General features: G+C 37.4%; 2 protein-coding genes across 4 annotated transcripts; one reads left to right on the top strand and one right to left on the bottom strand.

The window, feature by feature from the left end:
• Nucleotides 1-44,069: 44,069 nt before the first annotated feature.
• abhd5a (abhydrolase domain containing 5a) lies at nucleotides 44,070-60,399 on the bottom strand. 3 transcript variants are annotated; one of them, XM_051864283.1, is made up of 8 exons: nucleotides 60,312-60,394; nucleotides 59,798-59,878; nucleotides 58,754-58,839; nucleotides 53,412-53,784; nucleotides 51,099-51,253; nucleotides 49,239-49,350; nucleotides 48,922-49,108; nucleotides 44,070-45,980 (listed from the first exon to the last, which is right to left on the bottom strand). In XM_051864283.1, the coding sequence occupies exons 1-8, from the start codon at nucleotides 60,341-60,343 to the stop codon at nucleotides 45,891-45,893; spliced, it is 1,116 nt and encodes a 371-aa protein (XP_051720243.1). In that variant the 5' UTR covers nucleotides 60,344-60,394; the 3' UTR covers nucleotides 44,070-45,890. The 3 variants fall into 3 exon arrangements, with proteins under 3 accessions (XP_051720243.1, XP_051720244.1, XP_051720245.1); XM_051864284.1 differs by lacking the exon at nucleotides 59,798-59,878 and having other exon boundaries at nucleotides 60,312-60,399; XM_051864285.1 differs by lacking the exon at nucleotides 48,922-49,108.
• A 1,107-nt stretch (nucleotides 60,400-61,506) lies between these two features.
• On the top strand, nucleotides 61,507-102,982 carry ano10a (anoctamin 10a). The gene is made up of 14 exons (XM_051864282.1): nucleotides 61,507-61,695; nucleotides 65,411-65,561; nucleotides 68,314-68,511; nucleotides 68,676-68,810; nucleotides 70,781-70,900; nucleotides 71,229-71,562; nucleotides 71,809-72,044; nucleotides 74,009-74,064; nucleotides 74,404-74,478; nucleotides 74,622-74,804; nucleotides 76,027-76,218; nucleotides 78,505-78,633; nucleotides 91,162-91,278; nucleotides 102,349-102,982. Exons 2-14 carry the CDS (start codon nucleotides 65,423-65,425, stop codon nucleotides 102,391-102,393), a joined length of 1,959 nt encoding a protein of 652 aa, XP_051720242.1. The 5' UTR covers nucleotides 61,507-61,695; nucleotides 65,411-65,422; the 3' UTR covers nucleotides 102,394-102,982.
• The last annotated feature ends 306 nt before the right edge of the window (nucleotides 102,983-103,288 follow it).

Raw genomic sequence — 103,288 nt, 5'->3', positions numbered from 1 at the left:
CTCAGTTCAAACGGAAGCGCGGAGCGCGTGATCATCTCTTCCTCTTTAATACTAGTTACAGAAATAAACATAAATGAACATCTGAAGGTATGTTGAAAAATACAGTACAACTTACTGAAACGTGTCTTGTGTAATCGCTCAATCAGTGTTTCAACGGCGTAAAGACATCAGTGACTCAGCTTGTAAACAATATGTCACGTAGCATTTACCTCAGAAATGCCATTCTGTGTCCACTGCTTGTTAGTTCACTAGAGAAATGAACTCTTTCGCTACATATATGCACTATATTAGCCTATTTATTCATTATATTTTACTTAACCTGTCTTGATTATTTAATGTATATGTTTAATGTATGTTTAAATATATCTGTCATGAAAACAAGTTATGATGGCCACTGTGTAAATGAATATATTTTAACATCGAATTGGAGCAGAAACAAATTTAAGTTAATGCAAAAACTGCATACAATTTTTATGAGTGTTGATTATTATATCTAAAAATAAACACCAACTTAATTTACAGTTTTTCTCAATTGCTAACACACTATAACTGATTCATTTGACACAATTTCCCAAACCATTTATTCAATTCTTAAAACAAAGACACATTTCTCAAAACTATTTCACTTGTTTTCACACACATTCCAATTTTCTTAATGATTTCTGCAAAACTCTACACAAAAATGCCCTTATTTTACAGTGGTTTCACAATGTTCTCATTCAGAAAACACAAACACAGAGTATAATTAACTTAAGTGTCACTATGTAAACTCAAACAGCACACATTTATTAAACATTCAGTAGCAAAAATTATGACACACCAATCAGAATCTTGGGATATCGGGATAATATAAACAGGAGCACAGGTGATTGTGCTTTAGAAATTGCATCCTAGAATCATCGACAGGGTTTTATACTACTTACACATACAGTACTTATATGAGAGAAATGTCACTATTCTGTGTCTAGTAAACTGTAGCACATGTACACCCTCAAATTTGTGATTGTCAAATTTATTTGTAGCCGTTTTTTTTTTTTTTTTTTTTTCATGTGCTGTATTTTTGAGAGACGACTGCCTAAGGAAGGTAGAGAAAGTCTTTTGTCAGAAGACCAAGAAACTGCTATAGTATTGTATACTGTAATGAAATTTGGCTGTAGGTGCATAGGATGGCGAATTTATTTCTTTATTTATGTATTACTCAGTATACTGTACTGTGTTGCATACACATTTCATATTTAGTTCTTTGGTTTTTGAACTTTTCTTCTTCTTGTAAGATCAACTACATCATCTACTTTCATCTCTTGTAAGATCACTTTGCACTAGTGAAATGAAAATAAATTTTCCTAAAGCTCATTGTTGCATTTTACTTTATCTGCGCTCTTTCATTTATGTTGTATACTGTAATAGACACTGAGCTGCCAAATTATTCCTGAATACCAATAAGAGGTATTTTTGTTAGTGTTATGAATTGATCTCACTAGTGTTCACTGGACAGGAAAGTAGTCTGTGTATTTGCGGGTTTTGTGCGTCATCTTAGCCCAAAGTTTGATTTTGACAGAAGTGAATACGTTTTTGACTGAAATTTTTGCTTTTGACGTGGAAGTTTGATGTTTGTACAAGTTGGTGTGTAGTTACGAGATTGTGTTTATAGCTGTGAGAAAATGGTGAATTGTTTCATGAATTGTGTGTTAGCAATTGAGAAAAAACGTAATAATTTAGGCTCTGTTGTTAATTGTAACCTTTAATATTATAGTAATGTGCAAGCAAGTGCTCCCTGAACATAGTTTACAGCATTAGCTGAGATAGATTTTTTTATCCTTTAGAAAATTTTAATTATAAGTGAAATTATTTAAAGACAGAGACACAATTTGTTCGGTAAACCACTGTTTAATAATAATAATAATAAAAAAGGCAATTTAAGGTTTAGTTTTCTCCCTCATGCTGTACCGAATCCGTACCGAACCGTGACTTCAATACCAAGGTACGTACTGAACCGTTATTTTTGTGTACTGTTACACCCCTATTCATTATACAGCTATCTGGAATATTTGTTTATGATTTGGTCAAATGCATCATTGAGCATTCAAATATTTTTGCACAATCAGTCTGTATATGGTTACACTTTTATTTCGATAGTCCATTTTAGACATTCTACTAACTATAAGTAACTTTGCAACTACATGTCCACTAACTCTCATTAATTTGCAACTTAGATTGCAGATTAATAGTAATACATAAATTAATACTGTAATATTTTGCAGTGTTCTGCAATGCTGTAGTGTTTTACAAGTTTAATTGTCATTGAATTAACTTTATAATATCTAGACCACTGCTGACACAAAAAAGTTTGTCACATGGTACATTTCTCAGCACCAGGAACAGAGATGGCAGAGAAAGATATCCGTTTACATATCAGGTATCAGCCGTATACTAGATTTAAACAAGCATATTTTTCATGTGCAAATACATATAAACATAATATATAATACAAACAGTAATTTTAAACATAAGAAAGACCCCTTTGTTTCACAGACACGATTATTAGCCAACAATATTTGCTGGCCAGTAGTCTATCATCAAAATCACAAATCGTAATTGAAAGTGAAAGTATTTTTGTGCAATATCTCTCTTTATAATGGTGTTAAAAGCATATAAAAACCTGTAAGAATGTATCATACACCACTACACTTCAATGCAAACATACACCCACCATGATAACCAGATGTACTATAAAATATGAATTCAGTGCCCTTGGGGTTGTTCCTTTTGTCTGTGATTTTCTTAACAGACTCCATTTTGCCTCCAGGACAGTGGTTTCATTGAAATTACATAACAGACAGCATCCATTAGCATTTGCTTTAGATCTTCTGAGTCATAATAGAGATCTGGGGTAGCTTTCACGTTTACACGGGCTATTACTGAGTGACATGTCCATAGGGCATGTAAATTTGCTGTTAAGTTTATTTTCACGCCTCCCTTCTATTTGCATTATGTAGGAAGAAAACTGGAAGTTTGTAAAGGGAGAGGACCGTGGATCGCAAGTGAATGATTAGAAGCACTTAACGACCAGAGATGGGTTTGGTAAATGTCTAAATGTCCAGACTGGACTTGCCTGGAAGTGCAATCTCCATACCAGCCATCCTATTGACCCCAGCTGAACCAATGAGTGTTACTCTGAGCCGTGGAGGAAATTGCATTCACTCATGTCTCCAGTCTCGCAGCTCCCCCTTATCAGCTCTAAAATGAGTCAGCACTTCTGTTCAGCCTTTTTCCCTTTCCCCAGCCTCTGCCACCTTCCCAGAATACTGTGCAGGTTTCCAGACTGTGCTCCCTTAGGACTGGTTGAAAAGCAATGACCAATAGCAGCCATCATCATGCTAGACATGAGTCAACTACAGATCACTGCCCATGACTTCAGCCCATTGTGTCATTATTTTGCAGTGGAGGATGAAGTACACAAATCAAATACATAAGTAAAAGTACAGACACCCTAATAAAATATTACTCGGTTACACTTTATTTCGATGGTCCACTTTAGACATTCATTGAAGTATAAGTAACTTTTCAACTACATGTCAACTAACTCTCATTATAGTATTAAGAGACTCTTAATAGACTGTTAGGTTAGAGTTAGGTGTTAGGTTTCGGGTTAGTAGAATAAGTACATGTAGTATATGTATATGAGAGTTAATTACAGAATGTCTTTTGGGGAGCATCAAAATAAAGTGTTAGCAGATATTAAGCAGACAGTCTACTAATACTCTAATGAGACTTAGTTGACATGTAGTAGCAAAGTTACTTAGTAGAATGTCTAAAGTGGACCATCAAACCAAAGTGTTACCTATACTCCAGTAAAACATAAGTACGCCTTTTCCATTTGAGTACAAGCACTAAAGTATTTTTACTGTATTTAAGTTTTAAAACATACAATGCAAACTAGACAATGGGCTTAAACCCATGCACCTTTAAAAAAGATGTAGTTCACAAATAACTGACATAACCTACACTATTTTGCCAGAAGTATTGGGACACCCCTCCAAATCATTGAATTCAGGTGTTCCAATCACTTCCATGGCCACAGGTGTATAAAATCAAACACCTAGGCATGCAGACTGCTTCTACAAACATTTGTGAAAGAATGGGTCGCTCTCAGGAGCTCAGTGAATTCAAGCGTGGTACCGTGATAGGTTGCCACCTGTGCAATAAGTCCATTCGTGAAATTTCCTCACTACTAAATATTCCACGGTCAACTGCTAGTGGTATCATGACAAAGTGGAAGCAATTGGGAACAACAGCAACTCAGCCACAAAGTGGTATACCACGTAAAATCACAGAGTAGGGTCAGCGCATGCTGAGGCACACAGTGCGCAGAAGTCGCCAACTTTCTGCAAAGTCAATAGCTACAGACCTCCAAACTTCATGTAGCCTTCAGATTAGCTCAAGAACAGTACGTAGAGAGCTTCATGGAATGGGTTTCCATGGCCGAGCAGATGCATCCAAGCCTTACATCACCAAGTGCAATGCAAAGTGTCGGATGCAGTGGTGTAAAGCACGCCACCACTGGACTCTAGAGGAGAGGAGACGTGTTCTCTGGAGTGACAAATCACGCTTCTCTGTCTGGCAATCCGATGGATGAGTCTGGGTTTGGCGGTTGCCAGGTGAACGGTACTTGCCTGACTGCATTGTGCCAAGTGTAAAGTTTGGTCGAGGGCGGATTATGGTGTGGGGTTGTTTTTCAGGTGGTTGGGCTTGGCCCCTTAGTTCCAGTGAAAGGAACTCTTAATGCTTCAGCATATCAAGACATTTTGGACAATTTCATGCTCTCAACTTTGTGGGAACAGTTTGGGGATGGCCCCTTCCTGTTCCAACATGACTGCGCACCAGTGCACAAAGCAAGGTCCATAAAGACATGGATGAGTGAGTTTGGTGTGGAGGAACTTGACTGGCCTGCAGTCCTGACCTCAACCCGATAGAACACCTTTGGGATGAATTAGAGCGGAGACTGTGAGCCAGGCCTTCTCACCAACATCACTGCCTGACCTTATAAAGGCGCTTCTAGGAGAATGGTCAAAAATTCCCATAAACACACTCCTAAACCTTGTGGAAAGCCTTCCCAGAAGAGTTGAAGCTGTAATAGCTGCAAAGGGTGGGCCAACTCCATATTAAACTCTACGGATTAAGAATGGAATGTCATTAAAGTTCATGTGCACGTATAGGCAGGCGTCCCAAAACTTTTGGCAATATAGTGTGTATGATATTCATTTACAATAATCAATACTGAAATTCAGCATTAGTAACTTACTTTTTATGCCATTAGTTGTGCACACTCAAGCTTTAAAGATCTCCCGGTTCTTGGCTCATTTTGAGTCAGATATGAACAATTGAACAATGACTCGCTCTTTGACTGGATCAGTAGCCAGGTTTCCATCCAAGGATTTTTTTTGCGAAAAAAAGTTTAGCACTTCAAAATGTTTAGCGATATAGCTAATGGAAAGCTATTTGTTAATAATGTTTCTCAACTGACTACACAATCTTTTTCTGTTTATCTTTAGCGCATAAATTCTATGTCGATACTTCAATGTTGCAAAAATTGGTTTGGAAACACTTCTTGTCAAAAAAAAAAAAGGGTTTTAACGCAAATAAATGTGGTCACATGACAGAATAGACTATACATGCAGAGTCCGCGTTCATGGTGTTGCTCCCGTTAAAGCACCGTTTCTCTGTAGGCCTAGTTCAAAGGTGCATCACAAGGAAAATAGTGCCTTGAAAATCTCTGCAGCTCAACAAAAATAAGCGGGGTGTCTGTCAAATTAAGGAAGACTGTTGGAGTTCTCAACGCTGACAAAAAGTAAGGTCAAATAGAATACAGAAATGTTGCTTCTGTATCTGAATAAATAAAAGTACTACTGTCATAAAATTGTGAGTCTGTTTCTGTTTAATGATCAGAAGCAGTTCTAGGCTACATGACAAATAAAAATCACAAACATGACACTTAATAATTTTATAAGTGCAATTTATTAATTAAGTCTATAGAATCTCAGTATCTAGAAAAACGTACCTGTGGCAACGTTTTTGCGAGTCACAAAATACGTACCAATACGTACATATCACTGCAGTTTCGATGTGAAATGTCCACTGAGTGGCGCTAAAAGCGTGTTCATTTTTTTTGCCGGAACAGATAAACGTGAATATGATACGTTTTTATGACTTCGGTTTTTATACGAATCATCGCAGTTCTGATTTGAAATTTGCACTCCATTGCGCTTTAAAATAATGTACCACCAACACTACACCTAAACCTACCCCATAGTGTTAACAAAAGCAAATGTGACATAACAAGCACTCGTAATCGTGCCGTTTTAGTTTGTTTAGACTTCTATTTGAGCTCTTTTACCGTGACTCGCCTTTCACGGGATTCGTACCCAAGGCTTCCTCGTCGTAAGTACAACTCCATATCAGCTGAGCTACCGAGCAAGCCTGCTATGTCAGAAAAGCGATGCAAAGTCCAAAATATATTCGTTTACAAATCATGCACTTTGGTTAAAAAAAAAAAAAAAAGCATTTTGAAGTCATAACATGATATTGTGCAAGAAGACGTGAAAACGAGTCTTTATTAATCCATAACCTGACCCCATAATCGTAAATGTGTTTGAAAACGATTAAAAGCACTTGCCGTTTTACTGCCTCTAGCTTTCATTTCTGTTGGAAACTGCAGTGATATGTACGCATTGGTACGTATTTTGGTGACTTGCGAAAACGTTCCCACAGGTACGTCTTTCCTATGAGACCAGGTTGGAAAATAAAGTGGTTGACTCCAAAAACTCTAATAGAATTTTAGAAATGTTATGTGACAATAAGCCTCAGTTTAGCTAATGCATGCAGACCATTTAAAAAAGCTTAAATACACAAATAAAATGTTTTAGGTCACAGCTGCATCTGCCTCTGAAAAAAAAACAAAAAAAAACCAACAACAGCAATTCTGTTTTTGATCAGTTTTATGTTATTGAACTCTGAAACCAGAACAAATAACTCTTTTGCTTTGAATGATCTTTTGCTTTGAATGTGTTCTAGGCCGCGTCAAACCGTGACTGGCTTGACTGTTGCAAAGACTGAATATTTCAGTGTACCAGTCTTTTTATGGACCCTAAAAATTGTTTCATACAGAACAAATGAACTGCTCTGTGTCCAAATCTGTGCTTCATCAAATAAAGGCAGTAAAGCCCTGTCAGACGAGCCGCTCGATAGGCCTAATTTAATAACATTAGGCATATATGTGAAAATAAGCAGTAGCCTACTGGTGAATTTTAATTGTCTCATTACTCTGTACATTTTACAAATATTTGGGATATGCAAAAGATAGCTATGAATTTGCGATATACACAAAATTATGTATGGTAACGGCTCAAGGGCAGATTTTTTTAGTGATATAAGAAAACTTATGCGACAATGCATTTTTTGTAGGGATGACATCATCACGCACACCATTTTATCGGTAAAAGGTCAACTGGATGGAAACAGCCTCGAGACGGCAAATTTCGCAAATATTTTTTGCACATATTGGCTTTGTCGATAACAAAAAAAAAGCAAAAACTGGATCGAAACTTGGCTAGAGAGTTGTTGTGTTGAGAACAGCTGCAATCGGATCAGTCCAATTCATGAATTAATCATTCAGTGTGATTTGAGAATCAATTGAAGTTAACGGAAAAGAATCATCTTGTCCATGAATCAGACCTCGTGAGCAGGTGTCGATTTTTTCAGTTTGAAATAACAAGGAATGATATGTTTTTTATGAAATGTAGTATTGTAAAAAAAAAAAAAAAAGTACAGTATTATGCTTTGGAATGTAGTGATGTAAAAGTAAAAGTTTCTCAAAATAAAAATACTCTGATAAAGTAGAGATACCTGAAAAATGTACTTAGTACAGTAACAAAGTATTTTAGTTTCCATCACTGTTAGTTTGAAATACACATGTGTGTGCTTGTGTGTGTATTCTCATTCTTGGTTCCTTCAAGTTAATGGTTAACAATATTTTACATATTCAGTGTTCATCTTGCAAATTCAACCTTTCACCAACTGCTAATGTTAATCTTATTTGGTAAACTTAATTTATTCTTTCAACACTTAAGTCTGGCAAATAACTTAGATCACTTAGAGATCAATAAGTGTCTATAATAACATTTGCTCAGTATTTTGTGGGTCCACAAATGTTGATATTGCTCAATTTATCCATGATCCTATCAAAAGACACATGCTCATTTCAAGCATCAATTAAGTGTTGGCAAGAGTGTCTTTATTAGCAAGGGATAATTCATGAGCACATAGAGGCCTCATCATCTCTCTATTAAAAAAGATCAATATGAATCTCTAAATTACAGCAGGCTGCTCATTGCTGCCCCTGAGAGAGGGCCATGAGTGTTTTATTTTTAGCTCTTGTTCTTGTATCATTTTAGATATCTATAATTTGATTAAGATTTGGACAAACATTACCTAAAATGTATTTATATATTATAGAATAATAAGATTTTTACACCATATTGATGTAATTACGGCATTATTACAAAGTAATACCAATGTAATAACATAAAAATGCCACTTCTATTATAGTTACAGTAATCTGCAGATCACACTTCATTTGCTGGTTGTGAAAATGTGCTATTTTGAATAACAGGCCACTGTGTAAATAAATTACTCATATCGATGAAGTTAATAACTAGGAATGGGGCAATTAAATAAAATTGAAAAATAAGTGACAGGCCTATAATAATCCTTTGAATTTCATTAATTTCCTAAACCCAAATGCACAAACGCTTTGCTTTTTTTCAAGATAACATGAATTCCATAACTTCATCATTTGAAGAAAACATCATTTGATCTGAAATGTTTAATTTTCTGACAGTTTTGATCGCATCAGTAAGAAGTTTACAGCTAAATCCCAAATATGACAAACAGAGCATTATGTAGTGTTATGATTTTGCTAAATAAAGCATTAAAGAGAACAGAACTGTCCTGAATTCTTTCACTCTATGTGTGTATGTGTGTGTGTGTGTGTGTGAACGTGCAGTTCCCACTGCAGTACTGGGGGTACGGCTCAGAGAAAAGGCTGATTCACTGGCGCTCTCCTCTGTGCCAAGCACATGGCAGCCTGGCAGAGCAACTTGGCATGCTCCACCCTATGATCACAAGAGGGCAAAGCAATGACAGAGAGTTAGAGAGAGAGAGAGAGAGAGAGAGAGAGAGAGGAGGAGGGTGGGATAGACAGATATAGTGAAAAATAGAGTTCAGCTAGTCCACCTATAATTGCTATTAGGAACTAGCTACTGTGGTAACAGATCACCACAGTCAACATGGAAACCACTTAAATTGACTGTGCCAGGATATATCATCCATCACAGAAAGCAACAGAAAACACTATGACAGGCTACCTCATAACATCCAAATGTCCTGCGATGTACTATCAAAATAGTTTCATACACAATGACTACTAGCTGACAAAACATATTTCTTGACAAATCCAGATTGCTGCAGCTATATTCTGTCTACAGAGTTCGATTCCAGCAAATAATCATACAGACAAAAAAAAAAAAAAAAGACATTAGATTGTAGTGAAATAAGCCAATGATGTAAAAATTACTCATTGAGTAAGAATTTACTCAAACTCAATATAATCTTACAGTCCATTAAGTTTAAATGTGTATTTGTACTTGTACATTTGTTCACTAGCTAACTTTAAGTAAAGGATTTACACTTATGAAGAAAGTGTAACTGACGTCGCGTCAGTTAAGCTTTTTTCGCACGTTGAATAGGGAAGGCGTAGGACGTAGCGTATGCGTTTTGAACTGCGAGAGGCATTACACTTTCTTCCTAAGATGAATATGGAAGGCGGTCTGGCAGAAGCTAGATATTTTACTTTATAACTTGTTAAATATGGATATTTTTCTTACACAAATGCATCGCTTCACTTGAGAAGGCCTTTAACATGTTTAAAATTACATTTTTTGATGAATTTTAGTTTAGATTATGAAATGGCTGTATTATGGTTTTGATTATGCATTATGGACATTGAGTTTTGATTATGAATTATAGACATATTATGGTTTTGACTTGATATGATGCTATACTTTACTATAATGCATGATTTGTAAAATAATACATTTTGATGTTTGCATCACATAACCAACTTCATATGTATGGCTTTTCTGATGTAGTGAATTTGCTTGATAGCTCACTGCAGGCGTGATATGGAGCGCTCAGTATGTACGAGTCATGACGCTTGACAAAAGAGACTAGAGCAAGCTAAAATAGCATGGTTGGTTCAGAAAATGTGCTTTTATCTCACATTTGCTTTTGTTAACACTATCAGTTAGGTTTAGGGTATAGTTTAGTGTAGGTGGTATGTTTTTTTTTAAATATGATAGAGCATTGACCTTTTAGCATCAATTACCGGACATTTCATTTCCGAACTTCCGTGATATGTACAACAACCAACATAGTAAAATGTTGCCAGATTCATGTTCATATATTTCAGATAATATCATTTTGCAGAAATGTCACCAGGCACATTTTCCCAATGAGCCTGGGTTGATTGATACTATTTTTAATCAATAGTCTAGTCCATTTACATTTTAATATCTACCATAATATGATGCATTGTTGGAGAAATTAACTAGCTAGTCATGGCTGTTTCCCAAAACCATATAACTTCATCGCACATCAGTCTTTCGAACAACATTGGTTCAGCATACAGAATAAGCCGTCGTTAATGACATCACAAATATAATAAATTCTGCTAATTAATCGGTTCAAGATCAAATTAATGTCAGATTACTGGTGTAAATAATGAACATGGCATCTGAGGACTACTTTGCTATTTTTGTTCTCTGATATGCTTTATTTACAAAATATTTACGCACTCTTCAAAAATGGTACTTGACAAACTAAAAGATGAAAAATAAAATAGATTGTACTGCACGTTAACCTGCTTTTTGTGCCCAAGAGCCTGATCTAATCTAAGAAACTATGCTTTTAACCACAGGTTGAGATCTGTAGTTCACACCACTCAAACGATGCTGCCTGCGAATGTTCGTTGAATCTATGGTTTCAGGAAACATTAAATTGTTGAACTATGATGTCCTAATAAGAAAACCTAATAGTCTGTTTTACACTGAAGTTTTATGAACTAGATTTTGAAACAGATACAGTTGTCTTCTCCACAAAAGATAGAAAAGCATTTAGATTCTACCTAGAGGTATCTTAGGTGGCAGCTTAATTCAGTTACATAATTTTGAACAGTCTTCTCATTAGAAGCCAGGTCTTGCTAGGTCTTGGAACAGAGATAGTGACAGTTGCAACTGCAAAGGACTATCAATAGCAGAGCTCTTTGTGCACTGCAAAGGCAGGTCTCTCTTCCAGGCTTTGCTTCCTCTTTAGGTTTTATTTCGGGCTATTTTTAGCTGACAGAGAAATGCTATTTTGGGAATAAGGCCCATGTCATTGATTATGTTAAAAGAAAGAAGCTTCACAGACGCAGTATTTACAGTGTACAGTGTATAGGACATTGTCACAAAAATAGAAATGGTGAACGATTTATCTCATAAAATCACAGAAAGGAACAGTGTATCTGAGTGTGTGTGAGTGTCCATATTTATATTATCATGGTGTCAAAATTTCATTCAAAAATCGTATGATATGCAAAAACTGACAACCAACAAATAAGCTTAAACATACACATAAAATAGCGTTTAGAGAGGACAGCATGGAAACAGGCTTCATTCAATAGGATAAATTGATCCCTGTGTTGGTGGCATAAGCACATTGGTTGTGGTGTAAGTACATTGGAGGAGGCAAGAAAAGGGAGATAAATGGGGGGATGGAGACGAGAGAGGAGAAAAAGGAGGATGGCAAGAGAAGGGAACAGCAGCGTAACATCTAATTGCTATAAAGCAGCATCAGAGTCTCTTCTCTCCCACATGCACAGCTCATCCCGGCCCGGTTAAAACTGGGCTCTGCTCGTTAATATGCTGTTAGGCTGCTGCCTCTGAGAGGACACATTAGCCAGACTCAGACTCAAATACGAACAGGCAGAGGGGTTTTACTGGATCCACCACAGGCGTAGGGCACATATTTGCATTACAATGGCAATTAAACTGGAAATAAATGGTTTATAGTCAGTCAGTGATATCATGGGTGATATGTCTATTACAACAGTTATTTGAGCTCTATCCCATTACAGCTAACTGCTTGTTTAAGCAGGAATTTGCATTGAAATCCTACATGCTATACTGTACTAATTACAAATGGTATATACTGTACAGGCCTACACTACCGGTCAAAAATTTGGGCACAAATAATTTATATTTCTAATCATAAAGGATAGTTCACCTGAAAATGAAAATGTACACAGCCTTGTGATGTTTCAAACCCAACAGACAAATTTTTAATATTCTCTCATGATTTTAGTATATCTATTGAAAGTCCGCTTAACCAAAAATTTTCACAGAAAGACATGGTAAAAGTAATCCATATAAATTGAGCCTATAAATTTAGTCCACTAAAGAGATAAGATTGCTTTATATGATGAACAGATTTAAATTTAGGATTTAGTTTAGATTTTATTCACAAATAAACTTGATCAATGCACATATATAGAGCTCATCAAATATGGTAAACACAAAAACTCAAATGTGAGCTTGACACGCAAGAACAAACCTCAATGATGAGCAGAAGTCTTATGGGTTGGGAATAGTGTTAATTTTGTTAAAAAAAAAATCTATGAAAAAAATGTTCGTTGACAAACATTTTTTTTCATGACTTATGCTGTCTTCACATGCTATTGGAATTATTGTAAATACTAGTTTTCTAGTTAACAATTGGACAGGAACAGCCTCTCAAGTCATATTTACCACTGGGAAGTTCAGGGATAAAGTTGATACTCAAGTTTTGGAGTTGGGTGTTGGGTGGTGTATATATGTAGTAACGTGTAACCACCTGGTGGCTTTAGGAAAACAGAGCATGGTGGACAATATGCATTTAAGTATATAAATATAGGAGGACAATGTCAGTCATTTGTATTTGCCACACTTCCTGCTACCAGCTGGTGGCGATATGACTATATCTAAATTTTGGGATGTAGATGTCTTCAGGCCAGGGCTCTTATCAAACATGTGAAGTTTGAGGCAGATTGGACATTGTGTGCTTGAGTTACAACAACTTCCTGTTTCATGACGATAATTAGCACTCAGCTAAGTGTTGCTAGCATGTTTTAGAATGTTTCTAGCATGTTTAGCACTCAATTACATATTTTAGTATGTTGCTAGTAGTCCATCACAGTGTTAAACACGTCACTTCCTGTTGCCAGTTGGTGGTGCTATTACTATAACTGAATATTGTCATGTAGATGTGTTCAGGGCAGGACTGTTCTCAAACATGTGAAGTTTGGGGCAGATTGGACATTGTATGCCTGAGTTACAACTTCCTGTTTCGTGGTGTTAATCGCATACATTAGCACTTAGCCAAGTGTTGCATGATTTAACGTGTTTCTAGAATGTTTCGTACTTCATGGCATATTTAAATGTGTTTCAGGGAGTGAATTACAGTGTAAAGCATGCCATTTCCTGTTGCCAACAGGTGGCGCTATGACTAATTGCATGTAGATGTGCTCAGGCCAAAAATGTGAAGTTTGGGGCAGGTTGGACACTGTATGCCTGACTTACAAAAGCTTCCTGTGTCATGGCAAAACATCAGAATTTGTCAGGCCGCCGTGGACACGCCGTTCAACGACAACTCAAGATCGTGGCAAATTAACATTGCCAAGGCCTTAAGATTAGACTGACCAAATATGATGTTGTTCTGGTTAAATGTCAACGAGGAGTTAACCGCAGTGTAAAACATGTCATTTCCCATTGCCCGCAGGTGGTGCTATGACTGTAATTGAATTTTGGCATGTAGATGTCTTCAGGCCAGGACTCTAATAAAACATGTGAAGTTTGGGGCAGTTTGGGGCAGATCGGACAAGTTACAACAACTTCAATGCGAAACATCGAAATTTGTCAGGCCACCCTTCAGCGGAAACTCAAGATCTTTGCAATTTAACGTCACAAAGGCCTTTAGATTAGACTGACCAAATTTGATTTTGATCTCATTAAAGTTCTAGGAGGAGTAAAATACAACGTCTGGAAATGGCAAAAACTGCAAAATTTTAGCAAAGAAAATTCAAAATATCTCATTTCCTGTTGGGTTTTCAGATTTTGCAGCCAGGGACTTTTTTGTAGGTATTGGGCTGTTACATGTGTCTACCGAATTTCATACCTGTACGTGAAATGTATAGCACGAAGCACGCTTAATTGAAATTTTGTAGGTGGTGCTATTGAGCCATTTTGCCACACCTAATTCTGAAACCCATATCACACGTAAATTTTCACCATTTCTGATGAGTGTGCAATGTTTCATGAGTTTTCGAGCATGTTTAGGCCTTCAAAAATGTGATTCATTTCAGAGAAGAAGAATAATTGACCGAGCAATTACAATAGGGTCCTCACACCATCGGTGCTCAGGCCCTAATTAAGCATATTGTGGTTAATGCCACTTCAGTGTAGCGCACTATTCAAACAGATGATAATATCAAGAGATTGCCAAGGCTTTGGCTGATTCTACTGATGTACAGTAAAGTGAGAACGCCAAGAGTGGTGTTTTGGTGGTGCAGGATAAAAGTCGCTTACAGCAACTTATGAGGCAGCCCTGGTTTGGTCATGCACTCTGGAATGCAAGACTAACAGGCACCAATGTAATGTGGCTATAATCACATTTAGTCTAATGCTGTAGTTTTCATTGTCTCCTATTGACAACATGGAGTGGGGACAATCTCTTTTGCAAAACCCCACTATAAAAAAACCTCTCTCAGTATGCCAGCAGAAAGCTTGGGGTGAAAAATTTCTGCATCTGAATCCACAGTCCATTTGCAAATTATTGGACCTTAATTAACTCTAAGTGTTCTCCAAAAATGCTTTCAGAACAGAGAGAGACTCCTTGTAAACTTGCCATAAAGAAACCCATTTCATTTCCAAATGCTTCTGCTGACCCAGCGAACAGCGACAAGGGAAAAAACGAGGGAAGGCAGAAGGAGAGAGAGATAGGAAGAGAGAGAGACAGAAACCTCTTTCCATGCCTGTGCAGTTTTCCGACTCTTCATCATAATCCAGGATAAATCCTGCTGGTGGTATTGTACTCATCACTCGGTTCTCTCGGCCTCTGCTGCCTGCAAAACCCCACCACCTCCACCATCACCCGCACACACCCACCACAACAAACCTTCAATCAAACTCTCTTCTCATCTGTGGCCCCAGAATGCCTCCTTAATGTTGCTATTTCAGAACGAAATCCACCCTTTAGCCTGTCTCTCCCTCAGGGGGGAAGCTCATTGTTAAACAAACCGTCTGTCTGTCACAGACCCTGTGTAGGTGTAAACGCACTCACACTGCCTCGTCTGCATACATGAATATTTAAATACGGAAATTAGAACGTTACCTCGGAATGCGGAGAGACGTAAAGATCCGATCCTCTTAGAAAAGAGAGATCAAATAAGGTTTCTCTCAGAGCGGTTGTGGGATTAAATAGACAAATTTGAAACCTCAGCTGAGGACATTTCCCCGTGTTCGGTAATTGCAGTAAAAGGAAAAGCGACACTGCTGTCATTAGCGTTAAAAATGATTGTTAGTCAGCAATGATTGCTGCGTCCTCAAAAATCTGAAAATAGACATTAGAGAATACTGTAATAGAGAAATCCATTCATGATCCTGACAGATGTGTGCTGTAAATAAGATTGAGGAGTTAGAACAGCACATCAAAAAATGCCAGGATATTAGAAGCTTTAAGAGAAATTTGCAACCTAGGCTAATTGGAAACACGTTCCTCTACCTACATTTCTGGAAAAACTCCAAGAACATACCTATACATACAATTCACTGCAGTTTCAAGCTAAAATGAACACTAGTGGCAGTAAAATACCCACAACTTCTATTCCTTTTGACACAAATTATGATTAGGGGCAGATTGTCGATTAATAATGACCTATTTTCACGCAATTCCTTGCACAATACTATGTTATGACTTCAAAACTCTTTTAGCACATGATTTTTAAATGAACACATTTTGACGTTTACAACATCATGCAAACTTACATGTTAGCTCACCTGGTACTAGGGGTGTAACAATACACTCATGTCATGATTTGATACAAATCACGATAATGAGCTCATGATACGATATTATCGCAATAATAATATTACAGCCATCATGTCTCTTCAGAAGACCTGGATTTGGATTACACCACTCAATTGATTATTCTTACGATGCCTTTATGACATTTTTTGGATCTTTGAAATTTTAGAGGAATGGACTTTAAATGGAGGGACATTTAAAATATCTTAATTTGTGTTTGGAAGTTGAACAAAAACCATATAGGTTTGAAACGACAGTGAGTCGTTCTTGTACTAGTGAGTACAAGATGCCAAGTGCTTGGGTACGAGTCCTGTAAAACATGAGTCACGATAAAAGAGCTCAAACATTTATCTTATAAATACAGTAAGCTGATCTGCAACGATACGAACAACATCCAATGTAATAAAACATAGCCAGATTCACATTCATCTGTTTTGGTTAAAACTGAACACATTAGCTTAACTCACAGGACATTTCACTTTTGGTGTCGTGAAACATGCAAGAGATTATTTTATTTTGCAGAAATGTAAGGCACATATCACCAATGAGCCTAGGTTGAAATTTTTTTGTATTCCAAATATGGTGTAAATAAAATACTGTATTTTAAAATTACTGTGAAATTGTGAACTAAAAATATATGTGAACTGTTTTTTTTTTCTGTCATGTCTCAACAAATTATTATTATTATTATTATTAATAATAATAATAATAATAATAAACAACATTAATATTGCACTACATAATAATAGTATAAATGTGTTGTGTTTCATTTGAAGTCACCATTATGGCAATTAGTGTTCCCACAATTGCCTATTGTAATAGCATTAATATTAATAACAGTAATATGACTGGCTCTTAAGTCTTAAGTCTAATTTACAACCTACACTAAACTTAATATGCTGCCAATGAAGTCAGTATTAAAGTCAACATGAAATCAAAAAAGAAAATTCTTTTTTTATGATGATTTATCCGTAAAAAAAACAAAAAACAAAACAAAACAAAAAAGTAACTACTGCATTTACAGACATTTCCTGCTTTTGTTCATCAGTTGTCATTTAATTGTAATAAATGATAATAAATAATTGTATTATATTGATGAACATTACAACATTAACACTGTTATTTTCCAGTTTATTAATTTGAAGCTTTTTGGGAAAAAAAGTATTTTGGAATAGTATTGGACTATAAAAAAAATCACATTAAAACTTTTACAGTGCCTCCTAAAACATCCACAGAGTTTTGTAATGACATTCTTTATTGTTTTTGAAACACTTCAAGTTTTCTTCAATTTTATTCACTGATAATGTGTCACAGGAAATCATGACTATTAGAATATGCTTCTGTGTGACAGTGTGTGTGTCTTTGTGCGAGGTCTTTTAACGTGTGTAAAGACGATACTTGTGAGCTGGCTCAATCATAAAGCCATTACCGCAGCCTTATGCTCACTCTCCCTCTCTCTCACAGATTTTTCTTGAAACCAGATTTCCTCTGATATCATTAGCATGTAATAGACAGTGTGCCTCTTACCCCCAGCATGCCCCACAGGGTTGTGTAAATGGACATTTTACCACCTCTATAATCTACTGAGGGCTAGAAGTGGGAGAGTTTGTAAGCCTGGAGCACATTGTGTTCTGGAAGGCATTACTGTACAGCAGGTATTTATCACACAAGAAGTTCTGTTTAATGCAAGAGACAGTGATATTGATAATAAAATATATAGTAACAAAACTATATATTCAAAAAAATAAGAAAAGTATCCAGAAAAAAGGAGAGACAGAAACTGACCTTCTCAATGATTTCAAATTTTGAAAGCATGCTATTAATTTTTCTTTGTAATTTAGTGTTTCAGGTTTTATATAAAGGAATATTTTCTTGGATTGAAAATTTTGCAATAATTTAGTCACCTGACCTGCATGACATTACAAACCCAGACTTTCTTTTTTTATGTGAAACACACAAGTAGAAGTGTTAAAAAATGCTGGTTGTTCTTTTCCATGCAGTTACAATAAAGGGGACTAACACTATTTAAGCATCATAAAATGTTTTGTAACTCTGTCCAGCATTGTGACTTTTTTCATGGGGACCCCTAGTGTCATCACTCTATGCAACGTTGAGATGAAGGACACATAGGGAACTTCTCGGTTACTATGGTAACCTCTGTTCCCTGATGGAGGGAACGAGACGTGGTGTCAAGTGACGACACTAGGGGTCGGACTTCAATCGGAGCCCCAATCACCTTTGATTAGAGTGACCACCCATTCTGCATTTTGCGGGACAGTCCCGAAATTGGGAGCTTTGTCCCGCGTCCCGCAAGACATAAGTAGTTTCGTGCATTTCAGTTATGTTTGTATTATTATTTTTTTTATCCCCGAAATTACAATACCAAAGAAAGAAATATAATAAAAACTGTAACTGGCATTTAAAAATCTATTTGTGCAGCCGTCATGTTCTAGCTGTGAAAATAACCAACCAACGCAATCATAGAGAGAGGTTTTCCTGCTGATGACAACTGAGTGGACAGCAAGGAATAAGTGTGGGCCTCGTCAAATTCAGTAAACACAGCTACACCAGCAAGGATTTCATCTCACATACTGGATAAGAACCTCAAGAGCTGCTCAACGCTGCCCAAATTGATGATTTAAAGCATTTAAAGCATTTAATCATCCATTCTGATAGCAAATATTTCCAACGAATATGCACCAATCGTGTGGATGCTCGAGAGCCATGACTAGCCACGCCCCTAACATACACATATATATAAGCCAGCCAGCATGCAATACACATTGAGGTTTGTGCTGAGGAGCTGAGGAATGTCCCAGCCAGTCCAGCGTTATGGCAGGACACCATGTCTCGTTCCCACCATCAGGGAACGGAGCTTACCATAGTAACCAAGAAGTTTACTATCTGTTGTTCATCTCAATGTGGCATCGAGTGATGACACTAGGAGTCCCCATGGAAAAAGCCACAACAGGTGACAGGTGCACTCGTGACAGCGTAACCTAACCTTCACCCCTTGTTGTCAGAGAGTCACAACCATCACAGACACCAGTCAGCCCATCATCACTAGATCCGCCCACTCGTTCACTCTCCCCGGAATACTGACTCACCACACCTGCACCTCCTCATCAAGTCACCACATAAAAGCCCTCACTACCTGCACTCCGTTGTCTGGTCTCGTCTCTCTCTATACGTACGGACTACTTGCCTGATACTCACCTGCTGACTCACCTGCCATCCAGAATCCCATCTTCTACCACCAGTCTTCTGTTGTCTGCTCCTTACCCCTTTGTGTGCCTGTCTTGCCAGTTTGTGTTCACCTGCAAAAACATACAAGTCAATCTTCAGCTAAGTCATTCAATAGACTCTCTTGAACTGCTTTACTCACCATTGCTGCATCCAGTTCCGTTTATTGAGTATCACCTGTTGAATAAACTCTGCCTTTATATAACTTACCTGTCTGCTGCCTTCTGTTCCGTGACACTTGTAAGCTTAGAATAATTTGTACATATCACACATTGATCAAGAAGAGTTTACAATGGGAATAGGTTGCTTCAGCTGGATTTCCTTTGACCTTTTCTGTTCTTCGTTTTTTTTCTTTTTCAAGGAGAAATCTACAGCAGCTACCCATGGGGAGGTTAATATGTGGAAGCATCTCACATGGATTTACCACACATGGAAAGAGTCACTGCTGTAGGTCCAACCTGAGAGGGGGGAGCTACTACAAATGCAGTGACTGGCGGCAGAGATAAAGCTCTGCCTAGGGGAAGACAAGAGTTTACCATTCAGGAAACTGTATAGTGGAAAATACTTCATAAGTGATTACTGACAGGGAACCACGACATATAGAGCACTTAGCTCAGTGTACAGTCTGACCCGAGGGACATGCATCACAAGTACTGAGCCTGGTGTAGAATTCCTCCACTGAGTATGACTACTGCAGGGTGCTAATCGAAATATAAATCCAGGGTTCACCATTCTAGGGAACTCACATAGACAGAAAAGTGCACGTTATTATCTCAGGAAGGTGCCTGCAATTTTATCTGTTTGTACCTGTCAGCACAAGGGACGAAACTGGCTAAACCCTAAGATTGTAAAATCTTGCAAAAGCATTAGGTGTCGCCCATCCCACAGCTCTACAGATGTCTGCTAAAGAGATGCTGTTGGCTGAAGCCCAATGCGATGCAACACTCCTAGTGTTGTCGTACTCCAAAGTGACAGGGTGTCTGATGTACCAAGGCTATAGCATCCACTATCTAGGAGGCCAACCTCTGTTTGGAGACAGCCTTCCCCTTCTGCTGCCCTCCAAAACAGACAAAGAGCTGCTCAGAGCATCTGAAACTCTGGTTGTGGTCCAAATAATTGTGCCGAGCCCGTACTGGACAAAACAATAAGGCTGGGTCTGCCTTGTCTCGAGGCAGCGCTTGTAAGTTCACCAACTGATCCCTGAAAGGGGTGATGGGAACTTTGGGCATGTAGCCTGATCGGGGTCTCAGGATTACTTTTCGCTGACAGAGAATGCCTGTAGGTCCCCGCCCTCTTGATGGAGATGAGCATGGTCGGGAGCACTGTCTTCAAAGACAGGGCATCAAGCTCAACTGACTCCAGTGGCTCAAATGGGGCTCTCTGTAGGCCCAGCAAGACCGCAGAGATACCCCATGAGGTAATGAGGCGTGGCATAGGAGGATTCAATGTTCTGGTGCCTCTGAGGAAACTGATGATCAGATCATGCTTTCCTAAGTATTTACCATTCACTCTGTCGTGATGTGCTGCTATAGTGGCCACATACACTTCTAGAGTGGAAGAGGACAACTGACCCTCCAATTTTTCCTGCAAGAAGGAAAGTACCAACCTGACTGCACATCTCTGTGGGCATTCCCCTTGGGAAGCACACCTGTTAGCAAACAGACTCCACTTCAGGGCATAGACACACCTCATAGAGGGGGTTCTAGCCTGAGTGATAGTGTCTATCACCGCTGGTGTTAGCCCACTTAAGTCTTCCGCATCCCATTCATGGGCCAGACATGGAGATTCCAGAGGTCTGGGCGTGGGTGCCAAATTATGCCTGTCCCTGAGAAAGAAGGTCCTTTCTCAGGGGAATCTGCCAGGGAGGAGCTGTCGTCAGGAGCATGAGTTCAGAGAACCAAGTCCAGGTGGACCAGTATGGCGTAACTGACAGGACCTGATCTTCGTCCTTCCTGACTTTGCACGTCTGTGCAAGCAGGCTCACTGGGGGAAATGCATACTTGCAAAGACCTCGGGGCCAGTTGTGTGCCGTGGCGCCATGCCCATCTTGGGACTCTGGAATGAAGCCAGTGCTGATGGGCTCATATGCATCACTCTGAGCGGCATAACTGCTGAGTGTGTTCGCTCATAAGGTGTGCTGTCATACCCATCGAGTCTAACTCCATACAGAGAAAAGAGATGCTCTGCACTGGGGAGAGTTTGCTCTTTTCCCAGTTGACCTGAAGCCCCAAATGGCTGAGGTGTTTGAGCACCAGGTCCCTGTGTGTGCACAACAAATCTCGAGAGTCAGCTAGAAAGGGGAGGACCTTGTACTGATATGCCTGACCCTCAAAAGCAAACAGAAGGAACAGTCTGTTTCGAGGTAGAATTGACATGTGGAAGCACTGTCCTTCAGGTCTATTGCCACAAACCAATCCTGCTGGCGAACGCAAGTGAAGATGCACTTCTGTGTTAACATTTTGAATGGGAGCCTTTGCAGGGCCTGGTTTAGAACACGTAGGTCTAGGATTGGTCTCATTCTGCCGCCTTTTTTCAGTATGATGAATTAAGGGTTGGTTAGAAACCCTTTTTTTTATCTTGGCTGGAGGGTCAGGCTCTATTGCATCCTTCACCAGAATTCTCACGTCCAACCTGGACAAGTCGCCGGGACAAGATGTGTTTGATCGTCTCCATCTGCTTCTTGACTGCCGAGAACTGCTGGGCAAAGTCCTCAACAGTATCGTCAAAGAGACCACCCTACGAGATGGGAGCATCAAAAAAGCGAACTTTGTCAGTGTCCCTTATCTCCACAAGGTTAAGCCAGAGATGGCGTTCCTGGACGACCATGGTGGACACTGCCTGACCGAGAGCCCGCACCGTGACTTTAGTCGCTCTTAGAGTGAAATCAGTTGCAGAGCACAGTTCCTGCATCAATCCCTTTTCAGAACTACCCCCATGTGACTCTTAGAGTGCCTTGGCCTGATGGACCTGTAGGATGGCCATGGCATGAAAGGCAGAGACGGCCTGTCCAGCAGCGCTGTAAGCCTTCACCGCTATGGTGCTAAGTAAACGTACAGACCTTGGATGGAAGAAGTAGGTGATTCCTCCATGTGGTGGCGTTTTGTGGGCATAAATGCACCACAATCGCATACTCCACCTGGGGAACCTCCACGTATCCATGTATGGAGGATTCCACTCTAGCCTGCTGATACCACATCCTCATCTGGAGCCCCAAATGAAAACTCTACCGCATCTTGTGACACAACGTCAAACTCACCCGGAAGCTCCACCGGGCAAGACAAGCGTGACAGTCTGTGGGAACTGACCCAGCAGACACGCTCCCGTTGTTGCCCTCATATCGCCCTCAGTGCTAGCTGACACTGCCTCATGGATTCCAGAAAGACCAGCGCAAGGAACATCTCATGTGACTCCCTTTTTCACCAGAAAGGAGAGTTGCAACCGCAAAGATGCCATGGTCATGTTCTCGCAGTGAGGACATGACCCATCCAAGAAAGCTGTCTCAGCGTGCTTACAACCCATACACGTGAGACAGAGATCATGGCCATCCGAGGCAGTATCTACTGCAACCAGAAACACACAAGCAGAAAGGCATCTTTAAAAAGACACCTTCCGCTAGCGTTTTGCTCTTTTAGAGAAAAACTGCTCTTTTTACTCTTTTGCTGAATCGCCCAGGGGAAACTCTCCTTACACTATGTGCGTGGGGTGGAGAGACCTCTGAAATGCGCCATAGATTCACAGCAAACTCTGTGAAGGTGAAAGGAATGATTGAATGTTGACATCCACTCGGCTCCAAAGAACAAATTTGAGTGAGTGTTGGATGCTCACCAGCTTACACTGATCAGGTATAACATTATGACCACCTTCCTAATATTGTGTTGGTCCCCCTTTTGCTGCCAAAACAGCTCTGACCCGTCGAGGCATGGACTCCACTAGACCCCTGAAGGTGTGCTGTGGTATCTGGCACCAAGATGTTAGCAGCAGATCCTTTAAGTTCTGTAAGTTACGAGGTGGGGCCTCCATGGATCGGACTTGTTTGTTCAGCACATCCCACAGATGCTCGATTGAATGGAGATCTGGGGAATTTGGAGGCCAAGTCAACTCCTCAAACTCATTGTTGTGCTCCTCAAACCATTCCTGAGCCATTTTTGCTTCGTGGCAAGGCACATTATCCTGCTGAAAGAGGCCACAGCCACCAGGGAATACCGTTTACATGAAAGGGTGTACATGGTCTGCAACAATGCTTAGGTAGGTGGTACGTGTCAAAGTAACATCCACATGGATGGAAGGACCCAAGGTTTCCCAGTAGAACATTGCCCAAAGCATCAAACTGCCTCTACCGGCTTGCCTTCTTCCCATAGTGCATCCTGGTGCCATGTGTTCCCCAGATAAGCGACAAACACGCACTCGGCCATCCACGTGATGTAAAAGAAAACGTGATTCACCAGACCAGGCCACTTTCTTTTGTTGCTCCGTGGTCCAGTTCTGGACAGGGCTCAGCATAGGCACCCTGACTGGTCTGCGGCTATGCAGCCCCATACACAACAAACTGCGATGCACTATGTATTTGGACACTTTTCTATCAGAACCAGCATTACCTTCTTGAGCAATTTGAGCTACAGTAGCTCGTCTGTTGGATTGGACCACATAGGCCAGCCTTCGCTCCCCACGTGCATCAATGGCCGCCCATGACCCTGTCACCAGTTCACCACTGTTCCTTCCTTGGACCACTTTTGATAGATACTGACCACTGCAGACCAGGAACACCCCACAAGAGCTGCAGTTTTGGAGATGCTCTGACCCGGTCGTCTAGCCATCACATTTTGGCCCTTGTCAAACTCGTTCAAATCCTTACGCTTGCCCATTTTTCCTGCTTCTTAACTAACTTTGAGGACAAAATGTTCACTTGCTGCCTAATATATCCCACCCACTAACAGGTGCTGTGATGAAGAGATAAAAAGTGTTATTCATTTCAGTGGTCAGTGGTCATAATGTTATGCCTGATTGGTGTATATACCTGTATGTCCTATAGCATGACCAGTTATGCAAATTCCACACATCAATTTCATTGGCCTTTCAGAGGTGATTGGGGCTTCCAAGTCTGACCCCTAGTGTCACCACTCAACACCACATCGAGATGAACGTCAGATAGAAAACTGATATCACTTTACACTATATTCCAAGTCTTTTAAAGTCATGCAATGAAAATCTTAACACCTGCTCTTTCTGTCCTTTCTGTCTTTCGGTCCTTTCTGTCCGCTTTGAGAAACAACAATATTAAACCATGAATGCTGTACAAAGTAAATGAAGATTAAATTCAAAATTCAAAATTCAAATTTAATACTTATTAAAATGCTTAATTCTTACTGATCCTAAACTTTAGAATGGTAGTATATTAACTAACATATTTATATTTAAATATAATTTTTAAAGATGTATAATTAAATCCATAATAACATTTTAATGATAGAATTACAGTTGTTAAAACAGTCTGCTATTAGTACCACGACTGTAGTTGCAATGTATTCTCACAGTTTTGTTTGTGAAATCACACATTGATAATAGCAGCAATAATGTATCAGGCTCAATCCTCTGCTCCCACTCATGTGGCCTGTCATTTTTTTCTACTCAAAGTGAGAAAGACTCAGTGGTGGTTCAGTGAATGGGAATTTCACTAAGTGTTAAGCTGCCACAGCTGACCTTATTAGCGATTGTCACCATCTCCTCTCCAGCTCCCGTGAGCCTATAGCTGGGCTCACCAGCTAATGATTTACTATCGTTTCTCAACATAAGCGGCAATTACTGCAGTGAAATTATGGTGCTATTGATTGTGAAGACGGCCGTCTTTTACTGGAAGCAGCAAGGCTAGCACTCATCCAAAGGAAGACTCCTTCTTCATTAACTCTGCTCATCTCTTTTTCCCTCTTTTCTCTCAACATTTTTTTCCACTTTTATATGCTTTTATTCTGTTAGTCCTCTGATAAGTCGCCTCTAGCTTTATTTAGCACTCTGAAAGCCTTCAGTACCTCATTTGAAGCAGCAGTAGTGAGCGAGGTTGTTCAGAGTGTGAGGTATTGACAGATAGTGAAGAATTGCTGTGGGGTTTCACAGTTTTAGTATCTATCAGTGTTGTTTGAATGAACTCAGCAAACTAAATGGCTGACCAAGTGGGGCTTTATTTTTTTTACACCCAGGCCAGAATGTATTCATGTATTTCAGTTACAGACTTGGCCTTAATACACAAAGAAAAATCAGTGCCATAAATGGTATGTGGCAGCCGAATAAGACCTTAAGGAATGTTGTCAGGATATCTATGGGTACTGCTGTGGCCACATATATATTGGCTATATTTGTGCTTTATATATTTTTGCATGCATGAAAAGCAACATATTCTGTTATAATATAACCATAAAGACATGTACATCCATAAATGTTGTTAGTGGTGTTTGCTAGGGCATCACTACTATAGGCCTACTTTGCTCATACATAGATGGCTTTGGGATTTGAGCAAACCATAAGTACTGTAGGAAAATGTATCAGAATATGTCTGCTGTTTGTGCAACAGAAATAAATTTGACCTTAAATCATGTGCCCAGCGGCCAGACTTATAATTAATATAACAAACATGAAATAGTTTAATGAAAAAAAAAGAAAAAAAAGTTTGAAATGTCATGATTAAATATGCAAATGAGGCATTATTTATAATTACATATGCACTTATTTGGATACATTTCCAGAACAGAAATCTGAACATTGTTTAAATCCAGGTTTAAAATTCTTGTTTAATTTTGTTGACATATTAGAGTTGTATTGTATTGAGTTTATGTACTTAAGTATTAAAAGTAAAAAGTACTATTCAAAGACAATAGGTGTGTCCCAATTCGTGTACTTATGCACTATTCTATGACGTTTTTAAGTATCACTAGTGCAAATAGTGTGTTCAACTTCACACTGAAAGTTCCAAAAAGAAAAAGTAAAGTAAATACCCGGATGATGCACTAAATTAACAAAAAAAACGAAGTGTGAAATGTTGGACACTTCATGCACTCAACTGTCACAGGTTTAAAGGGTTAGTTCACCCAAAAATAAAAATTCTGTCATTAAAGCTACAATATGTAGATTTTTCGCTGCTAGAGGTCACCTATTCAAAACAAAGGCGTAGCTTGATGACGCCAAGTTTGAGCGCGGAATCCTGGGAGATGTCGTCTTCACCTTACAGTCAGGGGAAAATAATCGGGATGGGACTCGGGTAGAAATCATATTCATGGATGAGATTATAAACGTTACTGTAGTATGAAGCAGAGCAAAGCAAGTGCTGTTACAGTGGAACAAGGCTGCTGGAGCGATTGCTAATGAGAGACGAAAGCGACACACACCTCGCGTTGCTGCTTCCGCTTCTTCCGGTCAAGTGTATGTGGTAACACAGCACTGTTTATCATATTAGATACATTTGACTGTGTTGAAAATTATGTTATTACGTTACTCTGTGCGTTCGCTCGGCAGCTGCTATGAGACACTTGTTGCACACTGCAGTAAGCTAGATCGATTTTAGAATTTCATTAATAAATGCTGGGTGGCTTGTGTTGATAAATGACATGCAATTAATTTTAAAACATATTGTATGATGGAGAAAATGCTGTATTAGCTACTTGACAAAATAATGTTTTTCTCTAAGGCATGGTAAAAGCGTGGTACTCTCGGAAAATCAAGAAAACTAGATATAAACAATAAGACTAACATATTGAGCTATTTAACAATAATTTGTTTTCTGTCTATAAATGTAACCAAACAGTTGTTCCCTTGTCTAATAAAACATATAATATATTAAAGTGTCTTTGGTGTTTCCATGGTTTCTACAAAATAAAATCAGCAACCGAGGGTAACACAGATATGACGCCATTGACAGGCGACTCCCGGACACGTCCCGTATCCTTGGTTAAAATCGTGATTTTCTCACGATTTACAAACAGTTGGAAACATTTGGGATATTGTAAGTACTCAACTGAACAAAATATATAACACTAGCCTAGTGGTTTTTGGATATTTTACTGCAAAAATCGTACATATTGTGCCTTTAATTACTCACCCTCATGTCGTTCCAAACCCACAAGACCTTCATTCATATTTGGAACATGAAATTAAGATATTTTATGAAGCGACGAGAATACTTTTACTGAGCCAGCATTCGGACGTAAACACGGAAGCTTTGCACTGCTTTCAGGGAAGAGGAAACATTGTTGAATAAATTTTGTTTTGTTTTTGTGCACAAAAATTATTTTCTTCACTTCATAACATTAAGTTTGAACCACTGTAGTCACGTTGACTATTTTAACGATGTCTTTACTACTTCTTTGAACCTTGAATGTGGTAATTTTGTACCTTTCAATGGGAGATAAAAACCCTTGCGGGTTTGGAATGACATGAGGTTGAGTACTTAATGACAGAAATTTCATTTTTGGGTGAACCAACCCTTTAATTACGTAGTGGAGGGAGAGGGGCTTTCAGACTCCGATGTTAAATGACAAAATAACCTTATAAAAATTCACACGCTACACGGATGAGTACATAGTACATATGTACATAGTGTATAAGTGCATAGTCAGTGTATAGTGCGTCATTTGGGACGCAACTAATGTTTATTTATTTTGCAATTTTCTATACTTCATCCCACAATAAGGAAGTTTAGTGGATGAAGACACAGAATATGGATTGATTTGCAAATGACCAAAACATACAATATAAAAACTTCAATATAATAAAGTAACTGATAGGCCTAATTCAAGAGTGCAAACATGTGAAACTAACCAAATATACCAACGGAAAAAAAGTGTAAATGTATTATGACAAAAATAAAAATTAAACAATATATGGGGCAAAATTTAACATTTTTAGAAGGACAGTATGCAAACATAGGCCTAGGCTACTTTTATATCATTTGAAACTGTTACAGCATGGGCATTAATTTACATTATTTTAAAGCTATTTATAGTTTTAAAGTAGCTTGACACGCAAAAATGGACGTCCACATTCAAACATTTCATATCGGCTAAAACAGCTCGCCTTTTTTCAACAGATTTACTTCACAAATAACTGACATGACCAATATGATTTTCATTTACAATACTCAATACTGAAATTAGTCATAAGTTACTTACTTTTCGCGCCAATAGTCGCGTTCACACTCAAATCCCCGCTCTTGGCTCATTTTGAGTGAGTCAGACATGAACAATTCAGTAAACCTGGAGACCGGATCATTGAATCAGTGAGTTGTTATGTTGAGAACAGCTGCAATCGAATCATTCCAATTCGTGAATGAATCATTCAGTTTGATTTTCGAACCGATTAAACAGGTTCATTGAAAAGAATCAGCTCGTTCGTTCACTAATTCGTGTGTCCATTTCTTCAGTTCGAAATAATGAAGAACAATATGTTTTTGAACTGTAGTCGAGTAAAAAGTACGATGCTTTTAAATATAGTGAAGTAAAAGATTCTTAAAATAATACTCTGATAAAGTAGTACAGATAGCCTAGCTATAGGCTATATTGAAAAAATTACGTTATGAATCTTTAGTGTCTAATCAGCGGTTCGGAGCACCAAAGTCACGTGATTTCAACAGTTTGGCGGGATGAGGGTGAGTAATAAATTACATTATTATTATTTTTGGGTGAACTAACCCTTTAAGTACAGTAACAAAGTAAAAAATACCTTGTTACTGTGCAACATGATCTCTTTTTATTACTCAATATATCAGCCAGAAAACAGCCAGAAAACAGCCAGAAAAAAAAAAAAAAAAAAAAAAAACACATTTTAAGAAGAAAATGTTATATAAACTATGAGAATGATATGAACAAATCCCTCTGTAAAGCCTTCAGACTATAGAATAAACCTGGAAGGTTTTGTGCGTAAGTGCTATACTGAAGTGAAAATTGAAAGGTTTGGTCTATAAGTGCTAATGAAGTGAAGTACTTCAGGCTCAGTGCAATAAACTCATTTTGAGAAAATGGCCTTTAAAGACATCTAACTTTTTGAAATCTACATACACAAACAGATAAAGAGTAATAATAATAATAAACACTTAAATGTGTATTTTGGATGTTTTCTTTCCTCTAATCAGAAGATATGTTATAGAGGCAAAATCTCAAAACTGATCACTGCATGGAAAAATAATGTTATGCACTAAAAACCATATGTATACCATATAATAATAATGTAAATCATCTAATGCTAAATGTTTCAAAAACTAAGGAAATTATAGTGGACCCAAAAAGACTAGCTGATTACAGTCCAGTAATCATTAATAATAATATAATCGAACAGGTGGATACCTATAAGTATCTAGGTGTGGTCATTGACTGTTCATTTACTTGGAAAGCCCACATTAATTATCTCTGTTCAAAGTTCCAGCAATGATTGTATTTTTTAAGAAGACTTAGGTTGTTTGGTGTAAATCAGAGAATTATGCAACTATTTTATCAAGCATTTTTAGGTAGTCTATTAAATTATGGGATGCAAGCTTGGTATGGCAATCTCAAATCAAAATCGCAGCTTGCACATCTTGTTAAAAATGAAAGTTATAGGTGTAAGAGAGTACATATCACTTCAATTAATTTATGAGTCATTGGTTCTTAAGAATGCACAGAAAATAGTGAGTGATCCTAACCATGTTTTATTCCCAATGTATCAACTTCTGCCATCAGGGAAACATTATAGAGTTCCACTTTGTAAGAGCAACCGTTACAAAAAAAATCATTTTTACCTAAATAGCAAGATGTAGCTTTTTTTCATTGTTTACTGTGTGTTGTGTGTGCATGTTTGTGTATTACTGCAGCTTTGAGTCCAAAACAAATTTCCTGAAAAGGACAATAAAGTATACTCTACTCTACTCTATATGTACCATATTCCACATTCAACCGCTCCAGATATGTGGACACATCCGCCATCTTGGAAAGGTTAACATGAAGCTGTTCATCACTCACACTAACAAATCAATGAATTTTCATTGAAAATATCACAGCATTGTGCAGCGTATGGTTGTAAAAACCACCAAGCTATAAATTCCAGATGAGAGGTGAGAATGTGCTATTTGTGTATAAATATGCAATATCCATATGCAGAATTATCACATTAATGATAAACTGTGAAAATCATCTGCTATTGTCTATTGCAGACATAGATATTCATACATTTCAATAACTAAGTTTCAAATGCAGTCAGTTTGCTCTTGAGTGGTCATGGACTGGATTTGGCCATTCCAATATGGCGGACCAGTTTACGTATAGCAGCCCATAGAAACAGACACTAATAGGGCTTCTATGTGTATATATATCTATGCTAAAAAAAACACTCAAAACATCTTATAAACTGCATGGTATCGGCATGATAACCACCCACAACATCCTATAGCACTGTGGCACAGTTTTAAACTCATATGTTCTTTGAAAATTGTGAAGTTATAAACTAGTAGTTTGCATTACAGTTTCCCCAATAAAGAGGGTAAAACTGGGTAAAAGGAGTAAAACTGGATGAAGGGACCCCAATTCACCAAAAACATCAGATGATAGGACCTGATTAGCTGCGGTATTGCACGGTATTGTATAATGCAAAGCAGCGGGGGAAATGGCCTGAAGTAATTATCTCATCAGTCACGACGATTCTCTCTTTCTCTTCCTACATTTCTCTTTTCAAATCTTTCACCCTCTAGCTTGCCCCATCTCTGTCTCTTCACTCTTTTTATGTGTTGTATGACTCTTCCTGTCTCATTCCTGACTCATCTCTTTGACTACAATCATGCTGTCAATATTTGGGATTGACAACCATATTTTCTATAGCAAAGTGACTATCAAATAGTTTCTTTTTCTCTGTCAATGACAATAGTCCTATATAGAAACTGGTCTGGAATAGCATGTGTGAGTGGATTGGAATAACAGAGATTTTACAACAAAGTTTTCAATTTTCTGCTCCCAACTCACTGATGAGAGAAACCCTGCACAGAGTAGAATATATATATATATATATATTTCTTTTTCATTCACTCTTAATAATAAAAGTTCCAAAACGTTTTTGCAGGGATGCCATCATTTTGGGTTCTCCAAACAAATTTTCAGAGCAGTTCTTAAAATAAGCTTTTTGTTTGTTTTTTTAGAACATTTTCATAATGTAAAGAAGAGTTTTATGTGCAGTATAAGTGTATTTATACAGGAATCACAATCAAGGGGAAACAATTTATCATCCACAAAGAAAGAAATGTGATTTTACAAAATTGATTTTGAAAAAAATTATATTGTTTTTAAATAATTTACAATTTTTTTTTAATGTTTTTAAAAGAAGTCTGATCACCAAGGCTTCATTTATTTGATCCAAAATACAGCAAAAACAGTAATATTGTGAAATATTTTTTTATAACTGTTTTCTATTTGAATATATTTCAAAATGCAATTTATTTCTGTGTTGGCAGAGATGAATATTCAGCATCATTAATCCAGTCTTCAGTGTCACATGATCCCTCAGAAATCATTCTAATATGCTGATTTGCTGCTCAAAAAACATTTATTATTATTATTATTATTATTATTATTATCAGTGTTGAAATAACACCCCCCCCAAAAAAAACTCCGACCCCAAACTTTTGAACAGTAGTGATAACGTTGCAAACGCTTCAGATAAAGGTTGTTCTTTTGAACTTTCTATTCATCATATAATCATGAGAAAAAATTGCATAAATTTACTTTTACATTAAATTTGTGTGTGTATATATATATATATATATATATATATAATCACTAAATATATTATTTGTTTGGTTATAACTGCAAATAATGATTTTGAAAAAGTAACTGATATTATCCTAAACTTATTTTAGTAAATTTAACAATTAAAAATTTACTTTCATTATGATAAAAAAAGTAATCCCCCTATAATTTGAACTGCTGACAACAGCATTCTGTTGCTGTGTGAACGTATTTTATCTTTTTCTTTGTCTCTGCTCTCTCATCTCACTTCTTTTCGTCTCCTGCCACTCTATATCTCTCTCTTTCTCTCTCTCTCCCTGCATTACTCCATTATCGTCCACATGCACCCTCTCCCTTGAAACTTCAATATGCATTTCCGCCCTCAGTAATGCAGTAATGCACTGATTTACCTCGTGAGCGCCGTGGGTGTGGCGGCTGGTCTGAGGGCCGTCTATAGGAGTGGCGTTAGCTGAGACCTCATTACCCCTCCCTCCCCCTTCCTGAAAATGCACTCTCACCAGCTGTAATTGCATTGGGGAGATAAGAGGCTTGGTTTGGGACAGGATGCCGTGTGTGTTTGTAAGCGCTGGGGCTGGTCCGACCCGGCCTCTTAGCTCTAAATCAATGAGCCCATCTAGACCTAATGCAGAGCTGGACAACTCCTCCGGAAGCATTAGCCTTATTATTGCTGGCTTGGCAGGAACAACCCATGCGTTCATTTCACACACAGTTGCATACTCTTGAACTATAGTGACAAAGGGACATTCAGATGCGAAATGGTAATGGAGTCACACATGTGTAATGTACGAAAAAGTATCTAGAGATATACTCACCTGCACATAAAAATATTAACTGTCAGTAACCCACTCAGCAGTTCGGTCTGTTCGGTTACGTGGGATCAGCACAGTCAGTGGACACAAAACGAGGAAATATTCAGTCTCTCTGCTGTATCTGTAGCTCAGCTGTATTACGGAAGCTCTAATTCAGAGCAGCTGCCAGGGTTTGTCTGCCTAAACAGCACAGGCAGAGCCAAGACCTTTTAATTTAAATTAAAAAAAAAAAAAAAAAAAAGATGACGAACACTGTTTTTTTTTTGCCAAGGTAGTTTAGAGGAATGCGTTCATAGGCTTTGACATGCAGATCATGGATCCCAAATGATGATCCAAATGCAAGTTTAAAATATTAAATATTACAATCTATTAATCTACTAACTAATTACAAAATATTATAAGAGACTTTATAAAAACTGAGTATTATTATTAATATATGGATATACCTAGCAGCAACCAACCAGGGATGTTTTCTTTAAGAAGTTAAGAGATGCAGTGATTCCTCAGAAAAAAATCGGAGTGAAAAATATTTAACAGCACAAAAACAACCCAAAACACAAACATTAGGATAGTGTATAAAGTATTCATTTTTATATGACAATCATTTAAAGGATTAGTTCACTTCTGAATTAAAATTTCCTGATAATTTACTCACCCCCATGTCATCCAAGATGTTCATGTCTTTCTTTCTTCAGTCGAAAAGAAATTAAGGTTTTTGAGGAAAACATTCCAGGATTTTTCTCCATATAGTGGACTTCAGTGGGTTCCGGTGGTTGAAGGTCCAAATTGCAGTTTCAGTGCAGATTCAAAGCACTCTACGCGGTCCCAGACGAGTAATAAGGGTCTTATCTAGTGAAATTTCGTTCGTTTTCTAAAAAAAAAAAAAAATTATATACTTTTTAACCACAAATGCTCATCTTGCACTGCTCTGCGATGCGACACACATAACGTTGAAAGGTCATGTGTGACATAGGTGGAAGTACCACGGTAGGGCAAAAAACTTCATCTAATTTTCTCCTTCAACTTCAAGATCATCCGATAACATTGTTTTACCTTTTTTTTGTAAAGGGCGTTTAGCTTAATCTTTGCATATTTGCTTTGTAGACACTGGATTGGTATTTCCACCTACGTCACACATGACCTTTGTATCATTATTACGTCATGCGTGTGGTTCGCAGAGCTAGTGCAAGATGAGCATTTGTGGTTAAAAAGTATACACATTTTTATTTTTTTAGAAAATGACCGATCGTTTTGCTAGACAAGACCCTTACCCCAAGAGCACTTCCAGAAAATTACAGAAAAAGCTGCATTGAAACTGCAATTTGGACCTTCAATCCGGTGAACCCCACTGAAGTCCACTATATGGAATTAATTACAATTAATTATAATCATCTTTAATTAGCACAGTGTAAATAATTAAATAATGTATTTGTTATTTATACTTGGTGCTATTAATACTTCTCTCATGATCGCAACTGCAAATTGACCTCAATAGGTCAAACAAGTGGCAATGGATGTTACAAAGTAACTCAGATATCACTAATTTTAGGCTTGTACAATTCAGAATGAAATTGAAATTACTTTGGGTTAGCCGGTATGTAGCAAACAGTTCAGTTAAATTATAGTTGAATGTCTGGGCTTGTGATCATCAGTATGTTGACTAACGAAATTAAGGTGACTATTAATAGTAATAGCTAAACAACAGATAGTAAAACCTACAAGCAATATGCATTTTACTGTACTATTGTATTCATTTTAAATTAATTAAATAAAAAAAAAATCCTTGTTAATGTTTTCAGAAAAAGTTCTAAAAGCCTGCTGAAATGTTCTAATCACTCTGTGTCACACTGAGTGATGTTTTAGTGCAGCAGGGATGCAGTGAGCGAGTGTTGGGCTGTCAGGCATCGGCAAGTCCAGGTAACCATGGCGACGGTAGTGCTGTTGTCTCACCTGAGTGGTTTCAGGCAGTCAGCAGTCGTGCAGCATTTCAGAAGAAGCACGTGTGAGTGGCGTATTGCACAACGCCCAACCCGAGGGTTATGGTCAGCAGCAGCTGGAACACTCTATACACGTTCACACCAGCTGTCATGTTTTATAGATTTTTCTCTCTCTTTGCATGGCACTTAGACCTTATTATTCCACGGGTGTATTTTTAGCACATTTCTAGCCAGTCCAGGGGCTGACAGCAAGCATGAGCGAAAGAGAGAATGCAGAAGAGAAACGGTAGATTGATTCCTCCCCTGTCTGTTGCTCCAGCTGTGGCCTGCTGAGTGTCATGAGCTGTACAGGAAGTAGTGGCACATTGACGGAAAGAGATGGCTGTACCCCGAGGGGCCTGATCACCCATTCTTTCCAAAACTTTTTTATTCTCGCTCTCTCTTATACCCTGCAGTGGAGTTTTCCAACCAACATGCGATTTATCTCTTTTTCATGATATATTGGAACAAATGACTTGCTGAACCAGTGGGGTTCTGTTTCTGTTAAGTAAGGACTTTAAAGTCACTTTCAAACCAAGCTGCTTTTTGTTGGTCAACATGGTGAAATCGAGTGACCAACTTGATCCCATTGCGAAATCTGAATGGGGACATCTTTCGTCCTTTCGCAAAAATCCCAATTACGTGGATTCCTATTGAAATGAAATTTCAATTGAAATTTGTCGAACAATGAAAAGGGGTGGTCACACTACACTTTTCGTTCCATTGACTTCCAATCATATGAATGCGGGAGACAGGAAATGCAAGCTCATGCCAATTTCACTGAGTTCCAAAGTTCAAATTTTGTGAACTCTGCCCTGCAAATTCATATCATGTGAAAACATGACCAATAGAAGATTGATACATCACTTTGTGACAATTTGTCGAACAATGATAAAGGGACAGTCACACAACATTTTTTATCCCATTGACTTACAATCATATGCATTCAAATGCGGGAGACAGGAAACACAAGCTCATGCGAATTTCCAAAGTTTAAGTTTTGTGAACTCTGCCCTGTGAATTCAGATCACGTAAAAACGTGACAAATAAAAGGTTGATACATCATGGCGTGACATCTTAGCTCAGGGGTGCCCAATCCTGTTCCTGGATATCTACCTTCCTGCAAAGACCATCTCCAACCCTGATCAAACACAACTGAGCCAGATGATTGAGATGTTCAGAAGCACTTAATAATTACAGACAGGTGTGTTGGATCAGGGTTGAATCTGAACTCTGCAGACAGGTAGATCTCCAGGAACAGGATTGGGCACCCCTGTTTTAGCTGAATTAAAAGAACGATAGAACAAAAGCTTGGACAAAGAGTTGTATAATAGGAAGGGCCTGATCTTCCTAATGTTGTATAAGGAAAATCTGCATGATTGAGCAATGATGTCTGTGAAGTTTAACTAATCATCAATCACTCCACATCAAAAACTCAAAGCTGTCCTTGAAGGAGTTTTGGTTGATGAGCCTAGATGAATGGAGAAGTTGTGATGAAGTGTTGGGTTGGCTGAAACCACAAGCAGTTCTGCCTCAGCAAGGTTGAGTTGAAGGTGATAGTCCTTCATCTTGCAAGAAATATCTGTCAGGCAGGCTGAGATGGAAGCAGCTACTGTTAGATCATCCAGCTAGGATGAGAGGTAGAGTTGTCTGTCATCAGCATAGCAGTGATAGGAAAAGCCATGTTTCTGAATGACAGATCCTAGTGATGACATGTAGATGGACAATAGAAGTGGTCCCAGCACTGAGCCCTGAGGCACCCCAGTAGCTTGATGTTGCGACTTAGACACCTCACCCCTCCAAATCACCCTGAAGGACCTACCTGAGATGTAAGACTTGAACCACTGGAGTGTGGTTCCTGAGATGCCCTTTGTCATGAGGGTTGACAGGAGAATCTGGTGGCTAACTGTGTCAAAAGCAGACTCGCTCAAGTGTTTTTGCAATGAATGGAAGAAGGGATACCGCTCTGTAGTTTTCTAAAACTGCTGGGTTTAGAGTGGGTTTCTTAAGCAGTCTGGTTATCCGAGCCTGCTTAAATGCTGTGGGAAAGGTACCAATGTGAAGAGATGTGTTGATGATGTGAGTGAGCGCAGGTACAACTTAAGAAGAAATGGCTTGAAGGAGATGAGTAGGGATAGGATCAAGGGGACAGGTAGTAGGGTGATTGGAAAGGATGAGTTTGGAGACTTCTGCCTCCGAGAGTGGAGAGAAGGAAGGGCGTTTGTGTGTGTTTGCTGTTAAGATGTGTTTGTCGGTTTGTGGTGTGGAGAACTGGTGGCTGATGGTTATTTTATTTATCAAGAATGTGGCAAAGTCATCAGCTGTTACAGTTGATGAAGGAGGAGGAGGACAAAGGAGAGAGGAAAAAGTTTTGAAACGTCTGTGAGAGTTAGAAGAATTGTTCATTTTGATGTGTTAGTATGCTGTTTTAGCAGTGAAGACATTAGCAGAGAAGGAGTGACTGGTACAAACTAAGGTCAGTGGGATCTTTCGATTTACGCCACTCCCTCTCTGCAGCCCTCAGTTGAAAACGATGCTCATGGAGAACATCAGATAGACAGGGGGAGGAGGGGGTGACGTGGGCTGGCATGGATGGGAGGGATGGATGAGAGTGAAGCAAAGAGCGTGTGACCAATAGAAGATTGATATGTCACGGCGTGACCTTAAATCTGCAGGATTTCAGTGTTCAGTTCAGTGGAGTAGATTGCATATTTTTACATTTTGGATGTATTATATGTTGAATTATGTTTAAAAAAAAAAAAGACAATGCAGAGGGTGACATCATATTACGACTGTATTAGGTTGTGGTGTCTGTAGAAATTTTGAGTGCTCGAAGTTTAGTGTGACTGCACCTCTTACAGTTTTATTTTCTTTAAACAGTTCTCATTTAACTGCCAAAGAGACAAATTATTTATTCTTAATGGCTTTGTGTAATAGTAATGACCTGTCATCTTACTAAAATTTTCTATGTTGCTATTTTGTTTGAAAATCAAATTAAGATGAACAAATTGCTCTGCGATTTGTAAATGCGATGATATTTTGACATGTAAATGCAGCTGTGATTCCAAATCACAAAATGTTTTCAGCACGTACTGATGATTAGACCACCAGCTTTTACAAGGTTCCTTCCATGTTACTCGCATCTGCTGTGTTTGCAGAGATTTTAGGAAGAATATTGGGATATTTATTGCTTGTAATTTGCCTGTGGAGAGGTGACAGGCAGAAATGAGAACATGGACCCTACTTCGCGTTCGTTAATTCATTAATCAGAATGAAAAATCCCCAGCTGCACAAGACACATCATAGTCAGAGAGGCAAAGAGACTACTCATGTTCGTATAATATTATAGTTGCTATCCATACATTTTTGGTTTTTAAAATCCCTCCTGTGATTCCACATTCTGTCATTTCCTGTCTGTGATGCCTAATAATTGGCTCCTTGTGGACCACAGGAAGCAATCACTGAGGCATTAACTAATGAGGGTCTAAATAAATGAATAGACACATGAACACAAAGCAAACAGACTCTTACATACTATCTTATTCCTCCTGAGGTTTACAAACATTTTATCTTCTCTCTGTCTCTTTTTTTTTAAAGAAAATGTTATATTGTGAAGTTTTACTGCTGGGTCTTTGAGAATGCCATTTTAGTCTTTTTTTTTTCCCTCACTGGGCACCATGTTGGCTCTGGTGTGCAATTACCTCCTTATTTAAAAAAGATGTGATTAATGTTATATTATGTGAGATATACATTAATATAGACTGGGAGGTTAATGACATACTGGGTTTTCATGTTTTATGGGGACATTCCATATACATAATGCTTTTTATTATGTACAAACAGTATATTCTATCCCCTGACCCTAAACATACCCCTAAACCTACCCATCACAGAAAACTTTCTGCATTTTTACATTTTCAAAAAACATCACTTAAACATCAATAAAAACATCAGTATGATTTATAAGCTTATCATCATGGGGACCAAAAAATGTCCCTACAAGGACAAGGATTTCGGATATTGCCATCATTGTGGGGACATTGATGGCAATATCCACAATATCTTTTTTTTTTCCTCGTCTCAAGAAATATCTGCGTACACACGAAACCAGTGAAACCGACTTAAAACAATGTAGTATACATGCCAGATCAGTATGTGGTGCTGTAATTCTGCCACAGAGATACACTAAAAATGGAGAATAAGACTTGGAGCATGCGCATAAACCTTGCACGCTGTATACAAACTTTAGAGCTTAGAAATAAAACTTTAATGCGTAGAAATAATGCTTTATTTTAGTAAAGCTAATAGGCTCGGTAGCTTCTGCTGCACGAACACAAGCATTTAGTCCGCTATTGTTGTTGTTGCTGTTACGTGACGTAGCGGTGTCTGACTAGGGTCGAGACGTGAGGTGATGACATCATCGTTTCAGAAAATATACGGATTGGCTGTACACACAAAAACGCAAGGGTGTCGTTTTCAGATCTATCCACTCTGGGACCCGGTTTCAAAAAATAGTGGTTTCAGGCTCCCAAAACGCTGGATCCGTCTGGACAAAAGTTTTGCCTATACAGCTAAACGCGTGGACGGGCTCTAAACTATTTGAGAAGTCCGGCATCAGGGATTGAGCTAAGATATTCTGATTAAAAATTATGTAGTCAATTTAAAAAAAAAAAAAAATGAAACATGGATGAATCGTTCACAATATGATCGACAACATGCATTAATGAATATCCATTTCATGCCAACTTTACAAACAACAACAGTAATGTCCTGGCCATGTCGCAGTCTAGATCTCAATTTAACTTAAATTTTAAATACAAATGTAGCTGACAATAAGTCATACTCTAAAACCCTGAGGAAATGGTGTCATCATGTGAATTTGTGCATCATGGCGCTGTAACACTATTGCAGTTCTGTGTGTATGCTGTATATCTCTCTTTTCTCAGCCTATGCAGAGAGAGAGAGACAGAGAGAGAGAAACAGAGAGACAGCCGAGAGATGGTGAGAAATCAGCGTGAGAGAAGGGGGAATTTAATAAATTAGATCTAATATAGGCGCCGGGCTGGTCTCCTAGCAACCCAACAGAGCCCTGTCTGCCGAGGGCTGTGTGAAGACCTCCTCCGGCCGTATGCTGAGACGACCCATAGAGCACTGCATCTCCTCCCTCTCTGTTGCTCTCGTATAGCTCTAGTGCTGTACCTCAAGACAGCAAAACACACTCCCACAGATTAACCTCATATCTGTGTGTGACTCAGAGAGGAGATCGTAATGAACTCACAAGGTTGAGCAATTTGTGGTGTCTGTGTGTGGTATGACACATCTCAGGTGTTCTTAAAAGTAAACTAAATAGCTCACCGCCTTGGGTAAATACCACACAGTCTAGGTGGATGAACAATATGAAAATGCAATAAAACATTTACGAGAGGTGCACCATACATGGTGTTCTTTCAATAAAAATTGCACTTATACAGTATATACAGTACACTCACAATATGAGGACACTTAAAGGGATAGTTCACCCAAAAATGAAAATTATCCCATGATTTACTCACCCTCAAGCTATCCTAGGTGTATATGAATATCTTCTTTCACACGAACACAATCAGAATTATATATTCCATCTCTTCCAAGCTTTATAACGATAGTGAACGGTACTCCTGATTTTGAAGTCCAAAAAGTGCATCCATCCATCATAAAAGCTATCCACTCAGCTCCAGAGGGTTAATAAAGGCCTTCTGAAGTGAAGCGATGGGTTTTTGTAAGAAAAATATCCATATTTAAATCTTTATAAACTAAAATATCTAGCTTATTTTAGTTTTATTTTAGGCAGACAGCCTATGCAAATTGATTTACGCCAAAAGAGTAACCTCTGACCTGACGCATGACGTAATGACGAACGCGGAAGCACAGAGGATAGAGCAAAACAAAACACTCATCACAAATTAGAAGTCTAAAACGAGAATGTTTAAAGAGAAATATCGGAGGATTTCAATATAAGAGAAGAGGAGCTTGAGTTTGTTGCACAGCCCTATTTGTTTGAACCGTGAGAGGCGTCTAATCTTATGCTACATCCTGCGTCATACACGCTTCAAAAGTTACTCTTTTGGCGCAAACACCATTTGCGTAGGCCGTTTGCCAGAAGCTAGTTATTTTATTTTATAAAGTTTTAAATATGGATATTTTTTCTTACAAAAACCCATCGCTTCGCTTCATAAGGCCTATATTAAGCCCCTGGAGTCGTATGGATTATTTTTATGATGGTTATATTTTTTAATATAACTCTGATTGTGTTCGTCTGAAAGAAGATAGTCATATACACCTATATGATGGCTTGAGGGTGAGAAATTTTTTACATTTTTGGGTGAACTATCCCTTTAATATTCGGCAATATTATTGATTTGCCTGCACTGACACGATTGAATGAGAACTGAACTGAGCTGGATGATAACATCACCATTTTCTCCAGAGTTGATTTAAAGACGAATTGAACTCTTTCCATAATTAATGACCTTTTACACAGTTATTGAACTGAGCTGAATCAACACTGAACTGATTTCAGCTGAATAATGACTGTTTACTATTGTCCTTTTAGAGCTGCTTTATAGTGGAATTGAATTCTGTTTGCATCACTGAATCATTATTTTCCTTTTAACGCTTTTGTGGACCAAAAGTGATGTTGGATGTTTTTTAATGGACGCTTGTCATGGACATTTTACCCAAGTGCGAAGGATTGTATTCATCTATAAATGTGTACCATGGTAAACAAAGTGATGGGACAGTGTGCCTCAAGAGGTTAAAGGGTTAGTTCACTCAAAAATGAAAATAATGTCATTTATTCACCCTCATGTCGTTCTACACCCGTAAGACCTTCGTTCATCTTTGGAACACAAATTAAGATATTTTTGATTAAATCCGATGGCTCAGTGAAGCCTGCATAGACAGCAATAGTACTTCCTCTCTCAAGATCCATAAAGGTACTAAATACATATTTAAATCAGTTCATGTGAGTTCAGTGGTTCTATCTTAATATTATAAAGCGCCAAAAAAAAAAAACCAAAAACGACTTTTTAACAATATCTAGTGATGGCCGATTTCAAAACACTGCTTCAGAGTGTTATGAATCTTTTGAGTCGAATCAGTGATTCGAATTGCGTATCAAACCGCCAAACTGCTGAAATCACGTGACTTTGGCGCTCCAATCCACTGATTTGATTCGTAAAGCTCTGAAGCTTCATGAAGCAGTGTTATGAAATTGGCCATCAATAGATATTGTTAAAAAGTCGTTATTTTGTTTTTTGGCGCACAAAAAATATTCTCATCGCTTTATAATATTAAGGTAGAACCAATGTACTCACATGAACTGTTTTAAATATGTTTTTAGTACCTTTATGGATCTTGAGAGAGGAAGTACCATTGCTGTCAGGCCTCGCTGAGCCGTCAGATTTAATCAAAAATATCTTAATTTGTGTTCCGAAGATGAACGAAGGTCTTAGGGGTGTGGAACGACATGAGGGTTAGTAATTAATGACAGAATTTTCATTTTTGGGTGAACTAACCCTTTAAAAAGGGTTTTTTCACAGGGATGCCAAGAACCATTTTTGGTTCCCTAAAGAACCATTTCAGTGAACAGTTCTTAAAAGGACCATTTTTTTCATAGTGGGAAGAACCATTTAATAATCTAAAAAGAACCCTTTTTCACTATAAAGAACCTTCTGTGCAATTGATATACAGTTCAGCTACAAAATTAATGTAGCATAGCTCAGATAATTTAGAAGAATTTGATGAGAAATATTGTGAAAATCACTGACTTTTGATTGCAGACGTGCTTCTTTGGTAATGTACACTACTGTTAAAAAGTTTGGGGTCAGCAAGATTTTATTTTGGAAAGAACTTAATATGTTTATTCAGCAAGGACACATTAAATTGACATTAAAAGTGACAGTAAGACGTATAATATTGCAATGGTTTTTATTTCAAATAAATTGCTCTTTTTCTAGTCAACAATGAATCCTGAAAAAAAGTATAATGGTTCCCACAAAAATATTAAGCAGCACAACATTGATGATAATAAGAAGAAATGTTTCTTGAGCATCAAATCAAATATTAGAAAGATTTCTGAAGGATCATGTGACACTGAATACTGGAGTAATGATGCTGAAAATTCAGCTTTGCCATTATAGAAATAAATTACCATTTTAAAATATTTTAAAAATAGAACAGTTCTACTGTAAAATTGTAATATTACACAATATGTAATATTGCATGCACTTGTATGTGCATTTTTGTCATCGACCAAACTAACACACACGGTCTGTTCCGTTATTTTAGGAACGTAGGTTTTCCAAACATCCATTATCAGCAAATATTTGTGATGCACAATTCAAGAATCTGACACCCCATGCACTATAAAACTATAAAGCACGTACAGAACTCAAATGTGCTTTTTACTTTAATTCAGTAAAGCACTCTTGCTCATTCCGCATTACCACATGCACAGGAAGTGGAGTTGTAAAGTGCTTCCTGTGGGTTGAGCTGGAGGGTCGTATTATTGATGTAGCGGATGTTATGATGGCTTAACATGCCCTTGATGCTTAACTGCATTGACTCTATAGTCAGTGTCAGTAAGTGTGTGTGTGTTTTATCTGCATGGACTCTAATACTGAGTGAGTGTGTGTGTGTGTGTGTGTGTGTGTGTGTGTGTGTGTGTGTGCGTGTGTGTGTGTGTGTGTGCGCGTGTTGGTGGGGGTGGTGCAGGGCGGTAACATCCCTGCAGTGTTACATTGTGCCCTCTTGTGGATATGAACAGACATTATGTGCAGACCTTCAGAATTGCGACCATGTTTCGTCTCATTAAGAATCAGTAGTTTCTGGTGACAGTCTAAAAATTTCTGCAAAATGAGAGTCAAAAAGAGAGTTACAAATATGTCATGGACACTGTTTATCAATGCCATGAGTGAGGTAAAAATATATTTAATGTATAATATAAATTATGACTTGCAAATCAGGAGAGCGTTTTCCACCTGCTGTGTCATAGGACGAGGGTGTTTTACTGTATATGGCCTTTAGGACAGGGGGCAGCTGTATTCAGACTCATAAAAGAAGTTTATTATTATTAAAATTAACAACAGACATCTGAGTTGACACAGATTTGTCAAACCTGGATAAATATTAAATCAAACAAATGTTATTTACAGAATCTTTATGACATCGATTTAATTCAAAACAATAATAATGATACTGCAATAACTTCCTTACAAAAAATGCCTATTTAGCACTGAATGCTTTTACAGAATATTGACTTTGTCCTGAGACATGTTGCATTTATTTTGGCTGAAGACTTAAATGGTAAGTTCACCCAAAAATGAATATTATGTCATTTATTACTCACCCTCATGTCGCTCCATATCCGTAAGACCTTTGTTCATCTTCGGAACACAAATTAAGATATTTTTGATGAAATCCGATGGCTCAGTGAGGCCTCTATTGCCAGCAATGTTGCTGAATCTCTCAAGATCCAGAAAGGATGCGACTACAGTGGTTCTACCTTAATATTATAAAGCGACGAGAATACTTTTTGTGCGCCAAAAAACCCCCAAAATAACGACTTTTCAACAACATCTAGTGATGGCCGATTTCAAAACACTACTTCGAAGCTTTACGAATTTTTTGTTTCGAATCAGTGGTTCGGATCGTGTAAATGAAGCCTCGTTTACTGAAATCATGTGAATTTGATTCGATTTAGTACCTTTCTGGATCTTGAGAGATTCAGTGACATTGCTGGCAATAGAGGCCTCACTGAGCCATCGGATTTCATCAAAAATATCTTGATTTGTGTTCCGAAGATGAACGAAGGTCTTACGGATGTGGAATGACATGAGGGTGAGTAATTAATGACATTATTTTCATTTTTTGGGGTGAACTAACCCTTTAATAGACTGTGACCTGGGGCTCAGTAAAATCTTCAATTACATTTTGTGAAAACATCAGCCTACAAGTGTAGATAGATTTTAAATGATTGAGGATACGACAAAATGTGCACATTTTTTGGAAATTGAGGCACTTAAAAAGAATTTGTGGCAATCTTACATGAAAATCTTCTCATAACAGTTTACAATAAGTGAAGCGCTACATGTGAACTGGATGACTGGAGGATATACATGCTTTCTGTTGATCCACCTGTCTGCCTCCCTTCTGATCCTAACAAAGAAACTTTTACAGTTTTATGAGGTAGAAAACAACAAAAAGGCTTTTTTTTTTTAAAAAGCTATAAAACACAATCACTGCTGTCTCAGATTCTGATAAACGTTCATGAAATTTGAACTGAAACTAAACTGAAAAAAGTGTATACAAATATTAATAATGTATTAATTAATAATAACAATGAATTCATTATGTTTTTATTCTTTTTTAACCATATGGTTAAAATATTTGGAAATTTAAGTTAATTAAAGTGCATAATAGCAGTTATGTCTATGGTTTAGATTTACATCTTAATAGTTTTATTTAAATAAAGCTAATATTTGATAAATACCTTTGTATATCTACCATATATGTCATAATAATTAACAATTATTATAATATTATTATAATATATTTATATCCAAATCAAAGATAAACAGATTTTTCAAAAAAATACACATTTAAACAGTCACATTTTTTCATATTTCACATCATTATATAATCATAATTATGTGTCATGAAAAAAAAAAAAAAAGGTTCAGTATGGTGCAAAACAAACATCTGGTTTTCAAACCAAGTGGCTTCCAAACTCTCCGGTCCCAATTTAGGACCCAACAAAGATAATTTGCTGACATGCATGAGAGCATGTGCATGTGGAGAAACACAGCTCTGCAGAAAGCCATGTTTGGATAGTTCCAGAAGAAAAGTACCTTCATCATCACTCTTCAGTTTATTGTTTCACAGACATGAAGTATCTTATGGTTGAAATCCTCTGGCTGGTCAGCATACACATAGTGTCCTGCACCTCTTATGGCCTAAAACAAATGCATGCAAATAAGAAGTTTAACATTAGTTAAAAGAATGTTTTACTAAGAATACCAAGAAAACAACCAGTGTGTATCAGAAGTGCCATAATAAATTGTAGGTGTTTATTTTGAACCAGTGCCACAGATTGTGATATAAAATGATACAATATTTTCACTTGGCTCTTTGTGTAAAACTAACATCCCTAAAAACTTGAATATTACACAATGGCACTGCAGAACTAGAATAATTAGCTCAGTTTTTGTGGTGGTGAAAAGAGTCAGTCTGGAATACAAGCACATTCATTGTACAAAAAACCTTTGTTTTTGGACTGCCTGCCAACTCAAGCAATTACAAATTGTACCTTTACATGACTGCTTGTTCTCAACATTTTAATCTATTAGAATTTATGCAAAAAACCTCCCACTGGAAGTAAAAAGTTATTTGTGGAAGTTATGTCATACAAGCAAAGCTCCAAATGTCTGTGAAATCCCATGATGCAGTGGTTCCCAAACTTTTTAGAGTGGTACCCCCTGAGGCATTTAACATTCTTCTGCATACCCCATCTCTTCCAATTAGACGGCAGTCACACCTTTTCTATTAAGGGACAGTATTTCCCCTCTTAAATTGATTTTCCAGCACATTACCTTTATAAATGTTTTAAATAAAAAATGTTTAATAGAGAAATATGCAATTATGGTAAAAACAAAGTGATACTTTTAAATATTAAACTAAATCTGCCAGTAGGTGGTGGTAAGTCACTGTCTTAATGAGTCATTCATTCATTCATTCATTCATTCAGTAAAGAAACAAGTGCTTGTATTTATGAATGGGTCATTGAATCATTGACTCGATTTGTTCAAACGACTCATTCAAAGCCGCAGATTCATTCCTCACTTTTACCCGCTTTTATCCCCACTTTTACAAAGGTACATTGTTGAGAACGGCAGTAATGTAGCGTGATTTGCTAAGGCAGCATACTCTGCACGCAACCTATTATATGCACACTGCTTGTGTGAATGTAGTCAGTCAGTTTTGACTGCAAAAGATGAGGTCATTTGATTGCATGTCATGTATTTGAACTTTTACAGGATTTTTCTTGTTAGAGATACATGCTCATTGTTAATGCTATTTTATTTAGGTGGGGCAGAATTAAAGGGGTCATAAAATGCCCCTTTTACAAGATGTAAAATAAGTCTCTGATGTCCCCAGAGTGTGTATGTGAAGTTTTAGCTCAAAATACCCTACAGATCTTTTTATAGCATGTTAAATTTGTCACTTTTTGAGGGTAAGCAAAAACGCTCCATTTTTGTGTGTGTCCCTTTAAATACAAATGAGCTGCCACTCCTACTAAGAGGGCGGAGTTTCAAGAGCTCGTGTTAGCAGCGCCAGCAACAGGATGTTTCTGTTGATGAATTCATGTAGTTGATGTGGAGTTAACTATCTTAAAGATATTGATTGCATATTCTGTCATGATAATCTATAAATCACTCGTGTGGGAACTGTTGTAAGATGCTTACAGAGCTAGAGAATATATGCTGCATGAAGATAGAACAGGTATAGTTTAGTTTAATTACGGTTATAATTTATCATGTTGTCATCTTGCTTTTATGCTTTCATGCTATTGCATTTGTGTTCCGTACTGTATTGCAATAGCATGGACTCACCCCTTTTGTTGCGTGTTCTCGGGGGCAGGGTTTATGTAAACTCAGCATTTTGTTTGAGTACCCGCTCTGTCACCTCACGTACCCTCAGTGGTATCCGTACCCCAGTTTGGGAACCACTGCCATAATGGATATCTTACCTATCATCATGCCCAAAGGGGTCATATCATGCATCTTTTTTTTTCCCTTAAGTCCACTTATAATAGCTTTTTTTTGTGCTAAAAATAGTCAGTCAAAATGCCTTTAAGAATCATCCCCTTTGCATGCCGACTGAGATGTGCTGTGGTGTTCATACACCATTGTTTCAAAAGTGTCAAAAATAGTATTTAACTGCCCCATCCTTCCATAATAGCCTCTTTGAAAATTCTACATGCATTATTAAAGAATCACAAAGCAATATGCTACACAAACTGTTAAAGAGGACCTATTATGTTTTGTCTAATGTTGCTTTTTGAGCATGAAAAGCGCTGTTTCTGAACCCCCTGTAATGCCTCGATTGTAGTCTTCTAGAGTTTTCTTCTAGAATGTAAACCGGAACGTAAACATCACAATATTCCTCAGTTAAATAATTCCTTCCAAGGCATATGCAAAAAAAAAAAAAAAGAGGTCTTGTTGAGTTGTGTTGTCGGCATGTCTAAGAGACGCTGTTTTTTCCCACCCCGGATCTAACACGGTTATGACATATCTGAAGCACACTTGAAGCAGTTGAATAATCTCAACACACTGATCCAGCCGACCAATCAGAACACACTGCACTTTTTTTTTCGGAAGGAGAGACTTTTATAGAGACAAGAACTAAACAAAGCGTTACTGGCAGACTGAGAAAAAAGGTGCTGCAACCATGTAAAATATGTGAAAAATAAGGTTTTTGAACATTCAAGCATGAAAATCTATTCTAGTAGAAGTCAAAAACAAAATCAAGACTTTGTAAAAGGGCATAATAGGTCCTCTTTAAGATCACATTGCAATAAGGGATCTTAAAAAAAAACAACAACCTTAACTTCAGTCACTCATTTGGAACACTGGGATCCTTCAGAAGGATATGCAGAGTTGTAGGTGCTACACACAGACAGGAACAGCACAGTCTGTCTTTCTCATTACCTCACTGTGACTAACGTTTCTGAACGCACAATAGGCATTGCTGACGTGTAAATGTGGGCAACCATGTGTTCAAATGCATTCATCTGTGTTGCAGTATGTTTCATAATACATCAAGCTGTTATCTCAAAAGATCATGAAAAGTCTCTATGAGTGGCAGAGTGTGCTGAGCAGTAAATGGAGAACTCACAATGATCTCTACATGGGAGTTTGGCCTCATTTCTTTGATTGAATTGCCGGAGTGGCCATCTATGCTGGAGCGTGAGCCATAGATCACCGTAATGGGGATGTCGTTGTGAATTAGGCCAATTCTCTGCAGCATGGGCCTCTTTGCCCAGCCATATGGAATGGTCATGTTTTTAAAGGCTGTTTCACCGCTAAAATATTATGATCATAATAAAAAAAAAAAAACAGCAGACCGTTATGAGCATTTCAACATTCAGACATATATCAAGGCCATTCACAGCAAGACAGATAGATAGATAGATAGATAGATAGGTTTGGTACCTTGGACTCTGGACATTAAGATGGTAGATATATTCTGTGACTCTATTGTCATTAAACATAGCTGCAAATTTCTTTTTGAAGTCTGGTCTCAGAGTCTGCACAAGAGTGGGACCTACAGGGCAATGCAAACACACATCTCAAAAAACTAAAAAGTGAAAATCTACCTGAAATTGATCTATCCAAAAATGATGGATCACCCATAAAATTTTCATCCTATCATTAATTCTTCAGTTCATGTGTCACATGTTCCCAAAGTCAGTGACTAATGTCCAGCCCCCTTGAGAATCCTAGACAACTCGACAGAAAGCTCTGCAGATTTCCAAGGAATTGAAAGTTCTACACATAACCAGTCAGGGGAAGCAAGGGAGGCACAGCCCACTCAAAATTTTGAGATGGAAAATGGGAGAATAATTTAATGTTAATAAAATTTGTGTTATGTCTTCAGAATGTGTATTTCTTGTTCTTGTTTGTAATTTCACCACTGCAAACCATAAAATATTACTGAAATTGGAGCTACCAGTTGTTTGCTTTTCCGCTGCTTTTCCCCATAAACAAACCGAATCTGCAGATTTGATAACAACCTTTCAGTTCTAAGGCAAATTTAATGAGACAGAGATGGGGAGGGGGAGGGGGAGGCACAATCCATATCCAGAGACTTTTGCCTCATTGGTAAAAGAAAATTAACCATTTATCAGGGAGTATTTCACTTTCTCAGCATCACAGAGGTGGCTAGCCTCTCTTAGTATATCAACCAATCCTTGTAGAAAACAAGTGATATTAGAAACTGCTCTTGCTGATAATCTAGACAACTACCTAAGTATGAATGATAGAAATATTGCATATTTGTAAAAATTTTTTAACAAGCTACCATTCGAGTAAAAGCTATAAATTAAAATTATAAAATGAAATTACATTGTCTTGCTGTGTATGTGTAATGTAATTTTATTACATTTAAAATACATTTTAAGCAGTTAATAAAAAATAAATAAATAAATAAAAAAAACTCACCAGCCAACACTGCACATCACTATTGTGTTTGTTTATTAAATATTCTGGCTAATTTAATTTTTGTTATCTTTCAGCTATTAATAATACTATAGTACTCTCAGCTCGGTTTAACAATTTTCACTATGTTAATATCTATTCCACAGAATTCTGTAGATTTCCCTAAGAAATTAGCACTTAAACTGTGAAAAAAAGTCTGGGCTTGGGTATGATGTTTCTGGGTATGATGTTTCTGGGTATGAGGTTTTGCCAATCCTAAAATACTGGGTAATTTGTGCCCTGGCGTTTTCAATATTAAACTAGCACTCAAGGACACTGGGATGACATCATTTTTGGGTGATCTGAAATTCATGTACAACAAGAACAAACATTATCAGTGTAGAAATTAGGAAAAGAGAGAAAGAAAAATGAAATATTATCCCAGATGAGATATTAAAAGTCTAAAATATGATTGGAACATCATCATTAATATTAATCTATGAAATTCAAAACACAAATTTTCAGATCCTTGATAATTCTAGGATTTTTGCCAAAGCCAATTTGTTCTTGCAAAACACTTTTACTGCAGCATATACACAGAAAGTAATGTGATTAAGGTATGCGATATGAGACAAGTGTGAGGTATGATAAGAGACATGCTCCAATTACTGAGTGAATCATTTCAGTGAAATTGCAAAGTGTGACGTCTTGGCTAAATCTGTCCCTGGGTTTCATTAATGACAATCTTAATCAAATGGTGTTCCACATCATTTAAGATATACAAGCACATCTTGAGCCTTAAGCTGTAATTTCTCTTTCTCTCATTAATATTTTTATTACATTTGATTTGCACTCTCGGATTAGAGTAAATCTTACCTAAAGGTCCAGCCAACCTGAGACCAGCGAGGGGGTTGAATGGGCTCAGCATTGCCCCTATAGCTTTGATCCACACAGGAATAGGCCTATCTTGGTCTCCTGTGTTAGGGCGCTCTGGAAAACCCCACGGTTCCACCAGAATCAGGTGCTTTACTCTGGACAGTGGGTAAAGAGAAGGACATACTGTAATAAGTCTGTAGCATATTTTCAATTGAATCACAACTAAATGGAGTTACACTGACCAAATTTTTTTTTTTTTTTTTTTTTTCTAATAATCTGTGCATTCTGATACCCAGAGACCAAACAAACAAAAAAAAACAGAAAAAAAAAACAATCTTTGTGTGCAAGATAGAAGCGAAACTACACTCAGGGAAATGCAGCAACTCTGCTGTTGAAATCGGATGCTAACAAAAATAGTTTAGAATCAAATTCTGTGTTGAAACTGCTGACAGACAGAACAGTTGTGGGAAATGGGGAAAGGTTGTGAAAAACAGTGGTTTGCATCGAGTCCACAGTTACAACACAACAGGACATAGAAGAGAGTTTCTATTCATCAAGGGACTGATTTGAAATCAGATTTAAATGTGAATTAAAGTAAGACACAGGATACAGAATGGCAAATTATAAATTTGAATTTAAGAAATTACAATGGGAGGAAAAAAAAAAAAAAAAAATCAAAGAATGTTTAGTGAGTCATTAAATGTTTGGTAAGTCATTTAAAAATTGCATTATTAAATGTTTTTAATAATGCAATTTGTTTTTCTTTATGAATTATGCAGAAATATATTTTCTCATTCACATAACATTAGATAATATTAATAATTTTTAATATTTTTTTATAATTTTTATGGACCATGGAGGAAAGAACACTTTGTTTACACAATGCTCTAATTTACTAATTTACATATGTCAATATTTATTCTATAAAATACAAAGTTGCTTTGATACTGTGTTAATTGTTTTGGCAGGATTGAACTTAAGTAATAAGCATTCAAAATAGATGAGAAAAATGTATTGTACAGTGCATTCTTCTGGAAGTGCATTTGTGAGGTCAGGCACTGATGTTTGACGAGAAGGCCTGGCTCGCAGTCTCCGCTTGTATTCATCCCAATGGTGTTCTATTGGGTTGAGGTCAGGACTCTGTGCAGGCCAGTCAAGTTCCTCCACACCAAACTCACTCGTCCATGTCTTTATGGACCTTGCTTTTTGCAATGGTGCGCAGTCACGTTGGAACAGGAAGGGGCCATCCCCAAACTGTTCCCACAAAGTTGGGAGCATGAAATTGTCCAAAATGTCTTGGTATGCTGAAGCATTAAGAGTTCCTTTCACTGGAACTAAGGGGCCAAGCCCAACTCCTGAAAAACAAACCCACACCATAATCCCCCCTCCAACAAACTTTATACTTGGCACAATGCAGTCAGGCAACCGCCAAACCCAGACTTATCAATCGGATTGCCAGACAGAGAAGCATGATTCGTCACTACAGAGAACACGTCTCCACTGCTCTAGAGTTCAGTGGCGGCGTGCTTTACACCACTACACCGACGCTTTGCATTGCACTTGGTGATGTAAGGCTTGGATGCAGCTGCTTGGCCATGGAAACCCATTCCATGAAGCTCTCTACGCACTGTTCTTGAGCTAATCTGAAGGTCACACAAAGTTTGGAGGTCTGTAGCTATTGACTCCGCAGAAAGTTGGCGACTTCTGCGCACTGTGCGCCTGAGCATGCGCTGACCCCGCTCTGTGATTTTACGTGGCCTACCACTTCGTAGCTGAGTTGCTGTTGTTTTCAATTGCTTCCACTTTGTTATGATACCACTAACAGTTGACCGTGGAATATTTAGTAGTGGGGAAATTTCACGAATGGACTTATTGCACAGGTGGCAACCTATCACGGTATCACGCTTGAATTCACTGAGCTCCTGAGAGCGACTCATTCTTTCACAAATGTTTGTAGAAGCAGTCTGCATGTCTAGGTGCTTGATTTTATACACCTTTGGCCATGGAAGTGATTGGAACACCTGAATTCAGTGATTTGGAGGGGTGTCCCAATACTTTTGGCAATATAGTATATAAGGGAATAAATAAGCAGAATTAGTCAAAATTAATGATTTAATATGCTACGTTTTTAAAAGAGATGCAACAGCCATTCATCATTCGATATGACATTTGTAAATTAATCAAAGAGACTGTGCTCTAATGTAGATATTTATATGTGCTTACACAGCATTTAATCCCTCACTCAATTAGAGGATCATAATAAATAAATATTTCGCTGAAGCTGAATTCTTTTTCTTCTTTTTAGTTACAAACCTGGTTGGGTATGTAATAGCATAGGAGGCAGCCAGATATCCTCCAAGGTTATGGCCCAACATAATCATACTTTCCAGGCCCAGTTTCTCCCTCCACTGTTCGATGGACTCCACAAACTGGAGCTCAGCCTCCTGGGCATCAGTGCTGAAGTGAGGTCTGCTGCTCTGGCCAAAACCCAGCAGGTCAAAGGCGTAAATGGGCCTCTGCTGAGAGAGAGAGTCCACGTTCAAGGCCCAGAGTCCAACACCACTCCCAAATCCATGCAGCAGCACCAGAGGGGTTTTATTTTCCACTGGTCCCTTAAATACCAACGTCGACAGTGTATTCTTGTCAGATATGTGGACAAACTGCCTGTAGAACTTGCTTGTGATGTCTGAAAGAAATAGAGAAACCTTTTCTTTTTATTACAAAGGGCACAGAAAATGCATCTGCAAAGGTTACATCTTACCAGAAAACACACACCAACTTAGCTAAGTTAACAATAAGTTAATACTAATAAGTTTATTAACCCCTCGGTTTCACAGACAAGGCTTAAGCTAGTCCTAGACTAAAATGCATGTTTGAGCTGTTTTAACTGAAAATAACTTGGACTGATATACCTTAAAATATGTCAGTGCCATTGTTTTGTCTCAAGATGCACACCAGCAATGTTTTTTTCTAGGGTACATTTATAAAAACTACTTAAATACCCTAATTGAACTAAGGCCTAATCCTGGTTTAGGCTAAGCCCTGTCTGTGAAACTGGGCCAAAAAGTTTTAACTTATAAGTTTATTATCTTCTCTCTTTATATATGTTTTTTTTTTTTTTTTTTTCCCCCAAGTAAAAAAATATAAGAATGCAGTTTGAATGCAGTTTTAGAAAATGCAAATACATATACACTACTGTTAAAAAGTTTGGGGTCAGTATGATTTTTTTAGAAAGACATTAATATTTTTAATCAGCAAGGATGCATTAAACTGATCAATTGACAGTGAAGACATATATAACGTTACACAAGATTTTTGTCAAATTAATGCTGTTCTTTTGAACTTTCTATTCATCAAATAACAAAAAAATCATTCATGGTTTCAACAAAGATATTAAAGTAGCACAACTGCTTTCAACATTTATGATAAGAAAGACAAAAGTAATGATGCTGAAAATTCAGCTTTGTCATTACAGGAATAAATTACATTTTAAAATATATTAAAAATAGAAAAAAGTTACTTTAAATTGTAATTATATTTCACAATATTACTGTTTTGCTTTTGATAATATAAATGCAGCCTTAGTGAGCATATAAGACTTCTTTTTAAAACCATTAAAAAAATCGTACTGACCCAAAAAGGTAGTGTATACTGTACATGACATTATTGATGATAGCAATAAAACTGAATTAAAGGCTAAATCAATATACAGTGGCAAGAATAAGTTTGTGAAGCCTTTAAAAACAACTGGATTTCTGCATTAGAGCTTAATCTAATTCCCAATTATAGACAAACACAGTCTGATTTATATATCATCCAAGTAGCCCACATAATAATAATAAACTCTTCTATATGTAGTAATGACAGACCTACTCTAATGAGCTCAGAGACATTTAGAATGTGTTGATGTGTTTGACAGACAGTGTCATGATGCCCTGGATATTGATATTTTATTATTAGGAGTCCAAGCACAAAAAAGGTGAATTGGATACCTAATGAATTTATGATGCTAACTGCAAATTCTAAACTATCAGCCATTTCAACTGAAAGATTAAAGGGATAGTTCACCCAAAAATGAAAATTGTCTTATGATTTACTCACCCTCAAGCCAGGTGTATATGACTGTCTTCTTTCAGACGAACACAATCAGAGTTATATTAAAAATTATCCTGGCTCTTCCAAGCTTTATAATGGTAGTGAATGGGGTGTTGGTATTTTGAAGCCCAAAAAAGTGCATCCATCCATCATAAAAGTAATCCACATGGCTCCAGGGGGTTAATAAAGGGCTTCTGAAGTGAAGCAATTGGTTTTTGTAAGAAAAATATCCATTTTTAAAACTGTATAAACTATAAAACTAGCTTCCAGCAAACGGCTGTACGCAAATTCTGACGGAAGAGTCGCCTCTGACCCGATGCATGACTTATTGATGAACACAGAAGTGCAAAGGAAAGAGCAAAACAAAACATCGGTCATGAATTAGAAGTCTAAAACGAGAATTTTTAAAAAGAAACGTTGGAGGATTTTGATATAAGAGAAGAGGAGCTTGAGTTTGTTACCCAGCCCTATTTGTTTGCGAGAGGTGTCTAATCTCACCTAAGCTTATGCTATTCCTACATCCTACATCACATCAGAGGTCACTCTTTCACCGTAACTCGACTTGCATAAGGCCATTTTCCGGAAGCTAGTTTTAAATATGCAACCTCCGTGATTGCATCAGGGCAGTTTCTGGAGCAGACTCATGGTCTGGAGCAGGCTCTGGAGCAGACTCATAAACTGAAATTGGCTCTGGAGTGGACTTATGGGCTGGAGTGGGTTCTGGAGCGGACTCACTCCAGCACGTTCTGGAGTGGACTCATGGGCTGGAGAGCAGTGTGCGGCCCAAACACACAAAATAGCCATCATCGTAACAGGGTGTGCAGTAGACAGTGAGACCCCCTTTGAGACCCCTAGACCTCACTGCATCACTGCGGAGATGCCAGTTTCAAACACCTAGGAATCACCTTGATTGCTTCAGATGCAACGTTCATGACTACCAGAAACACCGATGTGGCGTCCATGATACAGGAAGGTACTGGAAACACAGGACTACAACCATTATAACTGGACATGCTGGTGACCGTGATGGGCCAAGCTCCGTGGCCATTGGAGCTTGATGCATGGTCATTATTTTATACAAGGTTCAAGTGGAGTGTGTAAGGAATTGGAAGAGAGCAGAGCACATATGTTTCTAAAGCACGTAGTGCCATCTGCTGTTAAAAACTAAGCTCAGAATCAATTCGAGAGAGAACCGCGATAGATTCAGAAAATCAGTTGCCCTTCTGATACCTGTGTGTTGTTGTAACCTGTTTCATCAAACCCTAACTTTCAGTGAAGATTCAAGTTGGACTTTTCTGTAAAAACAGCATCATAAGATTCATTTTAATTGGATCACTAATCATCCACATGGGTCATTGGTTTTTGGATCCCGATGATTGCCATTTGCAGCTATATTAGTATAGAACTAACCCATGAGATGAAACAGTAATCCTGGCATCTCTTAGGCCTCTGTGAAACTAGATGGAAAGACTTCCACCAAGAAGGCCATCTGTTTTTCAACAGTGGAGAGTCTGACAGACACATGAACGGTGTTGGTTTCCTGGTAGATAAGGACAGCAAGAATACTGTACTAGGCTGTCAACCAATCTCAGGAAGGCTCATTACCATCTGCCTCGGTGCAACACCTTTCAACATTACTGTCATCCAAGCCTATGCACCCACCTCGTATTACAGTGAGGAAGACACAGAAGAGTTCTGCAACCAGGTGCAAAGTACCATCGACAAGGCTCCAAAGAAAGACATTATAATCATTCAAGGTGACTGGAATGCCAAGGTGGGCACTGATGCACAGTCAGACTGGAAAGGCACCTGCGGAACAGCACGCAACCCCAAGACCAATAGCGGGGGAGAAAGGCTACTGGAGTTCATCTGGAGCCACCTGGAGCCACCTATAACAACCTTATACTGACAAACACACTGGAAAACCACAAGAACTCCCATAAATGGAAATGGCATGCACCTAATGGAATCCACCACATTTAGATTGATTACATCATGATCCCACAACTTTTCAAGAGCGGAATAAAACAAGCCAGTACCCACACTTTTCCAGGGGCAGACATTGGAAGCGACCATGACTTAGTCATGGTGAACTTCCGTGTATGTCTCAAGAAGACCTGGAGGAAGCAAAATCCCAGAATCAAGCTTGACTTGGAACGACTTAAGGATCCAGAAGTCACAGAAGTTTCTGAGCCTTCAAGTATGTTTTAGAGGAAGATGTCAAGACCCTCACTGCTAAATTCTCATCAGCCATGATGGAAGCAGGAACTGCAACACTAGGAAAATATAGACGCAAGTTGAAGCTCTAGGTCTCTGATGAGATACTTCAGCAGTATGACACAAGGCGTCAGCGCAAGAAAAAAAGAAACCCTATCGATGACTCAAATACAAAGAGGCCAACAGGGACATCAAGAAGAGCATGAAAGAAACCAAAGAAAAATGGATTGAAGACCAATGCAAAAAGATCAAAGGCTGCATCAGTATCAACAACAGCAAGAAAGCATTTGAAGTTGTGAAAGATCTCAAGTAGAAAGAAACAAAAGTCAGCAGTATACAGGACAACGCAGGAAATTGTCTAACAGAGCAAAAGGAGATCAGGGACATGTGAACAGATTACTGCTCTGAGCTTTATAACCATGCAGTTCAAGGAGACCCAGAGGTACTTGTCAGAACTCTGCCGTGGAGGTCTTCAAGCCTGTCTGCGCTGCTGTGGTGGTCGTCTGCTCCGCCGTGGGGGTCTTCAAGCCTGTCTGCCTGGCCACCTGCACAGCCTACACCACCCTGGCTGTCTGTCCAGCCTGCTCCGCCTTGGCCGCCTGTGCAGCCTGCTCCGCCCAGGCCGCCTGTCCAGCCTGCTTCGCCTGCTCCGCCCTGGACGCCTGCTCAGCCTGCTCCAATCTGGCCATCTGCCCTGCCTCAGTCTCCAGGCCTTCTTCCTCTCCATGGACCTGGCCCTCCATCCCACCCCCTGCTCTGCCTCCATTCCACCTCCCTCCTGGACTTCTTTGACTATGTTAGGAGCGTCTGGAAGCCACTCCTTAGGGATATGTCATGATCACCCGCTGGAGTGCCCTTAATAGCCATCTGAGGGGCCTCCACCCTGGACTACTGCCTCACTATCACGGACTCCATTTCCCATAATCCACTGCCCGGACTTATCAGCCATGATTACATTCAGCTGTTGTTCATTACCTTGTTAGTTTCTGCCTATATTAACCTGGTTCATTCAGTCACTCGTCGCTAGGTCTTGCATGTCTGTAGTTACGGCATTTCTGAGCATTTGTATCTTGTTTGTCCCGTGTCTTGGTTTTTTTGGTCTCATTGTATTACCTCTGGATTTCTCTGTTTTTGCCTGTGCCCTGGACTTTATCTTTGTTTCGATGGCTCACCTGTGTTTTGACCTTTGCCTGGCTTTTGGGTTATGATTGTGGATTACCCCTCTGAGTAATAAAAACTAAGTTTGGATCCTCAACCATTCGTGTCTCGGAGCAGTTCATTACAAAAAGGTTGGAGTTTAAATTTTGAAAGGCCAGCCTGATTTGACAATGGTGGTTACTCACACTGCAGCATCCTTTCTTCTGCCTCCTTCAGTTGGCTCTGAGATGTCGGGCACCAGGAGGGAAGCCAGTCGGTAATCCGCCATGACCTACAAAAAAATTAAACGTGAGCTTCTCATTCTTATTTCACTTAGAATGAAACTAAAATAAAATGGCTGAAAATGTTTGTTCTTTACAACAACAACACCAATAATAAATAACACTTCAGAGGACACAAGCCTTAGACTTTGAAAAATTACTTTATATAACTCACTCTGCAAAATTAAAGCAGCATTATGCATTATAACAACAGTGTACATTACAGTGTCCATGTTACACATATTATGTTAATGATATATTGTATACTGTATATGTAATTGTGCACAATAGGGCTAAACGTCCCAAAACTAAATAGAAACCAAAACCAATCAGTACCTTCCTACACAACTGACTGTTGCTATGCACTGTGAAATTGCCCTAATTTACCATGAGGTCATCAAGAGCAATGACAGGAGCAATGACTGATTCATGAGTAATAAATGAACAAATTGATTAATTCATTTTTAAAATATTGCTGATTTACACAGTTAATGAGAGTCTCTGAAAATATTATTTAAAGACAAAAGACTTTATTTAATCAACTTAGAAGCAAAAAAAAAAAAAAAAAAAAAAAACAACAAAAAAAACAGAACTTGTTTTTTAGTACATGTTGAATAAAACACCAAGACACTGTGGCCAAACAATGCCACCAAAAACACTATTAGGCTTGCAGAGGAACAAGACGAAGAAGAATACCTATAGCACAATCAAATAGTTTTCCATAAAAGATTTTGTAAGTTTGAATTTGATTTAGAATTGCCAATTGGTTCACATTTAGTAGCCCTATATGTTGCTCACTAGAATCACACTGTACATATGTAATAACATGAACACTGTGAAGTGACCAAAACTTAATAACATGAACACTGCAAAGTGACCAAAACTTAATAACATGGACACTGCAAAGTGACCAAAACTTAGTGGCACTTAGTAGAGTTAGTTTATTAATTACATTTGGATACATTTTACCTCAGTGTCTTGTCCAAGAAACAGAAAACACTGTAGAAGAGACTACGAATACCAAGTAACATCAGTACACGCTGTGCCAGTCTAAAGCCAAGAGAATGTGAAAGAGCTGTCAATCAAACGACTGTCAATTAAAGACATACTGTAATAATTGTATTACAATTAGGCTAATGCAGGCAATTAATATTCATTATATTAATAATAATTAATAATTTAGTTAGATATCAGTCTTGCATTAATTTAAAGAGTTTATTACTAAAAGAAGAATTGACAGACAAATGTAAGAATTAAGAAAGAATTTTAAGAAGTAACCAAATAGCCTACATTAACAACAAACAATCTAGTATTGGGTTTTATTGCTCAATAACACTGACAGTACACAAACAGTTCGCTTACAGCGTGCAAACAAAAGCGAATACAACTAACTAAAACGACAACAATAGCAACGCATATATAAAACACACCATTTACACTTTTTTGTATGCAAATGTGTGTTTAGACTAAGGGTCACACTTACCCCGTGTCCGCCAACACTGTCTCCTCAGCCATGTTTTCAACACAGTGTACTGTTCAGTCAGACAGAGAATTGTGAACATATTGTTCTTATGAGTCGGATCTTTTATTGAATCAGTTGAACAAGTTCAAAAGACGGTCTGAATGAACCGAGAAATGTCTCCTTTCTACATGTTCGACTAGTAATGGGCAGAAAATCGAGTGAAATGTTAGGAGCATTTGCAGGGTAGTGAATTAACTGTTGGGATGAAAAATTATACAAATGTGTGGAAGTGTTCGCGTGAGGGCGTAAAAGAATCATATAAGATATATAAGAATAATTATTTATTTATGTTTTAACCAGTCTAACAAATTGTTTGATAGAACCAATTCGGGCTTCTGACAATCACTTACTGTACTATACTGTATTTATTACTAGGACACAAAACAAACACAACTTGTATATTCATATGATGTTTATATATTGATACAATTGTATTGCTCTGTTATGTTATACAGTACATACATAAGAAATAATGCCCAGTGTAGCTGTGAAACTGTTTACACACAAACTAATTTAAGATATGTTTAACTACACACAAGCTAATTTAAGATAAATTAAGATATGCCAGAAATTCAAAAAACATTCTGAGTTCAAACCCATTTAATAAGCCAGTGAGTCAGTTGCCTGACTAATTCAGACTGATTCGCAAATCATAAGCATCATTAGTAGATCGTAGAACCATCAGCACAAATTAGTCTCTACGATCAACGTTGCTTTTGAGAAACGCACCCAACGATAACGCGCGATTTGGGTTTGCGAATCAATTCAGACTGGTTCATTACAAAGAACCGGTCCAACGAGTGATTCACTCACGACTCGTACATCGCTAACAATGATCACGTGACAAAGCGTCAACAGTGAACTTTGATCTAGTCTTCCCAGCTGTCTGATAATTATCAGCGTGAAATGTACAGTTCAGAAGTCGTTATCACGGCAGACGTATTGTTTGATACACAAACTTGTTGATTTATTTGATGATAAAAAGAAAATAAGGATAATGGCGTACACAAATAACTAAACGGATATATTTCAAGCGTATTTACTGTAGTTTCATGGCTGTCTGCAATATGAAATCAGTGTTGATAAATCACTCACAGTTGCACATTCATTGTATTTGTATAACAGGTTTGAACGGTGGGTGGGTGTGATCTAGAATTAGGGCTGTGTCATCTCGATGACGTGGAGGAACTCAAGTCAGCCTTAACTTTAAACCTCTCCGGCTCATACACATGAATTATACCCAAACACAATCAAGGTTTTTAAATCAACTAGCTTAAATGGGCGTCTGAAGTGCAGGACTGACGTCTGTTTCGCGTTCCGGACAGCTGATCGCGCTTGCAACACTGTGAGTAGACATAGTTTACATGTCAGTGGGTTTTCAGGCCTGATATACGGCTTGTGTCATTAATATGCTATTTTACGAGCATTTAAGCTTTGCAAAGTGGTAATAAGGGTGGCATTTGTAGGCTATCGTATAGCCTAAATGTAACTGGGTACACATATATCCTGTCTTTGTATGTTTTCTTGTCGGGCATGTGTGTTTTAGCTCCGCCCAGTGATCAGTCAGGATCCAAAGAAAAGAGACTGTGCTTTTTTCATGTTTACTGTAATAAGAATCACATGCTGCGTTTCCCGAGACATGTCCAGAAACTCCGGGATAGTCCTCTAGGTTTAGTTTCTTTAGGTTTCATTTTTCTTGCCACACCTTTTCGTGCAATGTTACTTTTCAGGGTTTTTTTTAATTCTCTGAATTGCATATTGCATATTCAAGGATGCATGCATCTTCAAATTGGTGATGTTGTGTAGAAAATATTAGGTGTTTAAACAGTTTATTCTACATTTTAGAAGAGGCAGAGGCAATTCATTTGTACATACATGGGCTACATGCATTATTAATCACATCAGGCAATTTGTAGTATAAAAGCAGGCAGACACACAATACAAAAAACACAGTGTGTAATACACACATTTGTTTTGTACCTTTGTGGAGACTTTTGACTTATTTCCATTGACTTATGTTGTTTTTATATTGAACCAATGCTATTTTGATCTCCTAACCCTAACCGTATCCCCAAACCTAACCCTTATAGCATTTTAAACATTAATTACAGCAAACTCAAACATATTCTAAATATATATGTAGTATAATTTAACAATAACAATGAAAAAAGAGGATAAGTACACCCTTACATTAATATCTTCCTGTAGGTCTTTCTTAACTGTTAACTTTGTCATATTGGAGAGTTTTCTTGCATGTACACTCCACCACAACATTTCAATTGGATTGAGGTCTGGACTTTGACTTGTCCATTCCAAACCCTTCAATTTGTTGCTTCAGAGCCATTCTTTTGTGGATTTGCTTGCATGTTTTGGGTAATTATTATGTTGAAAACTCCTTTTATAGTTTAGCTTCAACATTTTTACTGATTGTCTCACATTCTTCCAAAGTATTCTTCGGTGTAATGTGGAATTCAAGTTTGCCAGACCATAAAGCAGCAAACCAATTTCCTGAAGCTGCTTGATCTCTTCTCTTGGAGTGCAGTGGAAAAGTAGATATCTTGGAAAGGGTAGCTATCTGCTATCTACCTTAAAGGGTTAGTTCACCCAAAAATGAAAATTCTGTCATTAATTACTCACCCTCATGCTGTTCCACACCCGTAAGACCTCCATTCATCTTCGGAACACAAATTAAGATATTTTTGTTGAAATCCGATGGCTCAGTGAGGCCTCCATAGCCAGCAATGACATTTCCTCTCTCAAGATCCATTAATGTACTAAAAACATATTTAAATCAGTTCATGTGAGTACAGTGGTTCACTATTAATATTATAAAGCGACGAGAATATAATAATATTTTTGGTGCGCCAAAAAAACAAAATAACGACTTATATAGTGATGGCCGATTTCAAAACACTGCTTCCTGAAGCTTTAGAGCGTTATGAATCAGCGTGTCGAATCAGTGGTTCGGAGCGCCAAAGTCACGTGATTTCAGCAGTTTGGCGGTTTGACATGCGATCCGAATCATGATTCGACACACTGATTCATAACGCTCCGAAGCTTCATGAAGCAGTGTTTTGAAATCGGCCATCACTATATAAGTCGTTATTTTGTTTTTTTGGCGCACCAAAAATATTCTCGTCGCTTTATAATATTAATATTGAACTGATTTAAATATGTTTTTAGTACATTAATGGATCTTGAGAGAGGAAATGTCATTGCTGGCTATGCAGGCCTCACTGAGCCATCGGATTTAAACAAAAATATCTTAATTTGTGTTCCGAATATGAATGAAGTTCTTATGGGTGTGGAACGGCATGAGGGTGAGTAATTAATGACAAAATTTTTTGGGTGAACTAACCCTTTAAGTCCCTTTCCAGATTTTCCTTCAACATTCCTTCTGTTCATGTTGAATAATGTTATGTACTTGATTATGTCCAAAACAGACCAGACCAGTTTGTTGAGTTGCAAACAAGGTCTTCATTTGGCTTCCCTCTTTAATGATGTTCTACTATTTGTTAAATGGATAGTCCACCCAAAAATGAAAATTCTGTCATCATTTACTCACCCTCATGTTGTCCCAAACCTTCTTTCTTCTATGGAACACAAAAGAAGGTGTTTAGAAAAGTTGGTAACCACACAGTTTTGGTTCCCATTGACTAGCTTCCATTGTATAACAGAAATGGCAAACGAAATTTTAAATTTTGGACGGATCCCTTTAAACCGGATTCTAATTTTAGGCTCGATGTAGTAAATGTAGGGGTGTGGTAATGTTTTCACTGAAATAACAAAATATACGTTTGAAGAGTCTGAAGTGTTGACTTTTATATATCGACACTTGTGAATTGTCAACTCCATGAATGTATTTATTTATATACGAATGATATTTTGATTTCATTGTTTTTCACACTTTATACATACAGTATAGGCACTATACAGACATTGTATACATAATGGATAATGTACAGTTGGTCAGCTTATCATTATCACAAAGTTAACCCTGGTCTGTTGGCTTTTGGGATATAAAAAAAATAGAGACCACAGAGTGATACAAGAGACAGGAAAATATCACTGCTATGTTACTATATGGACAGGTGAAATATGGAGTTACAAAATTATACAAACATATGACACAAAATACAAAAAATATTTGACTGCTCAATGCCATAATTGGCCAGTCAGAATCAAATACAGAGTGTGAAATCAAGATCTGTAATGAACAGAGATATGTATTTACAAACTAGTACAATACTTAAAAAAACACCAGTTCCTTTAAAGCACATTCTATTCTCTTTTGTTATTGCTTTTTTTTTTCTTTCAAAATGGATATACATATCTATGTATATACATTTATTTGACAAAAATACTGTAAATACTGTAACAGTAATATTATGAAATATTATTACAGTTTTAAATAACCATTTTCTATTTTAATGTACTTTAAAATGTAACTTATTCCTGTGATGACAACTGAATTTTCAACATCATTACTCCAGTCTTCAGTGTCACATGATTCTTCAGAAATCATTCTAATATGCTGATTTGGTGCACAAAAAATATTTAAAGTTAAGCAGTTATGCTGCTTAATATTTTTTGCAGAAACCATGGTAATTTTTAAAGATTGTTTGATGAATAGAAAGTTTAAAAAGAACGGCATTTATTTGAAGTAAATTTTTATAACTGTGTAAAAGCCTTTACTGTCACTTTTGATTAATTGAATGCATCCTTGTTAAATGAAAGTGTTAATTGTAGAGTATATTGGAATAGTGAGTCATATACAGTGAATTTTATATGATATGTCTTCATCATCAAGCAATACACATGTGACATGACTTTTATTGTAGCACCTAATTGTTAGAATTACCTATTTGCATTTGAGTCCTCTGTGTAACAGGAAAATATTTCCATAAACAGTTATGGATGCAAATAAGGCTCAATGTTTGCCGGGTGAAATGTGTGGTGTTTCTTGTGGTGTGTATTCTGTATCTGAATCTTGAGGAGAGTGATATGTTTTATTTATAAATTTTTTGCCCCTTGCCTCTCTTCGTCTGTGTGTTACACAGGGATCAGGAAAAATGCATCTTGGCTTGTCGTTTTCTGACAGTGATGTCTCTTCGTTCACCCCTCTGGTGGTCCTGGAGCTTGCTTATGACACTAAAGCAGAGGCCATCACTTGGTTACTAAACAGGATCAGAGACAAGCAGCAAAATGGAGGTGAGACCCCTGGCATGTTACATCTTGGGATAGAGGTTGACAGGAACTGAACATTTTCTGAAATATCTACTTGGCTTTTGAAGTTGTCTGTGTTTGAAGTCCATTCTTTGTCCTTTGGGCCTCTGTCAATGTTACTCAACCACTGTGACCCACCAAATGTGAACCCTGCCCTTCACAGAGGTCACGGACATAGAATATCAGATTCTGCCTGTAGAGGAAAAACACATGCTTCTCTTAAGTTACTTCATTCATATTGCTTGCACAGACACTTGGTTCTGATAAAAATGAACAACTCTGTGTCATATTAACTGCTCAGGACTGTATTTGTTAATTAAAATAGTCTGATGCTACAATGTTAAATAGATAGTATTACTAGTTCTGTCTTTAATTTTTATTGTACTCAAACAAGCTGCAGTAAATGATAAAGTAATGCTGTAATGTTTCAATACTATAAACCAGTAACATGAGCTCTTATTATATGAAACTGTTTTTATATGAAAATTAAGAGCTGATGATGGTTCAGTGACATTATGGTCATTTATTCAAAAATGAATAAAAAATGTAATTTATGCACACAATTTCTTGAATATGCCTTTTCTTTGATGAGCATGTTTATGATTTCATTCTGTATTAAAATTCATTTTGGGCATAAAGTTAAAAATGTCAGGGTTATGCAACTGTTAATTAATTTCTAAAAAGAATTAAGTCGTTTTCCATAATTTATTAATAATAATAATTATTATTATTATCAAAACTGCTTCACTGCCTATAGTATTTCACACCCTTTGTCTGCAACATCAAAGTCATGTGGTGCAGCCAACATGCAGAAAAAAATAAAACATAAAACAGGAAATGATTCCCTCATGACTGTTCTCTGATGGAATGAGCTGCCAACCTCAACCCAATCTGCTGAGACCAAAAAAAGAAAAAAAGGGCCATCTTTCTTTTCCTTCCTGCATTTCACCTCTGCGCTACCTCTTGTTTACTAAATTAGTTTTTTACCAAACCTGTTGGGTCTATGACAAATTGTTTGTGATATTCCTTATTTGTAAGGATAAATGAATAAATGTAAATGTATATCAAGGTCAGTAATTCCAATAATTGCTTTCCTTTTTATAACAAGGCAAGATTAGTACAGTTTGTAAAATTTCATGTGGTGCGAGTTCTCAAAAAATATATTTAAAAACTAAAAACGTGAAAAGAAAATATATTTAATACATCTTACTTGACATTTTTAGAGTAATTAAACTGAAACGTTTCTTGAAAATAGATTAAAAATATTTCAAAACCATATGAAACCAACATGAACACAGAGAAAGTACATTTTGTAAGGTATAAATATAAAGTTCTTTCATGAAATTCTAGATAGCGCAGGCTGATAGGTCCTTCAAGGGATAGTTTACCCAAAAATGAAAATTATCCCATGATTTACTCACCCTCAAGCCATCCTAGGTGTATCTTCTTTTAGACGAACAAAATCAGAGATATATTTAAAAATATCCTTAGTCCTCTAAGGTTTATAATGGTTGTAAATATTTAAAACAAATATTTAAAAATATTTTAACTTTATAAATTCAAATAACTAGTTTCCAGCGGACAGCCATACTACGCAAGTCAATTTGCGGTGGAAGAGTATCCTTTGACCTGACGCACAACATAATGACGAATGCGGAGGCGCAGAGGATAGAGCAAAACAAATCACTGGTCACGGATTATAAATCTAATACGATAATTTTTAAAATGAAATTTTGGAGGATTTCAATATTAGAGAATCTGAGCTTAAATTTGTTGCACAGCCCAATTTGTTTAAACTGTGAGAGGCGTCTAAGCTTACACTACTCCTGCATCCTGCGTCATACTTCGTGTCAGAGGATTACTCATTTGGCCCAAGTTGTCCGCCGGAAGCTAGTTATTTGAATTTATAAAGTTTTGAATATGGATATTTTTCTTACAAAAACGAATCACTTCGCTTTATTAACCCCCTGGAGCCATATGGATTTTTTTAATGGATGGATGCATTATTTTTGACTTCAAAACACGGCCATTATAAACCTTGGAGGACTAAGGATATTTTTAAATATATCTTAAATTGTGTTAGCCTGAAAGAAGATAATCATATACACTTAGGATGGCTTGAGGGTGAGTAAATCATTAGATAATTTTCATTTTTGGGTGAACTATCCCTTTAACTTATTCTGCTTGCAAGCTGCTGTATCAGTAGCCAATGAGCTCGCTGCTCAACCTTCAAATACTTGGTCAGCATTTGCTATAGGAGTGGAGCATGCTTTCAGAAACCCTCCACCTTTCCCAGCTCCACCTGTATAGATCTGCTATGGGTAATTCATGTATGTTTTCCCAGCATGTTTTACTTGCTCAGTGTATCGTGTATATATTGGCAGTAGCAAGTCCCGTACTTGCTCTGCAGCAGCAGCAGCGTAACAGATCTATTCCACCGAGACCAAACATATCAACATTATCATATCCATTACAATGCCAAACACTCCAAAAGATGCCATGACAGAAATAGATTTTTAAGACTTTGCTTTTTCCTTACAGAGGGCACTCTTACATGTTAATGATTCTGATATACATATTTCATATTATGATCTGTCATCAAATGAGTTTTCTTTTGTTTATAAAATGTAGTTCAGAAAACAATACATTTTAGTGTCAATTTTATACACGCGTGTCAGTTATCAGGACATTGACCATGAGAAATAACCAGTTCCTAAAACTCTGATTTCTTTTACAGGAGCAGAGTTGTTGGTGGATCAAGTACTGTTTCCAGCTCAGGATGGTCAGAAGTCTAATCCAAATGTCTTTGTGGTGGGTTCCACGTTACAGAGGCTCTTAAATGGAGCTGAGGATGTTGGGTTGTTTAAGGAGTTTCAAGATGGCACAATGAGAGCATTCACTTATGCCAACAGAGAAAGCTTTAAAGTCTTTGAGGGTGAGGTTCAGTTCTAACCGAATATCAAGAGTATGATAGTGTGCTGCTGTATTGTTTTTTTCAAAGTATGTTAAGAAAACAATGTTGGGATTTTTGTTCCTCATATAGGCTTCACATAGATTTGGTCCTGGTTGTTCTATAATACTGTTGTGTTGTACTCATAGGAGATGGTCAAACATTTCTCAGTGAGGCGGAGTGTCAATACATTATCAAACATGAGTTGGACACACTTAGAGCTAAGACTGAAGAGCATGTTCCAGGATACCCTAAGCTTAAGCTCTACCCTGGAAAATCAGTTGGTAAGTGTATTTCTTTGTATTACCAAGTTACCAACTGCACTAGATTAGCAATTAAAGCTTCTTTAATGTTGAAAAGCGCTTCCTGTTGCAAGTATGGGAAAATGGTTGGTGCATGTTGCGTTGTCAAATGCACGTTAGAGCAACCCAAACTCAGAGCATATGTAGAGATGGAGTTTGTGTGGAGCAACATTTACTGTAAACTGAGCCACTCTGAGACGCTGCAAACACTGGCTGATCATGAGCTGGTCACGTGAAAAAACACAGTGTCGCACTTCACTCTGAAATATGCATATATTTATTTAATGAAATGGCAGCCTTAGCGATTTTATATTCGCACTAAGCCATATCACAATTTTGGTTTTATTTCGATTAATCTTGCAGCCCTACAGTAACTGCACTTTTAAATCTGCTGTGTAATTTTTTTTTATGTTAAAATGCTCTTATCAGTTTAACCCAATTTAACAACATTACCTCAAACAATAGTGTGTATCTTAAAGGGTTAGTTCACCCAAAAATCACCTCACCCTCAAGTCGTTCCACACCCGTAAGACCTTCGGTCATCTTTAGAACACAAATTAAGATATTTTTGATGAAATCCGATGAGGAAATCAGTGAGGCCTCTATTGCCAGCAAGATAATTTACACTTTCAGATGCCCAGAAAGGTACTAAAAACATATTTAAAAGTTCATGTGAGTACAGTGATTCAACCTTAATATTATAAAGGGACAAGAATACTTTTTGTGTGCCAAAAAACAAAATAATGACTTTTCAACAATATCTAGTGATGGGCGATTTCAAAACACTGCTTCGAAGCTTTACGAATCTTTTGTTTCGGATCGCGTATCAAACTGCCAAAGTCACGTGAACTATTGAAATTTTGAAAAACTTCTGACGTAATGAAGCCTTGTTTACTGAAATCACGTGACTTTGGCGCTCCGAACTACTGATTCGAAACAAAAGCTTCGAAGCAGTGTTTTGAAATCGGCCATCACTAGTTATTGTTGAAAAGTCGTTATTTAGTTTTTTTGGCGGACAAAAAGTATTCTTGTCGCTCACTGAGCCATCGGATTTCATCAAAAATATCTTAATTTGTTTTCCGAAGATGAACGAAGGTCTTACGGGTGTAGAACGACATGATGGTGAGTAATAAATTACAGAATTTTCATTTTTGGGTGAACTAACCCTTTAAAGTCAACTTGAAAACAAAATCGACCCCCTTTGCATGTTTCGGAATGTTATTCATCTTTGCATCTTATTCTTAAAAATTGTTCATCCTCATAATCTTTCTTCAAAATGTAATATATTGCTCCATCTTTTTTGAGGGGAGAGTGGTGAAAATGCTTTTAACCAATGACATTTGACATTATTGATGCAAATGTGTTTGATTGTTTATTATTTACTTAATTCAAAGTTGAAATTCAGGTATAGAATTCAATTAGGGAATATAAATATCAGTATTTGTAATATATACTAAGTAATTCTTTTTTTTCTTCTTTTTTTGCATTCTGATTTGCCACATGATTTAAATTTATACTGCCACCTATTGTTGTGGATGTATCATATAACAGAAACAAAAACATTTTGGCTTACCACTGATAGAGTGGAGCAACCCGATGAATTTATCACCTATGATTATTTTATTATGCAACTGAAAGTAATGTTAATAAGTGAGTAGTATTTGGCAGGTCATGCGTTCTCAACATGGCGGCTCCCATGAGTGAGAGACCCTCCCCTTGTAGGATAAAACGTAATTTTTAATCCACTGACATCTTCATCTCATTTGGGAGTACATCATTTTAAACATTTGTCAAAAATTCACCATTCAAACCATCATATTTGCTGTTTAACAATATTAATCCTTTAGTATTTTTAAAATCACGTGTTTTTTTTTCCCCACAATGCTTTTTTTTTTTTTTTTTTTTTCATTTTTGAATATTAAGTTAAATTTTGATGGTTAACTCTTTTTCAGTGCGGAGATTGCAATCCAAAGGTGTCCTATACCAGTATTTCCCGCTCCATAACAAAGAAGACCTTAAGAGACTCTCCTTCTCATGGTACAAAAAGATCAAACTGTCCTTCCAGCCACTGGGTGAGTCACTCTGTCTGTGTGCGCTGGCAGCATGAACTTTAAACCCAACTCCAGACTTTATATCAGTTTTCTGATATAACTTAATGTGAAAAGAATTTCACAAGAATTTTGGTTATATAAGTATGGCTGAATGTCTTATTTGGTGGCTGGGTGGGTGTGATACTTTGCTTCTCTTGAATTATTGTGGGATTTTAAAGAAAACTCTTGATTGCTTGCTTCATGCAAATGTAAAGTGAAGCAGAATTTTACCTGCTCCATCTTAAAAAACCCAATGTTGTGCTATATTCATTGAAGATGAAAGATTCTCTTTGTGTCCTCCATGATATAGATGACATCAGATGTTACTTTGGTGAGGGTCTGGCGCTCTACTTTGGATTTCTGGAGTATTTCACGTTTGCCTTGGTACCCATGGCCCTCATTGGTATCCCTTACTACTTCTTTGACTGGGAGGACTATGACAAGTACGTTCTGTTTGCTGTCTTCAACCTGGTTTGGTCTACAGTTTTCCTGGAAGTGTGGAAGAGATGCAGCGCTACGTTAGCGTACGGGTGGGGAACGCTAAGCCGCAAAAAAGCATTTGAAGAACCGAGGCCTGGATTCCATGGAGCTCTGGGGTTTAATCCAGTCACGGGGCGAGAGGAACCAGTCTACCCTAGCTCCAAGTACAATTTTTGAAATATTTTCATGTTTTGGCAGAAAAAAGGCATATTAAGCACATCTTTTATAGCCTACTTTGGTTAGCACAAAAACCTGGTTTGCATGTCTCAGACCTTTAGCATACAGTAATGGAGACTTATAAATTTAATAATACACACATACAACTGCATATTCTAAATCAACATCAAACAAATAGCATGATAAATATAGATGCTCAATTTGTTTTAACAGTGTTTGTTTTTCCATGACAGGCGGCAATTGAGGATATATTTGGTATCCGTTCCTTTCGTTCTGCTGTGCCTGTATCTGTCCTTTTACGTGATGATGGTTTACTTTGACATGGAGAACTGGGCCATAAATATATACCATGAAAATCCAAACTTTGCGACCAGCATTCTGATGTTTGTTCCCAGTATCATCTATGCTGTGGTCATTGAGATCATGAACTTACTGTATCGCTATGCTGCTGAGTTTCTCACAGACTGGGGTGAGTCTGAAATTCTTTCTCTTTTCTTTCTTCTTTTATCATCTTTGGTTACACTTTATTTTAGTGGTCCACTTTAGACATTCTACTAACTATAAGTAACTTTGCAACTATATGTCAACTAGTATTAGTAGACTGTAGTAGACTGTTAGGTTAGGGTTAGGTGTTAAGGCCCCGATATGCAACCAAAATCAAAGAACAATCTGGTGTGATGCTGTTTCGAACAAAATCAGGCCAAAACGAAGTTCATTTTGTGTTTGTTTCGGGAGTTCGAAACAGCTTGCCAAAGCGAACGTTACGGAAAAGTTCGCTCCGGCTGGTAAACGCCATCAAACTACCATTGGCCCATGGCTATTACGTAATAGTTAGGTGTGGCTCTGAGGCTCCGCCTTCTTTGACATGGAAATGTTCTCCGCTTAATTTCTTCTGTTCAGTCCCTCAAGGTCAGACGTCCGTGAGTAAAAACGTGAACACACTGGAGAGCCTCTTTATAGTTTATGGTATAGAAAATTAAGTTGTAATTCTAATTGAAAAAGATACTGACACTGTTTTTTCATGTTTAATACTGTAAAGCTGCTTGCTTTTAAACAATCTATTGTATAAAGTTGTATATAAATATACGTGACATTACTGGAGTGCCGAATCTCTGAGCTCGTGCTCATGTTGTCTTAACTACTGTTTTCTGACTGCTGTCATTTTTGTTGTTGTGTTTATATTGTTATTTAAAGGAAACCACACATATTCATATAAGCAGTGTAGGCGGCATCAGGATGTTCACTAATGCTATACAAAACCACTGCTCATGTATCTCGGACTTCATTTTACCCCAAAGCGAAGAATGAAAAAGAACTTCACCATGAGTATATCAGGGCCTTTAGACTTCAGATTAGCAGAATAAGTTGACATGTAGTTGCCAAGTTACTTACAGTCAGTAGAATGTCTGTTGGGGACCATCACAATAAAGTGTTAGCAGGTATTAAGCAGACAGTCAACTAATAATCTAATGACTAGTAGTTGACTTGTAGTTACTTATAGTTAGTAGAATGTCTAAAGTGGACCATTGAAATACAGTGTTATCTCATCTTCTTTTCAGTTTATTGATTTTTTTTTTTTTTTTTTTGTATCTTTGCTCAATAATAATTGAACGCTATTTTGTAATCTTTGTAAAAAATAAATAAATAAATAAGTGACCAAATTTAAAATATGAAATAAAATCACACTGTGAGATATGTTGCTATTACAAGATATGAAGTCATATCTTGCTATTGCAAAATATAGTCATGTTGCAAAACTGAACGTATAGCAGTTAATGTAGTCAAAATTACATGAAATATATTTTTAATTGTTAGCTATAAAGTCACAATTTGCTTTTTATTTAGAATTTTGAAGCAGGAACAAGCATCCACATTGTCTTTACCAGGAACATCACTAAAAATTTACTTCTGTCTAAACATTTTTGACTCAAAGTCCACCTGTTGTCCAACACAGTATTTGAAGGCCCCCCTCCCCTCCATATACAGTATGTTAAGACATTTCCAGAATTTGTTGCTGTAATTATGAAAAAGCTATTTGTTTAAAAATAATAATATTAATTAATTAATTAATTAATTAGTTAATTAACTTAATTTTATTTGTTTATATGTAACATTTTTCAATTTAGATTAGAGTTTATTTTAATATATAAGAGATTTTAAAGATATTATTTTAATATAATCAATTTATTAATTTAAATACTTTTAAGTCATCCTGCTACCTCCTTGGAAGTTTGCTGATGCCTCCTCGTGTGCTCCGGCCCCCCTGGTTGAAAACCACTGGTCTAAATTATATTTCTGTGTGACTTAGCCATAATTTCATATAAATGCTATTAATGCCTTACTCTAATTGTTTTATTTATTTATTACTCTTGAAATTAAATTGTTTCCTCCCAACATGGAGGTAAATCCCATTCCATGTATTTTGTTGTTCAGAAAACCACAGATTGGAGTCATCATATCAAAACCACCTCGTGCTCAAGGTTTTGGTGGTATGCTTTCAATTTTTTTGTGTGTTTTTATACTTCACATAGTCTTATAACTGCACATTTTACTAATTCATTGATATTTTACCTCTTGTAAATATATTTCTGCCTGCAATATAGGGTTCCCACTAATTTTCAAAAGTGTGATTTTCAGGCCTGGAAATATTAAAAAGTCATCTCTATATCATTACATTTAAAAATCTTTATTCATTTATCATGAACGACAGGAAAAGTAGTGAAAATGCTTTGGGTTAAAGGTGTGGGAACCCTATATTAGAGGCAGATTTATAAAGTGCAAATTTAGTCTTAATTATTTAATTTTTTGTTGTTGTTGTTTGTTTTCAGTTTAACTTCGTAAACTGCTTTGCCTCTCTCTTCTATATTGCCTTTGTCATGCAAGATATGGTGCTTCTGAGACAGGTGAGTATTTCTGAGCTCAGCTGCATGGACAAACAATAAATCAAGTGAAGTTGAATGACTTGATAACCTATGATTTAAAAGGGGCATTATAGTTTTAAATGGAAGTAACTTTGCCTCTTGCCTGTGTGTGTGTGGATCATCAGAGTTTGGCCACCCTGCTCATAACCTCACAAATACTGAATCAAGTGATGGAGGCCTTCCTGCCATACTGGCTGCAGAGGAGGAGGAACAAGAAGGCACATAAGAGGATGAGGAGGCTGATGGGTGATAAAGAGCTCCCCCTGCTGGAACAAGTTCAGCTGGAAACTGAAATGAACACCTATCTGGTAGGCCCTAGTAACCATTATCATTTTGGATTTTGTAAACAAGCACTTAGGATGTGTATGTGTGTATGTATAAATAAATATATATGTATAAATAAATATATATAATATACACACACATATATACATATTTACCTAAAACCTTCCCCGTTCAGACAGTAATGTCCACATTCAAGCATTTCATACAATGCTTAAACTGCTCATCCTTTAACAGCAGATTTTGTTCACAACCGAACCAACTTACAGTCATGACTTAAATATGATTTTCATTTACAATAATAAAACCTAAAATTCTGTATTAGTACCTTTTCATGCTATCAGTCGTGCACATACTCAAGCTCAGAGGATCTGTTCTTGGCTCTTTCTTGTGACTTGTAAATTCAGTGTTAACTAGAGACTGGAGCTTTACGTTTCACTTTAAACAGGCCTCACAACAGAAGGGGCCTCTGTCCGCATGAGCTCGAAAAAGAACCCCACTCCCCGCCATCACGGAAATTAATAGGGGCTTAGGGCAAAAATGCCACCAAATTTAATAAAAACGCCCCCCAAAAATCAAGATGTATGGGGCAAAAATGTCCTTGTATAAGTTCTTTTTTTAATATTTATAACAGGATATAGAGTGCTGTTTTCCCGAATATTAGCACGATTGCAAATGTGATAGCCTATTAATTTTATACAACAGTTCAATTAACAAGATGGACAACCGAATTGCAAAGGCCGCCTCTGCTGGAGCTCTGACCGGTTCATTTGAATCAATGAGGTGTTGATTCGGGAATAGATGCCATCGGATCGGTCAAATTCACAAATGAATCATTGAATCACTCAGTGAGATTTACTGATTGAAAAATTTACTTTAATTGAAAAAAATCATTGATTGAAAAGAACCTTGAATCGGACACCGCTCTCGCATCTCTGAGCGAGTAACAATTTCTTCAGTTCAAAATAACAAGGATTGACATGTTTTTTATAAAGTATAGTAAAAAGTACGATAGTATGCTTTGGAATTTAGTGAAGTAAAAGTTAGTTTCTAAAAATAAATATACTCTGATAAAGTACTGATACTTGAAAAATGTACTTAAGTACAGAAACAAAGTAAAAATACTTTATTACTGTCCACCACTGGTTTCTTGCACCAAAAACAGTCATAATTTAGTTTTACGTGACCATTTTCTGTCCCTCTTTGACATTTAGAATTGAATCTCTCTAAAATATCTTTGATCATCAGGGCACATTTGATGACTACCTTGAGCAGTTCCTGTTGTTTGGCTATGTGAGCCTGTTCTCCTGTGTGTATCCGCTGGCTGCTGTGCTGGTGGTGCTGAACAACATCACTGAGGTTTACTCTGACGCCTTCAAGATGTGCCATGTTTTCAAGCGTCCCTTCTCAGAACCAGCCGCGAACATCGGGGTGTGGCAGGTGAGAAGACTGCATGAGAAAGTCTCACATCCAGAAGTGTTGATCATTTCTGTACTTTAAAGAAGGCTTAAGAGACAGAAAAAATGTACAGTGCTATAAAAGGCCGAGTACAATCTGACAAACTTCAATAATAGTATATTATAATGGTCAATAAGAGCCCATATAATAATAATAATAATAATAATAATAATAATAATAATAATAATAATAATGGAATTTGTCTTTTGGATGTATGTGTTAAAATCAAATCCAGAAAAGAAAGTGCTATTATAAATATACATTAGCAGTCAAAAATTGGGCCATACCTACTCATTCTTTAAAGGTACACTATGTAACTTTTTTGTTCAAAATCCTTCTTCCAAAATGTGCTTTTGTCTTACTCTGATTCACTATGATTCACTTCATCCAAAAAATTTAAATTCTGTCATTATTTGATCTTATTTACGACCTGTATTCCCTTCTGTTCCATATGCTGTTGTTTTGATTGTGGAACACAAACAAATGTGGAATATCTTCCTGCAACTCTTTTCCATACAACAGTAGTTAATACTGACCTTGTCTAACAAGGTCCAGAAAGGCCAAAGGACACCAAAAGTTCAAAAGAACAGCACTTATTTAAAGTAGAACTTTTTTTTGAATATGAGCATAACTCAGTAGTGGACAAAGTACACAAATCATGTACTTGAGTTAAAGCACAAATGCCCTAATGAGATACTACTACTGTAAAAAAATAGAAGGGTCCCACTTTATATTAGGTGGCCTTAACTACTATGTACTTACATCAAAAAATAAGTACAATGTTCTTATTGTGTTCATAATGTATTGCAAAACACTTTTGCTGCTATTGAGGTAGGATACGGGTAAGGTTAGGGACAGGTTTGGTGGTATGGGTGGGTTTAAGGGTCGGTTAGGGTCTAAGGGATGGGTCAACAGTGTAATTATAGATGTAATGACAGAAATTAATTAGAGATGTAATTACATTCAGGTTTTTTTTTTTTTTTTTTTTTAAATATAAGTACAATGTAAAAACATGAATGTACAAAATAAGTGCATGGTATCAAATGATTAATCTTAAATGTAAGTACATAGTAGTTAAGGCCACCTAATATAAAGTGGGACTAATATAAGTAATATACTTCAGTAAAAAGTACAAAAGTACTGAATGTATTAATTTACTGAAGTATCAAATATAAAACTCATCACTTATTTATTTGAAATTTGATATGTTCCATCATCTTAAGGAAGATTTGTGGAAGCAAGACATTGAATATACATGATGTGGAAGTAAAACATTATAAAAAATCAGAACTTTCACAATCAGTTGATATGACTGATAAAGTGTGTGCTCAAACAAGTGAAAACCACAACAAACTATGCCATTCAATATTTTAAAAACAAGGAAATTTTGCATTATTAATAGCTTGTCAATATTAAAATCCACCGCACACTCAAGCTCTAGAGATCATTTCTCCTGGATTTTGGCTTATTTTCACACAGATATGACCAACTTTGTTACTGTTCACCACTGATATCACATCAATCAAAATTCACTATTTATTATAGTATAATATGTATTATTTCCACATTTTGGAGTCAACAGATCTATGGAATGGCACTGGGAATTAGTCAATTCAAGTCATCTTTATTTATATAGAGATTTATACAATACAGATAGTTTCAAAGCAGCTTTACATTGATAAACAGGAAAATAATGATTTAATGATGCAAACAGAGTTCAATTCTACTGTAAAGCAGCTCTAAAAAGAAAATAGTGTCATTCTTAGTGACCAAAAATCATCAAACCAAACAAAACTCATACTTAATATCTAATGTCCACTTATATGCATATGAAAAATAATTTTAAGAATTTAAAGCTATTAGATTGAAATGTCTTTACGATCATGAGAAACATGCAGTCAAGTCAATATTTAAACAGTGCTGTAGTTTACACACCAGTGTTATTTTAGTTTTATTTATAAACTGATAGTAAAATATTTTGAATTTTCTTTTATTTTTATAATTTCAGTTTTCACTTTAATTTTAGTTTACATTTTTAGCAATTTTGTTATGTGCCTTAATGATTTTTATTAGGTTTTTTTTAGTATTTCTATTTATTTAATTTAAGTATAAGATTTTCATCTCATGTTTATATTTTAGTTTTATTTCAGCTATATTTCAATTACCGTAAATTATTTTTAAAGTTTTAGTTAACAATAATAACACTGTTACACACATTTAAAAAAAAAAAAAAAAAAAAACTAACATTTGGGCTTTTTATTCTTGCAGTTGGCATTCGAGACAATGAGTGTTATCGCCGTGGTGACCAACTGTGCCTTGATTGGTTTGTCCCCACAAGTGCATGCATACTTCCCCGAATCAGAGACTCAGCTGATCCTCGTTGTGGTGGCAATAGAGGTAACATATTCTCTCCTTTCCTCACACCATGGTAACCTATAACCCCCTTTTGCAATGGCTCTAATAGTCCATAAGGTGGCATCAGTGAGCTGTTTTCCTTCTGCGTTTGAGTGTTAAAGGGTGCTAAACTTGGCTGTAGTCCTTGTTTCCTTAACCGCCATCCTGGTGGTTTGGATAATGCAGGAAACAGTGTGTGTTAGACCTTGTCAGTTTGTGTAACAGAAGAATCCAGTACCCCACTACTGTGGAACTCCAGTCCATATGGGTTAACGTCAGAATTAAACAGGAAGTTCAGTAAAGGATAAGCTTTGCTGCTGTCCTCAGGAGACCCACTCAAAATAACTGACCCAAAGCACGGAGAGAAACACACACTCGCACACAAACACACTAGAGACTTGTGTTTTTTGGGAGAGAGAAAAATAGAAGTCCTGATATTCTGTGTGAACCTGGTGGGGATCTGGGGAGGAATTCATTGTGCCATGTCTTGTTTTCCGCTAATTAAACTTCGCAGTAATCACTGGAGTTGTAATTAGGCCATACTGATTCGCGCACAGCATCAGTGTACCATGACAGAATTTTAAATAAAACTCAAAACCAGGAGTGTTGAGGGAATAGAAAAGTCTTTACAAACCTCAAAAGCAAATGCTGTAGTCATTCAGGTCTGTGTGTGGCTTTGTTGTTTCGTTCTACAACATTAAATCGAGTAAACTTTATCCAAATTGACTGAAGCCAGAGAGGATATGCATGTCAAATCAAAAGCAGATAGTAGTGTTGTCACCTCATATACTCTGTATTTGAAGTTCTAATTCAGATTGATTGGTTTGAGTTTGTCCGCTCCTGCTGGTTGGTGTGAATTGATTTGTTTAGGGCTGGTGGAATACGGGTATGCTGGGTACACAGGGTGCACTGCTCTAAATCAACTGCGTTTGTGGGTGAATGTGTGGCTACACTGTATCTCTGACGTGTTTTATTCATTTCCTGTGAGGGTCGTGATGCTTTCAACCTTCAATGGTGGATGGTACAAACAATAGATGTTACATGAGGTGTGTGTGTGTGTGTGTGTGTGTGTGTGTGTGTATGTATGTATGTATGTATATACCAATGTTACTCATTGTGCGGCTCGCAAGCCTCCTGTGGCTCGCATTGCAGTAAATAATACTGTGATATGACCTAATGTGAAAATGAGCAGGGCAGCCAGAAATCTGCCCCAATGGCTCTCTATGAGAGCGATCTGCAGTTTCATTTTTCACCATAGATTTTACGTTGGAAATTTGTGGGGCGCTTTAAGTCAAGTCAAGTCAAGTCACCTTTATTTATATAGTGCTTTTTACAATGCAGATTGTGTCAAATTAGCTTTACAGCGATAAATGGTATATAATTTTGGCTGCACAGCAGCTCTTAAACAAAATGCTGTCAATGTATGCAGATGCAAAGCACTGTTGAATATCAAATGTCAAGTGTCCCCAACTAAGCAAGCCAAAGGCGACAGCGGCAAGGAACCCAAACTCCAACAGGTGACATCAGGTGGCAAACAAGTGGCAAATAGGTGTTAAAATGGAGAAAAAAACCTTGGGAGAAACCAGGCTTAGTCGGGGGGCCAGTCCTCCTCTGGCAAACAGTCCTTTGTTACGATTCAGGTAGCTATCATAAGCCCGATAGGATCGCAACATTCAAAGTATTTGAAGCTTTAGAGCTAGGGAGGGCTCCACACATCCTTCGAGAGACCGGCTGCCCACGAATACATGCCTGCCAAATCCATGCACTACATTTTAATATATCCTGCTCACTTGAGCTGGTTCTTCTATAAGCTGTCAGTTTAACTTAATTTAACTTAAATCGATGAAATTAATGAATTAATTTTTTTTTTTTTTTTTTTATATATAGGACAGTGTGCATTTTAGAACATATTACCAAACATAGTATTTTATTATTATTATTATTATTATTATTTAGTAATTTTAGTAATTTTTTAGTAAGGACAAATATTGCAGACAAGGTGCTTCCTCAAAAGTGATAAAACAACTGTTAATGGAATTAAGGAACCAGAGCTTATAAATTCCTTAAAATTCCACTCCTTATTATCTATAAAGATTCTCTATCATTAACCCACTGTACTGTGTGTATGCGCACATTTTTATGTCTGTTACATACAGCTTACACAATAAGTAGCAAGCAATTTCACATTCTCTGTCTTTTATGCAGGGCGCTTCTGAAGGCTGTCTTTATATATTTTATTGACTCTGTTAGTTCATTAAATGGAGTGAGCAGGGATTGGCATTGGATCAGCATATGCGGATGGGGGAGGGTCTGGTTCTTATGGACTGCAGAGTGTGATCTATAGATTCTTTCAGAAGTAGTAACACAATATCATACAGTTAGACAGTATACCAAGAGAGGAGGACAGGACAAATGATTAAATCATTTATATTATTGCAGCACAGTTGTCACGGTGCAGTAGGGAAGAGTTGGGTCAAAGACTATATATATAGAAAGGTGGTGCAATCACATTATTATGAATGGGAGAAAGTGCAACAGACAGTATGGCGGAGTAAGTCATGCATTCTAAATAAAAGAGCCAATTGGCAATCGTCATCACATCGCTGCTGTTAGAAGCTCTGATTGCTATAAAAACAGTCAATGTTGTAAGACTTGCGCTTAGGACTGCACATGCGCAATGTCTAGTCTGAAAAATAAGCTTTTTTTAATGCTATTTTAACGTAAACCATCTTTTAAACAGTTGTCAGATTTTCATTTCAAATATGAAATTTAATCGTAAATTTGGTGAACAGCTTTGGAGAACTGATGTTTCCCCATTCAAAGAGATGAGAGCTGCACTTTCAAAGATGGCCGCCGAGTGAAATTACTTATCTTTTGAGTTGTTGACTTTGGTTGAGTCGAGGACTTACTGTAAGTGTAAAACTTTTATTAAATAAAACTAGAAGATAATCCTAAAAGAAGAAGATAATTATCCAAGGGGAAGAGCAGCAAAACAGCTTTAGTAAAATAAAGTCAATAACTGACAAACTAAAGAGAACCACAGGGGTAGATGTATATTGGGTGAATGAGGAACTAAAGACACAGGTGGGCTAAATAATAATAGTAAAAAATAATAATAGTAACCTAGGGAACTGAGGAAACAGGAACTATAAGAGCGTTTACGCCATTTCATAATTACCATAACGATTCTGAACTGTAAAAAGCCTTCACATGCTTGTAGAACTTGTAATTACAATGTGTAAACTCGTAATTTTCTACAACTTGTACCACATGGCCGTTTAGAGTTTATATCTCTCAATTCTGACATTATAAATCGCAATTGATATAAACTTATATCTCACAGTTCTGAGAAACATTTTTTATAATTTTTTTTTTTTTTTTTTTTTTTTATTTCATGGGGGAAACAAGCTTGCATAGCTTGCTTACTGGCCAAGTTTAAAAAAAAATCCTGTTCCCAAATTCATATTAAGGACCACAGATATAGTATGGTTATCATCTACCAAGCAAAAATCATAAGTGTGTTCATTTTGAAAAGTAATAGTACATCTCTCCTGAAACAGCCACATGATTTGAGGTATTATTCATGTCTGTAGCACAAACGGTGCAGGATTAGTTATACATTTAGAAGTTTAATACTTCAAGTGTTTGTTCAACCCCCTACGTATGAGCCATTGTAACAGATATGCTGTAGATCTGATGATATTTAAATATAGAAAAACATGGATTTGTTTTTGTTGCATAAATGAGAAAATCATCCAAAAAAGATTACTGTAGAAATAATCTCTGTGTCCTCAAAGGTCATCTTTGAATGATGGGTAATGCAAATATTCCCTCGTTTTGTTATCTCTTCTTTACTTTGCTTTTGTGTGCATTGTCACTGGCTCACGGTGGAATGAATCAGAGAGGTTTGTGAGTGAGTGTGTGTGTCATTGCTGGTATTTCTCAGAGCCATGACTGCTGCCTATTTTTGGGCCATTCGATACTCAGGTAATTACACGATGACATGCCTCAGAGAGCAGTAACTAGGCAACAGTGTAGCCACGGTGACAGGAGACGGCTGAAGATCAGGAAGAACTGAAAAGCTTGATGGTAGGGAGGCTGACTGTGACCTCTGAGAGACAGAAAGAGAGAAAGAGTGTACAAATACATGTACACACGTAATAAAGCAAAACAATGATTTTTTTCAAACATTTAACATGTTTTAGGGGCGAATTCACCACTATAGCTTGCAGTTGAACCAATGCTCAAATACAATGTAATGTTTTAACTAACCAAATAACTAACTACTAACTTAAAGGGATAGTTCCACCCAAAAATAAAAAATTCTGTCATCATTTACTTCCTCTAAAGTTATTCCAAATCTGTATGAAGTCAATGGGGCCCATCAACTGTTTGGTTACCAATATTCTTTAAAATATTTTCTTTTGTGTTCAGCATGCAGAAAATAAATAAATAAATAAATAAATAAATAAATAAATAAAAATCATACATGTTTGGGACAACTTGAGGGTGAACTATCCATTTAACTGCTTTCTTTTTTTTTTTTTTTTTTTTTTTTTTTTTTTTAAGCTTTTTATTAGTTATACTGTAGTTTTTTTTGTTTATACACACATTACCTGTAACGTGAGCAGGCATGAGACGGAGCGAGAATCCAAATGCAAGCACAAACGTTTAATAACAAAAACAAACACAGATAATCCAAAAACAAGAGTAATCCACAAAGAGCAGGCAGGAGAGCAATGGCAGGAACACATATACAGGAGCAATGACTGACAAACAACAACTGAAGCACAGAGGTTAAAATAGACAGGTTAACAAGGGGCTGACAAGAGACAGGTGTTGGTGATTTGATGTCAAGGGAACTAATGAGGGTAACTATAGCGACAAACAAGGTACAAGGCAAAACAGGAACCAAAAACAGGAAGTGAACACAGAAACAATGGGAACTAAGAATACACTTCAACATAAAAGTGCTTACAAAACAAAAGACACAAAACCAGGATCATGACATAGCCCCACCCTCAAAGGAGCGGCTTCCAGATGCTTCTATAAACAAGAGGTCCAGGAGAGTGATGGAGCGGAAGTGGACTCGGGGGCGGGTTGGAGGGCCAGGTCCATGGAGTTGAGGAAGGACTGGAGACGAAGGTAGTGCAGGAGGCCGGAGCAGACAGTGCAGGTGGCCAGAGCGGAGCAGGCCAGGCAAGTGGCCAGGGCAGAGCAGGCAATAAAAGTGGCCGGGCGTAGCAGGCAGAGCAGGCGGCCAGGGTGGCACGGGCTGGGCAGGAAAGGCTGAAGACCACCTCAGCGATGCTGGAGACCCCCATGGCAGAGCAGGTGACCACCACAGCAGCGCAGAAGGGCTTGAAGACCCCCATGGCGGAGCAGACGACCACCACAGTAGATCTGGTGAAACTGGAAAAGTGAAACAAACAAAAAGAGGTTAACGTTAACGTTGGCCACAAGGGCCAGGTCAGAACAGGCAGGGAGCTCAAGGGCATCCTTGATTATCATAGAGGAACCAGCAGGATGTTCCAAGTTGGCCCTATATATTCATTTAAGGGCAGACTGGCAGTTCGGGAACGACCTCTTTGGTCATGTGGAGGCAAACAGGAAGTTCAGGAACGGCCTCAGTGGTCGCATCGGGGCAGACAGGAAGTTCAGAGCTCACAGGGCACAAACTCTGGGATGACATCCATAGAGATACCATAGAGTAAAGATACCAGCTGCTCGCACTGACATCAGCGGTGTTTCCTGCAGACTTGAAGCCAGTCTCAAATGCCTAGGGGTTGCCTTAATGGCTTCATGCGCAACGCTCATGATGACTAGGAATCCTTATATGGAGTCCATGACGGCTGAAGACTCCGGCGAGGCACCCATGAAGGCTGGAGACTCTGGCATAGTGTCTGTGAAGGCTGGAAGCTCTGGTGTAGCAGCCGTGATGGCTGAAGGTTCTGGTGTGGTGGCCATCTTGGCTCAGGACTCTGGAATGGTGGCCATCTTGGCTGAAGACTCTAGAATGGCGGCCATGACGGGGTGAGACTCTGGAATGGCGGCTATGACGGGGCGAGACTCTGGAATGGTAGCCATGACAGGACGAGATTCTGAAATGGTGGACATGACGGGACGAGACTCTGGAATGGCGGCCATGACGGGACGAGACTGGAATAGCGGCCATGATAGCTGGAGTTTCCTCCTCCACAACCCCGACAGTAAATGCAGAGCCGCTCAGCTGTTATGCCACATCAATATAACGTTCAACGTGTATATATATATATATATATGTATATGTGTGTGTGTGTGTGTGTGTGTGTGTGTGCGTGCGTGCTACTTAGCATTGTGGCACATTGGTGTTCAAAGAACTGTCTCAAATACTTTTGAAGCCCTATGGTTGCTTAAAAACAAGTATAAGCCATACAAAGACAAATAGAGTGCTGCATCATCTTGGTTCCCTTGACAAAATAGTTTGCAAGAGCACAATTATAAAGACAATGAGGCTGTGAAAGCAGACTAATTAGACTATTTCTGTTTGGCGTGATGACGTTTAATAACCTCTGTAATTTCATTTAGCCACTTGTTAGCAACCACCTTTTTCAATACAAGTAAAAGCTTTAAAACAAATTCACATTACTAATGTATTTTATGTAATAGAATAAAACATGAAAATATCTTGTGCTTGTGTTCACCACAGACCTCATTTCAGGCATTTGACCAAAAACCCATTCAAAAACCCATTGACTTCAGGACGATGGAACCAGAAGTGCTAATATGCTAACTTGTTTCCAGGTTTTGGCCTACAAAAATACATCATCCTGCAGCACACTATTAGGCACGCTTTTTGTAATTTGACATTGTGTGATGTTATTGTCATACTATTCTATAGCTAAGAATCTCTCATTGTGAACTTTGCCAGTATCTGCAGCACAGCTTTCTACGGGACTGTTTCAAAGAACAAATACGGTTTTCATATAATCTGATTTGACTGCAACTGTCTAGATGTCAGTGGTTAAATTAGCAGTCGGTCAAAATGAGAGTGTGTGTATTTGTGTACACCCCACCCAGTGAGTGTTCATGTTAACAGGCTCTTCCAGGGCTGTTTAACTGAAGACTGTTCTGTTCCATGACTCCCTAACCATGTCTGACATGCTGCAAGATCAGATGTGACTGGATGCCGTGCTTTCTCTCTCTGTCTCTCTCTCTCTCTCTCTCTCTCTCTCTCTCTCCGTTCCACTCACGTCTTAAAGAGGATGACGGCTAGCCTGGAAACACTCTGACACCTCTCCGACACTCATTTTCCTCCAGTTCACTGGTCACACATGAGATTGGTCACCAACAGGCTGAACAAATCAATAGCTGTACCCTTTCCTTTCTCACAATGATTTAGTTATATATTACATTGCAATATAATGTTGTGTCTTCACATTATCAAAATTTCAGTGAAATTTCATGGGCAAAAAAGGTCCACTGACCATTGTCAATAGTGAAGCAGTGCATGAAGCACAGCTCACACAGAAGCCAAGCAGCTTTCTGTTGGTCAGTGCGCTGAAAAAGTGTGACCAACTTGAATCTGTTGTGAAATGTACGATTCCAATTGAAATGACTGAATTTAGCTTGTGAAAATTTACAGAACAGTGGTAAATGTGACCAAACCTTTAGTCTAATCTTTACATTTCTAGTCTAGTCCAGTCCAGTGTATTAATGAGTCTCTGGTTGCTTTTGATAGTATAGCTCCTTTAATAATAGGATTTTATTACTAGGGTTCGGATTACCTATTCTATTCTATTCTATTCTATTCTATTCTATTCTATTCTATTCTATTCTATTCTGTTCTGTTCTATTCCAGTGTACTCCTAATAAGTCTCTGGTTGCTTTTAATAGTATAGCTCCATTAATAATATGATTTTATTACTAAAGGTTCTATTCTATTCTATTCTATTCTATTCTATTCTATTCCAGTGTACTCCTAATGAGTCTCTGGTTGCCTTTGATAGTATAGCTCCATTAATAATATGATTTTATTACTAAAGGTTCTGTTCTATTCTATTCTATTCTATTCTATTCTATTCTATTCTATTCTATTCTATTCTATTCTATTCTATTCCAGTGTACTCCTAATGAGTCTCTGGTTGCCTTTGATAGTATAGCTCCATTAATAATATGATTTTATTACTAAAGGTTCTGTTTACCTATTCTATTCTATTCTATTCTATTCTATTCTATTCTATTCTATTCTATTCCAGAGTGCTCCTAATGAGTCTCTTGTTGCTTTTGATAGAATAGCTCCATTAATAATATGATTTTATTACTAGGGTTCTGTTTACCTATTCTATTCTATTCTATTCTATTCTATTCTATTCTATTCTATTCCAGTGCACTCTCAATGATTCTCTGATTGATTTTAATATTATAGCTCCTTTAATAATAGGATTTGTTTTTGTATTTGGATTTGTCTGTATTTGTATTGTTGCTGCCCTTTGAAGTACATCTGCAGTCATGATACCTTTGTTTAAGACCTTGGAGAAAAATGTGACTACAAAAATATTCTGGGCTTTTTTTCTCTCATTATATCAGATCTGAGATTCTCAGTCTCTGCATCACACATTTCTCCCCCCCCCCCCAGACAGCAATCAGACTGAAGAGAGGGTGGCATTTTCCACAGTTCATGCTCAAATGCAACATCATTTTGAGTCACACTTCTGCACATGCTCTCAGCTTGTTTTAGGCAGTGCCCTGCAGGAGACTGTGCTTGTCTGTTACTGATGTACTGTTGTGATAAATCACTGATGAATCATTCAGTCAGCACTCTCAAACCTCTGACTGCAATACTGAGCGTATAGTGCTTCTTTAGGCTTGCTGATGGAGATTTGCTTTAAATTTTATATAAACACGGTATTTTTATTACAAAGCCCAGTGAGCTACCTACCTAGACATTTAAACAATTTCTAAAGGTTTGGGAACATTTACCGATGTTCAGCGAATGATCGCAGGCAAAATCCAATCTTTTCAATAGCAATCTAGACAATCTGGAATTTCTTGTGAGGGTGAAATATTTCCGCTTGCAGATTTTGCATCAGGTTGCATCAAGTTGGTCACACAAATTTACCAGAAAAATTGACACAACCACAGTATTTTTATTATTTTATTTTTTTTTTTTACTCAATATGACATAAATTTTGACTCTAAATACATTTAATTAAAAACTGAAAAAGTACAGAAATACATAGTTTCATTAAAGCTGCAATTTCGCTCAATATTTGCAATATTTCTTTTTATTAGCGTATCCCATTATTAGCTTAACAATATGCTAACATCAGACTGGAAGCAGTGTAAATTAAAACTTATGTGAGGAATGATGTTTTTGTGGTACACATACAAATTGCTGCCTATGTAGAGCATTTAAAATTATTAAGTGCTTTAATTACAGCGGCAATTAGGAGGTTTTATGAGGTTTCAGTTATAATGCTGCTTTAGAAGGCTTATGTAGGCAGCAAGCCAAACTCACTAGGTTTTGGAACAGCAGGTTTTTGATATTAATTGACGTTCAAATTATTTCTCAAAAGTGAAAGTTTTTAATTCAGGCAAATTAATATGCAAAGATCAACAAGCATTTTTATTTGATTTTTCTTTCATCTAGGCCTACAAAATTTGTTTTATGTCACCATTATTATTTAATTTCTAAGAGTTTCTTCATGTTTCTTAAGGTCTTTGCCATGACTCCTTAAGATTTACCCCGATTTAGACTTTTCCAGGACGAGTCGCTTGTGTTCAGTTGTCCTGAGGTTTCCTCTGCCACCACAGCAATAAAACTGAACCTGATGCCCCGAACTGTATCCTCAGCTCTTAGAGAGCCATTTCTGGATCTGGGTTACTTTGCTCTTTAATAATTACCATACTTTTGTCTAGCACAGGATGAGGCAAGGTTTGTTGAGTTCATTTAGTCAATATATCATTTTCATTCTACGAAATATGATTGGTTTATTGATGCTGTGACTACTTGTGTATTTCATGAAGTCTAGAATATAAAAATTAAATATTCAACATGTTATTAGCTGTGGAGAGAACACATTTAGACTGGTAAATATGAATGAATATAAGGTGAAAGGGTGTTTTGCTAGCACAATAAAGCTAAAGTTGCTGTCATACTTATGAATCATTGGTGTTATAATTCAGAGCCTTAATGGCGTTACATATTAAAAAAATATGCTTGTACGGTAAGTGTCTCAAAAGAGCGATTTAGCTTTTGGTGTATTTCCCAACCAATATCAAAATATTCAGCCTTTCACTACATAATTTATAATGACATAATTTTATGTCATCCACACAAGAAAAGCAGATTTTTGTTTTGGTTTTCTCAGAAATCTGCTTCCATGAGTCCCAGGGGTTCTTTTGTCTCCATTAGTCGCAGCTTTAGCTAATGTCTCTTCTCTGACTTTCATTGATATATGAGCTAAACTGCTCCATCCAAAGCAGAGCTGGTACATTTTCCACATTAGTCAACAATAGCTGACTAACAGAGAGTTTAAGACAGATGCAGTTTTATATTGAATTTTGTAGACCATCATCACTTGTATTATTTTTATTTATATGAGAGCTATGCTAAGTTTAAGAAATGTTTAAAGGGTTTTTACTCACCCTCAATTACCCACCTCCAATTCCAATATGACTTGAGTAAAAGTCTTAAGTACCTTTAAAATCAGATACTCTAAGACTTTTACTCATACTGTATGTAGGCTCAAAGATGCACTAGTCCTCAACACCTAGGAGACACGCCAGTAAAAATAAGATTTGATTTGCGAGAAGAGCGATCATGTTTATTTTCTGAAATCAAAATAAAACTGAACACCTCAATATTGGAATAAATCAAGGTCGACACAACAGCCTCTTAAACGTCTACAAACTCTCAAGTCTCAGTTAAGCTCAAGTGCACAAAAACGCCATAATTAAACCAGTTTCCTTCAAAAAGGTCTCGTCAGTATAGACGAGACAGTATAGCTCCTAAATCACACCCCTGCGATTCAGAACTGCCTTTTAATGGACTCACATTCACGTAAAATAGCCTTTTTTGACAAGTTTGGGTAAGGGTAACACACACAAAATATAGTACCTTCAATGCCCTGTAGATGGCGATATCACTTCTTTTGTAGTAGAAATAACGTGCTGCAGAAAAAGTTAGGTGCCATGCAAAAAGTAATTGCATTACTCATCACAAATGTATTTGAGTAAAAAGTACATTTACATATTCAAAAATGTAGTCAAGTAGAGAGTAAAAGTTGCTAATATCTTCAATGCTCAGTGAAAATACAAAGTAGCCAAAAATATACTTAAGTACAGTAACTAATTAGATTTACTCAAATACTTTACACCACTGCCTTCATGTTGATGAGACTTTCATTCATTTTTGAAACCCAAATAAAGATATTTTTAATGAAACCTGAGATATTTCTGTCTCTACAAATTCCACACAATCAATCACAATATAATGAACAGATTTAATTTAGGCTTTAATTCACATATGCAAACATTGATCAACGCGCATACATAGAGTGCATCAAATGTGGTAAATGGAGGGTCAAACGTACTTGCTTGACATACAATAATCAACGAGCACGTTTGACCTTCTACAAGAACCAATGGGGATTGTTGCATCAAACAAGCACAGTTGTGCAACATTTGATGTGCTGTGTATGCGCATTGATCAATGTTTATATATGAATAAAAGCCAAAATTATATGTGTTCATTATTTATATAAAGCAATCGTGTCTCTTTAGAAGACTTAGATTACACCACTTGATTCATATGAATTATTTTATGAAGCCTTTATGAGCTTTTTGAAGCATCAAAGTTTTGGGGGAATGTGTTTCAAAGATAAATGAATGTCCTATGGACATGATGGTGAGTAAATAGTGAAAAAAATTTCATTTTTGGGTGAACTATCCCTTTAACGGCAACATAAAATGGCCCTGTTTTTGTAAGTCAACAGGAAACCCTGTTTGCGACCCATTTACTTATATGTATTCAGTACGCTGCAACATCAACATTTCATGCTAAATTCAATGTCAGAATTTTAAAACAACCAGAGCATCCTTCTATTAAAAGAGGTTAAAGTATGCAATTTTTATACATTTACTTAAACTGTCAATAGTTCTTTAGATCTCTTTAAATCACACAAAGGTGAATAGTGAGCCAGTTTCAGAGTCAGTGGGCATGTGGTGATCAATTTAGTACACTGGAGCTGCAATGACAGTTGACACTCAGCCAGCAGCATTCATCTCACTAATGTGGCCTTTGAACACATACAGAGCCATAAAGTTCATCCAGCCATTCAGTATGACTAAAGTATTTTCCCTTTTGATTTCTTGTGTCTCTGTTTGTCAAAAGAGGTTTCACTTTCCATTAAATGCCTTTGATCTGTCTGGAATGTGTGAGACGTTAAACAAATCATAAAAAATATTTGAAGTATAATTAGCACTTACTTATAATTACATATGAAATGAAAGCTGTGTTTAAAACTTGTCTTTTTCTGTTTATTGCAGCATATTCTCCTGGGCTTCAAGTTCATCCTGGCATTCGTCATTCCAGATGTTCCTAAACACATCCAAGTCAAACTAGACAAGCTGGAGTTTGACTCCCTAGAAGCTCTTAAGAAAAGGGTGAGTACATTTGTACATGTGCACATATTTGCAGCATGTAAACAGGAAATGTGACCATCCATTTGACAATCCCCATCAGGAAGTAACTTCACTGCAAATAGTGACATGCATACATGCCTCTGTGGACTTTACAGAGTCAACAACACATGTCTGCATCAACATAAGTGGTTATGCAGCAACCATTATTTCCTGCTCAGAGAGGCAGAGAGCAACATTAACATGCTCTCTGATCATTAAATGATCCAGAGAGACCTTTGTACATGCTGAGATGCTCTGCTGACATACAGTGTGTGTTCAGGTAGTGTTTGCTAATGAGGTTTAGCTATTTGGGCAGATGTTTATCACCTTGTATGTGGCATAAGAAGTAGGTCACTCACAAAGAAACACACACTGCAGTCTGCCCTTAGCAGACAAGCAGAATTAATAATGAGGGGGAAAAAAAAAAAAACAATGTTTGGAATGAAATACTTACATACTGCTTACAGCAAACTGCCTACTGTTTTTAAAAATAACATTGAAACAGAATGTATTATGCAGTGATAAATATTTCAAACAGTAGGAGAGGAGCTCGCACACATAATTGTAGAAAATTTCTTATACAAAAAACCCTGACACTGGTGACCAGAGGTGTAAAGAGTACCTGAAAACCATACTTGAGTAAAAGTATAGATACCTTACAGCGAAAATGACTCCATTACAAGTGTCCAATTCAAATATGGCTTGAGTAAAAGTCTTAGAGTTTAACAGTACTTAAGTATTTTACTCGTACTGACTTATGCTCAAAGATGCACTAGTCCTCAACACTTGAGACATGCCAGTGAAAAACAAGAAATCGTTGATTTGTGAGGAAAGCAAACACGTTTATTTTATAAAATTGAAATAAAACGGAACAACTCAATATTGCAATAAATCAAGGCCGACACAACAGCCTCTTAAACATCTACTAACACTCAAGTCTCTTCTCACTAATGTAAATTATGAGACTTAGTTTAATATACACATATTGTAATTGTTTAATATACACATACAGTAATATTATAATATTTGTTGCTTGTTAGTGTAAAAAATGTTGCTGCAATTAGTTATAACAACTTAAAATTTGTTGAGATAACTTAAATATTTAACTTAACTAAAGTTAACTAAACTTAAAATTTTAAATCAAGCACGAACACTTGCTTTTTTAAGTTGAAACAACACATTATTACCTATTCTAATGTTGAATTTTAAGTTGTGATAACTAATCGCAGCAATCATTTTCAATTTTAAATTGTTTCCTATGAATTTCATTCAAAAACAGTGTACGGTGAGAATGACAATTTATGAATGAACACTACCTTTCAAAAGTTTGGGTTCAGTAAGATTTTTTTTTTTAATGTTTTTGAAAGGTGTATCTTATGCTTACCAGCATGGCATATTTTTGATCAAAAATCCAGTAAAACAGTAATATTGTAAATTATTTTTACAATTGAAAATAAATGTTTTCCATTTTAATATATTTTAAAATGTAATTTATTCCTGTAATGGTAAAGCTGAATATGAATCAGCAGTCATTCTAATATGCTAATATGCTAACATTTCTTGGTCCCACTTTATATTAGTTGGCCTTAACTACTATGTACTTGCATCCAAAAATAAGTACAATGTACTTATTGTGTTCATATTGTATTGCAAAACACTTTTGCTGCTATTGAGGTGGGATATGTGTAAGGTTAGGGACAGGTTTGGTGGTATGGGTAGGTTTAAGGGTGGGTTAAGGTGTAAGGGATGGGTCAACAGTGTAATTATAAATGTAATTACAGAAATTAATTACAGATGTAATTACATGCAGGCATTTTTAAAAATATAAGTACAATGTAAAAACATGTATGTACACAATAAGTGAATTGTATCAAATGATTAATTTAAATGTAAGTACATAGTATTAAAGGCCACCTATTATAAAGTATAATCCATTTCTTATTATTATCAATGCTGCAAACAGTTGTTCTGCTTAATATTTTTGTCGAAACCATGAAACCTTTTTTTTCAGGATTCTTTGATGGGGGAAAAAAAATCAAAAGAATGGCATTATTTGAAATAGATTTCTTTAAAAAAACTTATTGATCCCAGTCTTTTGAACAGTACTGTACATTGGATTAAAAAAAAAAAAAACAAACAAAAAAACATAATATTTTGGGCATCAAACTATCAAATTTAATGCTTCGCGAAAGAAAGTAAATCACAGAGGTTTGGAATGACATGAGGATGAGGGTAAATAATTTTCATTTTTGGGTTGACTATCCTTGCAAGATGTCTGTGCATATCCGTAAATGGATTTTTACTGTTATTCAAAGGTCAAGGTAGGTGGTGTTAGTAATTTATTGTTTATGGATATGAACCTTAGCCAACATCAATTATATTGAAAGAGTGATTCACAATTCAGACCACTGTCCCTATTCTAAAATAGGAAAGGCATGATATATTGTCTAAAGTATTAATAATGATTCCATACAATGTCTGTAAAACGACAGCATTGACACGCTTTAACAGGATTCAATGGCTTTATTTCTGCAGAGACGAGCCCTCGGTCGGTAAGTCCGTTGCCATGGCTCTAGTGATATGGCACAGTTGGATTGTGAATGACAATGAGCTGGCGTGTGCTGTTGGCATCCAGCGTTATCCTTAATGTGGCCTTGTGTTTCCACCCTTCACTAACAGCAGATAAGATGTGTGCGATACAGCCCCTCTTTGCCTCTTAATGCTGTGGATTATAATGTTTCCAATTAATTTTGGTACATTATGAGCACTACTCTAATAGTTTTGCATTTTTATGTGTTGGTTTTAGCAAATCGCAACACTGGTGTGCACTGGCATAGGGACAAAAATAGTGGGGGGCAGATTATAAAATCACCTGACTTATGAATATCAGTTGGTTCTGCTTTATTTGCTGAAAAGCAGACATTGATAAATATGTGCAAGCCAAAGAGGTTCATAATACCTGGAGAGTGCTATTTGTTAGCATTCTCATTTATCTCAATGGCAGTTGCTCGGCTGGTGCAGGACCCCTTGGATGTATCTGAATTGAATTATGCCATTTCACTCATATCCACTCAGTTCCAGATAGGTTTTTTTAAGGCAATCGACTAAGCTGTAAATGCCATGTGATTAAGTTAATCTTTAGCCGATGAAAAGGGACATCCTGACATCAGGCTGACGGCTGAAGGTGAAAACTCCCAAGCAATTCAATAGCTATAATAGCATTCTGGGAAGTGAAAGGTAGCAATATAAGACAGTTTACCATATGATTTTAATAACACTATAAAATAAAAAATAAGGTTTTATGACTTTTAGTTCATATGCATTATCTATTACAGCTTTTTTCCTCCAACAGACCAAAAGATTTTGATGACTCAGCCTATACTATACATATTTTTGTCCAATCAAATGTCTTCTATATGAAAATATCCCTCCCCCTTATAACACATTCGACTAGCAAGAACCAAATCATGATTTTATGCTGTGACATAAAGCCCATTCGGCTATTTAAAAAGAGGGGACAAGCTCTTAGATCTGTCTTGCCCAAATATCCTATAGGAAATACACTGATCAGGTATAACATTATGACCACCTTCCTACTATTGTGTTGGTCCCCATTTTGCTGCCAAAACAGCCCTGACCTGTCGAGGCATGGACTCGACTATACCCCTGAAGGTGTGCTGTGGTCTCTGGCACCAAGATGTTAGCAGCAGATCCTTTAAGTCCTGTAAGTTGCGAGGTGGGACCTCCATGGACGGACTTGTTTGTTCAGCACATCCCACAGATGCTTGATTGGATTGAGATCTGGGGAATTTGGAGGTCAACACCTTAAACTCCTTGTTGTGCTCCTCAAACCATTCCTGAATGTTCATTTGCTTCCTAATATATCCCACCCACTAACAGGTGCCATGATGGAGATAATCAGTGTTATTCACTTCACCTGTCAGTGGTCATAATCTTATGCCTGATCGATGTATGTCAGCACTGGAAAGATGACAGATCTGGAAAAAAACAATTGCATGTGTTCTTTAAGAGCCCTTCAGTAAAATCAGGCACATTAAATATAATGAATTTCAAATCATATGTTGCTTTCAAAAAATATGGCATCCACCAGCAGGGGCTAACTGGAATAAAAGCCACTTTTCCACTGAAATTACCCGGAAATTAACTTTTCCCTCCCCAGACCTGTTGCTGTCTGCTTTTCCATTGCGGTCTAAAGTAGCGCCCAAGTCCCACCCCCAACAGTTCCTGAAGTTTGAAAAAGTGCTACCTCGCGAGCAGGGACTTTCTGAGGGGGAAATGTTTACCCGGAACTTCATTTAGACCCTAGTTCCTGCGGTCTCCCTAACCCTAACCCTAACCCACTGAGTACCACCCCAAAGTCCCTAGTTCCTGGGGAAACTTCCTGCGGTAGAAACGCAGCTAAAGATGCAATTTCCCACTGTGACCAAGCATCTAACTTTAAGGCCTGGTTTCACAGACAGAAGCCAGGATTAGGCCTTAGTTCAATTAGGATATTTAAGTAGCTTTTATAAATGTGCCTTAGGAAAAAAACAAAAACAACAAAAAAAAAAAACATTTCTGGTCAGTTTGAGACAAAACAATGGCACTGACATATTTTAAGATATGTCAGTGCAAGTTGCTTTCAGTTAAGACATCTCAAACATTTGTTTTATTCTGGGACTAGGCTTTAGCCTTGTCTGTGAAACCGGAGGTGAAAATCTTAAAACAAAAAGATAATTTTCCAAAAGCTGAGTGGACGAATGTAAAAATTGTTGCTATGCCCCTGCTAGTATTTAACAACAAAACAACTGAGTGATGGACTTTTGAAAGTTCATCAATGCACAGATTGCAGCTGAAGCTTCTTGAATATTATTTATTATATATGTAAGCTAATATTGAGATTCTCCATCTGCAGTAACTAACAGAAAAATAAAAAATATGATTCTGTGTTCAACCTTTGACCCTCCATAGGATAAACTGTTTGGAAAATGGATCGATGGATTCAATGTTCAACTATTTGCTGCCATTGGAATGATTGGTCGTTCATTTAATATACCTAGAAATTTATTCAAAGAGGAAGCCATGAAAGCATCTTAATGGCCATCTTAATTCATGAAGATCTGTATTCAAGGATCTGTGGGAATGTACTGAAAAGGGAATACCATTCTCACAGCGAAATCAAGACAGCACATTTAATGATATGATGGAGCACTTGGCTGACGAGCTGTGATGAAGGCGGGACTCCATCGAAGTTTCATCCGTCTAACATTTCTTTTAATTTAGCAGAGAGACGTAGGTCGTAAAACACATATTGATTATATTTCAGGATGACTGAAGATGTGATGTTTCTGGGCTTCTGCCCCTCCGATTCACTCTCACAGACTTCACCTGACACCAGCTCATCCCTCTGCCAGTGCTGGCGCTGCGTCTTCACCAGAGTCTCTCCATCAGGATGATGGACGGTAGCTAATCGTTTCAGCGGCCTCGTCCTGATCTGTTAGAGTTCAAAAGTGCCGACTGCAGTTAAACGGCGCATTTGGTTGGTGATATAAGACTACTGGACTTCAGGGAGGTACTTGGTCCAGTGGTTTGAGAGCGCTAGTGTTGAGCAAGCAGCACATGACGCCATTTAGCTGTATTTCCATGTGTTCAGCAGCTTGAAAGGGTGAAGACAGCTGTCAGGAGAAAAGCTCCCACTGCTCTAGGGCAAAGGGACTCTGAAAATAGCCGGCACTTGCGGCAGCAATGGAAACCCCCTGTTAGTGGCCAGTGTTTGGAAAGGATCCGGGGTGAACTCCAGGAAAAGGCCAAGCTGCCAACACTACTAGCATGAAACCATTACGGAAACTGGGGATTTTAGCCTTCCTGCTCTGTTGAATGAGATTTGTTTAACCCATAACAGCTGTATGAGTGGCTGATAAGAATAGGCAGAGACGGAGACAGTGGCCCTCCAGGAGCAGGACTGGAAACCCCTGTGATAAGTGTTAGGTCACAGGTGATTAGATAAGTGAAACGTGGGCGCTGTCTGATTTTCCTACTAAACATCCCGCTATCTCCAAAGAAGACGGGGGTAAATGAGTCAGAAACATCTGTGTGTTGATTCACATTTGTATATTATCTCACTTTACATCAATACTTGAGGTCAATCGAAGTGCTCCTATGGAGATGGGTTGTACAAGGTGGCAGTGGAGAGATATGGTCATCTTGAAAAGATGAAGATGTCTACAGCTCCCATCCATGGGTAATCCATAATCAGAAAGCTCTGATAAGATCCATTTCTCCCTTTAAAAGGCAGCCTATATTATGCATGCATGTTGTGTCCTAAGTTTTGATTTGCTTCTTTTCAGTACTGAGAATTAATGGTTTGTTTTTTTCCAACCGATGTCAATTTGTTAATTGATGGAGGCCATTTATCTTAGAACCAGGGCTGTCAGTTTAACATATTAATTTACTGTGAGTAATTATGAAAATAAATAATGTGATACAAATTAATGCAATTAATCATGCCTCCTGACCCTTATGTAAATTCCGCAATAGGGAATTTTCCTACCTTTAGAGCAGTTCAAGCTTCAATGGCCACCTTTTGCGAATCCGTATTCAGCACAATCCAGGCTGCTACTCAGTCCCTCCAGGATTTCGCAATTCTGCGATCACAATATTTAATACAAAATCAAGCTGCTTGCTTGCATTTTTGTCTTCTTTCCACAATTTTTCCACAAAAACTGTTAACCCGAGAGGGGGAAAGCAATATTAGGTAATACAAATCCATAATTCAGAGTCTAAACAAATTAATCAATATGTGTTCAAGTGTTGTGCATTCTTTCTCACTGCATTGAATTCCGTTGTAAAGTAATACAGAATATGGAGCACCAGGACATCTGGTTATATATGTTTTAAAAGAAAAGAAAATTTCCGATATGAGGCCCAGTTTATCGATGGGCTGAATATAATGTATATTGGGGCAAATATATTTGGTACTCCACATGATGCATGATTTCACCAGTAGATTTGAAAAATTATTTCACTGGATCACTTTTTAAATATTTCTAGTTAATGCAATCACTAACAATGCTCTTATAAATTGAGAAAAGGAATATATATATAATATATATATAACATAATATAATATAATATTATATATAAGATCCATTAAAAAAAACATGAAATACTAATTTATAACATTTAAAATGTATAGTGTAATCAGTGTCACTGATTACATAATGATTCAGTGACAATGAGCAAGGAATTGAGTCTAACACAATTCTGTATTTTCAGCAAAGCGGAATAATGAGTATTTCTATGCTGGTGTCACCATTGCCTTATGCATGGGGGACCCGAACCACAATTTCAGTAAATATGCAAAACTGTATTTACAGTAATTGCACTCTTACTTATTTTCACTAACACTAAGTACATTATGATTATTGGTGTGTTTTCACTGCAAAACAACAACAAAAATGCAGCAAATATCGCACAGTTTTTGAGAAAAGCCATTTTAGGCCGCAAAATCAGAAAAAAAATTCCCTTGGAGGGACTGGCTACGTGCAACATGTCACACCATACTGTACCACGCATCCTGCAGAGTTTAGCTCCAACTTGTCCCGACATACCTTCCTGGAAGATTTTAGTAATCCTGAAGACCTTGATTACCTTGGTTCAGGTTTGTTTAATTGGGGTTGGAGATAAACTCTGCAGGACTCTTTACAGGAGCAGGACTGAACATGCCGAAGGCGATTAATAATCGTTAGCCTCTTTTCCACTGTCTGGTCAGCGCGAGCCAGAACTAACAACGTGCCGGGCGGGGCCAATAGTTAACCAATGGTTAGCATAAGTAGCCTTTAGCATCGCATATAAATATATTTCTGCCTCATACAGTGATCAGAATCCCCATTGGATTGCAATCGGAAGTTATTTCAAACACTAGCTGGTGTCTGAAAGTGAGTTTTGAGCTGAAAATTGTTTTAAATGTTATAAATGTTGAAGTTAGCTGGTAGCCTGGTATGATGTTATATAACATTGTAGGGTGACCATATGTGCCATTTTCCCAGGAAGCGCCCTGTCCAGGATTTCTAAATTGCCTAAAATGGCTTGAGCCCTTGCCTCTTTAATCGCGAAAGTGGTCATTTCGATGTGCCCCCGGAACGCGATTTAGGAACGCGATTTCTACACGGAGGTCTGTGCAAGCCACTGTTCTTATTGACAGTCTTCATGCAATGCATTAAAATGTTGTCGTATTTGCAATGCTTTGACCATTCTCTGTAGATCCAGCCTTCCCGCAAGCCACGATTGGTCGATTATGTATAATGCACGCTATTGGTCAAATTATTTTTCAGTCATTACCGCAAATATGAAAACAAAACCAAAACTGGGACATTTTATGCAACTTAGAAATCCTGGACAGGACGCGTCCTGGGAAAATGGCACATATGGTCACCCTATAACATGGGAAATGAGCAGCAGTGTTGACACCTCTCCGGACTCAGGTAAACTCCGCCTTTCAGGTAAACTGGGCCAAAAGCCCCTGGCCATTGGCCCAGAGGAAGCCCAGATGAGGCCCGATCAAGCCCAGGAAGTGACTGTGGAAACGCGAGTGGCCCTGGTATGCACTAGCACGCTCGCATTTGGCCCGAAAGTGGAAACATGGCTATTGATCAGATTCTGTTTCAGGAATTTTGGTTATGGATGATCATTTTAAAAAAAAGTTTTGAAAGAAAGGTATATGTGTATGCTAGGGCTATAGTTTGTGCACTAATGACTGAGCGTCTTTTAGAAGTCTCGGACTGTTTTTTGAGGCCCTTGATAGTCTGATGCCCTGGGGCACTGGCCCAGCCCCGGTGTCAAAGAATGTTAGTTGCGTGATGGACCTCGTCAGATTCAGTCTGTTTTCACATCATTGCCTGACCACGTCACAGGGAGTGGAACAAGCCAGTCATCTGAGGGAATCTGTCAACTTGCTGAAGTCCATGAGAATGTGACATGTCCCCTGCTAACCTTAAATGGTGTTGGGGAAAATTGAGTCAATACAACTCTTTCAATATAGCCAGTGTTGGAAGAGAGGGAACTAAAAGCACCTTGATGTTTTTTTTTCATAAATGATTAGGCTATATAGACAATATCTTATCACGGTGATGGGATTCTTCACAGCTGTTCATCCTCTAATGATTCATTGACCCTGAGTTTGCACTTGTATTTGAGTACAGTTGTTAACATGAGTGATAGTATGTTGGTGTTGTAGAAGCTTTAAAGCTTTTAACCCACCCTGCCTCCTTCTAACATAATCAATACTGACACGTCCCGTCAATTATCCCAGTACGCCCATCAGGACCCTTGAAATCCAGAATATTTGCTCCAGTTAGGCGCATGTCAACCACCTTTATTTGAACTTCAGTTCTCACTATTGTTAATGCTAATCCAGCCCGGAAGGAAAGTGTCTCCTGAGACGAGCTTCTGAAAATTCGGCCTCATTGAGCATCTGAGAAAGATACAGTGTCTGAGAGAAAGGGGAAATTTTAAAGAGGCAATTCTCATTTTGAGTATTAGATTGTTTTAGAATAAGTACTACCCTTTTAGAGTAAAACATTGATTGGATTGAAATCTGTTGCACTCATAATAAATCGTGAATTACCTGAGTTAATCGGATTTGCGGAATTTGCATGCTTTTAACATAATAACAAACCTTGAATAAAACAGTGCATTTGTACTTGTAGGTCCAAATGTCTGTCCGTCCGTCCGTCCATCCATCCGTCCGTCCGTCCGTCCATCCATCCATCATTATTATTATTGTTATTTACATTACTGGAAAAGAATGGAAGGAGATTTGATGGCATTATATATATATATATATATATATTATTCACATTATATATTTAATTGACATTTAATTTAGTTTTTTTTTTTTTTCCGGTGAAATATGACTTGGAGATTCCAGTGGAGGCCACAGTGTGAAAACTGTTTTGTAGACCTCTTTAATTATTGAAAGAAGTTTTTCTTTTACCACATTCAGAGGGACTTTATATCTGGTGTCTAGCCATTGAGCAGTTTTCTCAGAGGAGACCAGAGCTCGGACTCACTGAACCTACACATACAAAATCACAGCGTCAGCAGCTCTGGCCCTATTGATCTCTCTTTTGGATTGAAAAGTTAATTGCATCTAACACTTTTTCACTGAGAATGTAATTTGCTCTGGTTTGCTGCAGGCAGTGAAATTAATTGATTAAATGAAACTCAGTATAGGCCATAGTCTGGGAGGTGTGTATGCTGCAGAGAGAGAGAGAGAGAGAAACATCCGTTATGGGTAGATGGGTTCATTTTGATCGTCTTTTTAAGAAGATTTAGTAGTGTTCTGTAATGTTCTTTTATTGTTAAAAAGCTTTCAAAATAGTCCTATAGCAGCATCCCTGCTTCTCTCCATCGCTGAAAACCCAGCGTGACTCATTTGAAGCGCAGTCCTGCCTGAGGCTGTATTTATGCTGAACTAAGATCAGCTTTTGCCTTTTATATTCCAACATGTAAGGCTTGTTTAGACCAGCGAGAACTGATGCTAAATCAGCCTAAATCAGTTCTCTCACATTATGAAACCTGAAAGATTATGAATATAAGCCTTGGTTATTTGTGTGAAATCTCTCAGAAGAGATTATATGGATAAAGGGGAACATACCCCAGATTTGTACATCACTTTCTGAGATTTTTTGTGCACAAACATCCTAGATTTTCTTTTCAGCCACTGCACTCTTAAAAAATAAAGGTTACAAAACTGGGTTTCCGCAGCGATGCCGTAGAAGAACCATATTTGGTTCCTCAAAGAACCTTCCAGAGAACAGTTCTTAAAGTAACCATTTTTTTTTCTTAATGTGAAGAACATTTTAAAAATCTAAAGAACCTTTTTCTTTTGTGGAATGGAAAGGATGCATTAATGTTCTTCATGGAACTCTTGGAACTCACTTATGTGTTAATCTGAGATCAGAAAGTGTAAACTCTTTAAACTTATTTTAAATTGGTCTGGGTTCCTAATAAGTTCCACCATTTAATTTTTGATTTTGTTTGTCTTTTCAGAAAATACTGGAAGTTGCGGAGACCGGAGATACATGGAATAAGTGACGTGTAACAGCAACACAACAAAAGTACTCAAGGTGTACACATGCTGTAAACTATCTAGTATTATATATTTCAATGACTTTAAATATGCACTCCTTGCCATGCTATTTATAAAATGGTTTATTGAATATGACAGGGTTTTTATTATATTTTCCAGGCATTGCAGTTGCACACATTGTTTTATGATTTCTCTGGTTACTAACATGACTGGTGAAAATGGGAATCCAATCACTGCATGTATGATATGGTCAAATTACCAGGTTGATTAGTTTAGTTGGTCATTTTTATTTCTGTTTTAATGTCTGAATCTGTAAAAAAAAAAAAAATGTGTATTGTAAAGAGGTGGTTAGAAGAACCTTGGGCCTACAAATCCCAAACAAAAAGACATACTGTAATTTTCTGAGGAATTGAAATTCACTGGTTTTATTGAGTCCGAGTTCTACCAAAGATAGAGCAGTGCCTTTAAACATCACTGTATCACGTTTACCTGTTATGGCTTTTGTTTACAGAGTCAGGCCACGTCACCCTGTGCTGTACTTGAATTAACCATATTCAATATTCTCTGCCTGAAAATAAACATTTTAAATATTGAGACATGTTCTTCATCCTTGACACATCCTTTAGAACTTAGGGTGAGCGGTTTGTGTTTAGATGTCCTCTATCAGTCATAAACCCAGAAGCTGCCTTACCGAAAAACACTGAAATATTGTGGGAATATTGTTGCTTGTCCCCATTTCAGCACATCATTTTGTGATTTGAAGTCCATATTCTGGTTAAGAATGTCATTCTGAAAAAGGTTTATATGTTTAACAGCTGTTTCAGTGTATGTGTATATACGATTAGCTGCATATTCTGAATAAATTAAAGCATGTTCTTTTCTCGCTATTATGCTCATACT

This window comes from Ctenopharyngodon idella, chromosome 16 (assembly GCF_019924925.1).
Source record: "Ctenopharyngodon idella isolate HZGC_01 chromosome 16, HZGC01, whole genome shotgun sequence".
Lineage (NCBI taxonomy): Eukaryota > Metazoa > Chordata > Actinopteri > Cypriniformes > Xenocyprididae > Ctenopharyngodon > Ctenopharyngodon idella.
The sequence above is the reverse complement of the archived record's forward strand: the minus strand, read 5'-3'. Positions and strand labels throughout refer to the sequence as shown.

Excerpts from the sequence above, each read along its gene's own strand:
- ano10a (XM_051864282.1), top strand. The coding sequence starts at position 65,423 with ATGCATCTTGGCTTGTCGTTTTCTGACAGTGATGTCTCTTCGTTCACC. Across the intron at positions 68,512-68,675 it reads AAGCTTTAAAGTCTTTGAGG|GAGATGGTCAAACATTTCTC; the intron begins GTGAGGTTCAGT and ends TTGTACTCATAG. Across the intron at positions 74,479-74,621 it reads ATATGGTGCTTCTGAGACAG|AGTTTGGCCACCCTGCTCAT; the intron begins GTGAGTATTTCT and ends GTGGATCATCAG.
- abhd5a (XM_051864283.1), bottom strand. The coding sequence starts at position 60,343 with ATGGCTGAGGAGACAGTGTTGGCGGACACGGG. Across the intron at positions 59,879-60,311 it reads ACAGTGTTGGCGGACACGGG|ACTGGCACAGCGTGTACTGA; the intron begins GTAAGTGTGACC and ends TCTTGGCTTTAG. Across the intron at positions 49,109-49,238 it reads CTTAATGTCCAGAGTCCAAG|CGGTGAAACAGCCTTTAAAA; the intron begins GTACCAAACCTA and ends ATAATATTTTAG.